The sequence below is a fragment of the Petromyzon marinus genome, chromosome 1 (genome assembly GCF_048934315.1).
Source record: "Petromyzon marinus isolate PM22_M1 ecotype Great Lakes invasive population chromosome 1, UKy_Petmar_22M1.pri1.0, whole genome shotgun sequence".
NCBI lineage: Eukaryota > Metazoa > Chordata > Hyperoartia > Petromyzontiformes > Petromyzontidae > Petromyzon > Petromyzon marinus.
The window spans coordinates 30,336,829-30,480,610 of NC_133667.1; the positions used below are offsets into that span (position 1 = coordinate 30,336,829).

The window sequence follows — 143,782 nt, forward strand, 5'->3', positions numbered from 1 at the left end:
ACGCTTACCTCGCACGCGCGTTCAGCCCTTCTCCCAGTTCATTGAACACTCTCCATGTTTCTGTTCGCCGTACAGTTTCGCTGTCATAGGCATGTGGAATTCCCACTGCTGCTTTCGGGGCTGTAAATGTGAACACCATCACACTCATTGGATGGGGGGGGGGGGGGTATCACGTTGGTCTCAGCAGTGGGGGATGACTGGTGTATTAAACACTAAGATCTACACTGGGCCCGTAGCGTGTACAAAACGTCTTTGAACTTCAATCACGTCCTACCCTAGGGGTCGGCGACCAAAATCACAAGAGCAGGCATTTTTTATTCGAATTCCGTGGTGGGGGGGGGGGGGGGAAACCTCAACATTTCAAGCGCCGCAATGCGAGCGGTGAATACAGAGACGGAGGTGGGTCCGTGATAAGTAACGTCGCACCAAAGCAGTAACTAATAGCGGAGATGGCGGTGGGTCCGTGATAAGTAACGTTGCACCAAAGCAGTAACGAATATGTAAACGGGTCCGTGATAAGTAACGTCGCACCAAAGCAGTAACAAATAGCGGAGATGGCGGTGGGTCCGTAATAAGTAACGTCGCACCAAAGCAGACCCTAAAGAGCAGTGCACGCTGCTGACCCCTGACCTAGGGTACCCCCCCCCCCCCCCGTCATGGCAGCTTGTCCCTCTGTAAGCCAAATTCCAGACACTGGGACCAAACGTCGGCGTGAGCGGAGGGGTGTGAAGCTCTCGGCAAGCGAAGGGTCGACCGAGGACCCCCACAGCATTTCCCAATCTTTAAAGCCCTTGCGAGAGAATGTATACGACACCGCGTATCAGACGGAACGGTCTTTATTGCATCTGTGCAGTGAATGTGTGGAGAGCGTGAGTATGCATCCGGGAGTCTTGCGCCATCCTACAGCCCCCTGCCGCGCCTGTTGCAGCTGATAAGCAAAACTGTTACGGCTGTAGCGCGATGGTTATGATGCCATGGTTAATGCTATGGTTGTAGTGCTACAGCTGTAGCGCTACGGCCTGTAGTGCCAGAGCTTAGTGGGCTTGAGCGCTGTGACTAGCGGTGCTATGGTTCTAGTTGCTGCAGGCTGTAGTGCTATGGCTGTAGTTGCTGCAGGCTGTAGTGCTATGGTTCTAGTTGCTGCAGGCTGTAGTGCTATGGCTGTAGTTGCTGCAGGCTGTAGTGCTATGGCTGTAGAGCTTCAGCCACAGCACTACGGCTATAGCGCTGTGACTCTAGCTTGAGGTGCCGTAGCCCCATGGCCACGTTACTTGTCAACTCAAACTCTCCCCCCCACAGTGCATCGTTACATCAGGTGCGTGCAGTGTGCGCAGTGTGGACGGGGTGGATTTATAAACATCTGCATCACAGCAAGATAACCTTCGCCAGTCAATCCACTGACAAAGCCCCCCCCCTTACCCCACACTGTGTTGGTCGTAAACCCAGACTGACCAGCGTGGTGAAGTATGGTCAAACAACTTCCATCTGAGGCCTCTTCCTTCACCGGTTTGGGGCCGCATGGCTGTGAATGATGCACTACAGGCTATCGTCATTCTCCTCCTACTCCTCCTCGTTCTCCTTTTCATCGTCGTCACCCTTCTCCGACTCATCGTCTTTGTCAGACGCCGACTAGTCCTTGTCGACGACACAGTCATCCTCGGCTTTCCTCCGAGTCTTCCTCGACCTCCTCCGAGCCATGTCTCCTGTACTGGTACGAGAAGTCGAGCCTCTCCTCGCCGCCGCCGCCGCTGCTGCTGCTGCTGTGGAGACAACACGTCGTGCAGGGGGTGCGCGGAGGATACTGTAGATGGGGATGGACGGGGAATCGACGGGCGGGGGGGGATGGATGGATGGAGTGGTGGGGGATGAGCAGGGGTGGCCGGGAGGTGAGCGAAAATGGATGGGGTCAGACGGGGAGGTGGGGGGCATGACCGGGGATGGATGAGGAGGGAGGGGATGAGCGGGCATGGACGGAGATGCACGGGGATGGGTGGGTGGGATTTGTGGGTGGGATTTGTGGGTGGGTTTGTGGGTGGGTTTGTGGGTGGGTTTGTGGGTGGGTTTGTGGGTGGGTTTGTGGGTGGGTTTGTGGGTAGGTTTGTGGGTGGGTTTGTGGGTGGGTTTGTGGGTGGGTTTGTGGGTGGGTTTGTGGGTGGGTTTGTGGGTGGGTTTGTGGGTGGGTTTGTGGGTGGGTGAGCCAAGTGGACTGCGGGTGGGGTACCTCTCCGCGGTGCCCTGGACGTCGTTCTCCACGTCTCGTAGGAGCGCGCGCTCCGGCTTGCGCTCGCGCCGCCGCCGCCGCCGCCTCAGGGACTCGCCGACTCCGCGGCACAGCTCCTCGTCGCTCGAGTCCCTGCGGCGCGCCCCGGCGGAGCCACCGGAGCGCCACAAACGCGCGCTCGAGTGCCGTCTTCTTAAAAACCACAGCTTTACCTTTTTTTTCTCACGTTTTTATTCCGATCGTTCCGCTGGAAACCGTAACGCTCGCAGAGCGGATCGGGTGGGTCGCTTCCCCCACGTGAGAATGGCAACGCGAGAAGCGGATATCGCGGAATTGCTTGCGAGATCCCTTCTAAGTGATTACGGTCCAAATGTAATGTTTTAGATCGAAAACCCATTTCTTTAGAAACGCTTTTTGTGTTTAGTTTGTCCTTCCACCACGCGGTTGGCACCATACGTGCTCACCTCCGATTAGCACACACGGCGCGAAAGAAGTTCAACGTACATACACACACACACAACGTTAACAAAGAGCTACTCACATGACTTGGCTGAGGTCAGAGAGGTCACCGTAGTCTGCGGGGCTCATGCACAGCGTGCACTGCTTCAGCTTCTCCATGCAGCCGCTGCAGTAATATCCTGATGTGTGGGCGGGGGGGTGGGGGGGGGGTCGTGGGGTGGCAGTGGGAGGGGTAAGCGATGAGACTTTTTAAAAATAAAACTTCTCCAACTTTGTTATCAACTCTGCTGTCCCAGCAGATGCAGGAAAAGGAAAACTGACTTTGGCACTGCTGCTCCTAACTCTTAATTCTTAACTCTACACCCTTGCCCTAACCCTAATTCCCTAAATACAAACTCTACACCCTCGCCTTAAACTCTCATCCTCACCACCAACCCGACGTGAAATACTACATTTCTTGAGCTGAGAGCTAAACGAGCGGCAATGGGCAGGGTACTACTAATGGGAAGGCGCAAACCCTGGTTGAACGCCTGCGATTGGAGGCACATTTTTGCGTCCAATCGCACCGTCGGATTTTCGAAGGTCGTTGCCCGCACCCCGACTTGCCCATGCATCCGGGCACGACGCAGTGCTTGAAGGAGGAGGCCGAGTGCCTGGTGGCCGGGCACGCGCACGCCATGCAGTGCTTCTCGTAGATGCCCAGGAGGTTGACGATCGGCATCAAGCACGTGATGCTGCAAAGAAAAGGCAATTTTTTACAACGACCACCCCACAATGCGCTCCCGCGACGCTGCAGTCCGGCTCGTTATCTGGCCAGACGCTCGCTAAATGCAGTTGGCCAAACGTCCCAGGAACCGTCCTAGTATTGGGGCAACACCTCAATGCTCCACACAGATGGATTCAAGAATCCACAGCTGTACCGCCATCTACTGGCCACGTTATGGTCCAGGCCTACAGCGCTTGCCGGTCCCCGCAGAGTTGTCCATCCCATCCAAGTCCTCGCCAGCCTCAGCTGAGCTTTCAGGGTGATTTGGTCGTAGGAGTCTCGAGTACCTCCGACTCGCTCGCTGCGGCTCTGCCATCGGAGCCGTGAGCCATGTCTATGCGTGGATGGGGGGGGTGGGTGGTGGGAGGGAGGAGGGGAGGGCGGCTCGAGAGTGGTCACGCCATGCTCACCGTGTGGCCAGGATGAGCAGGAAGCCGGAGTGACTGCCGTCCTTGGCGTTCCTCCGGATTGCCCTCCACATGGACTTGAGCTGGCCGGGCCGGCGGCACAAGATCTTGTTGTAGAGGAACAGGATGCGTTCCTGCGGGGTTCAACGGAACTAACTGCATGCGACGTGCACTCATACAGATCTACTACGGGTGTAATCAGGGATTAAATTGTCGCTGAATGTTTTACCGGCTCGCTGGACTCATGTGCCGGGGCCATATTGAGGGGTATAATTGATGAGGTATGCCGCCCGCGGACGTAATTTCCAGGTCGTCGACCAATTTTTCAGCACCAGTGAAGACGTGCACGATCCCTCGCTCTTCTCTCTTCTCTGTCTCTGTATGGCCGAGTGCCGCCCCTTTAATCGGGCAACCCACAATGTACCGCGGCACGGCCACTTACTCGCTCCCTGACGGGGTAGTAGTTGGAGCAGACGAGGCGGCGTAGGCGCATTCCGTACACCTGGAACACGGTCACGAATAATGCCAGCCCGAACATGGCGCCTACACAAAAACAAAGACAAACACCCTCGGTGTAGCCTTAACAGACTGTTGGGGAAAGTGCTGATAGTGAGCACCTATGAAGGCCGGCACAGCACACAAAGGGGCTGGGTGACCAGCACCACGCCCGGCCAACTTTGTCTCCCTAGTGACAATGTTTACACACTGCACCAGGTAGTCATTTGAGGTGGAGGGTCCAAAATAAGTAATGTCGCACCAAAGCAGCCCTTAAAGAGGGGAGGCCCAGGACCGGTTTAGATAATCGTCACTGTTGTTGACCATGAGTGGGATTGCTGGGTTCATAGCGCAGCACGCTACCACACTGCCACACGTTGGAATTCCCGACCATCATCTGCGACCGTCTGGAATGATCTACCTTCCGATATTAGGAATCCACTGGAGTTGTGCACTTCTAAATCTAGAATGAAAACGTATTTATTTAGAACTGCGTTTAGTGTTTAGTTTGTTGTCCTGCCCACGCACCTCCGATGAGTATGGTTGGCTATGATACCCTATCCACCACTCAGCCTCTCACCGATGTGGAAGATTCTTGCCACGGGGAGGTAGCTGGGGCTGGGCGCGCACTTCTTGGTGATCACCTGGAACTGGCCATCCTGCAGCGTGTCGAAGGCTTCCGCCAGCACGCTGAAGATGTTGGCCATGATCCCGTCGCCCTCCACCTTCAGCTTCATCTTCATGGGGGCTGCGCCACGCAACGCAACGCAAGCACGCAACGCAATGCACGCACGTCGCAGAGCGAGCCGCTACGTGGGTGAAGCCGACTTTTGCGCAAGTCGTCATTTCATCGTCATCATTGCTGACAACGGCGGGTGATCCGTCTCCGACCGAGTCTTCGTGAATGTGCCCGACGATGGTAAGATATCGGACGATAAGCAGAGTTGAGCCTGACGAGTACGCAGATGGGAGGCATGCCTGGGAATGGTAGGTGTTGCAGGCCTGGGCTTCGGTCGTGGCCAGGAGGTGATAATACAGCATTGGATTCCCAAATATGGCTTTCAGCGTAATCCCCACATATGTACACTTTTATCCGGGTGCTCTGGGTTCCTCCCACAAAGCCAAACGCTTTCCCTGCACCTCCGATTAGCACGGTTAGCTACGTATGGTGCGAAATAATTTCAGCATGCATACGTACGTAATAGTTACTGGCCAAATATCCTAATGCAGGACCCTCCTGAAAAGAGTTTGGAGCCTCAATGTAGGCTTCAATTTGATCGACGAGTTGGAATGTGGCATGGCACGGCGTGGCATCAACGCGCTGCGGAGCGTATGCATGTATGTTGAATTTATTTCGCGCACCGCACATGGTCAACCATGCTAATCGGAGGTGCCCTCGTCATCACAGCGGTGGATCGACACGAGCGCCGTGCGAGCACGCGCAGGCTACGTGATGTGACGTCGCGCTGTGACGAGCAGGGAGGCTCACCCTGGGCGAACACCTCGACGGAGAGGAACTCGGCGACGGTGCTCAGGATGCCGTAGACGCCGTGGTCGAGGCAGACGAAGAAGACGGCGTAGAAGAAGCAGCCGAGCCACTCCACGAAGTTGCTGCCGAAGATCTCCTTCTCCTCCAGCGACATGTACGGCGACCCTGCGCGATTCGCGTGCGCAGAGCCCGCAGAGGCAAAGGTTCACCCCCCCCCCCCCACCCCCGCCGCGTAGCCTCTATCGTCGGGGCAAAATGCTGTTCGCGAGTAACTGTCGAGACCGGTACGGCGCACAAGGGCGAGGTTTGGCCAGAACCACATAACACGCCCGGCCACCTTTGTCTTCCCAGTGATGATGTTCAGATACCGCTTGGTGCTGATGTCAGCCGTGGCCGGGGGATCGAACTCTGGCTACTGGGTTTGCAGCACAGTGTGGCAAACACTGCACCACCACTCCCCAGACATACACAGACACGCTCGCCGCATCGCTGTCACGGGGTCGGTGATGGTGTGACGATGCAATTGTCGACGCTGTCAGTGATGTCGGCGACGGCGGTGTGACGGTGACGGTGAAGGTGTTGCAACGGCGGTGTGATGGTGATGATGTCAAGCAATGTGACAGCATTGGCGAGGGTGGAGATCACGGCGGTGGTCGTTGCTGCTGTGGTCACAAGCGACCGTCGCTGGCGACGGCGGTGCTGCGCGTGTGTGTGTGCGCGTGTGTGTGCGTGCGCGTGTGCACGTGTGTGTGCACGTGTGTGCACGTGTGTGTGCACGTGTGTGCACGTGTGTGCGTGCGCGTGTGTGTGCGTGCGTGTGTGTGCGTGCGCGTGTGTGTGCGTGCGCGTGTGTGCACATACGCGGCGTGATGTAGCGCGACGCTTCTCCGCGGTTCAGCGGCAGCAGCGGCTCCTCGCCGAGGCGCGTGCGGATCAGGTCGACGCGCACGAACCGCTCCGTGATGTACACGTTGTCGAAGTCGTCGCTGTACAGGTAGTTGTGTCGGTAGTACAGGCACCTGCCGGTCAATCGCTCCGCGGGGGTTGGGGTTGGTGGAACCGGTGGGGGGGGGGGGGGAGCGGGGGTTGAGGTTGGTGGAACCGGTGGGGGGGGGGGGGGCGGCCGGGCGCTCACCTTACGAAGAGGTAGACGATGGCGACGAAGGCGACGTCGGTGAAGAGCGCGATGACGTGGTCCAAGTACACGGTGCGTCGGTTCACCTCGGCCATGATGCTGCGCGCGATCTGCGGCGCCGACGCGGAGCCCCCGCGGTCCACGCTGAGCTTGTGGTGCACCGACAAGTTGAAGGCGAACTGATTCTTCATCCCGTCGAGCTTCCTCCCGATCGCTGCCCCCAGAGGGCACGAGAAACAACGGCAAAGAATTCGTGGAGAGCTTCATATAGAGCGTCTACTTCATATAGAGCGTCTACTTTATATAGAGCGTCTACTTTATATAGAGCGTCTACTTTATATAGAGCGTCTACTTCGAATGCAAACCGCCTTGGGCCAGATCGCCCGACATTGTGCCAGAGCGCGCCACATCTCGTCAGATCCCGGAGGCAAGCAGCGTTGAGCCTGGATAGCGCTCGGATGGGCAGGCGCGGGGCTGTGCAGTGCGGCGTTCGGTCAGAGTAGGGAGCGCGACACCGCACCCGCATCTTCACGAACCCGCGCCGAGCAGGTGGTGGAGTACGGTCAATAAACCCCCCGGGGACCGACAGCAGATTGAGAAAGGCAATAACTTTGTGATAATATGCTGAGGCTGTGTTAAGGGCGGCAGAAGCGGCCAAAAAAAACCGCACACAAACGATACGGAAAGAAACAATGATAACTTATACGGCACATTGAACAAATTGGCCACCGAACGAGGCTGCGCACGCGTGCGTGTAAAAAGCGTGAATGGCACTTACAGTCAGACACTTTCTCTTGGATGAAATTCTGAAGTTTTTGAGGCACGAGGCAAAACACCTTCCCCACTGGGCAGCGGAGAGAGAGGACGAGGCAAGATGAGCGAGACAACAATTTCCCCATAGCCACCACTCTCGCCACCACCAGGGTCATCGTCAACCACCAAAACACCATCCGGCATCACCCGCCATCAACAACCGCCCGCTGCCACTGCTCACCGCCATCGCCACCACTATTCCTAACCACCACTACCACCATTCCCGTAACCAAAGACAAAGATTCCACTGTGTAGCCTTAATAGACTTTTTGGGCAAGTGCTGTTCGCGAGCACCTACGAAGGCCGGAACGGCACACGAGGATATGGGTGGCCAACACCACGCCCGGCCGCCTTAGTCTCCCGAGTGGCCATGTTTACACACCACACTGGGTACTCAGTTGAGGCTGAGTCGACCTAGACGGGGGGGGGGGGGAGGGGGCCCAGGACCGGGTTCAGATAGTCGTCACTGGCGTTGGCCGTGAATGAAACTCGGATCACCGGGGTCATCGCAGCCCTCATCGCCACCAACCGCACGCCACCATCACCTGCCGTCCGTCGCCGTTCCACCGCCAGAGCTCCGCTCCCGCCCCCCATACCCCCCGCTCACCTTTGACGATCTCGCACACCCACTTGACGCTGTTGACGATCCCGCACACCCAGTTGATGATCCAGTGCAGCTCCTCCTTGCATTTCCTGTAGCCGTCGTCCAAGCCGGCCAAGCACTTCTCGTAAGGGTCTTCGAAGATCCTGTTGCAGTTTTCACCGACGTTCATCAGCCAGTCGGCGGCATTGCAGATGGACGTCCCTGTGAAAGGGCAGAGGAGCAGGAGAATGGGTAAAGCTTCCAAACGTCTGGCCATATCAGTGCCTACCTTGTTACAGAACAATTCAGACCTTATTGGTCACCCCGTTCATCCTACAAAGTCCCATCACCAGGGAGAAACACAAACAAATAGACAAAAATATTTTGCCCGTATTGAAACGGCTGTACGCAGTATGTACCTGAAAACTCAATATCCCTGTACAAGAATACGGGTAAACCATACGGGTTGACAGCTGTGTGCGTGCGATGTGGCCGTGTGCGCAACGCTCGCTCACAGATGAACATGACCCCCTCCTTGATCGCCGTGAATATTCTCCCCACTTCGCTCGACAGAGATTTCAGTTTGCCCGACACCGTCTCGATCTGGTCGATCATCGCTGCGGGGGAACAGGAGAAATGGTCACAGGGCTGTGCACGCACACGCACGCACACGCACGTCTATGCAAAACAAAGACAAAGAGATCGCCCGTATAGCCCACAGACTGTCGAGGAAAGTGCTGTTAGCGAGCACCTATTAAGGCCGGCACGGAACACGAAGGGGTGGGTGGCCAGCACCACTCCCAGCCACCTGTGTTTCCCGAGTGGCAATGTTTTTACGCACCGCACCAGGTACTCATTTGAGGCTGAGTCGACCTAGGGGGAGGCCCAGGACCTGTTGGCCGTGAGCGGGAATCGAACTCGGGAAGCCGGGATCGTTGCGCAGTGCCCTAACCGCTACGCTACTGCTCCTCCTATGGAACACAATGCACACACATACACACGCCTATGCAACACAATCCCGCTTACAGAATGTTGGGGCAAGTGCTGTCAGCGAGCACCTACGAAGGCCGCCACGGCACATGAGGAGGTCGCTTGCTATCGCACGAGGCACTCATTTGAGGCCGAGTCGACATCGGGGAGGCCCAGGTCCGGTTCAGATAATCGTCACTCTGGTCGCTAACCGCTACACTAAACAAACACGCACGCACACGTGTCTACGCAATGCATACATGCCGGTTTAAATGCATGAGCACGCGCGCACGTGTACAGAAGCACAGAAGCGCACGTACACACAAAACTATGGGTATGCACATCTTGCATAAAACGCATGCGAGCTTACACGCGTGAAAACACACACATTCACAAATACAGGTGTGTGTGTGTGTTTCAGATTGAGGTGTGGGTTACAGTTGCGTGTGTGCGTGTTACAGGTTGCTGTGTAGATTGGGGGGAGCGGTGGTGTAGCGGTTAGCGCTACGCTGCGCTACGAATCCGGCAACCCAAGTTAGATTCCCGCTCACGACCAACACCCAGTGACGATTATTTCACCTGGTCCTGGGCCTCCTCTAGGTCGACTCAGTCTCGAAATGAGTGCCTGGTGCGGCGTGATGCTGCCCACCCACCCCGTCGTGTGCCCTACCGGGCCTTCCTGGTGCCCACTAACAGTCTGTGTTAAAGGCTACGCGGCGGGACGCTTTGAGTTTGCGTCGTGAGCGGCTCTGACAATCTCTGGAATCGATCTCAGGAGCTTCAAAACCGGACGAGAAGCTCCCTCTCCTGGGCACGCGGCCGCGCGGCGGTCACTCCGCCTCTCATCATTCGCCCGTGCGCGCGTGTCGTGAGCTTGTGTCGTGAGCTTGTGTTGTGAGCTTGTGTCGTGAGCTTGTGTCGTGAGCTTGTGTCGTGAGCTTCGGCAGCGCGTGCGCTGCCCGGGTGCCGTTGCGTGCGCCGGCTGGGAGACGCGGCGGGGCGGTGCCACGTACCCAAGAGCGGCGTGGCCGCCCTGCGGATCATCTCCTTGGTCTGGTTGGTGGCCATCTCGGCCCCGCAGGCCATGGAGGTGGCGAACGCTTGGAAGTTGTTCTTGATGTTCTGCGCGGGGCCCCTGGCCACCGTGAGCATGGCCATGGAGATGACGACGATTCGGCCCTCCTCTGCGACGACGCCGAGTGACAGGTGCGGCATCGATAAAGGCATTAAAGCGCGTGACGACGGCTCCTTAACGGCTCTTATCGTGTTCATTTTTTCCTACTTGGGGGGTGGGGGGGGGGCACAAGAGAACCCTCAAATACCTTTGCGACTGAGCACGCTAAAATTACCACTCGTGCACGTGAGCGCACTTGCTGAAGAAGAGCTTAGGCAGCAGTTTCTTAATTCCTGTTGCTCTCTGCACCCCCCCCCCCCCCGCACCACCCCGTACCGTTCCCGTTCCGTTGTATCGTGCACCGGTGCCTACTTTAATCAGAGGGGCGATATTGGCACGTGAAATGAAGATTGGTCGACCGACGCTCGCGCACTTACTGGAGAAGAGGTAGGGCAGCATGAGGATGAAGGCGGCGCGCACCGTCAACGAGAAGGCCATGCCCAGCGACATGAAGGAGACGACCACGGCGGTGACGTAGGTGCACGTGGTGATGTCGTAGCCAAAGTCGAAGGTGATCGTGTAGAAGAAGAAGACGCCGATGATGAGCCCGAGGAGGAAGGCGCACACGCTGTGGATGACTATCCACAGCAACGACTGCCTGCCCCGCCCGCTTTGCTTCTTCTTTGCCAGCCAGGTCCTCTGTGCAAAACGAGGGGGGTTAGCGGCGCAGTATTCATCTTCGTGGATCCTATAAGGAGCAACGTGGAACCCGCAGCATTGGAACCACCGTGGAGCTCGTAGAGAGCACGGTGGAACCACATTAGAGCTATAAATGGGGCCCGTATTAATCACCATGTGGCCGCATGGAAACCCGTATATAGTACAGTGGAACCACATTAGAGCCACAATGGGGCCCATGTATAGCGCCATGGAGCAGCTAGGGAGCCATCATCCAGCCACCACAATGAGGCCAAAGAGAGCTATCATGGAATTATCACGGAGCCATTATGGAACCACAGTGAATCTACCATATATCTAAACTATGGAGCCACCAAAGTGTAACAATGGAACCACAATGGTCCCTCCATCGAGCCACAGTGGACCCTCTAGAGCAGGGGTGGGGAACCTTTTTTCTGCCAAGGGGCATTTGGATATTTAAAACATCATTCACGGGCCATACAAAATTATCAATGTAAAAATTAGCAAGTTACTGAATTTCGAGTCCCGTCAGCGGTTGCCTTGGCAAGGCCAGACCAAATGATTTTGCGGGCCTTGTACGGCCCGCGGGCCGGACGTTCCCCACCCCTGCTCTATAAAGTCACAATGGAGCCTCAATAGAGCCACAATTAAGCCTCCATGAAGTCGCAATGGGGCCTCCATGAATCCACAACGGAGCCATAACAGCACCACGAAAGTGCCCAAAAACGCGACGTCGATGGAGCCCAGGCAGCGCCGGATTATCCTAGTAGCAAAAGTAGCTACATACCATATGGGCCCCGCTCTAAATACGTTCAAGCTATCAATTCCGTTTCAGTGATTCTGCACTTGCTCTATTACTATAGTACTATACCGCCTTCAAATTTTATGAACAACTGAGTGTTTAAGGTTCGCGATTTGTCGTATTATCTGACCGTATGCCAAGTGAAAAAATACAATTTACTTTACTGTGCAAGTTAAAAATGTACGTGTTTTAATATTTACGTGTTTTTTTTTTAATTCAGGGCCCCTTTATATAACAACATATGGTACGGGCTCCACACTAGCTGAATCCGGCACTGAGCCCAGAGGCATGCAGCTTCACCAGCCCCGTCACCTTGATGCGGTCGGCCCTGGCGCAGTCCACCGTCTCGCACACGCGGCAGCAGCAGCAGCAGCAGTCGAGGCAGCCATCCCAGAGGGTGAAGTTCTCGGCCAGGTGGGGGAAGCAGAGGGTGCGGACCCAGCGCAGTGGCCCGAAGCTCAGGAACACCTTGAGGGCCCCAGCAGAGAGCCACCCACGAAACGACAGAGGGGGAGAGGGGTTTATTTGTTAGATCGCGTACACATGTGTCGTTAAACCCGCCACCACCCGACACAGCCAATGAATGGGGTTTGTCACGTAAACAAACACGCGCCAGTGCGTTACTAGTCCAGCACACCGGTGTTGTTGGAGAGCCACATTTGATGATGCTGGTTGTAATTGCTGGTGAAACGTCGCACTCGAATTGTAAATGTTTTTGGCCTTACTCTCCAACACTCGCGTAGAGGAGTAGTGTGAGCAACCACGAGAGGGCATACAGAGGGAGGTGTGAGCGAGTTGACAGCGGAGGATGACGTCACGTCACGGGTGCTGTAAAGGGGGTGTACCTTCGGGAACAAAGGCGGGTCCGAGTTAGGGGGAGGAGCCGCCCAGGGAGTACTTAAGGGAGACCCCGTGACGAGGGCGTGGTCGTTGTGGGAGCCCGAAGTAAGGATCGGCCGCAGGAGGTCTCTCCCGCTCGTCGCCGGACGATGTTGGCTGAACCCCCGTCCGGGGCAGCGGGGCAGACGAGTGCAAGAGCCGAGGGGATAGCCGAGAGTAAGGCTCCTCGTTGGGGGCCGTCCATAAATGACGTCACGCGATTTTGGACGATTTTTGACCCCCCTTCGTCACACGGCGTCACAAAAAGTCAGACCCCCCCCCTCAAATATGACGTCACAAACTTCTGCCCCCCCCCCAAAAAAATAAAACACGCTTCAAATCGCTTTAAACTATTGTCATTGTAGAGCGTATTTAATGTGCCGCTGCCCTCTGATGTAGGAGAGAGCATTTATTTAAAAAGTCTAATTAAGTGGAACGTGTTGTTTATATTTAAAGCTGCGCATTTTTATGTGATGTCACATTTCTCAAACCCCCCTTCCCCACCACGTCACACATCGTCACAAATGTCTGACCCCCCCCCCCCCCTAGGTGCGTGACGTCATTTATGGACGGCCCCCTTGTCGGGATAGCCGAGGGTGGTACGACATGTTGTTGGGGGGTCCAGGGTAAGGAGCAAGAATAGAGAGCACCTACCCCTGGTGTGATGATGAGCTTGAGTGCTGAATATAAGTGTGTTTAATAAACGGCAACAGCCCTTTTATAGTAAATTCCGTCTCCGCGTGGTTCTACAATACAACACTAGTAACGAATTGCCACGTTTTGTTTTCGTTTGCATACTATTCGTCGCCAAAGCCTACTCGTTAAAATCCCCCCGTACAGCCTGAACAGACTGGTTGGTGCAAGTGCTGATAGCGAGTAGCAACCCATGAAGGACCGGCACTGTGGCACACGAGGGGGCGGGTGGCCAGCGACCACGCCCGGCCGCCTTTGTCTCCCCAGTGGCGAGATGTTTACACACCGCACCAGGTACTCGTTTTGAGGCTGAGTCGACCTAGGGGAGACCCAGCACCGGTTCAGATAATCGTCACTTGGTGTTGGCCGTGAGCGGTAATCGAACTCGGCCCGCCGGGTTCGTAGCGCAGCTACACACACAAAGCCGGTTCGAATCGAACGGCCGCCTTGGGTAATAACGACAACAACGGTACACAGCACGACAGGTGCGTGCAAAATACAGGACGACTACTACTACTCTGGTACACGATGACAAAAAAAATCAGAATAACTGACGCTTTCTGGTAATAAACCGGTGTTCAAGATGTTTCACCCTTTTGCAAGGCGTCAAGTCTGCATTAACCACACGTACTCATTGTCGGAAAGGGTCAGACTGATTTTTTTAAAGTATAATTTTGATAATGGCAAAGATATCCCACAAGATACTACAGGACACACAACTACCTTGCTGATATCGCCAAGGAGTAAAAACGCAACTCCGCTCATCCTCGCTAGAGCAGCGTCTTTTGGCTAAGCCATGGAACGGTCACCGTGGCCGTCTGGAACGTGCTCTTCCATTCCGAGATTAGGAAGCCACTGGATTGATAACGTATTTGTTCGGACCTGCTTTTTGTGTTGAGTTGTCCTTACCCCGCACCTCTCAATTAGCACGCTTGGCTACGTACGGTGGGAAAGAAGTTCAACATACAATGGAATTTGGTGAACCTACTCCCGTGAACGCCACGTGCTGTGCATGTTACATTCATCATAAAACAAAACACAATCTTCGAAGGGCCATCGACAAGGGGGCTATGCGGCCTTCCAGAGTGCACCTCCTCGGTGTCTGCGTCACGCTGAGCCACTCGGGGTGAAACCGCACAGGCGACGCACTTTTTAAACGATCTCGAGTGAAAAACTCACTTCTCTACAAACGCTTTTTTTCCTTGCGTTGAGTTGTGTCGTCCTCCCCACACCACCACCACCACCACACCACCAGCCTCCCCACGACCACGGTTGGCTACGTACGGATCGCTAAGATCTCGCGAGCGAGCGAGAGATGGCGCGTTGCGGAAGGGAGCCACCGGCATCCATCCAGCAGTGGATCGACCATGACCGGCGGTGACGACGGCGACGAGGGTTGCTCGTGTGCGCTCACCTGAGCCACACAGGTGAAGAAATCCACGATTGGCTCGACCACGGCCCTGAGGATGGCGTTGGTGACCCGCTTGCCGCATAGACATTCCATGCAGCCAGCCACCTTCAGCGCCTCCGAAGCCATGGCCTTGGGCTATGTGTTGTCTTGTTGTGTGGTGGTGGTGGTGTTGTCTTGGTGTGTGTGTTGTTATTGTCTTGGTGTGTGTGGTGTTGTTGCTGTCTTGGTGTGTGTGTGTGTGGTGGTGCTGTCTTGGTGTGTGTGGTGGTGGTGTTGTCTTGGTGTGTGGTGGTGTTGTCTTGGTGTGTGTGGTGGTGTTGTCTTGGTGTGTGTGGTGGTGTTGTCTTGGTGTGTGTGGTGGTGTTGTCTTGGTGTGTGTGGTGTTGTTGTCTTGGTGTGTGTGGTGTTGTGTTGGTGTGTGTGTGTGGTGGTGTTGTTTTGGTGTGTGTGGTGTTGTTGTCTTGTTGTGTGTGTGGTGGTGTTGTCTTGGTGTGTGTGGTGGTGTTGTCTTGGTGTGTGTGGTGTTGTTGTCTTGGTGTGTGTGGTGTTGTGTTGGTGTGTGTGTGTGGTGGTGTTGTCTTGGTGTGTGTGGTGTTGTTGTCTTGGTGTGTGTGGTGTTGTGTTGGTGTGTGTGTGGTGTTGTCTTGGTGTGTGTGTGTGGTGTTGTCTTGGTGTGTGTGGTGTTGTTGTCTTGGTGTGTGTGGTGGTGGTGTCTTGGTGTGTGTGGTGTTGTTGTCTTGGTGTGTGTGGTGTTGTGTTGGTGTGTGTGTGTGGTGGTGTTGTCTTGGTGTGTGTGGTGTTGTTGTCTTGTTGTGTGTGTGGTGTTGTTGTCTTGGTGTGTGTGTGGTGTTGTCTTGGTGTGTGTGGTGTTGTGTTGTCTTGGTGTGTGTGGTGGTGTTGTGTTGGTGTGTGTGGTGGTGTTGTCTTGCTGTGTGGTGTTGTCTTGGTGTGTGTGGTGGTGTTGTCTTGGTGTGTGTGGTGGTGGTGTTGTCTTTGTGTGTGTGGTGTTGTCTTGGTGTGTGTGTGGTGTTGTCTTGGTGTGTGTGTGTGGTGGTGTTGTCTTGGTGTGTGTGGTGGTGTTGTCTTGGTGTGTGGTGTTGTCTTGGTGTGTGTGTGTGGTGGTGTTGTCTTGGTGTGTGTGGTGGTGTTGTCTTGGTGTGTGGTGGTGGTGTTGTCTTGGTGTGTGGTGGTGTTGTCTTGGTGTGTGTGGTGGTGTTGTCTTGGTGTGTGTGGTGGTGGTGTTGTCTTGGTGTGTGTGTGGTGTTGTTGTCTTGGTGTGTGTGTGTGGTGGTGTTGTCTTGGTGTGTGTGGTGGTGTTGTCTTGGTGTGTGGTGGTGGTGTTGTCTTGGTGTGTGTGTGGTGTTGTCTTGGTGTGTGGTGGTGTTGTTGTCTTGGTGTGTGGTGGTGGTGTTGTCTTGGTGTGTGTGGTGGTGTTGTCTTGGTGTGTGTGGTGGTGTTGTCTTGGTGTGTGTGGTGGTGTTGTCTTGGTGTGTGTGGTGGTGTTGTCTTGGTGTGTGTGGTGGTGGTGTTGTCTTGGTGTGTGTGTGTGGTGGTGTTGTCTTGGTGTGTGGTGGTGGTGTTGTCTTGGTGTGTGTGGTGGTGTTGTCTTGGTGTGTGTGGTGGTGTTGTCTTGGTGTGTGTGTGTGGTGGTGTTGTCTTGGTGTGTGTGTGGTGGTGTTGTCTTGGTGTGTGTGGTGGTGTTGTCTTGGTGTGTGTGGTGGTGGTGTCGTGTAGTACTGTACATACAGTATAGAGTACTGTACATACAGTATAGAGTACTGTACATACAGTATAGAGTACTGTACATACAGTATAGAGTACTGTACATACAGTATAGAGTACTGTATATACAGTATATAGTACTGTATATACAGTATATAGTACTGTATATATATACACACTGCCGTGCGTTTAAACGATCCCCGAGCCTTCAAACGGCTTCAGCAGAGTCGGTTGACTCCACTGCGACTCGGACTTCGTTCGCACCGTACGTTGCCCAACAGTTTTATTTAAAAAAACACACAAAAAAAATCACGTTGGGGAGGAATCCAAGACGCGCATTTAGTTTGACGACGACGACGTTCTAGACTTCTAGATTTCGTGGGCGTCTTGGATTTTGCGGCGATCGTTATCGACGGTGGTGTAGGGGGTGAATAAGAAGAAGAAGATGGTGGTGGTGACAGCCCAACTGTGAACCGACGTCGTTGGGCGAACGTCCGTGTCCCAATTCGAGTGGCCGCGCGCTCTTCACGTTCCTTCCTCGTTGAGTCGCCACGCAGGACGAGATTCCTTCTCGGTCTCTCTCGGGAGGCGGATCGGAAGAGTTTGGGGGAGGAGGGGGGGGGGCGGTCTGAGTGCCTTTCTCTCTTTCAACCATTGAGGTGGTGAAAGGCACGCGGCCCTCTTCCTCGGCTGTGGTGTGAGCTGTGGTGTGAGATGCAGGCACGTGGCTGTGGTGTGAGCTGTGGTGTGAGCAGCAGGCACGTGGCTGTGGTGTGAGCAGCAGGCACGTGGCTGTGGTGTGAGCTGTGGTGTGAGCAGCTGTCACGTGGCTGTGGTGTGAGCAGCAGGCACGTGGCTGTGGTGTGAGCTGTGGTGTGAGCAGCAGTCACGTGGCTGTGGTGTGAGCAGCAGTCACGTGGCTGTGGTGTGAGCTGTGGTGTGAGCAGCAGGCACGTGGCTGTGGTGTGAGCAGCTGTCACGTGGCTGTGGTGTGAGCAGCAGGCACGTGGCTGTGGTGTGAGCTGTGGTGTGAGCAGCAGGCACGTGGCTGAGCGCAAGGCGACACGCGAACCGCAGCGTGAAGATAACGAGGAGGAGGAGGAGGGGAAGATGAAGGCGCAGGGAAGGATGAAGGAGGAAGCGGGGCATACAAAGGAGAAGGAGGAACGTTCACATAAGAAGGAAGGGTGTGAGAAGGAAGAAGAGGGGCATAAACGGGAGGAGAGGAAGGAGGAGGGGAGGAAGGAGGCGGGGAGGAAGGATGAGAGAAAGAAGGAGGGGAGGAAGGAGGAGGGGAGGAAAGAGGAGGGGAGGAAAGAAGGAGAGGAAAGAGGGAAGAAAGAGAGGAGGAGAAAGAGGAGGGAAGAGGAGAGAAGAGAGAGGAAGGAGAGGAGGAGGAAGGAAGAGGAAGGAGGAAGAAGGAGGAGAGGAAGGGAGGAGAGGAAGAGGAGAGAAGGGAGAGGAAGAGAGGAGAGAGAGAGGAGAGGAAGGAAGAGGAGGAAGAGGAGGGAAGAAGGAGAAGGAGAGGAAGGAGGAGGGAGAAGAGAGAGGAGAGGGGAAGGAGAGGAGGAAGAAGAGGGAGAAAGAAGAAGAAGAGGGAGGAAGGAGGAGGGGAGAAGAAGGAGAATGAGGAAGAGAAGAGGAGGAGAGGAAGGAGGAGAGAAGAGGAAGGAGGGAGTTAGGAAGGAGGAGGGGAGGAAGGAGGAGAGGAAGGAGGAGAGGAAGAAGGAGGAGAGGAAGGAGGAGAGGAAGGAGGAGGGGAGGAAGAAGGAGGAGAGGAAGGAGGAGAGGAAAGAGGAGGGGAAAGAGGGTAGGAAGAAGGAGAGGAAAGAGGGGAGGAAGGAGGAAGGGAGGAAGAAGGAGGAGAGGAAGGAGGAGGGGAGGAAGGAGGAGAGGAAGGAGGAGAGGAAAGAGGGGAGGAAGAAGGAGGAGAGGAAGAAGGAGGAGATGAAAGAGGGGAGGAAGGAGGAGGGGAGGAAGGAGGGGAGGAAGGAGGAGAGGAAGGAGGAGAGGAAGGAGGAGGGGAGGAAGAAGGAGGAGAGGAAGGAGGAGGGGAGGAAGAAGGAGGATAGGAAGGAGGAGGGAAGGAAGAAGGAGGAGAGGAAGGAGGAGGGGAAGGAGGAGGGGAGGAAGAAGGAGGAGAGGAAAGAGGAGGGGAAAGAGGGTAGGAAGAAGGAGAGGAAAGAGGGGAGGAAGAGGAGGGGAGGAAGGAGGAGAGGAAAGAGGGGAGGAAGAAGGAGGAGGAGATGAAAGAGGGAGGAAGGAGGAGGGAGGAAGAAGGAGGAGAGGAAGGAGGAGGGAGGAAGGAGGAGGGGAGGAAGAAGGAGGAGAGGAAAGAAGAGGGGAGGAAGAAGGAGGAGAGGAAGCAGGGAGAACAGTCACATAAGAAGGAAGCCGGGAAGAAAGAATGCGATTTGCATAAGAAGGAGGAGGAGGGGAAGTGTGGACGAGGGGCAGAGCGCGCGGGAGGAGAAGAGGGGGAAGGTCCCGTCGCGTGGCAGCGCGGCCGTCCGGAGCGTCGTCTTGCGGCAGGGCGCGCCACGCAGCAGGGAGAGGAGGGCCCCTCCTGCCACGAGCACGCGGCAGGGAGCCACGGGGCGACGGTGCTCGCCGATGCCAAGGACAGCGGGAAAACGGAGAAGGGCAAAGCTTCCACGCGAGGACCTGCCCCCCCTCCTGGCCCCCCTCCTGGCCCCCCTCCTGGCCCCCCTCCTGGCCCCCCTCCTGGCCCCCCTCCTGCCCCCCCTCCTGCCCCCCCTCCAGGCCCCCCTCGCGCTCAACTTCGTGGCCCCCGCGGCGCGCGCAAGAAACCAGCCCGGACAGGTTTGGCTGCGGATGAGCGAGTGCGCAGTCAGTCCCATTACTTGCGATCTCCACGGTGGCGGATGTTATCTCCCTCGCCTGGTGTACGTGAAGTTGTGGGTTCGACCCCGACCCTGATGCCTCTATATTTGGAGTCTGCACGTCTCTCTCCCCATGGCCGTGCGGATTTTTTTTCCTCCGGGTCCTCCGGGTTTACCCCGCCACATTTAGAAATGTGCGTTTGGAGTATTTGGCTCCTAGAAATGTCAACGTGATAAGGGGCCGTCCATAAATGACGTCACGCACCTAAGGGAGGGGGGGTCAGACATTTGTGACTGTGTGACGAGGGGGAGGGGGGGTTTGAGAAATCTGACGTCACATCCAAATGCGCAACTTTAAATATATATAGACAACACGTCCTACTTAATTAAATAGACTTTTTAATAAATGTTTTCTCCTACAACATCAGAGTGCAGCGCCACATTAAATACACACTACAATGACAATAGCTTAAAGCGATTTGAAGCATACTCTTGGTTCTTTCGGTAAAGTCACGTAGAAGGGAAATAATAAAATAATACAAATATAAAATACAATAAAATTGTCACGACGTTTCGACTGCAACACAAGCAATCATCATCAGGTGTGAAAACCACAGCAATAAATTTTGAAAAAAGTGGCGGGTTTTTTTTTCAAATTTTCTTGCTGTGGTTTTCACACTGATGATGATTGTGTTGCAGTCGAAACGTCGTGATAATTTAATTGTTTTATATTTTTATTATTTTATTGTTTCCCTTCTACGTGACTTTACCGAAAGAACCAAGAATATGAATCCCTGCAGTCACGAAAGCTTTAAATCAAGATTTGAAGCATGTTTTATTTTCTTGGGGAGAGGTGGGGCAGAGCTTTGTGACGTCATTTGAGGGGGGGGGGTCTGACTTTTTGTGACGCCGTGTGACGAAGGTGGGGGGGGTTCAAAAATCGTCCAAAATCACGTGACATCATTTATGAACGGCCCCTAAGTCACTTGTGGAGTTTTGAAGTTTGCGTGTCTTTCTTCCCGTGGTGGCGTGGATTTGTCTCCGTGTCCTCCGCGGTTTCCCTCCACGATTAGAATCGACATCCACGCGTGTCGAATAGTTGACTGCAATACATTTCCGCAGCATTCGCCAAGCCGTTGAGTTATCATTTGAGGTCAGATCCCTTCTGAAGCAGAGCTACAGAGCTCAGTTTGGTCTTACCTGGTCAAAAACAAAATAGTTTCTAGTTTCGCCTGTGCGTGTGTTACTGTGACATGTGTTCGTCATGTGTAGCTACGTGAGTCACGGCATGTGTGCTGTGCTCATGTGTGCAACATGTGCATGTCAGATGCGTGATGGGTACACATTACATGTGCTCGTCACGTGTGTGACATGTGCTAGTTCCCTGTGACATGCGTGCCACGTGTATGCGATATGTACTTGTCATGTATGCACATGCTTGTCGTGTGTGTGTGTGTGACATGTTCCTGTCATGTGTGTGACGATGTGGCTGTGATATACGTCGGTGCCACGTGTGTTCCACAAGCGTGACGAGTACATGTGCCATGTGTAACTTGTGTGAGTGGCACGTGTGTAGTCCTGATCCTCCCCCAAGGTCGACTCGGCCTCAAATGAGCACCTGGCGCGGTGTGTAAACATCGCCACTGGGGAGACAAAGGCGGTCGGGCGTGGTGCCGGCCAACCCACCCCCTCGTGTGCCGTGCCGGCCTTAATACGTTTGCTACTCGCTGGCGGCACTTGCCCCGACAGTCTGTGAAGGCTATGCGGGGGGATTTTTGCCTTTGTTTGTGTCACAAGGACTGCAGCTGCTGATGGAGTCTGCACTGCCAGGGTTCGTCTCGCGCTATCTGCTGAGTCCGCCGTGGCAGCACCGCATGCTGAAGATCCTCATCAATGGGATTTTGGGGATTCTCATCGGACAGGGTAATGCAGTAGTAATAATAATAATGTTACATTCGTAGTAATAATGTTTTAATTTTATATCGCGGCTTTGTCGTTGGCGCAAAATTTGAATCTCGAGACGCTGAAGGATTTTAATTTGAGGCGCGGGAAATCGCGCGCTAAGCGGGGAAGGCAGCCAGAAACAATTGTCCGAGCTCTGTGGTCCTATATTAGGATGTTTGGTCAGCTCCATTAATGAGTGTTCATAGGTGCAGGAGGAAACCGAAGGACCGGGAGAAGCTCCATGCTTGTAATGGGGGGGTGGGGGGGGGTGACACGTTTTGGTCTCGATGTAGCCCAGGTCACCCTTTACAACAACAAAAAGCCACGCTGTTTTACGCCTCTCGATGAGGGGTTTCCCCCCCATCTGGTTAAATATGAAACAACAACCAACCAATCGCCGTACAGGTGGAATACAGATGGAAAGTATTCCTATGGCGCGAGCGAGTTTACCCATAGGACAGCCGCTCTTCCTTCTGTCTTGCTGCCCTGATGCAGGCGCCGTGTGGTGACGTCGCCATCACTTAGTGGCCAAGTGGCGGGTCTTGGTATATATATGTCTTGGCGATAGCACGTGCGCCCATACTCGATATGTTGCGTGCCTGCCCGCGTCCGTTCCCGTCCCGTTCAGCTTGCTACTACGTGACCCTGGACTGGACCGGCATGCAAGCCGCCTACAAATTGCTGGTGCTCGTGTTTCTTACCGGTGCGTTACCTCGTCGGCTACGTTGTTGCTGCTGCTGTTGATGATGATGATGATATATTTGAAATTATGATTGAGAGTGAGTGCTGATTGAGTGCTGTTTTAGCACAGTTGGCTATGTACGGTGCGAAAGAAGTTCAACATACAAACATCCAAGAGCAATGACAGCTGTGATAATGATAATTCCATTGCTGTCAACAATTGTGACGGCACTGCCGATGATGATGATGACCAAAACGATTTAGGAGATGATGTTTCTGACGATAACGACGATGCAGATGTTGATAATTCTCATAACCGCGATGCAGATGATGAAGATTTATTTAAAGAGGTGACGATGACGATTCCATTTCATACCAACGATTGTGACGACACTGATAACGGCAAAATCTAACGAGGTCGACGATCATTCCGACGATGATGATGACGATGACGACGATGATGACGACGATGATGATGATGATGATGACGACGATGACGATTTTGATGACGACGATGATGACGACGATGATGACGACGACAATGACGACGACGACGATGACGACGATGATGATCTAAAAGCGGGCAAACCCCCGCCCCGCTGCTCTCCCCCCACAGTTTTCTTCGGCTTTGGCTGGGCCTTCTCGCGGCACGTGCGCTGCAGCACGGTGCTCATGGCACCCTGCGTCTGCAGTAACGTGGGCTGCTCCGTCATCATGGCCATTGCCGCTAGCCTGCTCTTCACCGGTGTGTGCGCGCGCGAGCCCGCGGGGGTCCACCGGCTAACGATGGGATGCTTTTGCCAGCGCGCCTCTCGGATTTGTCAGAACGCTTTGACTTTGCAAATTAGACAGTCGGAGTCGTGAGATACATTTAAGTCTGACTTGAAAACTCACCTCTGTAAACTGGCCTTAACCTCCTCCCCTGCACCCCCCCCCCTACCCAGGTTCTGGCCGTGTACCCTGCAGGTTCTGTTTGTTTCCTGCATTCCATACACGGTGGCACATTGGGATCTGCGGATGAATGCGCCTTGCAAATGTAGATTATTATTGTTGTTGTTATGATTGGCCCGCTGGGCCACGCGACGCGGAGACGTGGTGTCCACATGGTTAAAGATCGCACGGCGTTTTGAGACGCAGCTGTATGAATGGCGCTGTCTCAATCGAACAGCATTTTTTTTTTACTATTACACAGCTTGGACCTCCTCATGTAAATGAGGAAGAAACACAATTTGTGTTGTTATAGTTATGTCGACAACCTACTTATTGTACTGCCTCCTAGACACCTTGAGGACAGCTCATTGCTTCTTCCCATCCTCGCAGCGGGTTTTGGAGGGTCACTGCATCGCGTGCTTTCAGATGCGCTTCGGCGGCGATCTGGAACGCTCTTACAATATTAGGAGGCCACTGGAGCTTTGCACTTTTAAATGTCCATTGAAACTTGTTTCTTCAGACCTGCTTTTTGTGTTCAGTTTATTGTCCTTCTCCCGCACCTCCGATCAGCACGCTTAGCTACGTACGGTGGGAAAGAAGTTCAACGTAAAATGGAATTTGGTGAACCTGCTCCCTCGAACGCTACGTGCTGTGCTAGATACGACTTTTTTCAGTCAAAAAACATGTTACATTTATTATAAAACAAAACACAATCTTCAAAGGGCCATCGACAAAGGCTATGCGGCCTTCCAGAGTGCACCTCCTCCGTCCCATTGATGGCAAGTGACTCGGGTTAAACTGCACAGTAGTGATTTTTATTACACGTTATTGTTGTTTGACCATACTTCACCATGCTGGTCAGTGCGAGTTGTTGAAAGGAAACTTGTAAATATGAAATGCCTTTGGGTGTACCGCGTTGTACCGTGTCCCGTCGTACTCAGGGCCCATGACGAACATGATGCTGAACGCCAAGGAGAGCGGACAGTCACTCGCCTGTCTAGGCCAGCAGCAGATCGAGCACGCCAAGGTCATCGTCATGATCGCGGCGGCGCCCGTCCGGACCCTCTTCGACAAACTCATAGTGGGTGAAAGCCTCGCTGTGCCATCTGTATGTGGCCACGTACGGCGCGAAAGAAGTTCTGCACATTTAGCGCATTTCGGGTGATTCTGTTAAAGGCGATGCGTGTCTTATATACAATAACAAGATTGTCAAAGACCAAATGCGTCTCAAAACTTGGTATGTACAGTGAGGGAAAAAGCATTTGATCCCCTGTTGATTTTGTACGTTTGCCCACTGACAAAGAAATGATCAGTCTATAATTTTAATGGTAGGTTTATTTGAACAGTGAGAGAGAATAACAACAACAAAATCCAGAAAAACGCATTTCAAAATGTTAGGAATTGATTTGCATTTTAATGAGGGAAATAAGTATTTGACCCCTCTGCAAAACATGACTTAGTACTTGGTGGAAAAAGCCTTGTTGGCAGTCACAGAGGTCAGACGTTTCTTGTAGTTGGCCACCAGGTTTGAACACATCTCAGGAGAGATTTTGTCCCACTCCTCTTTGCAGATCTTCTCCAAGTCATTAAGGTTTCGAGGCTGACGTTTGGCAACTCGAACCTTCAGCTCCCTCCACAGATTTTTTTATGGGATTAAGGTCTGGAGACTGGCTAGGCCACTCCAAGACCTTAATGTGCTTCTTCTTGAGCCACTCCTTTGTTGCCTTGGCCGTGTGTTTTGGGTCATTGTCATGCTGGAATACCCATCCACGACCCATTTTCAATTCCCTGGCTGAGGGAAGGAGGTTCTCAGCCAAGATTTGATGGTACATGGCCCCGTCCATCGTCCCTTTGATGCGGTGAAGTTGTCCTGTTCCCTTAGCAGAAAAACACCCCCAAAGCATAATGTTTCAACCTCCATGTTTGACGGTGGGGATGGTGTTCTTGGGGTCATAGGCAGCATTCCTCCTCCAAACACGGCGAGTTGAGTTGATGCCAAATAGCTCCATTTTGGTCTCATCTGACCACAACACTTTCACCCAGTTGTCCTCTGAATCATTCAGATGTTCATTGGCACACTTCAGACGGACATGTATATGTGCTTTCTTGAGCAGGGGGACCTTGCGGGCGCTGCAGGATTTCAGTTCTTCACGGCGTAGTGTGTTACCAATTGTTTTCTTGGTGACTATGGTCCCAGCTGCCTTGAGATCATTGACAAGATCCTCCCGTGTAGTTCTGGGTTGATTCCTCACCGTTCTCATGATCATTGCAACTCCACGAGGTGAGATCTTGCATGGAGCCCCAGGCCGAGGGAGATTGACAGTTCTTTTGTGTTTCTTCCATTTGCGAATAATCGCACCGACTGTTGTCACCTTCTCACCAAGCTGCTTGGCAATGGTCTTGTAGCCCATTCCAGTCTTGTGTAGGTCTACAATCTTGTCCCTGACATCCTTGGATAGCTGTTTGGTCTTGGCCATGGTGGAGAGTTTGGAATCTGATTGATTGATTGCTTCTGTGGACAGAGATTAGGAGCACTCCCTTTAAGTGTGCTCCTAATCTCAGCTCATTACCTGTATAAAAGACACCTGGGAGTCAGAAATCCTTCTGATTGAGAGGGGGTCAAATACTTATTTCCCTCATTAAAATGCAAATCAATTTATAACATTTTCAACATGCGTTTTTCTGGATTTTGTTGTTATTCTGTCTCTCACTGTTCAAATAAACCTACCATTAAAATTATAGACTGATCATTTCTGTCAGTGGGCAAACGTACTAAATCAGCAGGGGATCAAATACTTTTTTCCCTCACTATATGTAGTATGTGGAATTTATTTCGCACCGTACGTGGCCAACCGTGGTAGTCTGAGCTGGTAAGGCCCAATTGGCTAAAGGAATCACCCAGAGTGACCCGGAATTTCATCCGAAGGAGCCCAGCTGTTCCAGGAATGATGTTGGCATGCCACATTCATCTCGCCTTATTTTGTCGTGACACCACAGTGCGATGTGGGGTGGCATGCTTCTGGTTAACGTGAACACGTTGATAGGGTCATACGAATATAGGGTACAACAATACTAGCAGCTGGTTACGGATTGGGTGTAGCTTGTGCTCTCTAGCGGCAGTGCCCTCTTCCGGTAATCCCTACCCCGAGTCAGCCTTTGCGGCGCCGTGGAAAATAGTCGAGCAAGAGACGGTGAGCCTCGCGTAGGCTTTGCTTGTGTCCCTGCACGCACCCCTCACCCCCCCTCCGCCACGCAGGCCGCCTCCAAGGACCTCGAGAAGAGCAGCGACGAGGCCAAGGAGCTCTTCCAGCTCATCAAACAGGAGGTGCTCGGTGGCAAGAGCTCGGACGGTGGAGGCAAAACGAAGAGAGACGCCGCCCAGCAACAGCAGCAGGAGGACGGCCAGCAGCTGCAGCCGCAGCCGCAGCAGCAGCAGCAGGACAGACGGCAGCAGCAGCAAGAAATTGAGGCGAAATACATCAGCAGGGTTCGCTTTCGGTGCTGGGGTGCGTAACGCGTGCGAACCGCTTATTCAGTTGGGGGGGGGGGGGATCGCTCACTCTCTTCGGCTGTATGTGCGCATGTTGAACTTCTTTCGCGCCGTACGTAGCCAGCGGTGCTAATGGAAGGTGCGGGGGAAGGACAACAAACTGCCTACCCCCCCCCCCTTCTCCTCCCCCCGGATTCTGGGGGGGAGTTGGGAAGAGGCAGGTGGGGGACGATCATCAACAACGATGCAACGGACTCATTGCAATGCGCGCCCGGAACATAACAGACGCCCTGGATAACACGAGCTGGTGTGCGGTGGTTCTGCGTGAGGGACGAGATCGTTGATCCCGGTATATGGCTGCAGGCATGACGGCCTCCTACCACCTTTGCTCTGCTCTTAGCAGCCTTGTGCTCTCTCTCAATCTTTTTTTTTTAAACTTAATTCTGATTTTTAAAAAATATTTCAGCCCACCAAAAATGTATTTAAGCCACTCCTAAAGAATATTTATCCCACCACTTATGGCAGATAGCATTGTCAATGGTAGACATTCAGATATCGTGACTTCAAATACACATGCAGCATGCTCAGCTTATCAATTACTTTGAGATGCAGCATTCCTGTATCGCTGAATAAATGCATCGACATATTTACACGAGGAGAACACGTATTGATATTGAGATTAGTTCTGTGATATCTGCTTCCGTGGGCCATTATCCAACACGTGGTGTTGGCACCGTGCAGACGTGTTTGAGAAGGGCGTGGAAAAATGCAGGGAGATGTTTACGCGGAAGTGGGACGAGTGCTTGGACACGATCGTGGTTCCCCTCATCAACCACATCCTGTGTCTCCCGCTCAAGTTTGACTTCCTGTGCCCCATCATACACGGTGAGTGGCTCTCTCTCACCGCACTTACCAACACACACTCATCACCACTCGCCAGACACTCTCATCGCTCGGCACTAACCTGACGCTCACACTCATCACTCACCCCTCGCCAAAATACTCACACTCGTCATTCGCCACGTACCAAACTCGCCTCTTCCCAAACCCTGACCCTCACCATACATCGTAATCGCACCTTGAAAGATGATCTCGTGGCAAACCCAGGAGTTGCACCGCGAGTGGCATTGCCACTTCACCGTAATCATCATCACGCCCATAATGGTCGTCGCGATCATAGTCATCAGCTGGAACATCATCGTCACGGTTTGCTGTTCTTGTGTTCGCCAGTTTTCGATGGGTGGTGCGAGACAAACATCCCCATGTTGAAAGATTTCGGCGATGTCTACGACAGGATTCAGCAATCCATTGCGCAGCTGAAGGAGCAGTTCATGATGAATCCGCAAGTCGAGGTGAGACCGGAGTGCATCCGACACCGCTCACGTGGACTCGCGATCGCGAGATGACGACGTCGTCCACATCGGCGTGAATCACGGCAGCGCAGCGGCCGAGATCAGAGCTTCTCAAACAAGGGAAAATCATTTTGACTTCAAACTTTCGTGACTGCAGCAATTCATAGTCTTGCTTCTTTCGGAAAAGTCACGTAGATAGAAAATGAAATTAAAATTTAGAATAAAAGCAAAAAACCCACGACGTTTCGATCGCCTGATGAAGGCAGCTCGTGTTGCGATCGAAATGTCATCAGTTTTTTGCTTTTCATATTTTTATTTTCTATCTACGTGACTTTACCGAAAGATCCAAGAATAAGGAAAAAATAAAATGAATAAAATACGAACAATCTCTCCTCTTCACGTACGCTCCTCCCCCCTCCACCACCTCGCCACCTCCTCCCTTTGCCCTCCGCCTCTCTTCCTCGTCCCACCAGTACACACAGCAGCCGATGTCGGTGGATGAGGACGCGGTGAAGGGCATGCTGACCAACATCCGCAGCAGCATCAACAGCCAGGTGTCCAAGGTCATGGCCTTCGTCAAGGTCTTGCAGATGCTGCTGGGGCTCGTCGGCGTCGTCCTCTACAGCGCGTGCGTTCCCGTCGCCAGTGCCTTCGCACGATCGACGCGGCGTCGTGGCACCGAGCCAGGCTTATTCGTGTCACTCATTTATTTCCCAAAGCAGGATTTGTTCACAAAAATCCAGACGCCCCATGGCACCACGCCTCTCACGTTTGTCCATCGTTTCTCCGATAAAATCTGGACCTGGCAGCAGTATTCGTCAGCTGAAATTACAATTATCATTGCATTGCAGTTTTAATCAGGAAAAGGGCACGATTATAAATGTGGCACGCGGCTGATGATCGGCTTGGAATCGAATTCAGGTCGCCGGTTTTCAAGCGCAGTGCGCAAAGCCCTTTGCCGTCCGTGCAACTTGGGCTATTCAATCGTCGATTAATGAATATATAAAATCAATGTTAACGTGAATATATCTCCCAAGGTTAGCAGTAGCACAACGCGAAATGACGTCACTGCATGTACAGGATGAGATGAATGGGCGGAAACTTCACCTCGACACCAACGCGCCGTGTCGCCGCGCGTAAACGTGCCTCCGCTTTTCCACCTCGCAGACGCCCGTGTGCTCGCTGTCACCCTGCAGGTGTTCGGGCTACGTGAACAAATACAACGGGGACGTTGTCCACGACAATATGTACCTGACGCGCTACTTCAGAATCATCGACGCCAGGAGACGCGCCAAGGTCGGAGAGCCTTCCCAGTTCGCATTTGTTTTATTTCATTCCTCGGCTGTCTCACGTTCGTCCCCGTCCACCCAGGGGCAAAGGGGGGTCGGCAACCTGCGGCTCAGGAGCCGCATGCGACTCTTTACGGACTGCCTCGTGATGTAGTGCACGTGCACGTATTCACACGCAACGCAGCCCTTGAAATATTGTGCTTTGTCCAGAATTCCCCCCCCCCCCCCCACCAAAATGGCTCTTCTTGTCTATTTGGTTGTAGACCCCTGACCTAGGGCAATGACACGCATCTCCATGCGGCTCTTTCACGCTCGCGCTTGTTACGGCTCCCCCGATGGGATCTTCTCCTTGTTGTTCTTGTTCGGCACGATGCCTCCCCGCGTTTCCTACAGCAGTAACTCTCGGCACGTGAAGCCCAACGTCGGATTATCGACCCAACGCCAGCGCTCGCTGTCGCTGGCCGGTGTCGCGTAACGCCGCGTAACGCCGCGTCTCCCCGTACGTGTCGCTCGCAGAAACAGCAGACGCTTCTCCCTCCCAAGCGGGCCGAGGTGGTCAAGTATGTCAACCCGTGCAGCCTGAGGATGAGCGAGGATGAGCAGAAGTCGTTTGTGAGTGCCCTTAATGAGCGAACCGCCCTGTATGCGGCCAACCTGAGGCTGCGTGGTTTAGGCGAGACGCTGCTGGTTTTCACCCCCCTCGTGTGCGTGCTGGGGTTCCTCTAAGTCCTCTAGTTTTCTCCCCGCGAGAAGCCAAACTCATTATTATTTACGCAATAATACGCATTAATATTCAGTTTTATATGGCGGCATTTATGCAACTGCATCACGCAACGCCGTGCCATCCGCAGACACGGAGGTGTGCGTATATTAAAATGCTTTCAGACAATTTCCAATTAGTCTTTTTGCATGTGGGAGGAAACCGGAACAGCCGGAGAACACCCACGTGTGCGAGGGGCAACACTCTATCCCATACAGATGGGTCAGATTAACATTGGTCCACACTTGCTGTATCGCCTTCTCCTGGTGAGCCAGGACATGGCACCTCGCTGCCGACACACAGGACGGGAGTTTCACCAACCCTCGCCTCCACAGTGCTGGACGACAGGGTGGCCACAAGCCTAGCCATTGTGCGTTGGCCACTTGTGTTTCATAGGTTCGCGGTTCGAATCGAGTGGCCGCCCTAATTATTACCGCTGGTGTTATGACCAAAATAATACGCGCCGTCTGCTTTACGGTGGACGTTCAAGATCCACAAATGGGAGCGTTAGCTCCCAAATGTACCCGCAAATGACTGAATTGTGACTATATACAGCAAGCATCACACCCTACCGGTGGAGTAATGCCCCAGGAACGCTCTTGCAAATGACACTCTATCTGGTCTCTTGAGTTATCGCCTGGTTAAACAAAATAAACCCGAACTTGTACTACACTTGCACGTGCGTACAGGTGCTCACGTGTGTCCACGCGTTTGTGATTTTGTTCTCTCCTCCTCCCCTCTATCGACCCCCCTCCTCCATCCTGAGCCACCTCTAGTATTTCATGGCTGTGATCCTGGGCGTCCAGATTCTAATGATGGTCTTCCTCCTGATCGTCGACTGGTGCATCGTGGTGTTCATCAACATCTTTGCCAAACACAGCAAAGTCGAGTACAACATCAAAGGCAAGGCCACGCCCCCCACCACCAGTGTACGCGGAACGTCAGGCCAACGTTGGTGCAACGGTTCTAACCACGTGTCAAACGTCGTGTGTTTACTGGGTCCCCACCGTCCACTTCAGGCTGAGCAGAAAAGACCCCCCCCCCACCCACTGTGTGCCCCACAATGCAGTTCAGTATTCACTCGTTATTCACGAACTTGCTGTCCACGATTTTGGCTATCCGTGAATCACATCTGGAACTCTACACGACTGCATAGAGAGAAAGAGAGAAAGTGATGAGATAAAGTGATGACATCAAGTGATGGAATAAAGTGACGATAGAGAAAGTGATGAGATAAAGACACGAGAGAGCGAGAGATAACTTATCGAAGCTTTATAAGCATCTGCAGATATTGAAACGTACAATATTCGTAGGCCAATATAATTTCTCCACAAAATGTTCCCTTCACAAGCATCTCGGGAACACATCCCTCGTTAATAACGAGGGAATGCTGTATCACAAAACAATTTAATTAAATATCAATAGACCCCGAGATGAACACATCCCTCGCGGATAACGAGGGAATGCTGTATCACAAAACAATTTGATTAAATATCAATAGACCCCGAGATGAACGCATCCCTCGTGGATAACGAGGGAATGCTGTATCACAAAACAATTTGATTAAATCTCAATAGACCCCGAGATGAACGCATCCCTCGCGGATAACGAGGGAATGCTGTATCACAAAACAATTTAATTAAATATCAATAGACCCCTGTGCAGTGCTCGCCGAGAGAGTGCTGGCACGCGCGGCTTTGACGTTTGAGAGAAAGTTTAACGCGTCGGCTTTCGCGACCAATATTCATAATAAAGGTTTTTGGGTTAGATCGCGTTATTTATAAATGTGTCGTAACCCTCCACCGCCCAACACGGCCAAACGGTAAAAAAATGTGTCACGTTTACAAAGGACAAATAGTTCACTAAAGTAGGGCTAAAGTAGTGAACTATTTGTCCTTTGTAAACGTGACACATTTTTTTACTGTTTGGCCATGTCGGGTGGTGGAGGGTTTGAGAGAAACGTACCACTGCTCTGTACGTATGTACCGTATGCCGAACGTCTTTCGCACCGTACGTAGCCAACCTTGTTAATCGGAGGTGCGGTGGCCATTCGCATCTCTCGCGCGCGATCCCAGGCGTCCACGAGCTGAGGGTCGACGTCAACGGCAAATCGATGTTGGCCAACGTGCTGAGGATACTGATGCGGGCGCTCGAAACGAACCACACAGTCAACGCGGTCTCCGATAACTACGGTGAGGAGCTGGGACCCTGGAGAGGAAACGGGGTTGGGGGGTGGTGAAGGGGGGTGGGAAGCGGGGGTTGGGGGGGTGGAGGAGGTGGGGGAGGGCCAGGGAGGGTGAGCAGGTGGAGTGGGATGAGTCGCACCCTTTTCCTTTTAAACCGCGCTACGAGCACCCTCAATGTTTGCCGCTCAGAAGCTAAGCTGGGTTGTGTTTGGCGAGTGTTTGGCGAGTGCTCGGATGAGTGACTGGGTGAACGAACCCCGGGACTTGCCAGGGGTTGGCGGCACGGGTCTGCGAGGTGTGGCCAAGGAGGCAGAAGCGTTGAGGGTCACGCACTCCGTGTGTGCGGTGGGCTGTCTCCGGGTTGTCCGCTTTTGTCACAGAGTGCCTCCCGCAGTCCAAGGCCATGAGCTGGAAGATGTACGGCCTCATCCTCGGCATCTACAGTGCGCTCGTGTTCATCATGGTCAGCCAGGGCTACGTACTGCGGCTCAGGAGGGTTATCTGTGCCTTCTTCTACCCCAAGGTGCGACGATTCCGCTCGCTTTGCCCTGCGTCGCTACGTGCCCCGGTCCTACACCGGCGGTCCTACACCCCCCCCCCCCACCCGATGCGCCTGTAACGATGCGTCTGTCGCGATGGCGTCAGTTCGTTGGTGAAAATTCCTTTCTCGTCGTCGCGATACGCTCCCGGAAGCGTGCACGTGAGAGTCGCAATGTTCTCGTTGAATCGTGCAGAGAGAGAAGACGCGAGTCGTTCACCTCTACAACGACTACTTGCGCCGACGGAAGGGCTTCTTGAAATTCGCCAAGAAGTTGATCGCCGCGAAGGCGAAGCAGCGCGTTAGGGTAAGTGCAGCCCCTGCCGTACGTTCTTTTGTCATCGTTTGCACGATCAGTGCCTGTGCATGGTCGCAACTTATTTCTTGCGCTGGGTTGGGTCACTGTAATTTCTACTTAAAACTCATTGTATGCATGCACGTTGAACTTATTTCGCAACTCTACGTAGCCGACCGTGCTAATTGGAGGCGCAGGGGAAGGACAACAAACTTAACGCAAAAGGCAGTTAAAAAGAAATGAGTTTTCAATCTCGATTTAAAAGTGCATCGCCCCAGCGACTTCCTAATTATTAGTACCCATTAGTATTTATTAGTACTCATTAGTACTCAGCAGTACCATTAGCATGTTACAGCCAGGTGTTCAGCTGGCATGGGATCTCCAGAATGTAGTGGCTTTGTGAATGACAGCGTTTTTTTACTTATAATTATTGATATTCTTTGCTTCAGCAGAGTAGATTACTACTGATGTAATTGTTACGAAAGAAACATAACATCACACTTTAACGAGAGGTGCACGCACGTTTATTGGTGATGCTAGAACGTCTACCGTCAACTTGGTTATTGGAAAAATATTAAGCTGGGAGTGATGGTGTTTATGTTGATGGTCAGTGATGACGATTAGATGATTGTGAGAGTAGCGGTGTCATTTACAGTGATGATGATGTCGGTGGTAGTGGTGGTATCGTTGGCGGCACCAGCATTGATGATAAAGATAGTTAGATGATTGTGGTTGGTGAAGGTGGCAGTGTCCGTGCCAATGATGATGATGACCATGGGTGGTGGTGTGGCAGCCGTGGCATTATTGATGAAGACAACGATGATGAGGATAGCGATTGTGGTGGTGACGATGACGATGGCGGTGTTGGCGACAGTATTACTGACATTGACGACGACGACGATGACGATGCGCGCTTGCCATGCGTGCAGCCAGCGTTCTCCATCGTGAAGATGCTGGCGAGGAAGTGGCCCAAGTTCTTCGGCTGGCTGTCGCACTTCGTCTCGCGCGCCTGCGTCGTGTGCGGCCAAACGAACCCCGGTGAGCCCTTCTCCTGCCCCAACACAAAGTGCCGCTCGCTCTACTGCCGGCCGTGCTGGCGCGACGTGGGAAAGGTCTGCTACTCCTGCACCACCGACCGTGACCCGGACGGCTCGGGCTCCGACCTAGCAAACTTCTTGGTCCACGGTGGGGACTCCACGGCGTGAGACCTCTCGGCGCGAGAGGTCGATCGGCACACTCTGGGCGACGGGGGCGGGTTGCTCGGCCACTTGGTGTGTCGGACGGCAAGCCCACGCGGACCACGGCAGGGGATTGGACCGCAAGGGTGTGGGGGGTAAGAGGGGGACCTCCCTTGGTGGGACAGGCTGTAGACTAGGAACATTCCTCACGTATGTTTGCTGCGTAAGATGTAGGAGGTGTTTTTTAGGGAAAGTTGCCAAATCACTTTTTTTTTCCCGAAGGACTTGGGTTTTGCTGGACGGGAATATTTAGTTTTCCACGCACGAATTTCATTTTATAGGACCGAAATCACCAAAAAAAGTTATCGGAAATGTTGTAACACAGTGCTTCTGGTACACTACTATACGACTTCCACACACACTTCTCTGCATGCCCTCTTGTTTGACGTATAAATTCTCCTTTCCCAAGGTCTTTGAGGACGTGATTGTGTTGTACGCTTTCCATGCAGTCTTCTTGTTTCGTCCAGTACGGGACATCATTCATCGTCCAGCCGGGTAATGGGATGCGCTGGCACCTTGTGTGTGCAACGTATATGGCAAATATAAAATGTGAGTTGTGTTTGACTTTAAATTATAAAATTGCAAGACTAAAACTGGAGCTGTATCTTCCTTGCCTTTATTTGAAATCATTATCAACATCTTTGAAAGTGTCCACTGGCTCTGAATTTTCTACCCGTCTTCACCCTCCGAGAGAAAGAGGCCGCATTAACCGGTAAGATTTTCATGAAGAGCTTCGCATCTGACGACCACCACGCTATCACCGCACTGCACTTGTTTATACTGCAGAGTGATTAGTTGAATCGTCGCGCAAAGTCCGTGTTGTGACGCTCAATTTCGGCGGTGACATGGGGCCTCGTGGTAGCACATTCGCCGAATGTTGGAGACGTTCGCGGTTCAGTGCCAATGACAGTTCTCATTAATCCAGCGCGGTGCATTACCCGTTAAAACACATATATACATGCCATCTGCTTCACAGTGGACATGAACGATCTCGTGACGTAGTTCACAAGAGTAGGTCCACTGTGTGCCAGCTTTCTTGTCCACATTTGACACATTTGGACAATTACACGCAATTGTACACAGTGCTTCTGGTACACTATACGCATAGACATATCAGTCATTGGGCACTCCTGCGAAAGCTTGGCAAGACCCTCCTGATAAAGAGCCTCAGTGATGCTTTTCTGGGTAAACAAGCGTAAGAATAATAATAATCTACATATATAAAAGGGAAAGTTGTGATTGTGTGTCTGTTCAAAATGTTTAGCGTACTTACCGACATGCAACAAACTTGAAATTTGCCATGTGGGTACTTTCCAGACTGTACACCATGCAAAAATTATAAAATAAAAACAAATGGGGGGGGAGCTCAATAATGCATATTTTTTTGCACGGCAAGCGAGCTGTGACGTAAAATCTGTCATGTGACCCGCGCATGTGGAAGCGTAACGCATTGTAGTGTAGTGCTTAGCGCGCTGCACTACGAACCCGGCGACCCGAGTTCGATTTCCACTCACGGCCACCACCGGTGACGATTATTTGAACCGGTCCTGGGCCTCCCCTAGGTCGACTCAGCCTCAAACGAGTAACTGGTGTGGTGTGTGTGAACATCGCCACTGGGGAGACAAAGGCGGCAGGGCGTGGTGAATTCAAGTCCCGGGCGAAGCCGGGCAGTAAAAAGTGTTATCGCACGCAGCAACGGGTAAAAACACGTCAGCTTGCTGTGTCCGCTAGAGGGCGCAAAGTGTTGCGTGAAACGAAACTGTCTGAACTATTCTATCCACTTATTGCTTTTAGAACAGCATGGTAGGTTTTACCAGACCTCGATTTAGCTCAAAGTTTGTTTATTAAATCTTTGTGCTGCAATCATGTTCTAGGAGCAGAGCCAACATTTCACATTTGAATATTGTCCACGATTAGCATCGTGACAATATTACTGTTATAATACTTCCTACATGTAAAATATGTATACGTTACCAAAATAATATATTTTTTTAATGGGAGAGTTACATTGAGACATCATTTAGAGTTAGGTAAGCAGATTGCTTTCATCAAGGCTATTCAAAGCTACGTTAGAAGATGATTTACAAAAAAAATGTGATTGGAGTCCTAATGGAAAATTTAATTTGATAATGAAAAGAAAAATACCAAACTGTTTTTATTTTATCACATAAAGCTCACTGAGCTATATAGTTATTTTTCATAAGCGACCTGGCCACAAATGATAGCTCAACGAAGTGACTTATCACGTGGAAATGTATAGCAGCCAAAGACTCTAAACGCATGTTTCTAAATGTGGAGGGAAAAGCCGGAGGGCATGGAGAGAAAAATCCACGCGACCATGGGGGGAACATGCAAACTCCAAATATACAATAGGCGTCAGGGTCGGGATGGAACCCACGACCCACTATTAACATCTCGCCACCGTGGTGCCCTATGCACCTAAATAACGTTTTTTAACCATTGCATTTACCCGCTATGTATGAAACGTGAGTAATTATAACTTACTGGATTACAGAACATGGATTTGAGAATGGAAACTAGAGACATTGATGGCTAGGTGAGGTAATGGAACTTGGGCAGGAGACATTGCTATGATGGCCAATGCACGAGATTCGTGATGGAATGACATCCGAACGAGGTAGCCCGCCCAAGAGGATGATCACCACACAGCAATGGAGCGATAAGGTTAGCTAATGTGGGCGAGTGAGATACATCATGGCATCGCAAGACTGTGAGGGATGGCGACAACATGGAGAGGCATTCGTGTAGCAGTGGATAGGTCATGGCTCAGTAATTTGCATAATAGGTAATAGATGTAACTTGCAAGTAAAACAGCAAAATAACTTTTGATACACTCAAATATAATTTATTGTGTAAAAATAACTCGCGCTTAAACAATCTACAAACTCTTCATCGTCTGGGATGTGACTTCTCTCGAACGAGTGGCTTGTCGTGCTAAGCAAACATTCACGCCTGTCGTGGAGCGGTGCAAAGTCTGGATTATTGCATCACAGTTGAGCTTGTGCTTTGGGCATCCACCACATATAATTTCCTACTTTATCTACCGGTCCATGCTTTAGAATTTTCTAACTTCCTCCTAAACCCACAGTGAGGGAAAAAAGTATTTGATCCCCTGCTGATTTTGTATGTTTGCCCACTGACAAAGAAATAATCAGTCTATAATTTTAATGGTAGGTTTATTTGAACAGTGACAGACAGAACAACAAAAAAATCCAGAAAAACGCATGTCAAAATGGTAGAAATTGATTTGCATTTTAATGACGGAAATAAGTATTTGACCCCCTCTCAATCAGATAGATTTCTGGCTCCCAGGTGTCTTTTATACAGGTAACGAACGGAGATTAGGAGCACACTCTTAAAGGGAGTGCTCCTAATCTCAGCTTGTTACCTGTATAAAAGACAACTGTCCACAGAAGCAATCAATCAACCAGATTCCAAACTCTCCACCATGGCCAAGACCAAAGAGCTCTCCAAGGATGTCAGGGACAAGATTGTAGACCTACACATGGCTAGAATGGGCTACAAGACCATTGCCAAGCAGCTTGGTGAGAAGGTGACAACAGTTGGTGCGATTATTCGCAAATGGAAGAAACACAAAATAACTGTCAATCTCCCTCGGCCTGGGGCTCCATGCAAGATCTCACCTCGTAGAGTTGCAATGATCATGAGAACGGTGAGGAATCAGCCCAGAACTACACGGGAGGATCTTGTCAATGATCTCAAGGCAGCTGGGACCATAGTCACCAAGAAAACAATTGGTAACACACTACGCCATGAAGGACTTAAATCCTGCAGCGCCTGCAAGGTCCCCCTGCTCAAGAAAGCACGTATACATGCCCGTCTGAAGTTTGCCAATGAACATCTGAATGATTCAGAGGACAACTGGGTGAAAGTGTTGTGGTCAGATGACACCAAAATGGAGCTCTTTGGCATCAACTCAACTCACCATGTTTGGAGGAGGAATGCTGCCTATGACCCCAAGAACGCCATCCCCACCGTCAAATATGGAGGTGGAAACATTATGCTTTGGGGATGTTTTTCTGCTAAGGGGACAGGACAACTTCACCGCATCAAAGGGATGATGGACGGAGCCATGTACCGTCAAATCTTGGGTGAGAACCTCCTTCCCTCAGCCAAGGCATTGAAAATGGGTCGTGGATGGGTATTCCAGCATGACAATGACTCAAAACATACGGCCAAGGCAACAAAGGAGTGGCTCAAGAAGAAGCACATTAAGGTCCTGGAGTGGCCTAGCCAGTCTCCAGACCTTAATCCCATAGAAAATTTGTGGAGGGAACTGAAGGTTCGAGTTGCCAAACATCAGCCTCGAAGCCTTAATGACTTGGAGAAGATCTGCAAAGAGGAGTGGGACAAAATCCCTCCTGAGATGTGTGCAAACCTGGTGCCCAACTACAAGAAACGTCTGACCTCTGTGATTGCCAACAAGGGTTTTGCCACCAAGTACTAAGTCATGTTTTGCAGAGGGGTCAAATACTTATTTCCCTCATTAAAATGCAAATCAATTCCTAACATTTTTGACATGCGTTTTTCTGGATTTTTTTGTTGTTATTCTGTCTCTCACTGTTCAAATAAACCTACCATTAAAATTATAGACTGATCATTTCTTTGTCAGTGGGCAAACGTACAAAATCAGCAGGGGATCAAATACTTTTTTACCTCACTGTAGGGATTCCAGTACTGGATTGTACGAGGTACTGAGATAGTTTTGACTATGGATTTATTTTTTGTAGCGCTTTAATTCCGGGAAGAGAGATGGAGAGAGAGATTGTGAGCGTAGCTATCGTGTGTGTGGGCGGTACAAGTGCACAGGGGCCAATGGACCGGAGGGGCCCAGGCACCGGACTAAAAAAGTGGAGGGAAATTATAAAGGGGGGAGCATTTCATTCCATGCACCAGGACCCATGCCAACGGCGCTAGGCCACTGAGTGTAATGTCTGCAATGCACCACGTACAGCTTAATTAGGGTTTCACCCCTGAAGGGAAGGCAATGAACATGAATTGGAACAAAGTGCAGCAACACGCAGGTAGTAAGAAAAGCTCGCTTGTGCATCATCGCTTACCAGTCATTCGCCTTACCGCTACCGATAAAGCACATTGCCCCTTCTGCCACAGCAAAGGTGCACTGACGCCGAATTGTGCTCGTTATTCTGCGTCGCCTCGACTATTTTCATTATTATTTTCAAACAAAACCTAGGCAGTGAGTCTCGCATAGCATAGCAACACGGCAAATTTCACACGTCGGTGAGCTTTGGTGGCAGCCTCGCACCCACACGCATCACACACACACGCGAGTTAGAGCTACCACATTTCTGGGAAGCTCATCCAGGACACTTGGTAAGCTCCTAGCTCCTACCGCTGTCAGCCCTGGCCACTCTTAACATTGCCACGTCCACTCAGTTACTAGCCCTGCTCTCACATGGTGAGTGGCTTGCTTCTTTCTGACGTTGGTCCTGCCTACAGTTCATACCTACCTCTCTGCCAATGCCCGTCAACTACTCGGGTAGCCCCATCCTTTGACCACAACTCGAGTTGAACACGCGGCCAGAAAATGTTAAACTGGAATTAAATCCTGATTTTTTTGACCAATGCTTCGGGACACCGGTACAGCTTTTCTAAAAACCTGGACTAACAGCCAAAGCAGGTTGTTTGCTAGCTTTACAGGTGAAAAGCCATCACTGGTCACAGAGGAACGTGTCCCAGGGCCTCTTCCCTTACGTCCAATGGCAAGTGTTCTCTCTTCAGCAGAGGACGCTGTCGGTCAGAGCCGAGACTAGAGGGTGATGTCGCGGTGGCCCGGACGTGGAGGTTTCACACGGACTCGTACTCGCGCTGCCACTCAGTGTAGCGTGCGCAGAGGGTCCGAGCGGATGGCTTGGTGTGCGCCAGCACGTCCAGCAGGTCGCCCGTGTGCAGCGTGTCCAGGCACAGCGCCGGCAGGGCTTCCTCTGGTAACGCCACCATCATCCCGACACAGACAAAGTGCACAAGATGGAAGGCAAGTGCATCCGATCATCTTTTTTTCCTGGCCTATGACCACATCACCTGGAATGCGCCTGACTTCCATCAGATCTCAGGAACTAAGCATAGGATGGAGCCTGAATATTGGTAGGATGGGTGACCTCCATGCACAGATTGTTATAGGCTTGGGGCTATATGAAGGGCAGCAGAGTGCAGTGCTGCGAAATCCACTAGATAATATGTATATGTTGCAACGAATATGGGACTGCCAACAACCAGTACAAATGAATAACACACCCGTCATTCTTACTCCCCACATCAATTAATTCATAGCTGCAACAACGGTGGCTTACGCAAAACGAGACTTTGACAACAGCGCTCCTCCCCCGGTAACTTTAAGAGTTGGGCTCTGCTGTCTGCCTCACCTGGCCGGTGGCTTTCCAGCGCGTCGAAGATCTTGCGAACGGGCCGCATTGCCGCCTCCTTGCACACGAGCAGGATGTCCGACCCCGAGTAACCCTCTGTCGCCTGCTCGTCCATCACAGACTTCTTTCATTAACAAGAGCTTTATAGCTCATCGGATTCCTCCAGTATAAACACATATTCTGATTAGGAAGCCACTGGAGCTACACACTTTAAAATCTAGATTGAAAACAAACTCTTTTAGAACTGCTTTTTTTGTTTAGTTGTCCTTCCCGCGCACCTCGGATTATCACGATTGGCTATGTACGGTGCGAAAGAAGTTCAACATGCATACATCCACGTCCTCGCCGTCCGCGGTGACACCTGATACATTACTCACTAGGTCACCGACCCAGACAGACCCGGCCGGCGACTGTCGACCGCCGCAGCCGGCCGGTTGCGGTGCGTCCTTGCCTGAGCCAGCTGCTCATAGTCCAGCTCCGTGCGGATCTCCAGCCCCGTGCCGGAGTTGACGGGTGGAAGGTGGTGCAAGATCATGGCACGCCGGGCCGCCGCGCTGGGCAGGTCCACGAGGATTCGCTTCTCCAGCCGCCGCAGCATGGCGTGGTCCAGCTCCCTATGGACACAAAGGCGACGATTCTCCTGGGTAGTCTGTTACAGGCTGCTGAGGCAAGTGCTGTTAGTTAAAGCCCTATTGAGGCCGGAGCGGCAAACAAGGGCAGGGATGGTGTGGATAACGCCATGCCTGGATGCCTCCGTCTTTCCAGTGCTGATTTAAGGCTGAGTCAATCAAGAGGAGGCCTCGGACTGGTTTAGATATCGATCTCCAGCGATGTTAACCATGGCTGAAAATCGAACTCAGGTGGCCGAATGCGTAACACAGTGTGCTAAGCACTGCACCACTAATCCCCACAACACCCAATCGGCCCACACCGAGACACAATACTAACCTTCACTGCCTTGTGCACAAGCTTTGAATCTACAAAATTAGTATTCCCGAAAATGTATTCCACGGTGCTATCGGTATCATGACAGAAACAAAGAAGTGCCCATTCAAGAGTCTTGCCGTGCGGTGCATTACCCTGTGATAGAGAATGGCCCGTGGGATGTGATGTCACGGAACCATTTGTGAGATCCCTATCCACGCGAGAGGCACACTTCTCAACACGCCTTGCTATACAGAGATCAGCCGTGCCCGCCGCAGGCTTACCAGGGCAGGTTTGATGCCGCCAACACAAACACAAGGTCGTCGGAGCGTGCCAGGCCGTCCATCTGAACGAGCAGCTCTGTTTTCATGCGACGGCTGCCCTCGTGTTCGCCACTGTGCGCTCACAAAACACGTGGCCGTACCATGGTCTCGCTGCCTTTTGGGGCCCCTACGGTAAATGTGACTGTTGAACCTTTACAACTTTTTTTTTAAAATTAATGTTTACACCCTTTAACATTAAACTTTTGGTTGAACGCCTTCCCACACCTTTCGGTCATGCGGGCTGTTGACCAGTACGGGCTGGTGACAGGCAGGTGCTCATGACCAGTTCAGCTACCACTCGTAATTAATGTTAGCCGTCGGCCGGAATCGAACTCTCGTCACCCTTACGTAGCGCATTGCGTTCACTGCTGTGGTCCCGCTGCACTCCATTCACTTTATAGGTTATATTTGACTCACTGTAAAACCTGATTATGTTCGACGGACATTAGGTCAGACAGATGAATATAGTCACCACCGGGCATGGCTTTAACTGTGCTGTTGCATAATTAGTGGTTGTACTGCACGCCCGAAGCGTAACTTGGGTGTGGTGGAATTCTGCACAGATGTCGCCATCGCATGTTCCAAACATCCACGTGCATGTCAATGAGGTGCCTGTAGAGGGCAGTGTGGCAAGGTTTTCGACAGCAGAAACGACAGTTTTCCTCCCCGTACAAAAATGCTCAAGTAAATGGCCAAATATCCGGAACACTTGTGAAAATAGTTCTTAAGACTCGGGCGTAATTTTAGAAATAAATATATCCTCATGCCATGAGGTCAGATTGGGGAGGTGTTCATCCAGCAGTGGATATATAGTGATTAGTGATGATCATATATATTTGGTTAATTTATAATTAATTGCTGAACTATGAAAGTAATATCTCAATTGGCAGACGTGGTGGCATATGCCTGTAATCCAAGCCAGGGTTATTGGATCACGTATATACATAATCGTGTAAGACACAGTTTACCAGGGTTATGATGTGGCCTGTACATTGCAGTAAAGGTAGTATGGTTGTTGGACGTTTTGGATTTACTTCAGGCAATCATGTTTCCTCCTGCATACTAAAATACTCAAAGAGAAAATGACAAAATATCATAAGCCAATCCCTTGCAAAAAATGTATTTTCTTTATATAAATAACTAAACGACTTTGTTTAAAGAGGCAATGCCCCATTGAGCTACACCATCTTATCAGCAGAAATGCTTTCTGCCTATCGCCGAATTTATTTACAGAGCACTTTGTAACTCGCATTCCAATAGCTACCAGAGACGTACTGTTTAGTGGATGCAAATGGAACACAGAGTGCAGCCTTAAACCTATCGCGCGGTCAGGGTCGCTTCAGGGATTTTTAAAGGCCTGTGGGAAAAAAATCACATTGAGGCCCCCTTGGCGTTTTCTACGGCCCACTCAGATCTGAGGCCTGGGGAAAACGTCCACCTGTCCCCTCCCCCACCACGATCCCCTCTGCGTCCGCGAGCGTGGCGTTGGCAAGGGCAATTATCTCACCCAGCGCCGCCAGCACCACGTTGCCCCATGACCGACTCCAACTCGTCCAGGAAAATCGTAGATGGCGCATGGTACCGAGCCAGCTCGAATAGCACCTGCGGCACAGGGAGAGAGAATCCAAGCTGATCAAACTATTAGCATGTTTGGCTACGTACGGTGGGAAAGAAGTTCAAGTTCAATGTGCTCGCCGTGGCCCCAGGGACTTAAAAGTGATGGTCACTGCCGGCAATGGCACCTTGACAAGTTTCTCCGAGTCTCCCCGCCACTTGCTGACTATGCTGGAGGCGGAGATGTTGAAGAAGGTCGTCTTGCACTCAGTGGCCACTGCTTTAGCCAGCATTGTCTTGCCGGTGCCTGTTGGAAAAAGGAAGGCAAACACTGGGACACTCGGACAAAGCTAAAGATGTAGGAGCAATGGTTGTGTAATCGCCTGGTCTGTAACATGGCTATTGAGATTAATGTTATTGCGAGTCAATTAAATGCAAGTGGCTGCCAGCCCACTTACTTGTGTCACCTGCTATGACATGGAACAGGAGCATAGACATTGACAAATACAATTGAACAAAAGCTGAAAAATGTGCAAAGTAGCACGAAAAGGATGCATGCTTCAAAATACAGGAAGAGGAACACATGGATGAGTGAACGTATGGACTAGGGCCTACAAAAACTAAACGGCCTACGAAAATAAATGTACCATGTTTTTTGTATGAAAAAAAATGTAACCAAGATATCTTCTTGAATAAATATAATTATATAGCAAGAATAGGCAAAGTGTATGTAAAAAGAGGCAGAGTCATGTAATGTTTATATATACAGTGAGGGAAAAAAAAGTATTTGATCCCCTGCTGATTTTGTATGTTTGCCCACTGGCAAAGAAATTATCAATCTCTAATTTTAATGGTAGGTTTATTTGAACAGTGAGAGACAGAATAACAACAACACAATCCAGAAAAACGCATGTCAAAAATGTTAGAAATTGATTTGCATTTTAATGAGGGAAATAAGTATTTGACCCCCTCTCAATCAGAAAGATTTCTGGCTCCCAGGTGTATTTTATACAGGTAACGAGCTGAGGTTAGGAGCACACTCTTAAAGGGAGTGCTCCTAATCTCAGCTTGTTACCTGTATAAAAGACACCTGTCCACAGAAGCAATCAATCAATCGGATTCCAAACTCTCCACCATGGCCAAGACCAAAGAGCTCTCCAAGGATGTCAGGGACAAGATTGTAGACCTACACAAGGCTGGAATGGGCTACAAGACCATTGCCAAGCAGCTTGGTGAGGTGACATTTGGTGTGATTATTCGCAAATGGAAGAAACACAAAAGAACTGTCAATCTCCCTCGGCCTGGGGCTCCATGCAAGATCTCACCTCGTGGAGTTGCAATGATCATGAGAACGGTGAGGAATCAGCCCAAAACTACACGGGAGGATCTTGTCAATGATCTCAAGGCAGCTGGGACCATAGTCACCAAGAAAACAATTGGTAACACACTATGCCGTGATGGACTGAAATCCTGCAGCGCCCGCAAGGTCCCCCTGCTCAAGAAAGCACATATACATGCCCGTCTGAAGTTTGCCAATGAACATGTGAATGATTCAGAGGACAACTGGGTGAAAGTGTTGTGGTCAGATGAGACCAAAATGGAGCTCTTTGGCATAAACTCGACTCGCCGTGTTTGGAGAAGGAGGAATGCTGCCTATGACCCCAAGAACACCATCCCCACCGTCAAACATGGAGGTGGAAAGATTATGCTTTGGGGGTGTTTTTCTGCTAAGGGGACAGGACAACTTCACCGCATCAAAGGGATGATGGACGGGGCCATGTACCGTCAAATCTTGGGTGAGAACCTCCTTCCCTCAGCCAGGGCATTGAAAATTGGTCGTGGATGGGTATTCCAGCATGACAATGACCCAAAACACACGGCAAAGGCAACAAAGGAGTGGCTCAAGAAGAAGCACATTAAGGTCCTGGAGTGGCCTAGCCAGTCTCCAGACCTTAATCCCATAGAAAATCTGGGGAGGGAGCTGAAGGTTTGAGTTGCCAAACGTCAGCCTCGAAACCTTAATGACTTGGAGAAGATCAGCAAAGAGGAGTGGGACAAAATCCCTCCTGAGATGTGTGCAAACCTGGTGGCCAACTACAAGAAACGTCTGACCTCTGTGATTGCCAACAAGGGTTTTGCCACCAAGTACTAAGTCATGTTTTGCAGAGGGGTCAAATACTTATTTCCCTGATTAAAATGCAAATCAATTTATAACATTTTTGACATGCTTTTTCTGGATTTTGTTGTTGTTATTCTGCCTCTCACTGTTCAAATAAACCTACCATTAAAATTATAGACTGATTATTTCTTTGTCAGTGAGCAAACGTACAAAATCAGCAGGGGATCAAATAATTTTTCCCTCACTGTATAAGGTGAGAGGAATTAACACCGGAGATTAACTTTTCGAGAATTTTTCATTATAAAATTAGCAGTAACATCTTCAAATGGTGTTTATCGCACAATGTCATTCTCAACAGAGAGTAGAGCAAGGGGGAAACAAGCATTGCTATCCTACACGTGAAACAAGCGAGTGCCAGTGGCGGTAAAAAACATGGGCAGTACCCACTGTAGAAAGTAATCACTTAGGGCCTACAAGAACCTTAATCCGGCCCTGATAGTGGGAAATATCAAGTGTGTAGCATGATATGTCTTCTGCGAAGGTTTCTGTGTGATGCGGTGAGTATCTACCTGGTGGCCCATATAGCAGGAGGCCTTTCCATGGTGAGAGAATGCCGGTGAAAAGCTGCGGGTACTAAAAATGCAATGCGATAAAGACAAAGGGCACAGTGGTTAGCGCACTGTGCTATAAACCCAGATACCTAAGCTCGATACCTGGCCATGGTTAATGTCAGTGGGGAGTGATATCTGAATAGGTCCTGCTTAAACAACCATGACTGACACAATGGGGAGTCCTTCACCTAGAAAAACAATATTTACCAGGTAAGACCCACTGAGATATATAGCTCTTTTTCAGAAGCGTCCTGGCCACAAGTGATAGCTGAACGAAGTGGCTTATCACGTGGAAATTATCGCAGCCAAATGCTCTAAATGCATGTTGATTCTAAATGTGGATGGGAAAACCGGAGGACCCGGAGAAAAATCCATGCGACCACGAGGAGAACATACAAACTCTAAATGTACAGCAGGCGTCAGGTTTGGGAACGAACCCACGACCTCCTGCATACCAGGCGAGGTAGTTAACATCTTGCCACCCAGCAGGGGAATGACAAAGGGATGATAATTATTATTATTGTGAATTTTTTATTGCAGAATAACAAAACTCACTGTGGCAGGAACTTCAGAATGATATTTGCTTGATGGCAAAGGTGGGCATATAACTAAATACAGTCTGTTCTTCCCTCTGTGACTTCTAATTCCAAAGCTGATAAGTTACAAAATCTCCATTGCTGCTTTTAAGACCTTCAAGGTCTTGCCACGCACTTTTTCCCTGACGTCATCTCTCCTTACTGGTCTTCATGCGCGGTCTATTCCAGCAACTGTGATCATGCCCACTCTTAATACCAAATTTCTATTCTCAGGGGAGTCACTCCTTCTTTTCTGCTTTTCCGCCTGTGTGTCCACATCACTAAATCCCACCTCAGGTTCAAGTCCACAACATGTAGGGTTAATCATTCACCACTCCCTTTATACGGCATGTACGAATGCCTCTTGTCTATAGCAACTGTATCATAATGCTAGTTAACATTACATTGAATACTTTATTAGATTAATGTAATGGTATTGTTTTAATGTTTACTCGATGTCTTTTTCCTTGACTCGAATTGCCCATGATTGGCCCTTATCATGCACCAACGTGCGATAGTCATCCAGATAGTCATAAACCAACTTCAGATGGTCATGTGTACAGGGTATTTACTTTAAAACTGAAAATGGTATGCTATCATCACACTTTCCACTGCTGAAGGGCTAACGAAATAATGTTGGTGTTCATATATAGCTTCATTTGTGCCACTGCATCACGCAAGGATGCGCAATCTGAAAATACTGTACACAGCGCATATATTGCGATGTTTTCAGCCAATTAATGAGTGTTTATCCTGCCACATTCTCCATCCTTAAAACAAGTAGGCTTTACATGAATAGCGTTACCTTAATTGGATAGACAACAGCTTCTTTTACCAGACGCTTGGCTGCATCAAGGCCGATGATGTCATCCCACCTAACGTTGGGATTTTGCAGATAAATATCCTGGAAAATTGACGAAGAAAAAAAGTTAAACCCACAATCATTATCTGCCAGCCTTATTGGTTTAAGTGATTATGGGTTGGTGGCACACAACATCTTGCGGTGATTTATATGTTCTGGCAGTAAAAGTGACACTTGCAACTTTACTGTTTGTTGGTACAACACATTCAACATAAGTGGTAGACAGTGTTCCGAAGGGGGTCACTAATGCTCAACTGGATTAATAGCTCGGATAAGGCCCCTCGGAATGCCCACGCAGGCAGCTGTTCACGTGTCCCCACACGCAAGCAGGCATTCCGGTGCACAACGTGCAGTGTGACACGTCTGTGCATGTCACACTGCAGCGCATATTTATTGTGCCCTTATCCGATTCTAGTACGTAACTTGGAAGAAAAAGCATTTGATTCTAAAACATGAATTGTGTGGTTGGAACGATTATCACTGCACCACTTTTTTAGTCGGGGGCTCAAAGCCACTTTTTACACAATCCCCCTCTCCAAAGACAAAGATCCCCCGTATAGCCTCTACCAGATTGTTGGGGCAAGTGCTGTTAGCGAGCACCTGTGAAGGCTGGCACGGCACACAAGGGGTTGAGTGGCCAGCACCACGCCCGGCCGCCTTTGTATCCCTAGTGCCGATGTTTACACACAGCACCAGATATTCGATTAGCACGGTTGGCTACGTACGGCGCGAAAGAAGTCCAACATACCATACATACTTATACCAGCGACCCACACTTCTCCCACAGGCGCAAAGGCAGTCCATAGTCTCGACAAAAGCCTGTTTACTGGCATAAACGAGTAAACAAATCGGTGAGCAAACAGACGAGTGGCGACACTGTGTGTGCTGGGTATTTACGTACTCTGCTGATAATGGAAGCCAGCTCCCTCATTTCTCCTGTCATCCCCGCAAACGCACCGAGCGGCTTCAGCAGACGATCCTGCGACGACGACAACAGCAGTGGCGACGTCTGTCATGGACTTGCTGTAGTGTGTCTGTCGCACGAGCGTGAGTGTATGTGATAACATCTGTTTTGTATGTCTATCTCAACCAGTTCTGGGCTTTTTTTTAGGTCCACTAAGCATGAAACGAGTACCTCGTGCAGTGTATAAACATGAGCACTGACGAGACAAAGGCTGCTGAGCATAGTGCAGCGTGTGCGGTCCAGTCTTAATAAGTGCTCGCTAACAGCACTTGCCCCAACAGTCTGTTAAAGGCTATATATACGATGTCCCTGTCTTTGTATGTGTGTGTGTGTGCCGGTGTAAATGCTTCGCTCGTACATGCACACACCGGAGGGTCGGGAGACAATCCAGTGGAGCTGGTGGTGATATCTCCCGAGGCTGCACGGATGGCATCTCCGATCATGCTTCGAAAGTCGATGATTTGACCCTAAAGTACAAAGCTCATGATTAAAGGCGCTGTAGCATTTTTTATTTCAGGTGCCTTGCAGTTGTTTCTGTTTATTTACCGTTTTGTTTCGGTGATGCAAGTCCCAGTGTTAACTTACTCACAAGTGGAGGAATGTGCTGAATATAAACATCATCAGTCGTTTATCCACTGCTAGATGAAGGACATCCCATGCCATTTCCATTACTCATGGTCCTATAATTTACGGCTTTAGGTGTTTGATAGGGAAACATTTGCTATGCAATCCTGAAATAATCATGTTATTTACACAGGAAAGTCTCAAGGGGTTCCAAGACTTTTCCGGACTCTCCTGCATTGGAATTGTTGGCCAATTCCAAGCCTGAGCATTTGGTTTGTGGGAGGAAACTGGTGTAACCAAACTCGTCACGATACAAGTGGACAACATTCAAAGGCTTACACTCAGAGATAAAAAAAAAACAATTGCTGAATTGCCATCTCCTGACAACCTCACAGCCACTTTTAAAATGTGTTAAGAATGCTGTGTACTACACCGTGCACAAAATAAACCATCACATTCCATTTGATTCTGCACATAATTTGGCAAAACCCCAGCTCTGAAAATCAGAAATATGGACTTGACTATATTCATATTATTGGCTCTTTCCGTAAAGTCACGTAGATATAAATACATAAATAAATAAACCATTAAATAAAAATCAAAGCAAAAAACCCACGACGTTTCGTTCGCGACACAAGCGGTCTTCATCAGGCGGAGAGAAAAAAATGGATTTGACTGTCATGAGAAAAACATTACTCTCCGTGGCAGGGTGAGTGGAAAAGTGCTGCCTCCTGAGTGTGTGAGCCAGAGGTCACTTGAAGAGATCTCAAAGGGAGCCACAGTGGCGATGTTAACTACCTCGCTAGGTATGCAGGTCATGGGTTCGACCCCGACCCTGATGCCTGTATATTTTGAGTTTGCATGTTCTCCCCATGGCCGCGTGGATTTTTCTCCGGGTCCTCCGTTTTTTCCCTCCACATTTAGAAACATGCATTTAGAGTATTTGGCTCCTAGAAATTTCCACGTGATAAATCACTTCGTTGGCCTGTCATTTGTGGCCAGGTCGCTTCTGAAAAAGAGTGATATAGCTCAGTGTCCTTGGCTAGAAAAATAAAAAAAATAGTTTAGTTTAATTTAGCTCTCTAATAACCTTTTTTTTTTACATGAGCCATTCTCTAACACAAATGATTGCACTGCTCTGCAAGACATGTGGATGGACACTCCGTCTCATGACATGACGCCAATAGCATAGTCGGTATAAATTTTGGAGAAAATTAAAACGTAGGGAAAAGAGCGCGTTGGTTCCTTACACGCCTGTGAGGAGGGGCGCTTCCTCCCATCGTCCTGCCGATCGGCGCTACATTCAACCCGAAATCCGCTTCGGCAGGAGTAGGCTGTTCAGTGGCCTCCTGCAGGAATCAAACATAAGCAAGGACAACATAAGTGACCACAACGGCACCGGCAAAGGTTACCAAAGGTGCGCACAAAGAATTGCAGGACAGATAAAGAAAAAGGTAGACATATAACACGAAAAATCTAACGGAAAAATCACAAACGCGCGTGGATTATCTCGTGCTTTCCAACATGAGTTTGTGTTGGAGGGATTTAATTGGCGATCAAAACAGCAGAGCTCATGCCAAGCACGCAAGGAAGCAGTTAATTAGTAGCTGGCACTGAGACGATAAAGCTTTGATATCGGCTCTAGCCCCCGGGGGCGGGGAGGGCACATGCAACCGTTTCATCAATTTGGATCATTTTCTGTCGGGCAAGTTCCTGATATTAATACAATGTCACACTCAAGTTTCATTCAAATTGGATCATCCTTGAAAGGGTTATCGCGTCTCCCCCCCCCCCCCCCCCATTACAGACAGATGGACTAACCGACGGAGCCGATGCACAAACAATTTAACGCTACATTTAGCTAAAAGGACCTGTCACATAATAATGTGAAGTACTTAGAATGTGATGTACCAGTTATGAAGAACATTTGAGGCATTTATACAAACATCTAAAAGAATAGTTTGATTCAGAGATAGCCTCTATTTAAAATAGAACACCCATTGAGATAATGGGTCTATTTATAAGTGACTTATTAACATAGGTTCGGGCAGCTCAAGAGGAAAAACTGTGAAATGTAAGTTGAGGATTTAATCGATTACATCCACATAATTAGCCTTGAGGATCGAGTGTGATCTGACGGTTTGCAGTCCGAATGTAAACATCTGATAACAGAAGCACAAGGCTGAGAAACACAAATGCATTTTTTCGTGTCCCTTCCATTTAACACTTTAAAAAACACATGGTTACCAGTGTGCATCAATATTTACAACGTTAGGCGTTTTGATAAGGAGACATTTGTTAAACAATCCTGCGTGCCGCTTTTTCAAACTAAAAAGGCTTGGCTGCCTGCCCAAGGACATACGATGTCGTAATTAAATATTTGTTGGTCATGTCTCGCCAATAATAGAGAGTGCGTGGAAAGCCCTTTATTTTCATTGAATTAAATGTCATGAATTCTGGAGGTATTCCCATCTCTTATTACGGTTACTGTTATTAATCATCACCGTTAAAACCACCGCAGGAACCTGACACTTCGAGCACAGAGCACACATTCATGAACACCGTTACATTTAGTCGATTCCCCAGAATAAGAAATATAAACACAAATATCCAGCGTCCCTAGCTCTGTAAGCAGCTGGCTTGTCTTGCGGTGAGCCTTGTGGTGATTGCTCACCACTAAGCCAGTTTGCAAAGCAGTACTTACGGTTTCATTTCCTCATCTACTCAGTCATTTTTTTTTAGCGCTCCAACGTAAAGCATTGCGTTTATGTGGATGTGGAAGACCTTGCGACATCACTTGCAAGATTAAGCGACTCTGTCATATGCGTAAATGAACATCTGGTGGCTCACCTGAGCTCTCAGTCGTGGACATTACACATCACTATGGCAGAGATCTATTTTTTTAACCAAAGGACAACGAATAAGTGATCTAGCTAAAAACATTTATGGCAGGCACCTGGCGCTGACCGTTTTTAGCGCATGCACAGCCTACACTCTGCCGCCGCTGACCGTGTGCTAATACTATTAAACCTCAATGGGCTCTCACCTAATGAAATCAGGGGCCTCCCAGTACGCTTAATGAGTGGGTGAGCCGTATCCAGGCGGCAAATGCTCTCAGGATCAAACTACCTCTACGACCAAGTTGTCCACTGTACGCCCGAACAAACTCCATTACAATGAAGCCTTTCCCGTTCCGAGACGACTGAAAGTTGCAGGGTGGGGATCCTGTTCACCTCCTGCATGGCCTTGTGGGAGCCTAAAGCTCGCTGCCTTCACGTACGTCATCAGAACAGGATAGGGTTAAGTCCTGTGCAAAATGCAGCATCATGTTGCTCGGCGTCGTGGAGAGGGTGGCCACACCTGCCGAGCACCATCCTTTACTTGCGCTGCCTTCTTGGCTCCATACTGGGATGGCGGGCGTTGGCTCATGCCGATCCGCGGCAGGGGCTGCGACGCATTGCTCACTGTTCTGTGTGGCGCGATCGACGAGGGAGGAGGAAAATAACCGTTACATCGCAACATTTTTTTACTATTTTTGTTTTACCAGGTAAGGTCCGAGCAAAATAGCTCTTTTTCAGAAGCGACCTGACCACAAAAGATAGCTCAACAAAGTGGCTTACCACGTGGACATTTCTAGGAGCCAAATACTCTAAACGCATGTTGCTAAATATGGAGGAAAAAACCGGGGGACCCGGAGAAAAATCCAAGCGACCACGGGGAGAACATGCAAACTTCAAATATACAGGTGCCAGGGTCGGGATCAAATCCACAACCCGCCGTATACAAGGAGAGGTAGTTAACATCTCGCCACCGTGGCGAGCCCACATGTGCACAGCACTTTTGTCAATCCACTGCAGGATGAGGACCTTCCCATGCCTTGTAGATTGTTGGAGATTATTTGACTGTACTGTACTTCATTTATTTAAATAGAATTAATTAATTATTTTGCATCCTTGCTTACCTTTTATATAGTTTACACTCCTATACATAATAAAGGTTTTTGGGTTATATCGCGTTATTTATAAATGTGTCGCAACCCTCCACCATCCAATGATGCTGGATGTAATTACCAGCGAAACGTCGTACTAAAAAATTGTAAATGTTGTGGATTCACTCTTCAACACACCGGTGGGCTAAAGTAATGAACTATTTGTCTTTTGTCAACGTGACACAATTTTTACTGATTGGCCGTTTCAGGTGGTGGAGGGTTGCGACCAATTTATAAATAACGCGATCTAACCCAAAAACCGTTATAAATAATATTGGTCGCGGAAGCCTACGTGTTAAATTACACTCCTATAGTGTTTCTATTGTTGTTGTTGCAACTTGCTGACCCGCCCCTACTGGACATCTGTGAAAAAGAGCTTCATAGCTCATCGGATTCCTTCAGGTTAAATAAAGATTTAGATTCTGTACTTCAGCACGTAGGTCAGCGTGGGATGGTGAAGGCAGCGAACATAAAAATAGGAACACAGAAGTACAGTCGAGCAATAGATGGTGCTGCCCACAACATGGCCCCCGCAGCCTTTGACACATGTTTTGTGCATGGTGGTTACCTATTCAAATCTGATTAGTTTCAGACATCTTATGAGAATAGGTACATTCCAAGTGATTTTGTCATATCAAGGGAAAACATTCTAACAAATGTAAGGAAGTATAAATGATAATGCAAGCGAAACATCATAACTGGAGCACGAGAAGTCATATAGACACGAAGCGCAATTTTAAAATATATATGTATGTGCAAATAACATAGTTTAAAAGAGATCTGACGACGTAGGCAAGTAATTTCAGTAAAAATATACTTTTAAATTTTACATAGCTATTTTTTATACGTAACTATATATATATATTTTTAATTACCATACTCTTTCTTAGCAACATCGCATTACCAATTACAGTCGTGAATATGATACAATCAAAAGACCTTCATAAGAATTGAGATACAATAGGGCAATTAAGCAAACAAATATACTCAACCCCATTATGATTATAACCTACATATTTCTGTTTTTAGTTTTCAGTGTTTCTCGAGAATGTGTAATATTTTTACGACTCATCCTTTGTGAACCACTATTGTGCTCGCAGACTCACAAACGTGCACAGCCTCCCGTTGGGTTGCGTTAAATGCAATAATTGGCGCGCTCGCGAGCAACCGTGGCCTCGATACCGCCGTCAATTAATGGACGGCGTAGGCACACCGTGCTCTGAGTGCCACGGAAGATGAATTTTCCTAGCGGTCGCGTGGCCTCGGAAAATAAATCAACCGAGTGCTAACCACGCATGGTGCAGGTTGCCGCCATTGCGTAGCCTCTGCCGACCTCGTGTGAATAGCGGCGGAAATTACCTTCTCAGCTTTCCTCCGGATTTCAAAGGAAATCTGCAGTTTTCCGCTGTGATCAAAAAATGAAATGCATAGAAGATGTAAAAAAAATGTAAGGCGCTACATTGATGGTCATTAACACCGCCTTGCATCAGAAAAGTATATAATTGGCTGAATATTTGGGCAATGGCCCTTTTTTAAAGCAATGTTAATGAGTGTGATAATTTTTTATTACGTCAATGTATTAATTATCTCATTTTAAAAACGTGCAACTTATTACCCGTGGCATACCACAGCAAGGGGAGCAGAGGCAATGATGCAATTTGAAACATAAAAAAGAATGGGAAAGAGAAGAGAGAAGAGAAGGAATGGAAAATAAGAGGAAACGGATGGAAAGGAGTGGAAAAACTGGAAGAAGGGTCATGCGAGATGAAGATCGGGAGGAAGAAGCTATACAAAGGCCTCGACATTGCAGGGAGCAGCATGTGTTTTACAGGAGGCGGGGAGAAGGGAGGCATTTGGAGTGGGGGTTGCCACACACAAGCAATTTCATTCATTGGAGGCTTAAACTGATTTAGCTATATACATAGATGTATAAAAGACAGCTGTGAATGAGCACAGCAGAGTCTGTATTTTACGACTTACTGTTCTCTCCCAGCTTCTTGGTTATTTTGGGATACTTTTGGAACTTCACGTAGTAGTATGACTCGTACTCCATCATGATGGTCTCCAGGTCCACGTTGTCGCACACTTCGTAGCGCCGCAAGCTTGCGTTCGTTTCTTGTTCCAAGGCGCCAGCGGTGCTCATGTATCTAGGAGACAAAGCTTCGTGTTGGCCTAAGTGTGAAATATCCTGCGGAGTGATTCATTCGTTTCCATAATGTGCCATTCGTAAATCTTTCAATTCGCGCATCCGATGAACGGCAATGTAAATTAGATGGGATGTCCCAAAGTAGCGGAAAATTTCAAAATAACAGCAGAGTACAATTTTAACACAAAATACCTCCGGTAACCGCAGTATTGCTTCAATTTATTCAGACATTTTACTTTCAAAGAGTACTATTGTATATTGCAGAACATGCAGATGAACACCATAACAAAAGGTGATGTGTTCATAAAGTGGATACACAATACACACTTGGTTAAGGGCATTGCTTCAGGTGCGGGCATTTCAGAAACACTTTTTAAAGGTGTATTGATTAATGGTTGACATTGATTCAGTTCACTTAGAGACATGCACAGACTTGCTGCGGTTCGCTGGTGAGGTTAAGCGAACGGCAAACGCCAAACACAAGACACAATTTAATATCACAAGTCGAACCGTTTTGGTAGCATAACGCCACTCGTTTATTGACAGTGACTCTATGCTTCAATCGTAGTCAAACTTGTGAAAGCTATATCGCGTAACACAATATAGCTTTTGACGGTACGGCATTGCAATTTCTAAGATATATATTTATTTCACAATCTCACTGACACACTACAGTACAGTTGCACTGTACGAGTCACTGATCTTAATTCCAGATAGCCGTGCAACCACTTCACAATGACAAGCCTGGACATGGGCAGTCACTTTTCAGATGAATCTGGCTTTTGTAAATGTCTCCACTTCGGGGCCGATTCAATTACTGGTCAACAATTGTTTTCCTGACAACATGCGTGCCTCTCGAAATGGCGTTTGCTCACCCGCTGTCCGTCAAGTAATGCAAAATGAGGACCAGCAGATTTTTTCGGCGAGCTTCTGTCCTGAGCTCATCCTGTGGAAAAAATATAGAAGGCCCCATTGCATTAAAATAACAGTAACGTCGTTTATATTACCCAGGAAATTCTCACCGTATCAACACTCTTTTTGAGGAGCGTTTGCGATGTTTGATCAATTTCGTGAGCATTTCAGAATCAGAATATTTTTGTTATACCGGAGGAATCCGATGAGCCATAAAGCTCTTTTTTACAAATGTCCAGTTGGGGTGAGTCAAAGCGTTACAACAACAAACAATACAAAAACACGAGAAGAATTCCAAAGTATAGGAAAGGTAAACAAATCACTTACAAAAATAAACAAGTAAAACTAAACATTGTTTTTCTTACCAGGTAAAGCCCACATCATGTGGAAATTTATAAGCGACCTGGCCACAAATGATAGCTCAACAAAGTGGCACATCATGTGGAAATTTATAGCAGCAAAATATTGATATGGGAGGAAACCCACTTACACTATCTCCAGAACACCTCTCAGCCCCACGCCTACAACATTTAGTAACCTCTGGTGGCCGAAGTACTATCCAGGCTCATACCTATTAAGTTTTTGAGAAATGACAAGATCGATTCATTTTATGGTGAATTTATCGCAGACATTAGTGCTGGCGTGAGAATTCCAGAAACGATAAAACGCTAAACAGGCTGTTTTTATGTCAGATTATTCAATGTATTGGAGATATTCCTCAACATATCAGTCAATTCTCTATTTACAACTTGGGTTTAAAGAAAGTAGTTTACTGCATCAAAAAGCATTGATAAAAGTACAAAGCAAATATAACAATTAGGGGTATAATAATGCATCCCCACCCCCAAAGCGACCAATTAATCGTCACGATTCTTGGCTGTAATTACATGAAAGAATGTATTTTTTTCATTGCAGACCCTAATGGCTGCAGGGGTCCTATTGCCCTATTAAAGACAACATATACAAATTGAAGCATCAATTCCAACACACATTATTGTATGCATGTATTATGAACTTCAGAAGTGATATTAATCGATGAATCAATCCATTATGTGTAAAAACAAAAAATAGTTATTGGGATGTTTCTGTGTTTCCTGAAAAGCTAAGCATATTTGAGCCCGAATAGTGATTGGATGAGTGATCACCATGCACGCAAGGATTGTCAAAGGGCTGTGGTCCTATGTTATGGGCAGTAAAGGGTAGTGCAAAAACATGTATTGTTGTGCTGTACTTCTATGCTTCCAAATCTATGCTTTCCACCTTCAATCCGCATTGACCAGAGGTAGTGACGTACAGTCAAAAATCCCCATGACATGTACGGGTGTAAAGAGGCCCCCATCTAGCAGTGGATTTACTAAAAGGGTGTATATATTTAAGGAGAGCAAGAAAATGTGAATTTGTCTCATTTGTCTTTGCACAAGCTACAATGAGGTTTACAAATATGTTTAGGAGGTGGCAATACTGTGACATTTGCCTAATTGTATTCATATACTGATTGGATTTAATCGGTTGTTAGGACTTAGGGAGAGTCTATTATGACAATAAGCCACATTCTATGGAGTTAACGCAAGGAATTAAAATTACAAGGGCTATTTTCAACACTGCACTCACACATACTGAAGTAACAATACAGTGCAAAGGCACACCATCCAAACTTACACACCACAAGCTTTATTACAAAACTGTATTATAATAATGCTTTAATGCTCTTAAACATTACCCAAATAAAACAACACGCAATTTATGTTATGATGTACAGTGTAATGGTTCACATTTGAATACATAATTTGGTTAGCTACTTCAGCATCTGGTGTTATTGGTTTCTACATTTACATCAAGATTTGATATAGATGTCATCTATGAATTATATGGGGGAAATATATGGGTGATATACGAGAGCAGATGTACTGCATTTCAATTGTGCGTTGTTCCAAAATTCTTTATTTAAACAGCAAATTGGAAATCATCACGTGGACTGTGACGGGCATACTAATAAGGTAAGCACTGTCTCAGGCCAAACTGGATGGGCAGATTAAAGGAAGACATGAACCAAAAAGACACGTAGCGCTTATTTCATATTCAATATATATGTTTACGTTGTGAATTCCACACTGTCCAAGAGAAGTTTTCAGCTTTCTTCATGAGATAACAGACTTTAAAATCACGGTCAGGGGTACTGTTACTGCGTCAATTATGTATCTAACTGTATGGGAGCAGCATCACACTGATATCATGAGAGTACCATCATGAGATGCTTAGCTGTAACTTAAACATTGTCTAATAGCCGATGGATTAATATCTAAAGATGATAGTTATTTTTTCATGTGTCTTCCAATATTGACACTTACAGCCTCCCTGACTTGGTTGGCAGTCTTGATGGCCTGGTATGACATCTCCATGGTTGCAGAGTCCAGAGCCTCGTCAGGTCTGCCTCTCAAAGCTCCGCAAGGGGTCAACCTTTCACATGGGCTCTATCAGGTAGAACTGACAGAGAAGTGTCTGGCAAGAGAAGAGAGCACATGCATTTCAGATAGGGTATTAAAGAACGATTGATGTGCCCTAATTTAACTAAATGAGAGCCCAATGAGATCTACTATCTATATTGCAAGGGCATTCCTGAACACGGTGTTAAATAGGAGCAGTTGTCATTAATTACAATTTTATTGCAAGGAATTATTTTGGTTTTGACAGTAGGAAAAAGCCTCTTTTCAAAAATCATTGCCACGTGCTATGTAGTGTCCAATTCATAGCAGAAGGAATGTCTTGGTATTTACAATCTACCACAATATGTCCCTTATAATCTTCAATATTGCTGTATGGACTCACTCCTGCCTACCCCTCTCCTCTCATCTCACTCTACTCATTTGCTCTCCCCTCCAACTAACAAGGCCTTCTCTCATAACCTTCTATCAACCTCCGCTCAATGTGAAGTCAATCTTTCTCTCGCGGTGCCCCCGTATTCTGCAATTCCCTCCGCTAGCAAAACAGAATGTGCCGTCAAATCTCTACTTAATTATATGTTCAATTTTTCCTCTTCTGCTTATAACTGACTTTCTCCGATGTATGAAATGTCTACATGCACACCTTACTTAAAAAAATACAAACCTCCCTGTTCCAGTATTTCCCATGATGTACAATTCACAACACATTGTACAGATGCGGACACATTTTAATGCTATAAAAATGCAAATGTTAAATTTTAAGTTAGCGTGGATGCAGGAATTGAACTTACCAAATGACAGCTGTACTATTTACACAAGCAATTACGACACCTGCCAACTCTTAGCAACAAGAGTAAGGTAATAACGCCTTTGAGAGTTAGTACAGTCAGACTATATCTGCCATCCTTCTGGGACACAATTAGTGTAATATCATTTTCAGATATGGCGTGGTTGATTGTACACCCATCACCCTATTGGGATATAATTAGAAATGACACTCCTTTTAAGTGAGGATGATTCTCCTTTGTGTCTCTTAATTTGTAAACTGTCTGTGATTTGATGTATACCCCTTTCTATTTTCCTTGGATTTTATTTCAGTTATTGCTGATGCAGAGCCCAGCAGTTAGCTTACACTGTTATGTGGCAGGTTGTAAGTGTTCAGTTTTTAAAACGCCAACTTGGCTCAGCAAATGATTACACAATAATGCCAGAATCAGCAATAAACGTGGATATTTAACGTCCTGTGGCATCAGTAATAGTAGATACTTTGTCCAGCAAATCGGTGCTGTGGTGAGAAGAGTGTTTAACTCACAATCAGAAGGTTGTATGTTCAAAACCCTGTCAGGGGTCACTTCAGCCAACCATCATCATCATCATCTCTCTGGGGTCTATATATCAGTTTCCAATTGTTGATAAGTCAACATTTATCATCAAATGAAGTGACTGGTGGCCCTCACCGTTGGAGATGAACTTTTCCCAATTGTTAATTTGTGCTTTGACTTGACTTTGACTTTCAAGACAGCCATATTCATATAATAACAATATGTTAACAGATATTTTTGTGTCACTCCAGTTGGTGACGAAGGTCTCCCAAGGCAATGTCCGTTGCGGGGATTGTCAAAACAAAACTACACTATGTTTGAAGGGCATCATTCGCCACTGATGTTAGCTGTGGCTGGGTATCGAACTTAGGTCGCCAGGTGCATCGCTTTAGTGCAGTGGTTCTTAACCTGGTATGCACGCACCCCCTGGGGGTACGAGATGCCCTTTCTGGGGGTACGAGACATGCCAGATTTCTTTTAGACGGTAAATCATCAACATACAAATTGAGCAAGGGCACGTAAGTAAGACTACTTTGTTTCACCAAACTTACAGTGAGGGAAAAAAGTATTTGATCCCCTGCTGATTTTGTACGTTTGCCCACTGACAAAGAAATTATCAGTCTATAATTTTAATGGTAGGTTAATTTGAACAGTGAGAGACAGAATAACAACAAAAAAATCCAGAAAAACGCATGTCAAAACCCTTGTTGGCAATCACAGAGGTCAGATGTTTCTTGTAGTTGGCCACGAGGTTTGCACACATCTCAGGAGGGATTTTGTCCCACTCCTCTTTGCAGATCTTCTCCAAGTCATTAAGGTTTCGAGGCTGACGTTTGGCAACTCGAAACTTCAGCTCCCTCCACAGATTTTCTATGGGATTAAGGTCTGGAGACTGTCTAGGTCACTCCAGGACCTTAATGTGCTCTTCTTGAGCCACTCCTTTGTTGCCTTGGCCGTGTGTTTTGGGTCATTGTTATGCTGGAATACCCATCCACGACCCATTTTCAATTCCCTGGCTGAGGGAAGGAGGTTCTCACCCAAGATTTGATGGTACATGGCCCCGTCCATCGTCCCTTTGATGCGGTGAAGTTGTCCTGTCCCCTTAGCAGAAAAACACCCCCAAAGCATAATGTTTCCACCTCCATCTTTGACGGTGGGGATGGTGTTCTTGGGGTCATAGGCAGCATTCCTCCTCCTCCAAACACGGTGAGTTGAGTTGATGCCAAAGAGCTCCATTTTGGTCTCATCTGACCACAACACTTTCACCCAGTTGTCCTCTGAATCATTCAGATGTTCATTGGCAAACTTCAGACGGGCATGTATATGTGCTTTCTTGAGCAGGGGGACCTTGCGGGCGCTGCAGGATTTCAGTCCTTCATGGCGTAGTGCGTTACCAATTGTTTTCTTGGTGACTATGGCCCCAGCTGCCTTGAGATCATTGACAAGATCCTCCCGTGTAGTTCTGGGCTAATTCCTCACCGTTCTCATGATCATTGCAACTACACGAGGTGAGATCTTCCATGGAGCCCCAGGCCGAGGGAGATTGACAGTTCGTTTGTGAATAATTGCACCAACTGTTGTCATCTTCTCACCAAGCTGCTTAGCAATGCTCTTGTAGCCCATTCCAGCCTTGTGTAGGTCTACAATCTTGTCCCTGACATCCTTAGAGAGCTCTTTGGTCTTGGCCATGGTGGAGAGTTTGGAATCTGATTGATTGATTGCTTCTGTGGATAGGTGCTTTTTATACAGGTAACAAGCTGAGATTAGGAGCACTCCCTATAAGAGTGTGCTCCTAATCTCAGCTCGTTACCTGTATAAAAGACACCTGGGAGCCAGAAATCTTTCTGATTGAGAGGGGGTCAAATACTTATTTCCCTCATTAAAATGCAAAATAATTAATACAATTTTTGACATGCGTTTTTCTGGATTTTGTTGTTGTTATCCTGTCTCTCACTGTTCAAATAAACCTACCATTAAAATTATATACTGATAATTTCTTTGTCAGTGGGAAAACGTACAAAATCAGCAGGGGATCAAATACTTTTTCCCCTCACTGTATGTACGTATTAACATTATACATTGTTTTTACGATTGAGAACCAAAGGGGTGCAAGGCTGAAGTAAAGGTTCAGAACCACTGCTTTAGTGTGTTAACTATTGTGCCAACACCTCACCCCCATATCCATATACAGTACAGTACAATATCTTCACCATGCCAAGAAAAGTTCCTAACACGTTTACGGGGATGATGGGTCCTGTACTGCGCTAATGCGCTACCTCTCGAATAATGCCAAACTGCTGCATGGCAATACATTGTGCAGATTATTATTCTAAAACTGCTTTTCACCTGCTCTTGTCGCCGTTGCGCATACCAGGTGCTCAACATTTGGTGCTTGATAATCCACTGCAGATAGCAGTGGAGCGTCAATTGCAAACACAGCTGTAAACAAACCCTTCAGCTCCGCATCACCTGTGCGCCCCAGCAGGAGCTTTGATAAAAGTGCAAATAGACATTGCTGGTGACAAGATGTGCATACGCGTACATTAAACAATATGCATTTTTAGATAATATAACCCTTACAATGTTAGCGTTTCAAGAATAGCTTGTTTTAAAAAAAATTCCAGCGCATATGCTCGCTTGGGGAAATAGTTGGGATTTTAACCATTCCCAATAACAACATTTCAGTGTTAAATTAATTTGCACAACACATCCGTGCCCTCCGCAATTAATCCTCGGATTGCAACCTAAGGGGTTCTCTTCGTCGGGACTGACAAAGGAGTGGCAACCAAAGGAGTATGACCGCCACGGAGGAGAGATGAAACCAGCTGGTGGGTGTGTGTGCTTGATGGATTGTTGCATTAAGTGATTAAGGGGAGCGGCAATGTAGCGGTTCTCGCGCTGCCCTACGAACCGCCGCGGCCAACGCCAGTGACGATGATCTGAACATGGTCCTGGGCCTCGCCTTGGTCGACTCAGCCTTAAACGAGTACCTGGTGCAACGTGTAAACATCGCCACTGGGGAGACAGAGGCGGGTGGGTGCTGGCCACCCACCCCCTCGTGTGGGTGCTACTCACCAACAGCACTTGCCCCAACAGTCTGTTGAGGCTGTAAGGGGGATCTTTGTTTCTTTTATGGATTGTTGCAGGGGTGGACAGCCTCTCTCCTAACTCATGGCCAAAGAGGATTTTCAAATGCCTTCGGCGGGCCACCCTCGAAAAAACACACCTCTGTCACTTCTGTAACAGCAAAGAGCTCTTGCTGCGACAGAAGTGACTGAAAATGAGAACGTTGCTGCAGCCAGGTATAACATCTTCCCTCTAGTACCCAATTAGTGTGGCTGTCGTGCACGGGTCGTTTCGAAGGAGTGGGTCTCAGATATTGAATGAAGTCGCGGTCCATACATTTTCCACCGTGGTTTTTAAATTTGCAAACCTTAAACTCATCTGACGCACGTGCAATTTACACAGTGCTGCTCTGCTCTGGTGATATACCGTAATTGTGTTTTACTGAACAATCAAAAGCTACAATACATCCACAATATTGCGTAACATTGTCATAGTTTTGATTTAAAGCTTTCGTGACTGCAGGGGTTCACATTCTTGGTTCTTTCGGTAAAGTCACGTAGAAGGGAAACAATAAAATAATATTTTCTTATTATTATTGCAATAAAATTATTATTATTGCAATAAAATAATTTTATTGGTATAAAATAATATTTTATTATTTTATTGTTTCCATTCTACGTGACTTTACCGAAAGAACCAAGAATGTTGTCATAGTTACACGTTTGAGAAGCTGTAAGGGTTTGGTTAGTGTAATCCATACAGTTCTAGACTACTGTCGTTTATAATTACACACACATTGCACTGCTGAGCCGTAACTAACTTTCATTAAAAGTCTTCCGAGTAAACAGCAATTATAACTTATCACTAAAGTGCAGTAGCTTCACCGACATTTGCATATAGTAATAATGCAAACAGTAATATAATCCACTGCTGATACACAGTCTCCTTCGACTACTACTACCCGCGCCGTATCGATCATGGGGGCTTGTAGAACTACTGTGTATACTTCGCCACCCCGCACTGCTCAAGCACGGGGTGGTAACCGGTTAAAGTTGCCCCGTGACCCATTCACAGATCAATCGCCACTGATGTTAGCCGCGGCCGGGAATTGAACCTGGGCCGCCCAGGTTTCATAGCGCAGTGGGCGAACCACTGCGCCACCCCTCCGCTTCCTTTAAACATGAGCAGTGTTTAAAATGTATTCATAATAAAGGTTTTTGGGTTAGATCGCGTTATTTATGTCGTTCATTAAGTCGCATCCATTCGTCTCCTGCGAATGGACACGTGGGCACTCGCAGCGGTAGCAAAGTCGGCTGGCCGCGCGTCAGCAAACTCATTATTATTATTGCAAGAATATATTTTTTGTTAAAGTACATTTCTCGCAGTGCATCTCGCACATGTAAATAGCCCTTTATTAACATAACTGTGTCAATTCGCAATTGTACTACCCCCCCCCACCCCCCACTTAAACACGAACGTAATTTAGAGCACGAACTTTACCGTCCACCAAGAGCATCCAACCGCGTCACCGTTAGCGACGCACGACGCAGCTGCCATGGCAACCCTGCGCGACGACGTCACCGCAACAGACCGCGCGGGTGGCGCGATGACGTCACGTTGCGACGAACCGACACGGCGGATGCGCGGTGACGTCATGGCGCGACGTTGCGCGGGCTGCTCTCGCCGTGTGACGTCATCACGCATTGCGGCTCGGACGGCCCTTTACGGAAGCGCGTGAAGGGCCGTTGCCCGAAACGTCGCCGATTTTATACTTTTGTTTCCTACTGCTTTTAAGGCCACAGTGTTGTTGATGAATGTGTTGGAGTGTTGTTGTTGTTGATCGTCACCAAATAACGAAATTGCCTTCACTGGGTGCAGTGCGGTTGTGCACGAAACGTCGTACAATGTCCGGTGTTAAATTTGGTCGAGAAACTTTCTTAAGCTGCCAGTAAGCTTTATTTGATCAATAGATTGGCATGTATAAATAACAATTTAAAACGCGACAGCCTTGTCGAGTGGTTGAGGGTTAACGAGAAGGATTTTCGCACAATCTACGCAGCCTAATAAAAGAAAGCTGTGAATTTGGTAGGGTTCAGACCCAACAGTTTATTTCTTATTACAGTTAAAAGGAAAATATATTTCGATTTAAAGCTTTCGTGACTGCAAGGATTCATCTTCTTTGGTTCTTTCGGTAAAGTCACGTAGAATGAGAATAAAATAATAAAATACAATAACAATAAAATTCTCGTGTTGTGGCCGAAACGTCGTGAGAATGTTATTGTGTTATTTTATTAATTTATTATTTTATTCTCATTCTACGTGACTTTACCGAAAGAACCAAAGAAGAGGAAAAATATATGTACAATATCTCATTTACGGTGGGAATTCTACGTTTCTATAGCTGGGACACATTAAAAAAAATTGTTCGGCGAACTTACGTCACTTATTTTACTCATATTTAAAAATAAACTAGACCCCAAATTTGCTACCATTATGCTAACTAACATTTCCAGTAAAATTTCATAGGACGTGATTGCGAATGTCATCGGCGCATCGGGATCAGAATGGTTAATGAGGTCAGCGAGAGGTACCAAGGGTGCTTTTGAAAAGCTGAATCTGATCATGAAAAGCAAAATACAGTACCAACGTGCCCGGATAGTGAAACTTAAAATAATATGCAGATATTTATTGCTACATGGATTGGAAATATAGACACTGACACGGGAAATTAAAAACGTAAAAGTACAGGGCGGTCCAGATGTCTTGTGACCCCTACTTAATTCTCTAAAAGCTAATTTTTGTACAAGGTGTATTTAAACCATAAATGAATATACAAAGGGAAACGATGTTAGTGGTCAATTTATTGTGGGTCACAAGACATATAGGCTACCCTGGTACACTGCTAACGTACGGTGCGAAAGAAGTTAAACATGCATATTGAGGATTGCACTGAGAGGCAGAATAACACAACAGCCAGAGCCAACACGTAAATTAAACATTGGTGATGGCCATCGATTGATGGCCGATGGACGAGACTGGCGATGTAATGGCAACATAAAGAAGGAACGCCCAGGAGGATGACCACCACGGTGATGGAGGGATAAAATCAACTCATGTGCACGATCAAGATAGATTAAGGCATCTCGATATTGTGAAGGATGGCGGTGACGTGAGGAGGCCTTGATCCAGCAGTGAATCGACCGTGGCCGTTCGATTATGGTGTGAACCGGTATATTCGTAGGACGTAAGATTCCCACCCGGTTGTGCATTTTAACTTGGTTCTGACCCAGCCCCATAAAATTCAACGCTCATGGGTTTTATATCCGCAATTCAGTATTTATGGGTATAAAATATGGATATAACGTTCTTGGGCAAGCTTGGGTATTGCTCCTGTTCATCTACCACTAATCTTCCAAGGTTAGGTTTGAAGTAAACGACCATTGTTTGGCAAATATGCATAACTACGGCATTATATGGTATATTAAATAGAGCTAGTAGTGAGCTTTCTGCATAAGAAATGTTGATATTTTACAGTGCAATCCTGTCGAGCTGCATGTCGTATAACTGAACATTTCGTGGAATTTGTTTGCACTTGGCAACATGCTGAACATTTTTTTTACCACGGTCGTCTAAACGACTGTAGCGGCAACACACTTTAAATGATTAATTTTGTTGTAAGGCTTTGTTCCTGACAACAGTGGTAAACTATTGTTCTTTTCCACTGAACCCATCCCCCCACGACACTTCACCCATCAGCTTACCTCTGAGACCTCCCCCCCTACCCCCCACTGTCCTCTTGGGTCCCCTACCCCCAAATTAACCTCCCTCCAGACCACCACCAATCCCTCTGGACACCATTAACATAAGCAGCCATGATTATTCCACTGCTGGATGAAGGGTTCCCCGCAGCAAAATATGCATGCACAGTACATGATGTATACACAAGGACCCATAAACTCCGTATTCCTCCGCCTACAGATCCCCCAGCAGCCCCCTTCTCTTGCCACCCCCTGGGGCCCCTTCCCCCATGTTCAAACATAGACCACTCCCGCTAACCCCCCCCCGCCACCAATAACACTCCTCGGACCCCCCCATACCCCTTTCCATGTACTGTACATCCAGAACCCCTCCCTTGATCAATCCCCCGGAACACCGCCTCATATTATTCCCAAAGGACATCTACCCCCACTTTCTCCCCCGTAACATTCTCCGTTCCATTCCATAGACCCCCTCCCCTCAACAGCCCCCCCCCAAAAAAAATATCCCCCAACTATCCCCCAGGGACCAGCTCCCCACCCCCCGTCTCCTCTCCCTGACTATCTCAGTACCCCTCCCCCACTCATCCCCTTCTAATACCATCCCCTCTATACCCCCAGCACCCTTCCCCTACTGACTGACCCCTCTCATCTCTTCCACCCCATCCCCCCAGCACCCCCTCCCCGACTGACCCCCCCCCCTCATCTCCCCCCCCATTTGTAACCCCTACCCCCACACCCCTCCCCCACCATCCTTCCCCATACCCCTGCCGTTATCTATCATGTTTATCCCAATAACATGATCCCTTCACTCAGCAAGATGCATTGTTGTACAGCACTATGGCTCCCACGTGATCCCCCCAACCCCGCCGGATCAACCACCCCTTTACCACTCTCACGAGTGAACCACAAAACCAACCCCCATCGAGAGCCTACTTCTCAAGCCCCCTCTATTCCCCAATTTCTATTCATCACATTCACACGACCCCCACTCCTAAGTCATCCCAGTTATCCCTCGAGTGAAACATATCAATCATGAAAGGGGTTTTGACGTGAAAAAAGTCATGCGAGCTTTAATCAACGTGTTGCTGTAAACAATCACTGAAGCAACTCACAGGCATGTACAGTGAGGGAAAAAAGTATTTGATCCCCTGCTGATTTTGTACGTTTGCCCACTGACAAAGAAATGATCAGTCTATAATTTTAATGGTAGGTTTATTTGAACAGTGAGAGACAGAATAACAACAAAATCCAGAAATATGCATGTCAAAAATGTTATAAATTGATTTGCATTTTAATGAGGGAAATAAGTATTTGACCCCTCTGCAAAACATGACTTAGTACTTGGTGGCAAAACCCTTGTTGGCAATCACAGAGGTCAGACGTTTCTTGTAGTTGACCACCAGATTTGCACACATCTCAGGAGGGATTTTGTCCCACTCCTCTTTGCAGATCTTCTCCAAGTCATTAAGGTTTCGAGGCTGACGTTTGGCAACTCGAACCTTCAGCTCCCTCCACAGATTTTCTATGAGATTAAGGTCTGGAGACTGTCTAGGCCACTCCAGGACCTTAATGTGCTTCTTCTTGAGCCACTCCTTTGTTGCCTTGGCCGTGTGTTTTGGGTCATTGTCATGCTGGAATACCCATCCACGACCCATTTTCAATGCCCTGGCTGAGGGAAGGAGGTTCTCACCCAAGATTTGACGGTACATGGCCCCGTCCATCGTCCCTTTGATGCGGTGAAGTTGTCCTGTCCCCTTAGCAGAAAAACACGCCCAAAGCTTAATGTTTCCACCTCCATGTTTGACGGTGGAGAAGGTGTTCTTGGGGTCATAGGCAGCATTCCTCCTCCAAACACGGCGAGTTGAGTTGATGCCAGAGCTCCATTTTGGTCTCATCTGACCACAACACTTTCACCCAGTTGTCCTCTGAATCATTCAGATGTCCATTGGCAAACTTCAGACGGGTGTGTATACGTGCTTTCTTGAGCACATCCTATCCTATAGGGGTCGGCACTGCACGCAGAGCGTGGTGCCATCCAGCGCTGTCAGTCAGCGCTCACCGAGCCCCTCTAGGGCCGGTACGGCACCCACGTGTGAGTGGTGCCCGCGATGTCAATACGTCGCACGCCGTGCCTCTCACGGGCCAGCATTACACAGCGACATCCGCGATGTCACTACATCAAGCAAACATGCTCTGATATATGCAGTCTTTGAAACCGATTGGCCTACACCAGACACATCGGCGTTCTTTATGGCCTTGTCTCACCAGTGTCAGAGCAGATAACATCCAAAAAGCGAACAGGACAGAAGGTATTGCTGAACTTTTTTTTTGCGAGCCCACGGAGAGTTTCACAACATCCGTGTGAACTACCAAACCCTCAATCAAGCCATCACCTCAAAGTCTCCAGAGAGTTGCACATGCGACGTTGCACACTATTTATTTCAGTTTAAGTTGATTTATTTTGGTATAGCCCTACCAACATTTGATACGCACGAATCCGATGCTCGTGCTTAATCAGAACATGTTTTTAATCCTGGAGACATTCGATGAGCTATAAAGGCTCTTTTTCACAGTCGTTGCGGGTCAGAATGGTACAATACAAAACACCGAAAGGAGTGTAAAGTATAAGAAAAGTAGGCAAATCGCTTTACATAAACTACTTATTTTTTTATTTTACCAGGCAAAGCCCACTGAGCTCTTAAGTTATTTTTCATACGCAACCTGGGCACAAATTATAACTCAAGTGGCGTATCATGCAGAAGGACCTCAAGTCGCAATAAGCTTACGAGACGTGACCCGAATAGCTAATCGATTATTTTATATTCGTATATGAATTGCACGTTCACCACAATGACAACTGATCGGATCGTCAGAAATTGTAAAGATTCACACGCCAGTAAACTGATGGATTTTTCGCGATTTCGTGTGGCGATTACATTAAATAATCTATATTTTGGCGTAAACCCAGCGGCCGCAGGAGTGACGTGAGTACATTTAACATACAACAAAACAAATCGATCTCGAGCTTAATATTTGAAACAAATTGATGCATCCGCTACAACCCCCGCTACTGTGATCCAAGTACCGTTGCCCAGCCCCCTCAAAAAGACGTTTTGCAAAGTAAAACGCATCCCAAACTTGTGGCCGGTGTCGATAAAGTTGTAAATCTAAAGATTACATCTTCAGGATTATATATATAAGACGCACGCCTAACGTTGACTTTACAATACGAGGGGCAGGGGTGGGAAGTGCCTCTCTGATAACGCGGCGGCGAATTCGGAATTCCCCTCCTCCACAACAACGACCACGCTCATAGGGACCCTCCCCCACCCATTACCCTTCACCGGAACCCCGCCCCTCAACGTTAATTCCCCATACTACACCCCTCCCCCCACGCTCACCGGAACCCCGCCCCTCAACGTTAATTCTTCATACTACACCCCTCCCCCCACGCTCACCGGAACCCCGCCCCTCAACGTTAATTCCCCATACTCCACCCCTCCCCCCACTATCCCCCTCACCACGCTCACCGGAACCCCGCCCCTCAATGTTAATTCCCCATACTACACCCCTCCCCCCACGCACACCGGAAACCCGCCCCTCAACGTTAATTCTTCATACTACACCCCTCCCCCCACGCTCACCGGAAACCCGCCCCTCAAAGTTAATTCTTCATACTACACCCCTCCCCCCACGCTCACCGGAACCCCGCCCCTCAACGTTAATTCCCCATACTCCACCCCTCCCCCCACTATCCTCCTCACCACGCTCACCGGAACCCCATCCCTTAATTCTCCATAGCCCCCCCCACCATCCCCCTTCCCACGCTCACCGGAACCCCGCCCCTCAATGGTAATTCCCCAAACCTCACCCCTCCCTCACCACCCCCCTCACCACGCTCACCGGAACCCCACCCCTCAATGTTAATTCCCCATGCTCCACCCCTCCCCCCACCATCCCCCTCACCACGCTCACCAGAACCCCACCCCTCAATGTTAATTCCCCATGCTCCACCCCTCCCCCCACCATCCACCCCCACGCTCACCAGAACCCCACCCCTCAATGTTAATTCCCCATACTCCACCCCTCCCCCACCAACCCCCCTCCTCACCACGCTCACCGGAACCACATGTTTATATGCACCCATACGCAACCCCTCCACCCACCACCCTCCTCCCTCCTCACCACGCTCACCGGAACCCCCCCCCCCTTACTCAATTACAGTTCCACATACTCCACTGGCCACTTGACATGTGTGAGAAAAGAGCTTCTTAGTTCATCGGATAGCCTCCAGTACAAATAAATATTCTGATACCCCCCTCCCTCCCTCCCACTCACCGGAAACCCGCCCCCCCCCCCTCAATATCTCCCCTCCCCCCCTCGTTCCGCCCGCCCCTCGCGTGACGTCGCACACCACGTGTCCCCCCGCCGCGCCTGCGCTTGTTTGACGCCGAACAATGTCCGAAAATGGCGGATAGCGCGGAGTTGAAGGTGGGAGACGCCGCTCTTTGCTTCTTTCTGCTCATTCCTCACATTTCTCCTCCCCCCCTCCTCTCCCCTTCACGCCGGAGATTACAACCGGCGCGCTTTTCCTCTCTGCCGTCGGTTTAAGCCGTCGATGGGTTCGGGTGTTTTTTTTTTGCCGCGCCAAAAAAAATTACGGTCGCTTCACGTCAAGGGGGTGGGTGGTGGGTGGTTGGGGGGCCGGCAAAGCGGCGATTTCCCATTGGCGGTGGTTGGAAGGGGACCTTTCGTGTTGTCTTAATTATCTTGCGGTGTTTTTCCTTGTGTTTAATATATAGTCGTGGTAATTGTGCGAATGAAGTTGGGAATGGCAGCGTGGTGTTTGGGGGTCGAGCGGTGCCTTTTGGCCGCGCGTGGCTCGTGTTTTGTTCCGTTTTGTCTCGCCTTCGGGGGGGGGGGGGTTGTCTGAATGGCTCTCCTCTGTTGTGGCCTCGTGGATTTCGCGAACACGCCGAGGCTTTCGGCTTCTTTTGTTGACCCACCTACCACCCCGACAGTTTAAACTGCGTTAACTCGTTTTAAAACTGTGGGTAGGAGTCGTGCGAGAAGTGTTGGCGGCGCCGGCTCTGAGCCAGTTTGGGGTTGCTCCCACGTTGAGCTGGAGAGAGATTTGGACACGAGGGGAGAGCGCAGTGGATGGAGGTGTTGAGCCATTGTCCGTCATTTGGCCACGGAAAGGAATTGCTTTTGGTTGCGAGTTTGGAGCTCGCGAGGGTGCGTTACATTTATAATCGTTGCTGGTCGAAATGTAAACAAACTACTTCAACTGGTCAATTATATATAATAACCGGGGGTGGGGTTTTTTTAAATTTGATTTTACAAGAACGTTACGTTTGTATTCAGAAGCATGAGAAACAACTGCTTTACCCATGTAGCTTTGTCAGTCCACTGCTAGGTGATCCCGTGGGGGTGTTATTTCTCAGTGTGGCTGGGTTTTAAGGTCGTGAGCATGCATAGACATGGGCGCAAATAAGTAATGTGTACAGTACAACTGTATTTTTCTGCATCCCCCCCCTCTGATGTCCACTACGTAGACTCTGCAGCCTATAGCAACCGGATTTGTGCCTGGTGATTGCCCATCCAAGCATTAACCAGAGTCGCGCAAACTTGGCGTCCAGTACCTAACGCGATCGGGCGCATTCCGCTTGATTTGGTCATCGGCTTTATACCAAGAACACTAACTAACTATTGTTATGTCTTTGTCAAGAGGAACTGTTGGTTTTCGGTTAAGGGAGCACGTGGACGAGACGATGACAATGTCAGGTTACGTAAAGTGAAAAAAAATATTCGCATAATGCAGTATGCCAGTAAAATACATTTAGTTATATGAGTATTCATACATGTTATTGCACGGTGTCTGTTACTCAAGAGGCCCATATGTAACGATCCATATGCAGATGTAGCGCTCTGGGAACATGTTTAAATGTAGTTATTTTCAGGCATTGTGTTGTAAACAAGTGCAGTCTCGTATCCACTGTGTGGCATCTATGTGCCATGAAGAAGGCCCATTGGACCAAAAAGTCGCCGATTGTATACTGGATTAGTATTTTCTTTTAAAGCGCTGTCAACGCAGTGTCACCGAATCGTTTAAATTAAAATGAGTTTTTAACTGTTAATCCTGTTTCGTTTAACTCGAATACTGTACTGAATAGCTCAGAATTTGTTTTTTTTGTAGTCGTGTTAATGTTTTTTGGAACAGGCCTTTTTTAGAGTGTGGACACCACGAGGGCGAGAAGCACGTGTCTTGCCTCCTTTTGTTTGGGAACACTCGTCCTTCTGCTAGGGTGTTTAATGTAAACATGAGCACTGCAGCGAGCTTGCTGAAACGTGTATGGGGTAAATAATCCACATTGTAATTGAATAATGGAGTTTTTTGTTTACTGTGCAGGTGAACGATGCTTCGGTGGTCTTGTTTACTCGCTTTAAATTGAGTGTTAGTCCTATACAGTACTGTACAGTGCCCCTTTGATCAAATAACTCGGAATTCGCCCTTTCGCCAGATCTCTGAAGCTAAGCAGGGTTCAGCCTCAGGTAGTGTTTAGGTTGGTAACAACCCGTGCATAACAGAGGGGGGGACCTGTTGGTACCTTGTGGGTTAGCAGAGGGCAGTGTAGCAAAATCCATTGTAATGTGCTTCTATGGTTCTGCGTCTGTTACCCGCCATGAACCCGTGCTGACTAGCGTGGCGACGTATGCTCAGATAACCCCCATAACCCACGCAGTGTGGAGCAGTGGCTTGCATTGACTAAGAACTTCCCTTAGTGGCACATCTCTATGTAGCACATACTGGACAAGATGGGTTTCTGTACCCCTCGGTACTGTACAGTTTTCCCAAAGGCCAATCAACTGAAGCATCGATCTTCCTTTATTTGGCAGATAAATCCTGTGTTTAGTGGCCTTGTTATTCATTGCTTAAGTTTACTGAAGCGGCATCTTTATACAGTGTAAAGAAAACAACGCACTGTACTGGAGTTAATATAGAAGAACGGATGACTTAACATGGCCATGCTAAAAGAATAAGATAGCTTTGTTGTAATCTTTGAAGTTGGTTACCTCGCTGCATTTCCATCCAAATGTTATTTTATTCATGTTAAGACTAAAGCGACAAAATAAACTGCCAATTTCATTATTTTATAACGTACCCATTGGCACTGGTCTAATGAGAGAGCCTCTTGTCAATACAGTTTGTCGTTTATTTAGGAGTTGAAGCTCGCGCAGTGGTTATGAACTCAGAATCAGAATATTTATGCTGGAGGAATCCGATGAGCTATAAAGCTACTTTTCACATGTCCAGTAGGGGTACGGGGTCAGAACGTTACAACAACAAACAGTACAAAAACACGATAGGCCTCCAAAGTACAACAAAGCTCAACAAAACACCGAAACACATACAAAAAAAACCACCCTAATAGTAAATGTACCCCTAACGTTTGCATCCCTTTGCATAATTGTTTCTGGGTTTAAATAAACCTTCCTTTAAAAAAATATGTAACGCTTTAGAGAATTAAATGGGGGTCACATGATATATGGACCACCCTGTAAACATCGATGTGTATTTGACAGGTTTTAGTTGGCCCCATCGCCACCAGTCATCTCGCCGTCGGTCGTAAAATCGTTGCATTCTGAAGAGGCTGCAGAACTTGTTTGGAAATTTACAGCGGTGATGGCTGTTTTGTGTTGAGCAGAGAGAAGACCCACCATAGGATTGTGGAATTTCCACCACAGGGGCAGGAGCCAACTTTAACGATTGGCACTTGACGCGTGGAGGATTTTGTCGGCTTCTCTTAGAGTATAATAGATTCGTATACTGGCATAATAAGGTGATTAAGCTTGCTACTTAAAATAAAAACAACTTTGGCGAGTGAAAGTTTAATCTCATCTTCAACTTAGGGAACGTGAAATTGAGTAAAACGCGCTTTGCTTCAGCGAACCAAGTCGGGTCAAAGTGTAACTGCACAAACGAGCACGTATCAACGTTGAATCGAAGTTTGAACTCGTAATTATGTGCTGCTTATTTTGGAGCATTTTTTTCTATACCATTAGCAATGATTTGACAAGCTACATGTAGCGTGTAATGTGATATGTTTCAAGCTCTTGTTTCCTATGAAAGTGCAATGCTAGTGGCCGCGTACTTTTGTTCGTGTTTATTTTCAGGAGCCTCAAGTAAGAAAATGGTCAATGCAGATAATCTACTGAAGTTAGGTTTGGGCACCATAAGGCCCAGGCTAACATTTGATTTATCCTAATGGCCACTCCAGAAGCTGTGTATCTTAATTTGTTAGTCCAGTTTACATGAGGAATATTATTCTGAACAAAGGCCTAGGAGAGTAAATACTGGGGAAGCAGTATAACAGTGCATCACTTGCTCAATGCATCTAATATCGTGCATATAAATCTGGTTTTCGATTTGTATAATTTGTATGAAATAGGTTCCACATGACCCCCGCAGGCCGGTATATATACCCTTATTCTGAGCAATAAAGTAATTCTATCATTGGAATCGCCACCTTTAATCACAATTAAATTGAAATGGGTATACACTTAGGTCCGAACTTGTGTTTGTCACAAAGGAAATAAAACTGGGTTTATTATGACCATTGGTGTGAAGTTGTAAGAAGCATAACTTTTAAACAATGTTAAGGTTCATAATAAAGGTGTTTGGGTTAGATCGCGTTATTTATAAATGTGTCGTAACCCTCCACCACCCGACACGGCCAATCAGCAAAATAAAGTCACGTTGACAAAAGACAATTAGTTCACTACTTTAGCCCACCGGTGTGTTGAAGTGTGAATCCACAATATTTACAGTTTGAATACGACGTTTCGCTGGTAATTACATCCAGCATCATCGGGCAATTCGCCAGAATGGTAAAGCCCTCACTTGCTCTCGGTCTTAAATAGAGCAGCAGGGTGACGTCATCATTTAACTCATTTCAGGTGCAGTGATTTGAGGCGGAGGGGGGGGTATTGTAAGGTTGTCATTGTTTTGATTCGGTTTAAACCAAGTACCGTGAGCTTAACTTATAAGTCCTGCCTCTTAGACTTTACCAATAGTCACGCCCAGTTTAACTTCCGTGCCGTTCATCTCCACTTATGCTACAAACTGGTTGCCTTATGTGACCTTATATAAGCATGGCTACATTTATATTAATAATGCCTTTTGGTTTAACACGTAGGCTTTCGCGATCAATATTATCCATAACAGTTTCTTTGGGTTAGACCGTGAATATATTAAAGAACGAAACAGGATTTCTCCACAAATCTGGCTGTCGCCTGGTGATGCGAGTTGTAGTTACTGGCGAAACGTCATACTCGCATTGTAAATGTTGTGGGTTTACTCTCCCAACACATCAGTGTGTGCTGTACTATTAACGAATTGACATGTTTTGTTTACGTGACAAACCTTACTAATTGGCTGTCGGGCGACATTTATATTTACATGATATAACCCAAAATAAACTTAGGAATAATGCCTTTTACCTGGGGAAGTGTCACCGAGTGTTAAGAGACACCCTTTTCAGGAGAGTCCTGCATTGGGACATTTGACCAATTCTGTAGAGTGAAACATTTGTACCGAGAGAAAACACGTGCATGTGATTACACTCAAAGTTCCACATAGATTAATTATCCTAATCTCTACTGCCATCTCCTGGCCACCTAGCAGCCCATGGTCTTCCCAGAGAGTCTCCCAAACAAGCTTTTGAGTTTATTGGGTACGTTTATGATGGTTAGTCAGAGGTAAGAGGATTCGTTCGTACAAGAGCCTCATTCAGCCAAGCTGTTGCTCCTCTCTCCACAACACGTTGAGGAGGTAACACTCAAAAGCTGCACACACATATTAAAGAATCCCTTGCCGTACTGCCATCTTCTGGCCACTGCACACCAAGCCTACAATACGTTGTACTCGCAGACAGTCTCCCATCCAGATTGGACACCGGGTTGTTTTGTTGCAGGTGATATGTCCCAGTGAACAGGAGCCTCATTCAGCCCTTTCTGTCCTTTTCTCCGCAGCATATGGTGCTTAGTTTTCGAGTCTCAGAGCTGCAGGTGTTGCTGGGGTATGCTGGACGAAACAAGAGCGGAAGGAAACAGGAGCTTCTGACCAGGGCATTGCAACTGTTGAGAAGTGGCTGCAGTCCAGCCGTGCAGATTAAAATCAAGGAGCTGTACCGCCGACGGCTGCCTCGGCATCGCATGGTTAGTCGGTGGAACCCATGCTCCTGTTTTTTGGCAGCTCTGCTGTGCCACTTGGAAACCTGCTTTCTGTAGTTTACGTGCACACAGAAATGAAAGTTGTAATATACAGCCACTCCTTCTGGCATAATTTACATCAGACCTCATCCGGCATCTTGTACATGTTATATGATCATCGGTGATTGTGAGTGCCTGTTTTGCTGGTGATTGTAAAAAAATAAACAAATCCTCCAAAAATAAATCTCCCACCTGGAGCGTTCACAGACGGCACGTTTGGATGTAAATTGACACTGCTGTTGTGGGAGGCTGAAATTGGATCTTTGTTGTTGTGCTGGAAAGAAATGCACTGAGTAAGCCGCTTCACCTCAGCTTACACGAGCTCTTGCAAATTATTGGCATTAAATGTCAACGGTGGTCCCACGTACTCATTACAATTTTATCAATATGTGCCAATCCATTCGCACAAGCTGCCAGGAGTAACGGTGCGTCCTCAAAATAACGTGTGCCGATATACTGCCCTGCATATTACGGGATTTTTTTAGCAATACCTAAAAATGTAATAAAATTGGAAAATAATAAAGTTTTGTGGTCCCAAAGCCTAAACTAAATTGAACAGTGTGCAAAGCAATGCTAACGTGTTACCTGCTTCTCCACGCTACATAGAAACATCACGCACCAAGCAGAGTTCAGTACTTTATACGTGTGATTTTCATTGGTTTCAGTTTTTTTTACCTTTTGTTTTTATATACATTGTTAATATAACATCTTTATAAACAGCATTACAAGTTCTAAATGGTCTTCATGGAAATAATGGGCTTTTAGGAAATAGGATAGAATTGGACACCCTACCCCTGAATGAGCTTAGTATTTGACCCGTTGTAAATCCTCCTCGCTCTCTCTTCCGACCAGGTAAGTCCAGGCACGGCAACAGCAAACACCGAGCTGCCGGCCGTGACATCTCCCACCCCGGCCGTAACCTCTTCCACGACCCATCTGCCCTACGACGCGGGCAGCCCCGTCTCACCACTGCCCCTGCTCGCTCCGGGCCGCGAGATGGAGCGCTCGCTCCAGCAGCAGCTCCACTCCCACGCGGCAGCAACGCCGCCCGCGCAGCCGCCGACACAGACGCTGCCCACACGGACACACCACCCCGTCCATCCTGACGTGCGCCTCAGGAGCCTGCCCTTCTACGACATCCTCGACGAGCTCATCAAGCCCACGAGTCTTGGTGGGTTGCGCCTAAACTTAAACTATGAAACAACACTTTTTTTTATTTTAGCAGGTAGGGCCCAATGAGCTATATATATAGAGCTCTTTTTCATAAGCGACCTGACCACAAATTATAGCTCAACGAAGTGGCTTATCACGTGGAAATTTATGACTGCCAAATACTCTAAACGCACGTTTATATATGTGGAGGGAACAATCGAGAAAAATCCATGCGACCACAGGAAGAACATGCAAGCTCCAAGTATACAGGCGTCAGGGTTGTGATTGAACCCGCGTCCTCCTATATTCCAGGCGAGGTAGTTAAAACCTCGCCACCGTGGCACCTGTTTTCTGCGCGACAATGGTGTTGCCGACGCAGTGGCGCGGTAAAATTTTAATTTCCGATCCCGTATCATTCCCCGCCGCTATCATTCGGCCTTTTTACACTTGGCTTTTTTATCAGCTTAATTCGCTTTATCTTTAGAGGTGTTAGATGGTGGATTGGTTCATTGATTAAAATCGAGTCGTCTGTTTGGAATGCATCCATCGGATAGTGTGCAAAATAATTATTGTCTATTGCTATAATTTGCATGTGATTTGTTCACTTGATCCCTGAAACCTTTGTGGGGAAAAAAGTATAACTTTGAATCATGCCACATCCGCATGGTTAATTTAATCGCAAGGAGGCTTGTTGCAAGTTTTTTTGATATTTAAGACAAAAAGTAAACGTACCTCTCAGAGGGAGGCAACTTTTAAAGTAAACACCTTATGGCATACAACATTTCCACATGGCGTGTGTGGACACAATAAAGTCAACAATTTCTGCTTGTGTGAAAATCTCCATTACAATTACAATTGATGTGCAATTTACAGCGAAGGTTTCATTGCATCACCCGCAAAACTAATTTGCTCATGCGTACACTTGTGAGCCAGTAGTGTGATAGCAATAAAGATGCACTGTCTTTAAAACCCCTGCCATAAATTTAAGATGCTTGCCATGGGCTCTTGCTATTTTTACTCAAGTTGTCTTTGTTGCTAGCCTTTGTGTTAACAATAAAGTGCATACATAAGAATTCAAGCAGCCACCTGTGATTAAACTGGCCCAGTCACTGATGAGTATGCAAAAAAAAACCCATCATGCAATGAGACCTTCACTGTTAATTGCATATCAATTGTAATCATAATGGGGATTTTAAAGTTGTTTCTGCTATTCGTTTGCCTAAATTCCAGCTCTAAATTTAAAATAACAATAGATACACCTACTGTGACTAATTTAAAGTCAAACATGTAAGCCCTGCTCAATATAAGAGGCTTATTATTAACACTCGTGCTGTCCTTACTCCCATTACCTTCGTTGCTCGCTGTTTGTGCTGGGAACAAAGACCATAACATTTGTATGCAAAATATCTTTGAAAACCCACCAGATGGTTGTCATTTAAATATAAGTAGTACATTATGGTTGCTTCGTTATTTAGCCGTATTGGTAAATTGTGAACATTATCGGGACAGTTTTGTAGCATGTTTTATAATATAATATATTGGATTTGATCTAGTCCGCGGCAAGATAAGGTAAAAGGTAAAAACAATGAGTCTACCTTTACACTACCTTTTACCTTTACCCCATACAAATTACCCGATTACAGGGTAATTACCGGGTTACTACACATGAAAAAGGTTTGTAACAGGTAAATGCGAGGTAGAGCGCTTTATTCATAGAGAATATTCTCGAATCGGGCGTTGAGGCTGTCGACGACACCGTCCTCCATAACCACCTCGTCCCATGCGTCTTGGTCGATGACAATCTCATCAACAACCTGATCAAGTTCATCATTGCCGTCGTCCTCGGACGAACGACAGACAATAAGATCCTGCGCCACTCCGGTCCAGTTAGACGGGATCTTCAGGCAGCCGGCCACGATCCACGAACACAAGCACATGGACTGGATGAAGAGCGTCGACGACAGCAACTGGCGGACGCATGAGAACTCCTGCCTGGCTCCGCTATTCGCGCGTTCGCAGGGAATTGACGTCGCCGGCGCTCCCAAGTAGTCGCAGGCCATCTTGTAGTGGGCAGGGAGTAGCTCTTTGCGGGGAGACCACCCACTGCATTACGTCAATGAAGGTGCTGGCGGTCATGACGCCCATGCTCAGAAATTGATCGACTGCATCGCGTCGTCGATGGAGCTGCTGACGTTACTGAATAGGGTGCTGAACAGCGACCCTTCATACATATGGACAGCGACTGCCGTCGGCGGGATCGCGAGCACGTCCAAGTAGCGATGCTGCAGAACAGAGCGGATTGTGGCCTTCAGTGTACCCAGCTCGTCTTGGTCTGTCGTTTTCGGCAGCTGTGGATTCAAGTAGGATGCCACAATGGCAGGTTCCTGAACCAGGAAGTCGTGGTACCGCACCAGCTCGGCCTTCATCCCCGTCGTGGTCAAGGACTCATCGATCGCTCTAAGAGCGGTTTCACCGCGATTGCAATCACGGATCAGGTGCTCCATCGTCACCGGCACGAGATCCAATGTCGACTTGCGGTCCGCTGACAATGAGGTCATGACCTGGCGCAGCATTCGCAGGAATGCTATCACGCCCTCGATGTTGTCCCACTGCAGTTCAGAGAAAGCACCGACGCTGATCACATCCTGGAAGCGCGCCATGATAATGTGCAATGGGACACGCTTCTTGATGGCGTCGTCGCCCATGTCAAATGTCGAATTCCACCTGGTCGGCGAGTCCTGGTGCGTCGGCTCCTTGCTGGCGAGCTTGGCGATCTCGGCCTTGCGGTGGTACGACTTCCGGACGACCTTGCTGTGCCTGATATTGACGAGTGCCTCGCGCAGTTCGGCGTTGGTTGACTTGATCAGTTTGAGAACTTGGACGACGCCGATCTGGACGCGCAGCGAATATGATGGCAAGCCTGCAACTGCTTATATCCGGCGTCCACGTTAACCAGGGCGAAACAACGTCTTGACAGCACTGATCACATCGGAGCCATTGTCGCTGGTGACAGCGAGCAGCTTGGTCGAGACATTGTGCCCGAGGCTTTGGAGGTGCTCCCGAGGCTTTGGAGGTGCTCAAACAGAGTAGTGCCAATGCGCTTGCCAACACCCCTTCCGGGCTACACATCGAGGATCATCAGCAGCATGGATTTCGACCCACCAGATTTGGTGTCGATCCAGTGCACCGTGACCATCCAAAATCCATTCAGGTTGCGGTTCGACCACCCGTTGAAGAACGCCCCGACGATGAACAGCATGATGGCGTGATGCTCGACAATCCTGCGAATGATGGTGCGGGTCGACGGGCCCTCGTATCCCTGCATCAATATGTAGACCAAGGTCTTGAACTTGTCGCTGCCGGCGGCTCGCAAAGAGATTGCACCTTGGATAACACAATCAACCACCACGTTCTCAAACTTTACCAGGAGGCGATCCAGGATTGCTGGCCGGCTGAGCGTTTGCTGCATTAGGCTGCTTGCCGACGCCGACGTCCCGACCTCGCTGCATGGGGCAAGCACGTTGTGCTTCTTGAGGTGGGCTTTCCACCCCGACGTGTTCGTATGGGAGGAAAACCACTTGCAGCAGTGCACGCACTGCCACTTTCTTTGCTGCACACGGGGATCACCCTCCACCCAATTGTGCGTGTGCACCCACGGGAACGCATGCCACTGCCTCTTTCGATTGCATCCTCGACCTCATCCTCTACCTCAAGAACGTGTTCTGTCTCCATCTGGTCCGACATCAATGATTCCAATTTAAAATGGGGGCCGCGGACTGCGCCACGGAGCTATTAGCAAGCGGTAAACAGGGTATTTACTAGGTAATACTGCACTACCTTTATCCTACCGGGTAATTCTTCCACGCTACCTTTACCCTACCCTTTACCTTACCCCTTGGCATGGTCGACACCTTTACCCTTTTACCTGGTAAAGAGGGTAAATTACCTTACCTTGCCGAGGCCTAATTTGATCGGCAGAAATTTTGTCATCCGTCATTCCCATGGCTTCCTTTCATGTCTAGGTCACATTAAGTGCTTGCCACAAGACATGTTAGATGCGGTACAACATTCTTATTTTAGCCGCTGGTCATGTGCTTTCCTGGACGAACAAAACTTCTTGATGTGGGCAGCTGCAAGACAATTGGTGTTTCACCGCTGTCCACATTCCCAGATGAAAACAGAAACACAAAGCGTCATAACATCAAGCTGTGATTTTGCACCACAATACCTTGTGATTACAATCTACATGTATTTGTAAGTCCACTGATGGATGAAGGCCTCTCTACACTGTCGGTTGTGGGGGTTGTTACATTTATACTCGTCATCATGCATTTGCCGGCCACGGCCGGTGCCGTTGTGTGATGTTACTCTTACGTGAGCTGTGGGTGTGCCTTCTTACAGTGACGAGTAGCAACCAGCGGTTCCAGGAAACGTACTACGTCTTCGCGCTGACGCCACAGCAGGTGGCCCAGATCAGCAGCTCACGGTGAGTGCTCGACTGTGGTATCTCGTACCTTACCGGTCTCCCCTCCCTCGTCAATTCGTATTTGGCAACACCAGGGCCATCTTCAATGTTCATTGCTCTGCCCTCCATCTCCTCAGGTCATAGGGAAATCATCCACAATATGAGTGGATGTCTGTTCCTCTTCAAATTTAGACTGCATGTTATCACGGATATTATCATTCAGGACAGAAGGGCTAAAGAGCCCATATTTATGTGGCACTTCATAGAGGGGGATGATTTGTGCAGGGTGTGCAAACAGGACAGATCAGTTCCTTGTTCATGTTCTGTTTAACATTAACATTTATTGAGTCTAATAATAAACCAACGAATTCACCTTTGTGTAAATATTTGTTGTGAAATGGGGGGGGGGGGTAAATTTCCATTGCAGCTGACGTGTTGACTCAAGAACGGAAGTAAAACCTCACGTATGTTGTGTTTTTTTCTGAAGGGACATCTTGCCCGGCCAAAAGTATGACTTCACTGTACAAGTACAATTAAGGTAAGGCATTTGAAGGGCAAAGATGCTCTTGTAAATGACAAAGAAAATATTACAGCCATTTTTGAATCCACTACTGGGTGACAGCCTGTTTAAGCGATAAAGTTGAACGGTACATGCAAGAGCCCATTTGTCACTCAATTGTGGAATGAGGCTCTCCTCTTGGCATGAGTCATAGGGGTTATTTGACCTACTTGATCATGCTGAGCAATATTTTTTTGCATAGTACAGTACAGCAAGGGATTTTAGACTTAGCCCTCATAACTATTCTTGGTGTTTGCCCTTCAAAGCACTGTCCAGGTTCAACCCTGCCTAGTTTCTGAGATCTGACATGATTCGGTGTATTTCTATGTATTTTTTTTCCAAAGGGTATCTATGAAAATTACATCTATGTAGCATTTTTCAGGCTGCAGTCCTCACCAAGTACTTGATTGTGCAAAATGACCATGAGGCTACAAAATTACAGTGAAACTGCGAATGGCTCATTAAATCAGTTATGGTTCCTTTGATCGCGCGACCGTTGCTTGGATAACTGGTAATTCTAGAGCTAATACATGCGTGCAAACGGATGTTACATCAGGCTGGACAAACTGACGTGTGTGTGCATTCTCCCAGGTTCTGCCTGTCGGAGACGAGCTGTCCGCAGGAAGATCATTTCCCCGCGAACCTTTGTGTGAAGGTGAACGGAAAACTTTGTCCACTGCCGGTACGTGTATATATTGATCGCTCACACGGTTTTCCACTCCTACTCTTTAGCCGTGTTAAAGGAAATAGCATGTTAAATGTACACGTAGAGCCTTTTTTGTATCAATCCCCCATGTCTTTCGGTCGGAGCGGTGGTTTGACCATGCTTCACCATGCTGGTCGGTGCAGGTTGGTGTGAAGGTGGTGAGTAGATGTGGGAGCAATATAATTAGTGGATTTTGTTGATATGCTATCGGCCATTCATCAGGTAGCGCCCCACAGTTAATTGTGCATGGTGTTTGCTCATCAAAGCACTATTTAAAATCAACCCTGCTTAATTTCCGAGGTCTGGTGAGATCGGGCATGTTCCAGGAGATTTAGTCATAGGCCAAACTTTAATTGAATTGTGACCCTAAATCAAGACAATTTCATTGTGGGGAAAGGGAGTTGAGGGGCCAGGCGGTGAATCTTGCCACTCTTCGTGTTCTCTGCACGTGACAATCCCAGTGTGATCCACCAACTGCCTCCTAAGGCTACGTACAGTGCAAAAGAAGTTCAAAATAAGCACTGCGTTAATTGCGCAGTGCTACCTCTGCAGGCAGTTGGTGGATTGTAGACACTTTGCAATTGAACTGTAATCTCACCATATTCTTGGTTCTTTCGGTAAAGTCACGTAGAAGGGAAACAATAAAATAATAAAAATATTGTTTTATATTTTTATTATTTTATTGTTTTATATTTTTATTTTGTTGTTTCCCTTCTACTTGACTTTACCGAAAGAACCAAGAATATGAATCTCTGCAGTCACGAAAGCTTTAAATCAAAATGTAATCTCACCCTTAAGTATGTATGGGGGTTGGTGGTGGGGGTGGCATGGTGTTTCCTATTCTCCCCCGTGGTACAAATGACGATGGACGTGTTTTGCTTCGTGCGTGGTGTGTGCAGGGTTATCTGCCGCCGACGAAGAATGGTGTGGAACCCAAGCGGCCAAGCCGTCCCATCAACATCACGGCGTACGTGCGGCTATCCCCGACGGTGCCCAACCACATCACGGTATCGTGGACAGCCGACTTCGGCAGGGTGAGGCCCCCCCCCCCCCGTCCGCCACCAGCCCCCCACCAGCCCCACTCCCCAAATTCTCTTGCGCGGACCCCCCCCCCCCCACATCTGCTTGAAGCCCCTCCTCGTTCCCTGTCGCGTGCGTAGACACACGCAGGTGCTGGTGGTCGGGATCACTCGGACATGTTCACACTCGCGTGTGCAATTCCTGTGGTTATTTTTATTTTTTAAAACGGTTTTTGGTGAATGATTCAAAATGGGATTTGTAAGCCTTGTTTTTAATTTCTACAGTTCACTCAGTTGCAGAACTAGTTAAGTGTGTTTTTTACTCTTGATGCTTAGGAAGCAACCTTGGATGTTAAAGTGTTTTGATGTGTTTTCATATTTGATTTTGCCATGCACTCAGAAGATGTTTAAAGGAAGCTTGCATTCTTTAAAACAAATATTTCTGATTAATTTACACCAGCAGTATATTAATGCTGTTCCTATTTTCATATGCTCTTTTGGGTTGCATATACTATACTATGTGCTAGGTTATGCAACATGAATTAGAAAATTCGTTAGTTTGTATTTTTTATATTGGTTAAGAACACCAGTAACAGCGCTGCAGTGTCAGTCATGTGCTTTCACCCCACTCGCAATTGAATGATAAATTGCGATTCAGAGTTGTTGTTCGATTAACTAAGCATTTTTTATATTGTGGTGCATAAGGTGGCCCCCGAATGACTAAAGGACTCAATTGAACCCGTTCCGTAAGCAAATGTTAAACCATCGATTCTTACACATGCAATTTCATGCACTTGTCATGAGCCTAAGAATCAATATCGGAAAAAATATGTGCACCTGTTTACACCGCTACTTTTCAATCCATCACTGCCTTCAGGCCACGACAAGACTTCCTCATTAACAAAGCATTAAGCTCATGTTGGGACAGCCTGGCGCAACAGCCTAAAGAGGCAAGGGCAGGCTTAAGCCATTTGTAGGGGAAGGTGTCTTTGGATTATTCACGGGCAGAGATAATGGCCTTGATAACGTGTGCGGCCGTTCCTCCACAGAACTACTCCATCTCGGTATACCTTGTGAAGCAGCTCACCTCGTCGTTGCTTCTCAATCGGATGAAGGCCAAGGGAATCCGCAATTCTGACCACTCGAGAGCGCTGAGTACGCATCCACAAATCCCACACGCCTTTGTGTCATCTCAGCGGTTTGCTCCTGGAATTGTAATTATTTTGCATGTAGAGATTAAATTTCATTCCCTTTATCAACAAGGATCGTTTCCTGTGCTTACAATGCACCGCTTGAATCGCGCGAGCGTAAGGAGCCAGGAATGTTGTAACACTAGTGTAACACCTGCAGCCACTAGAGGCACTACATTGGCTGCAACATTACGTCAAAGGGATCAGTCGTCGAATTGTGACCCCCCAAATTGTAGCAATCCATTGAGTCATGAGGGATGTGAAATGGTTACTTGGCTAGTCCACGTGCAATTCTAGTCCTGTCTGCTGTGAATATTTTAATACTTTTTTTTAATGAGCACGCTTCTAAGTAGACGTTTTAATGTACTTCTTTGCTACTGCTTATTAAATTGTGAATTGCATCAGAATAATGGGTGCAATGTGCTCTATTTCACACGTGTACAGCATACTCGTGATTATCGCCAATTGGATCATTGTCGATCAGCACTTCAATAAAGATTATTAAAACCAATAATAGTTTGATTCACACCTAGTGGGTAGCCTTTTTGAGAGCACGGGCCGTGTATACTTTCACTTCAATATTACGACGCCATCCTTGTACATGTGCGCTTACAGCCCTTGTCACAATCCACTGTTGGATGAGGGCTGCTTCCCCATGCCATTTTGGGTCATGGGGGTTATTTCACAAAACTCCATGCCGATCAGTGCGTGTTTGACGGTGGGGAGAGCATGGATGTTGGAGCAGAGTACAACGCCACAATGGAATTCATCTAAAGTTTCTGGTGTATAGTTATTTTTTCAACATTCTCAAAAGCGTGAAAGATGGAAGCAACCCATTTTGATTTTATAATTATTTTTGATAACGGTTGCAGTCATTCCCAAATCTGCCACACCTCTTGGGTGTCTTTCCACTGAAAAGGACATGCTATAACATGTCTCATGTTTGTAACATCCCTTTGTTTTGTTGCCCACAGAATTTAAGTTGTAATTATTAACTTGTTTTCAGCATTCTTGGTGTACTTTGCCCCTGTTGGGATTTATCTCTGCGTAGCTGTTCTTGTTTTCGGATTGAACTCTCAATGGGGTAGTTACGAGCCATTATCAGTCGCCCGCGTACAATCTATGTACAGTTTTCCACATTTGGATAAGTTCAATGGGAGTTGAATAATATATATTTTACCTATTGGTGAATATTTTCTACCTATTGGTATGTTACTACAGGTGTCATAAGTGGTTTTTCTTGGTGTGCAGCAGAGGGCATTGGGGCAGCAACATGCATTGTTGTACTGTAGTTCTGTGCTTGTACATCTATGCTCCCCTACCTCCATCAAACCACACTGACCAGTGTACGGTCAATTAACCCCCACAACCAGTACGGCGTGGGGAGGCCCTCATCCAATAGTGGACTGACGAAAGTGCTGTACACGTACGCTTTCAAAACATGTCATGTACACTTTAATGCTGGACACATTTTAATGCTAGAGCTTTAGAACCAGGCTGCAGTCAAGAGTGTATCAAATCCGACAGTGGTTGATGCAGAGTATCTGTCTAGCGCCGCATCATTAGCGCTGAGCGCGTGCGGGAGTTGGCGCCCCATTTCACGTGGTTCGTGACCATCTGCTCTCCCGCAGTCAAAGAGAAGCTGACTGCCGACCCTGACAGCGAGATCGCCACCACAAGCCTGAGGGTCTCTCTGCTGTGTCCAGTGAGTGCACGTATTTCTGCTTCGCGTTAGAACGCTCACGCACACCAGCAGCCGCCGCTTGGACACCCCATCACCCCAACCCACGATATTTTTACACTTTATCGCTGATTACATTTACGTTGCGCATAGAGCGTCGTGGTTATGAGATGAATAAACCTCCACCTGGAATTCTGACGGTCATAAGTAAGATGACGTTAGAACCATTTCTGAAGTCAAATAAGTCTGCCTTCTCAGACCTACTAAATGGCACTCCTTTAATGTTCTGTAAAAAATTATTTTGAGGTCTGATGCTGTAAAAGTACTGAGCAAGCACCGCAGTTTCTGGTTACAAATTCAGGTTGTGATGAAACTGGATTCTTAGGTGTGGTTCATTAGTAAAAAAAAACACCTTAAGTTTCAGAATTTTGATATTCGGTTGGGTTAAGATGCTTTCTAAGTCCAATTGTATCAATTGTTTTATAGGGTTCGTCCAGTGACAACCATCTTAGTTAATCCTCAGAGCTGGAATGCACAGAATTAAGTGAAAACCCAAAACCGATTTGATGGGATTTTTGTGCACTGCTGTTGGTGACCAGACCATTATCCGGCTGCTCGTTAGCACCCAATTCAATCACGTTAAAGTAGATCTGAGCCCATTATTGATTAGCACGGTTGGCTATGCACGGTGCGTAAAAAGTTCAACATACCAGAGTGACATTTTGAGAACCGCTGCAATATCATGAAACAAAACTTTTAATGAGAACTCTTCATAACATTGTGCGTAATTTACCAACTTTCAAAACAACATTGGATTCTTATTGTAGTCAGGTTTTTTTGCACGCATCAATAACATCTAGTGGTTAACAAAAAAGCCTTGGTGTTCAGCCCATGGCTCAACAACTCACGTGGACCACTTGCGTTTGATTCACTTGCGCAGCTGGGCAAGATGCGGCTGACCATCCCGTGCCGGGCACTTACCTGCACGCACCTGCAGTGCTTCGACGCCGCCCTCTACATCCAGATGAACGAGAAGAAGCCAACGTGGGTGTGCCCCGTGTGCGACAAGAAAGCCCCCTACGACAGCCTCATCATCGATGGGTAAATTATAGTTATCGATGGCAATAACAAATAGGTAATACGAACAACAAGTGTGGAAAAAATTGCGTGTAGCATTAGCAACGTGTGTTGGCTTTGGAAGGCTTTATCAGTTTTGAATTTTGTGGGCAGCTGTGTTGGCCTATTTGCAAAAGGTCCTCTTTGCTTTGGTTTGGGCCTGAAGTTATGTGCCAACCCTTGGATTAATTTGGCAAATTTCAAAGGCAATTCCCCAGTTGTAACACAACTTTATGCTGCAAATTAGTTCATATTAGTTCACTGTTAGAAGAGTTATCGTGCCCCCACGTTATGGACGTACAGACAAAGTTGTTGCGGTAACACTTGGTTTGAAACCGTTATTAATGCCCTTAGATTAAGCAAGAACGTCTCAACCCAGTCTTAAAATTCGGGGGATGTTTGACCATTAACGAGTGCTTTCCATGTCAAAGGAAACGGCACTGGAAAAAACTAACTCCCACAAGGGAACAACACTTGATGCTCTGCACAGATGAATTTGGTCCACTTGCTGTGGTGTTGTCTCCTGGCCACCTTGCAGCCCAGTGGATTTGGGAGTTTTCACACAAGTGTGCATGATCCACCAATGTTCACCTCCGCAGTGCTGGATTACAGACTTGCACCACCACGGCCATCGGCACAGCTTGCGTCTAATTTTTCGTGGCAGCGGGCGCTAGGGTGTATGACATGTCCCATTGTTGTTTTCATAACCCAAGTCGCTGCGTGTTGTGCAACCAAGTCGATAATTATAGTAAAGTGTTTTCGAGCAAGTGTAGGACTATACTTGTCCTTGCTAAATGTCAAAAAGAAATCAATACTTTGTTTATTTTGGTTTTGCTTTGAAGCACCAGCGTGCTTGCACGTGACGGCAACATCTCATAATAACCACCGTGCCTGTAATTTGAAACGGCTACACGAAGTTACAGATGTTTGGCAGTTCAGACGCTGAGCGCAGTCATGATGCTGTGCAAAGTGTATGGAAGGTCTACATTAATCCAGCGTTGGTGGATCATGCACACTTATTGTGTGAAAACTCCCAAACGGGCTGGGCTGTGGGGAGGGGTGGGGGAGGGGCCAGGAGATGGCAGTATGGGAGGTGACATTGAACCTCTTCTCTTCTCGTGTGAGTTGTCTCTGGTCACTCTGGTTACCTCCCACATGCAAAACTCTCTAAAAAAAAGAATTGGTCAAACGGTAAGAAAACACCACCGATACCACAAGAAAATCAAGCCAATTGTGGATTGCACAGTCCAGTGCTACTACAGTAGTTACTATCCAGGACTAAACTGGGACTGCTTAGCTGCTGTGACATATCTGCGTAGCATGGCTATGCAGCGAATAACAATTATTGTTTTCTTTAAATAACTGTAAAAATATTTGAGCTCCGCACGTACAAGTGTTTTGTACGTGGGGTCCCCATTAATATACTCTGTCATTCGCGGGGAAACCTTGTATCGGTTGGCTCGTATTATTTTGAAGACACGCTGTACGCGTTGTTTTGATATTTTGAGTTAACTGCCGCTTTGTAAATGCACCTCTCGGCAGGTTGTTCATGGAGATTCTGAGCTCGTGCACGGACGTGGATGAGATAAAGTTCCGGGAGGACGGCTCGTGGAGCCCCATGAGGCCTAAGAAGGAGTGCCAGGACGTAACAAGCCCCTCTATGCACTTCGGCACCATCGATAGTAAGCGATGCACCCTGTAACCGAATCGCCATGAATGCGCCCCCCCCAATCCGATTCATCAGATCTCGGGAAGACCGCGGAATTAGTCTGCAGGGAGATCTTTGTGTTAAGCTATACCGTTATCGCGCAACTAACCTACACACGCGTAGCATACCGCACCGTGCTGCCTACATACGATAACATCACCATGAATGCACCTCATCTTGTTGGATCCTGAAAGCTGAGTGGAGTTCAGCCTGGTTCAAAATTTGACATGTTTAAGAAATTCAATTCAGAAACCACGTTGTAACATCACCCCCTATTTGCAGAATAATGCCCGCTTGCTGGCCGGTGCTGCGTTTCACCTTGTGCCTGGGACAGCTACCAAACTAAAAACTTGTAACCATTTTTATTTTACCAGTTAAGCCCCACTGAGCTATATAGCTCTATTGCAAAAGCGACCTGACCACAAATGATAGCCCAATGAAGTGTCTTATCGTCATGTGGAAATTTATAGCAACCAAATACTCCATGCATATATACAGGCGTTGTGATCGGGAGCGAACCCACGACGTCCTGTGTACCAAGTGAGGTAGTTAACATCTCGCCACCGCAGCTTCGCAACACGGGTACCCTGCCGCAGAGCGCCTCTAATCACTGAATGTGAAGTGCAAGAAAAATATAGTGGTGGTCATGAGGACTTGACCGTGCTGTTGACTGCGTATCGTTGAAGCGGGGGTTGGGGTGGGGTGTTGGCTGGAACACGCTACACATTCGGCTCGCGCTTATTTTTTCCCGAATCGCCCGTTTGCACGCACAGGCTCCAACAGCTACGACAATGGCTCGCCGTGCAGCGACGAGCGCAAGTCCATCGCGGAGCAGCGCGTGAGCGTGGATGGGAAGAAGGTGGAGGTTATCGACCTGACGCTGGATAGCTCGTCGTCATCATCATCCGACGATGAGAGCGACCAAGAGGACGACGCGCAGGACAGCACGCTCGCAAAGAGCGGAGGCGGCGGTGGTGGCGGCGGTGCTGGCGGCGGCGGTGGCTTTCCAGCAGCGAGCCCCTCTCCCTCACTGCTCTCGCGGGGGTGAGTGTCCAGCCACGTTAGTTCATGGGGGCCTGTAATGGGCATGTTAGACCAACATCCATTTTCAAATCCAGGTCGAATCGAATTGACTATTGAAGGAGTTTTTTTTATGGCCAGATGATGCCATCCACAAAGTACCTTGCTAACAGTTTCTCGTCGTATAATTACTCCAAGGTCTTCAACACGGATTGTAACTCACTAATCTATCATGTACAAAACTCCCTGCGATGAAATACTGATTTCTCCACTGGCTACCATTTCTCCCCCACTGACTCAGAGCTGTATATTGTTGTATCAATATGCCATCGTGAGGAATATCGAGCAAGGGGGTGTGGAGGCCTTTTTTTGGGGAGGGGTTTACTCTCCACACACACCGTGTGCTTGAGTAGTAACTAATTGGCACGTTTTGTTGACTTGACAAACCTTACTAATTGGCTGTGTCTAGTGGTGGTGGGATAACGCCACGTTTATATTTATGTGATCTAACTTCAAAAAAAACCTTTACTATAAATAATATTGGTTGCGAAAGCCTACGTGTTAAACTAATCGTCCATGCGTCTCCTCCCCCCTCCCCGCCCGCCTTCCACCCCGTCTCTCAGAATCCTGAACCTGCACCAGACGTCACCAGGCGTTCGTGGCTCAGCGCTGGACAGCGGCTTCGTACCGCCGCAGCTCACCGATTACCACCCGTCGTACCACCACCCGCACCTGCCTTCCCTGCCGCCAGACCTCCAGGGTACAGCTGCTGGGCCCCGCAGCCGCTCGTGGGACCTTGGCAAGGCTGATTTGCGAAACATTTAATTTTTCAGTTTTGTCACATTTCGTACATTGTTTTGTTTGTTGCTTTGTTTTATTTTTTTCCCTGCAAAAGTGTGCGTTTGGTGTGGTTCTTTTTTGTGTGTGCGTTTGGTTCCGGTTTCTAATGCCTGCTGTGTCGAGACCGTGGATGCGTGAAGTTCTTCATTGGTGCTTAACCCGCGGTGTTTTTGCTTTTACTCATCCGTGTCCGAACTTAAAAATATGCTCGATTCCAGAGTTGATTTTCTGATTTACCGGGGCGAAACGTCGTACATTGGTGTTCTGTAATGAAAAGTCTTAAGCCACCAGTCACGAGCTTTTTTGGTTAGTTTGATCGATACATTGTGATTAACATTGGGGGGGTCGTGGGGGTGGTGACGACATTTTTGGCATAACTATCACGTGTCCTAACCCAAAACACAAATATGAATCGGAGTGTCCTGATCATTCGGACAATAAATCTCGATTGAAAACTCATTTCTTTACAACTGCTTTTTGTGTTTAGTTTGTCCTTCCCCCGCGCCTTCAATTAGCTCGGTTGGCTATGTACGGTGCGAAAGAAGTTCAACATTCAGCATACCTACCGTATATGAAATGCGCAATATGTTCTATGCATGTGAAGGGCATTATTGTGTTAAGGTTACCGGAAGTATTTTGCACTACATCGTAATGCAATGAAATTAATTATCTCCAGTCACTAATTGTGTGTTTTTTTTGTCCATTCCGTTGGTGCCGCTGTAGGATTGGATCTGTTTTCCTTGCTGCAAGGAGATAGTCAGGTAGGAAAACCCTCCGGAATAGTGACACCTTTCACTTATCACTTGAGACACCATATTCTTAAAACCTCCTCTCTACGTTCTCTGCGAACACTTGAGTTCCACACAGTATAGATGTTAATGATTTTCGCATGCGCATACTTAATGTATGCATGTTGAACTTGTTTCGCACCGTACGTAACCAACCTTGCTAATCGGAGGTGCGGAAAAGTTAGTTTTACGTTGCTGTGTTACGTTCGAGGAGTGTAATCGGCTCGCTTTCGGCTTCGCCTTAACCTCTTTGACGTTGTCGCTCCCACACGCCGCTGCTGTGCTCCAGCACTACAGCAGCTCGGGCTTGGGGGGCGCCAGCTCCGGTGACGACCAGGACATGGTGCGCTCCGCACTGGGCGGCCACGGCTTCTTTCCGTACGTGACGCCGCCGGTCTACCTGGACCAGCTGACGTCGCCCGTCGTTGGCACGGCGCCCATGGACGCGCTCACGTCGCCCGTCGGCGGGCCACTGTCGGTCACAAGCAGCACGAGCTCCAGCAGCCTCCTGTCGTCGTCCAGCGGCTTCCGCGACCCACACGCGGCGCACGTTTTCACACCGGGGCCGCCCGACATGCACAACAGCTCCGGCCCGGAGGTCATTCCGCTGGACGACTGAAAGTCCCTTCCGCTTCCGGTCGAAAAATGGAGAATTTTCAGTCATTGTTGTTCTTCGAAAGGAAGGGGTGGGGGAAGGGCTGGGGGAGGGTGGCGCTTGCCATGGAAAGTTGGTTCGCGTGAGCGACGGGAGGCCAACCCCCCACTGCGAGTGAGCCGTGCCGTGGGGCCGATTGGTCAAGGTGCTGTCGTCATCGTGCGCCTCTCATCCCCCCTGCTGCTGCACCTACTCGTCGGCTCGGTTGTGGCGTGTGCATGCCTTCATGCCGAATTATGGAATGCGTAGAGCGGGGACACGGTGGTAGCGTGCGGACGTGGCTTGTGCATAAATTAGTAGTGAAGCATGCACTTTTTTTGTCCGTCGTAGGCAGCCCAAAGTCCCACTGGAAACCTGGTGGGCTCGCTGTGCAGTGTTAAGCAAATATATGCATGAGAAAACGTGCTTGGAAGGCTGCTGCTGCTGCTTCTCGCCTCGCATCTCCGAACGTCACAATCCCAGGACCCAGGCGTGGCTGGAATCGGAAACTCGCATGCGTAGACCACGCGCTGTGAAGACTGTTCACCAATCATGGGCACTGTTCTTGAATTGACCTCTGTGTTTGTATGTGCAGTCTGGATGTCGTACATATATGTACATTATGATATCTACATCTGCCTCTGTTCTTTGCGTTAATACGGAGGCCAGTTGTAGGACGTTACCTTCCCCGCTGTACACTTTTTCCCGGCCGTCGAGACTGTAAATACGAGTGAAACGGAAAATCAATGCCGTTCCAAACCATCTAAAACATTTTACGTCGTTTTGTGCACCTAGCACTGTGTATATTTACAGACTACCTTCCGCCCGCCATGAAGTACATATTTACTTTTTGCAGTAGCATTATGAAGGATAAACATTGACCACCGACTCGCAGCAGGATGGACACCGAAAAATTAAATGCAAGTCTGCTGCCCCATCTTCGCGTCACCATCCTGCAGTGCATCACGCCAGCAGCGATGTCACGTTGGCGGGAGTCCGTGGGCAACTCGGACTGCCTCGCCACTGATGTGTGTGGGTACAAGCTCGGTGCACTCGTCTTACCGCCCGGCCGTATTTCCTTGGTGTGCTGCACTGTGTTAGAATGGCAAGCTCAGGGTAATCTCAGTTATGTTTTGAGACAATTTATCTTCAAGAGAGTGGAGGTTATAGTTATGTTTGTGTTAATGGGTGGGGGCCACACGCTGAATTACGCGTTGTGCTTTGTCCACGTGTGCAGTGACGCGGTTGAAGAGGGGGGGGGGGTGGGTTCCGTCTTGTAGCGAAAGCCAGTCCAAGTTCAGCCAAATGAAGCCTCCATGGATCCAAATGTCAAGCTCTCGACGTTGCTATAAAATCACTGCCACAAGTTAACGTTTTCTTTCTGAATGTATTTTTTTGTACTTTGTAGAATTCTGACTTTTGTTGCATGCTCAAGGTAATTTACAACAAAGTCCTTAATCCAGAAGAAGAGCCTTGGCTGAGACCCAGGACTCGATAGTCCACGAACCGGAGCAAATATTAGTACCACCTAATGTTGGAGTACTACCAATGCATGAAGCAATGTACATGGCAAAATACAAGTGGATCGTTTCATACCGCAGCTAATTTCAAATGGTTGCCGTGTAAATCAGAATTATGCCACCTTAAGTGATATGAACAAGGGGGAAAATGTGGCCTAGCATTCTAGGACGATTGAGGGCCCCTGCTGCAAGAAGTTCGATTTGACTGGCTTCTTGTCGATTATTTTTTTTGGGCTGCATGCAACACCCCCCCCCCCCCCCCAATAGTTAGGGTTTACGAGCTGGAAGTATAATGGTGTCAAAATCTGACGTGTACCGAGAATAAAGCAGCCCGAATTCATGAAGTTAAATTGTGCATTGCCATTTGAGGTTCAAACTGGAAAGAGCCGTAAAACCAAACGGTAATGACATAAGAATGCTGCCACCGCCACAACAGGGGGAGTTCCTGGTTTGATTCATGCTTTGGTGGAAATCACTTCTTCAAAGATAATTCGCCAACTCGGCAAAACATTGCAGATTCCTGGCCATTTTTCTGCCAAACGTGTATTAGGTCCTTTGGGCCTAATTCGCAACGGCCGAAATAGCTGCTACTTTCCGCTGATTTGGCCGTTTTTCTGTCGAAAATCAAACAAAAGTCGTTTCCACCGGCGCTTGAATTAGGTCCCCTGTGTTGGCGCTGGGTTCCCTCTACGCACGAGGGGGTTTAGAGCATGGGGGGGGGGGGCAGAGTTGCACACAGCCCCCTGCGATCGCAAAACCAAAAATCTAGCCCTGCAGCCATCGCCGCCCCCCCCTCTGCATTTGCGCGAATGTGGCGTGAAGTTATCGTATGTCGATGGTTCATAATTTTCCTGGTTTCCTGTTTGTGTGTGTGTGTGCGCACGCGCGCCCGTGTGTGTATATATGTATGATACTGTGTGCGTGTATAGACGTGCTTTTATATATGTATATACGTGTGTTAGTGTAAGTGTACAACTCGGCATGTATACGAGGGGTGGCCAAATATTATGAACCGAGGGTTAAAGTTAAATCAAGCAGCGTTGGGGTTTGATTTGGCTGCAGTATACCAATTGAAGTATAATTGTGTCATTGCTTTTTAAAGCTATGTTTTGTGTGTACTTCAAATATCCATGAATTGCCCCCTTGTATATATGTTTCTGTACTTTATGTATATAGTGTTATATACAGCATATGTGTATAATACAGTATGTATACCTATATTTATATACATATATACACAAAGGCATATGTATATACATATATGAAAGCTTGAGTCTGATTTATGTATTTAAATGACCTTTTTTAGCACAAAGAATCATTTGGCATCAACTAAGAAGACATACGTTGTGTATTGTTACAGTATATTTATTTTCTTGTCTTTTTATTATTTGGTTTTGTGTGTGTGTGTAATGCTGTAATTCATCGCATAATAAAAACCTGGACAAGATTTTGCCCGAGGTCATGCACAGGCTCAGGTGTGTTTAATGCATCGGTAATGTTTTGCTTTTCAATTTCAGATGTACTTAGCTTTGGCAGAGCACGTATCTTGAAGGGGGAAGGGGGGCGAGGAGGTCTGGCAGCTCGAGGGAATATGCTGGAGGACATCCATTGTAAACCTGGAGTTCTGAATTCATCTCGTGTGCAGGTGCCAGATGGATTGTTACATCGCAGGGACACTGAAAGATGTATGTACTATATTTTGAACTTCTTTCACACCACCGTGTGTAGCCAGACATGCTCATCAGAGGTGTGAGGGAATGACGATAAACTAAACACTAACGTCTAAAGCAATGAGTTCATTCTAGATTTAAAAGATCATGGTTTATGATCCACCATTGAATGCTGACTGGGAAGGAACTGAAATATTGGTTGAGCTTATGGTTTGACTTTTTTGTGCAATGCCTAGTTATACGAAAGTGGAGAGTGCAAACGGCTTAGTTTACAATTGACTTTCATCTCAATGAGTTGCCTCTTGGAGACCTTTATCACCAGGTTAAAAGGTGGAATGTTGCACATTGCTTTTTCCACTGTGCCACAATACCAGCTACCCGAGTTTGATGCCCGGCCAAGGCTGAGATGAGAAGGATGTATCTGAACTGGTCCAGTCCTCTCCCCTTCACAAACATGCATTGACCCGCGTGATGAAGTATGGCGGAACAACTTAAAATCCAGTAGTACAATGAGAAAGGGCTGTAAATTATTCATGTCATGTTTGAAAGAAATTTCAGTGGTGGTTTGCTACGGAAATGGTTTCAATATATAAAAGACGCGCGGAATGATGTTGGAATCCCATTGACAAATCAAGCTCTAAGACTGGTTCTTCACCATTACTTGCAGCTTTACACTTTTTGTTCTCAATCGTAAACAATGTGTAATGCTGATAAATACATAGGTTTGATGAAACAGTAGTTGTACTTACGTGTCCGTGCTTTGTCTTACGATGATTTACCGTTGAAAAAGATGTCTGGCATGTCTCGCACCCCCAGAAAGGGCATCTCGCACCCCAGGTTAAGAACCACTGGTCTAAGATAAGCAAGTGTTTGGTAGGCGGCGTCGATGTGGGCATCCACAATAGGGAACGAGCCTAAGAGAGCATGTCCGCCACAGACAGCGGTGGGGTTCCAAGTCTTTTCGCGTGTGCACGTGCAGGTTTGATTGTTGCATTGCGGTGACTTGGGGTGGGTGAGCGCCGTCCCGTGGTGGAGCGATCGTGGTTGATGATGAACGGATACAATTATCGGTTTGGTAAATGAGGAAAAAAAATCGCATACGACATTGACTCGGCGTTTGGGACTTATCTCTCCACGCGAGCCGATTTCATCAACTCAATCGGGATTTGAGTCACGCGTTTCGAGCGGCCGGTTGCTGTGCGTGGATGTGAGCAGTAGGTGGCGCCATGTGCACACTGTCCTCCATCACTTCGGGTTCTTCGTTTACTTTAAAAAGCAAACGAGAGAACACAATTGGGATGAAGGAAAGGATGCTCACACGGGAGAGCCGAGCAGATTGTACGAATTATTATAGTTTATATACAACAATACACCCGTAAAATTATGGATATAACACCCAGATTTACCTGGTAGGGCCCACTTAGCTTCTTAGCTATTTTTGAGAAGCGACCTGACCACGCACGGTACTCAACGAAGTGGCTTATCACGTGGAAATGTATAACCGCAGCCAAATACTCGAAACGCTTTCGATTGGAAATGTGGAGGGGAAAACCAGAGGACCCGGATAAAAATGCACGCGACCATGGGGAAAGAGACACCACAAACGCCACATGTACTGCAGGCGTCGGGGTCGAGATTAAAACCACGACCTCCTGCATACCAGACGAGGGAATTAACATCTCGTGTGCATGGAATGCGAGGATTTGTAACATCGCAGGGCTGCGAGGGACGGCTACGGCGTGGGGCGACCGTCATCCAGCAGTCGATTGATGACAAAGGGCGGAAAGTTATGTAACGGTTTCGTGTGACCCCTCCCCCCCTCCAGCCACTAGAGGCCGCTACATTTACATCAATGTAAAAAAGGGGTAATTTATTCTTGGAGAGAAGCGGCAATTTGAGTCGCGTGGAGGGCGAACGGTTAGACCCCCGAATCCTGAAGAATTGTTGAGCACATTTCCTGGTCACGCCATTCTTGTAGCGCAAAGTTGTCTCTGAATGTGACATGCGCCACAGGGACGGTGTGCAGCAGTTTCACATTAGGGGAGTGGCGATGTTCCATGTATTCACAAATGAGTACCGTACTATTTGCGGTGTTTTTTAATATTTGGTAAATTTGGACCATGAACGCCGGCACAGAAATTAACTGCACTTTTCCATTGACGTCACGGTATCTTTGACGTCCACAGTGAAGCAGACGCCGCGTAGTTTCCGGTTGAATTAGGAACGGTATTATCCTGGGCGGCCTGCCGGATTCCAACCGCAAACCTCTGCGGCCAAGACCCCTGTCACCGCCCCTCGAGAAGAGGGTGGTGACCTTTGCCAAAAGATCCGAGTGAGTAGATGGAAATGATAGCGACGCACCTTTTGCGGCGCCTCTTGTGTTTGAGCAGAACAGCCAAACCCAAAATATAAATGTATCATCGTCGTCGGCACCAGCACCGTCAGCAGCAGAACAATTACAGTGCCGTACGTTCATCACCACCACTACCATCATCAGCCGCAGCTATCGCAATACCAGTATAATAGTAAAAAAAAATCATCAGCAGCGGCAATGGAAGTAAAAATCTCCAACAGCATAAATGGCAGGAGAATCGTCATCATCAGCAGTGGCAGAAGCAACAGCAGCACTATTTGCAACCACGGGAGGTTTAAACGAGACTTGGCTCTGCGTTCAAGTTGCGTTTGGTGCCTTATTGGGCGCCCATTATTGACAATGGGGGAACGCTTTCCGATGTTATATTGCTGCGTCCGAAAGCTTTAATGCGGCCCGCTTCCTTTTCTGCAATCATCAATTCACTTCGCCGACACGCCGCCTTGTATACGCTACACTTGGAGACTGACAGACGTGCAGACAGACGGATGAATGGGACGGTGGACAGAAGGACGACGGGGTTTGCGAGCGGGCGGCGGAATGAGTAATTTTGTCGGGGTGGTCCAAGCAAAAGCACCACAGCTCCCCCTGCTCCTCCTCCCCCTGCGCCTCCTGGGAAGTCGCTCCCGCGGCCCCGTGACGCACGCGGGGAAACCCGAGACTCCTGCAGCTCGCGGTCCCGGGAGCACGGGCGGCAGTGGTGGTGGTGGTTGTTGTTGTGTGGTTGTTTTCGTGGAGTGTGAGGTGGTGGCAGGGGGGGGGGGAGGTTTCTCTTTGGTGGTGGTTGGTGTTGAGTCAGGCTGGTGGTTTACACACAGGACAAAGGAGTGTTGTTGGGCCCTGCTTATATCCGAAGACGACCCCGAGTCGGTGATGGTGGAAATTTCACATTCCCAATGCAGGGCCAATCTTTTGTGTTGTTGCTCACAGATGTTTTATGTTTATACGCACAAACAGATTTCTCAAATAAGTAATTCCAATTCAAATTTCACTGTCACTATTGGCCATGACCCATCCACTGCTGGACGATGGCCTTCCCAAGTCGTCGCCGTACTGCTAACGGGTTTGCGATGTGACAAGTCTTATCTCGCTCCCGCACACGAGCCGATTTCATACGATATGTTACCTCCTTTGGCTCCCGCTCCGACCTTAGTCTTACCTCTCTCATCGCGGTGGCGAGATGTTATTTCCTCCCCTGGTATACAGGACGTCGTGGGTTCGATCCCGACCCTGACGCCTGCTGTTTATTTGGAGTTTGCGGTGTCTCTCTCTCCCCGTGGTCGCGTGGATTTTACTCCGGGTGCTCCGGGGTTTCCCTCCAGATTTAGAATCAACATCACGACGCGTTTCAAGCATTGGCTGCTGCTGCTATAAATTCCCATGTGACGATGATGATAATCCACTTGATAGAGCTATTATTTGCAGTCAATTCGCTTTTGAAAAATAGCGATATCGCTCAGTGGGCCTTACCTGGTAAAATAAAAACAATTTTATAGGGTTTTTAATGAATACGATGGCTACACTTTGCGCGTTTTTATTTATCTAACGTGTTTCTCTTATTAACCCTTGAGTTTAATTCCATCTCGGCGTTGACGTTAATATATCCCAGGAACAAAAGACGATCGCCGTGCCTTTATATGTCCCATAGGTGGAGCGTCAATCTCCCCATTGCAAACGGGGTTCATATACCCCTGCCTTTGGGATGAAGGCACATTGATTGCTCTGCAATTATTAAAGTCGCCCTTACATCTAGAACAGTGCTTCTTGACCTGGTGTGCAGGCACCCCCTGCGGGTGCGAGATGTCCTATCTGGGGGGGTGCGAGACATGGCCAGATTATTTTAGCCGGTAACTAAGCGAAATCACAAATTAAGCACGGGCAGGTAAAGTACAAGCACTTTGCCTCATCAAAACCTACGTGTTGATTAACATTAATAAAACATTTCACGACTGAGAACCCACGGGGTGACAAGGCTGCAGCAAAGGCCAAGAATCACCGATCTCCAATGTAGCAATGTCGCGTGTACGTCCATTGATTGGATGCGCATTAATTCAACTGGATTGACAAAAGTACGACTCATTAAGACGTCTGTGTCTTAGATTGGTTCATTAATTGGAGGGGCGGTTGTTGGCGCCTGTGCACGTGTGCGTATATCGCGTACATTGCGGGGGGCGGGGGGGGTGGAGTGGGGCAATATAAATTATTCGTCTTAATTGTGCATACACCCTTATTCGATAATCTGATTATGCAGAGGATATCAATACGATTGCGCCAGGGATTCCTCGGCAATATTCACACATGTACACGTTGCGCACTCAAAGTCGGCGAGCACCTTTTGAGGCTGACACTGTGTTCAAACAGGTGGGAGTGTTGCTGTGTGGCCGATACCTTTCCCCGGACGCCTTTGTCTCTCTCTCTTCCTTGGGCTGAAGTTCACACGCCGGACCGGGGACTCGTTTAAGGCACGTCGAGCCGACGCGTGTTAGTAGGCCCAGGATCAATTCGACTTAGATTTGCCAATGATCACCACTGATGTGGTGAGCTGTGGCCCGGAATTGAACTTAAGTTGCCGAGTTCGTGTGCTCAATGTTTCGTTTATGTGCGTGTTGTATTGTGTGTGTGCGAGATGTCTGCTCATTGTCCTGTGTATGGCTTACGAGTGTAGAGGGTGTTGTGTGGTGTGTGTGTGTAGTACCTTTTTCGTGTTGCTAATGATAGTGCGTGTCTCATTGTTGTGTGTGTGTGTGCGCGCGCGCGCGCATGTCTGTGTGTTCAGTGTTATGATTGTGTCGTGTGTGCGTTCACACCATTGTTTTATTGTGCGTTCTAGTGGCTCTGTGTGTGTGTGGAGCGGAGCGGTAGTGTAACGGCAAGCGCGCTGCGCTACGAATCCAGCAACCCGAGTTTGATTCCCGCTCACGGCCAACACCGGTGACGATTAGCTTCACCGGTCCTGGGCCTCCCCTAGGTCGACTCAGCATTAAATGAGGACATTGTGCGTTGTGTAAACATCGCCACTTGGGAGACAAAGGCGGCCGGGCGTGGTGCTGGTCACCCACCCCCTCGTGTGCCGTGCTGGCCTTCATAGGTGCTCGCTAACAGCACTTGCCACTACAATCTGTTGCAGGCTACACGGGGGATCTTTGGTGCGTTACACCCGTCTATAAATGGGTACCTGGTGCAGTGTGTAAATATCGGCACTTGGGGAGACAAAGGCGGGCGGGCGCAAGTGTATTAACCACCTTACCACCCTCGTGTTGCGTGTCTGCATTCCGTAAGTGCTTCTCGCTAACAGCACGTGGCCCCAACAGTCTGGTAAAGACCACACGGCCGAAATTTGTCTTCGTTGTGCGTTCAGTGTCGTTATCCTCCCAGAGGAAAGCCCAGGGGATTTAGACGGCAAGGATCCACATGGACTGGGGGACATTTACCTCGGCGACATCAACCCGGAGAAGATACGAATTTCACCAAGGCCGTAGCCATGGGGTCAACATTGGGGGGGGTCAAATCTTTTAGGGGATCTGGGGGTCCCCCCTCCCTCCCAGAAAAAAAATCTAAATTTAACACATAGGATGGACTTTTTTTACAATAATGTCTAATAGTGTATTGTATTACATTTCTGTTTTTTTTAATTTTTTACCTTTTCTTGTTTCATTGTATGTAACGGCAGAGATTCGGGATTAATAAAGTACAACCACTGCTGGTTTATATTTTTTCCGCCTGAGAACGACCGCTTTGTGTTACGATTGAAACGTCGTATTTTATTTTCTACCTACGTGACTTTACCGAAAGAACCAAAGATTATGGATTCCTGCAGTCACGTAAGTTTCAGATCAAGATACAACCATAACCACAATCATATCAACAGAAATCTATTTTATATCAATATATTGGGGGGGGGGGGCATTTTAAGCATATTTGAATATGGGGGGGGTGTGTCCCCCAATTTCTATTATAATTACGGCCTTGAATTTCACAACTCGCCCATCCACACGGTCCTGAGTTTCAACCCCCAGCACACCACACGCGCTACTGGCGTGCGTCGACGGTATGCAGCCTTTGTGCACGATTGGAAATCAACCCACCAACAGTTCCTGACGAATTGCATCGTCGGTGCTCTTGTCTTGTGGGTCACCATCGAAGACGGTCTGAGTTTAACGTGGCCGCCTGGCAGGCGTAGCGTGCATGCAGCGAGGAAGACGAATGTAAGCAGGTTTTTGTTAGGACTCACCAGGACAGAATGCTCACCAATGCTCTCACTGCTGTAAAGGCTGCCTCTGAGAACACGTGGACTTGACATGGAGTGTTGTGGGGGGGGGAGGGCTGGGGGGGGGGCTGGGGGGGGAGGGCTGGGGGGGGGGGCTGTTGGGGGGGGGCTGTTGAGGGAGGTGTTGGGGGGGGGCGGTGGGGAGGGACCATGGAAGCAACGATCGAACATGAGCGGGTGAAGTTTGGAACAACACGAGCACGATCATGGCGAGAGAGTGAAGACCCCGACATCTTCAGGGGGAGGTGAGGAGAAGGCCCCACGGTGGCTAGGAGATGTTAACTCCCTCTCCTGGTATACAGGAGGTCGTGACTTCGATCTCAACCCTGACGCCTGCTGCTGTATATTTCGAGTTTTAGAGTGTTTGGCCGCAATAAATATCCACGTGATCAGCCACTTCGTTGAGCTATTATTTGTGGCCAGGTTGGCTTTACATGATAAATAAAAAAGATATTTCAGTTTAGGCAGCCTCACTCATTTTATTATGAATTTGATAGGGGGACGTGATACAAAAAGTAAAACAAGACAAAGGTCCCCCGTATAACCGTTAAGAGACTGTGAGGGCAAGAGGTGTTGGCGGGGCACGGCAAGCGACGGGGTGGGTGGCCAACACCACGCACGGCCGCCTTTGTCTCCCCAATGCTGATACTTATACACCGCACCAGATACCTGTTTGAGGTTGAGTCGACCTAGGGGAGGTCCAAAATCGGTTCAAATATTAAGCCAATGTTATTGTTGGTCGTGAGAGGGAATCGAACTCGGGTGAGTGGATTCGTTTTCGCATTGAGCTAATGACTACCCTACCGCTCCCCATAATAGGCCACCTGACACAAAAAAAGATAAAGATCCCCCGTATAGCCTTAACAATAAAGGCCGGCACGGCACACGAGGGGGTGGGTGGCCAGCACCACACCCGGCCGCCTTTGTCTCCCCAGGACCGGTTTAGATCATCGTCACCGGTGTTGACTGTGAGCGGGAATGGAACTCTGGTGGCCAGCTTCGTAGCGCAGCGTAGCGCTAACCGCTGCACCACCGCTCCCCACCTCCACCACCACCTTTCAACGCTTCGGCCAACCCCAAGCACCCAAAAACCACAACGCTTGAGAAACATCTCTGCCTCTAACCCCCAGTTTTCTGGTGGTGTCAGTCGTGGTGGCGGCGGCGGTGGTGGTGGCGGTGGTGGTGGCGGTGGTGGCGGTGGTGGTGGCAGTGGTGGTGGTGACGGTGGTGGTGGCGGTGGTGGCGGTGGTGGCGGCGGTGGCGGCGGTGGTGGCGGTGGTGGCAGTGGCGGTGGTGGCAGTGGTGGCGGTGGTGGTGCTTGTGTTGGAGGTCGGAGTCTGCGTGGGGGCTGGTGTGTGTAGGGGTTGTTGGGTCGCGGCGTGTGGGTGGGTGGGGAGGGAGGGAGGGAGGAGTGTGGGGGTGGGGGTGCTGGTGTGTTTGTGCGCTGGGGTTAGCGGCGGCGCTGGATGAAAAGGGGAATGCGAAGAATAAGAGAACATGATGCTGGGAGCTGTAATTCAGCGCGGACATCGGCGATAAACTTGTGTCCCGAGCAATGCGTCGGGATCGTTGGCCAGGATAATTTAGAGCGCAGTAAACAGCAAAAAAAAATTGCTGGACCCAACCCTCCTCCTCTCAACCCTCCTTCTATTCCCCTTTTTTAAGCCCCATCCAAAGACGGGGGGGGGGGAGGCAGGGGGAAATGTCTTCGCCGCAGGTCCGAGCGATAAAGAGGGGTCCGGGCGTGGATTGCACGGTGCGTGACCCCGCCGACACTATCAATACTGCGCTGCCAAACGGCGATTGTCCGCCGCCGCCTATCAATAACCCATTAGCGACAGCCTATAGATTATTTATCAAGCGCTTTGATACGGACACAATCAAGGCGGCCCGGCGCGGAAACGCCCACGCGGGAATGCGCCCCCCCCACCCCCCCCCCACCCACCACCACCCTCCTACACCCCCCCGAATTAATGGGACACAAACTGGGGTCGCTCGCGGAGCCGACAGGAGGTGGACGAGCGGGGACCCTCGGAGCCGTTGCTCGGCTCGCGGCGCGCCGGGCATTTGTCACGTGGCGGGTGCCTTGCGTGTGCGTGTCTGTCTTGTCTATGTGCGTGTTATATATATGTGTGAGTGAGCTGTCTGCTGTGTACGTGCGTCTGTGTGTATGTGGGGAGCGGTGGTGTCGCGGTTAGCGCCGCGCTGCGCTACGAACCCGGGCGAGGCGGGTTCGATTCCCGCTCACGGCCAACACCGGTGGCGATTATCTGAACCGGTCCTGGGCCTCCCCTAGGTCGACTCAGCCTCAAATGAGTACCTTGTGCGCTGTGGTCAACATCGCCACTGGCCATCCACTTCGTTTTACCGTTCCGGCCTTCATAGGTGCGAACAGCACTCGTGCCCCAACCGTCTGTTACGGGGGGTATCTTCGTCTTTGCCTGTGCATGCGTTACTGTGTGTAACAAGAAGAGGCCACATGTTTGTTCGAATTGAGTATTTAAAAAAAACACTCAATATTTTAAGAGTCGCAATGCACTGCGGTGAATACGAGACGGTAGTTGTCCTCAATAAAAAAAAAACATTTTAAAAACGTCACCAAGCAGCAGTCCTTAAAGAGTCTCACGCGGCTTCGCAGCTGCAGATTTCCGACCTCCTGGTAACCCCCCACCACCACCCCCGAATCTCTTCACCTCCCGTCCACCCCTCTCACCTCCTCTCTCCGTTTCTCTCCTCCTCACCTAATCGTCCCTCTCCTCCCCGCACCCACCACTCAACCCCGGTGTTACAGCAGCATCAGCAAACAGCAGCATCAGCAAACAACAGCAACATCAGCATCAGCAAACAGCAGCATCAGCAAACAACAGCAACAGCAGCATCAGCAAACAGCAGCATCAGCAAACAACAGCAACAGCAGCATCAGCAAACAGCAGCATCAGCAAACAACAGCAACAGTAGTATCAGAAAAAAAAACAACAGCAACAGAATAATCGGCAAACAACATCAGCAAACAGCAGCACCAGCAACAGCAGCATCGGCAAGCAACATCAGCAAACAACAGCATCAGCAAACAACAGCAGCATCAGCAAACAACAGCAGCATCAGCAAACAACAGCAACAACAAACGGCAGCATCAGCAAACGACAGCAACATCAGCAAACAGCAGCAACAGCATCATCAGCAAAGCAACATCAGCAAACAACAACAGCAGGATCAGCCAACAACAGCAACAGTAGTATCAGCAAAAAAACCCCAACAGCAACAGTAGTATCACCAAACAGGAGCATCAGCAAACAGGAGCAACAGCAGCAACAACAGAAGTTCCTGTTTGCCTCCTCTCTGCGCCCTAATTCCTCTGATGACGGACACGTGTCCGACACAAGCTATGCGGTGCTCCGGCTCGCGTTGCTAATCTATGATGACAACAAGAATTTGCCTAATATAGGGGATATATAATACAGCGGGTTGAGGGAGGCAGAGAGGGAAGGGAAGGGAGCGACGGTCTTGGATAGTTGAGATGCCGCGCTGGTGGTGGAAGAGCGAGAAGGCAACGTGGCGGAGGAAGGCAAGAGGTTGGATTTGAGAATGCAGGACGACATAGAGAATAATATTTCGCGTGTGTGCATGTGCCCTCCTTCGCCTAATGCTTGCGCGCAGCCTTCGAAAAGTAACGCGTGCGCCTGTTTGAAACATTCGGGGCGTGCCTGCCTACGATCCGTCCCGGGTTTCGCCAGACTGGATCGTCTGAGTAGCTCGGATATCCTTGAAAGATCTGGGACACCGTCCCATCGGTGAACTCCTCCGGCAGGCGAGGCTGCGTTGGCTGGGTTACGCAGCCCGCGTGCCCAAATGCCGCATGCCCAAGCTGACTTCTGTTTGGACGGATAGAGGAGGCGAAAAACGGGCACGGCGCAGGCTAGGGAAGAGATGGAGCTGATGCGGTACGGGAGGATGCGGAGCTGAGTGGACTTGCCCATGAAGAATGGTACCAGCAGGGTCAAGATCGGCCTCTGTGGAGAAGGTTCGTGAAGGACACGTGGGCGGTCGGAGGGCAGTGGCCCTCCAACAACAGCGGAGGGCTGAGGTGCGACACTCCACCGCAACGAGCGGAGCGCCGGGTCGATAAAAACAAATGCAGCAAGTCAGCGCAGCGAGCACAGGTTGTGCCTCTGGCGGCCAACCCCGTAGCACTTGGGTCCTGTCCCGTGACCTCCTGTCAGCGAGCCTTTCGACGCTTCACGTGGCCTCAAAGTGCACCTAGCCTGGCACAAGCGCCGCGGTGACGTCACCGCCACTTAGTGAATGCTCAGAGATGTTTTTTTGTTTGTTAAATCAAAGTTCACACCACGCTGGGACGGTGGCATGTTGGTGAAGTTAAATTAATGAGTGGGTGGGTGGCAGTTTGGAAGACCCAGGACCGGTTTGGATATCATTCACCGCTGAAGTGATGAGGTGTAGTTGGGAATTTCACTGGGGTGGTTGCCTTTGCTAATGACGCACATCATGCCGACTCCCAAGAAATATTCATGCCAGACAATTCAATTTCAAACACCGTAATGGAAAAACACTGTCTGATAGAGGTTTCTAAATACGCTTGCAAAAGAAGAATACTGGAGGCGCAAGTGCCGTTTGCGGGCACCTATTAAGGCCGACACTGCGCACAAAGGGGCATATATTTACTCATTCGTGCGCAGTGCTGGCCTTAATAGGTGCTCGCTAACAGCACTTGCGCCTCAGTCCTGTCTGGCTTGCACAAACGCCCCTACTTTCTCTCTCCCTCTGTATATATATGTGTGTGTGTGTGTGCGCGCGCACGAGGGGTCTCAATGGCCTCTTCACGTGAACAATTGGGCCCTATACAATGTGAAAATTGCCGCATACCGTGGGGTCATACGCGTGACCTTCATAAAGGACTGCATTATCAGACGGGTCAGAGTGTCACGGAATGTGTACACGTACGTACAGCCGAGGTCACGTATAGCTTTTCTATTAAACCTTGGCAGACCACGCACACGCGTAGCCTGGCTATAGAGCGTTGCTTGCTCAAAAAAGTATTGTGCGTGAGCGCCTATCAATGTGCGAGGGAGGCAGACGAGAGAGAGAGAGAGGTGGGGTGGTGGAGATGGTGGCGTTTCTATAAATTCCCCACCTTTGTAAATTCGCAGCGGTGATGTAGACAACTTGTATTTTTCGGCGGAGTTGACCTCGGTAAAGTCAAGGCCAGGTTCGTGACCGGGGATTGAACCGGACGCTAAAGGGTCGTGGTGTGTCCAGAGAGGGAGGCGGACATCCACGAGCACACTGCGCCGCACGTACACGCAGCGTAGCATGTAACACGACGCACACGCAGACATGCGCGCACACACACGGGAGACGGCGACACACGGTGATAGACACGGATACGCACGTACACAAAAAGTGGTCACAGTGGAAAAAGACAAAATCTCCCGCTATAGCCTCGAACAGACTGTTGGGGTGCAAGCGCTGTGAGCGAGCACCGATGAAAGGCCGGAACGGCACACGAGGGGATGGGTGGACAGCACCACGCCCGGCCGCCTGGGTCGCCGGGTTCGTAGCGCAGCGCGCTGATCGCTGCACTACCGCTCACCACTGCACTACCCCTCACAACTGTACTACCGCTGCACTACCGGTTAAAGTGGAACACACACGGATAGTCGCACAGAGACAGCAGATATATACGCACACAAAGACAAAAGTTCCTCCTCCCGTATGGCCTTAACAAGTGCTGCTCACGAGCACTTCTGAAGGCCTGCACGGCACAAGGAGCAAGATGGGGTAGTCGACACCACGTCCGGTCGACTTTGTCTTTCTAGCCCCTGATGTTTACACACCGCACCAGATACTTGTTTAAGAGTAAGTCGACCTAGGGAAGGCCATACACACACAAACAAAGACAAAGATCCCCCGTGTAGCCTGTAACAGACTGTAGGGGCAAGTGCTGTTAGCGAGCACCTATAAAGGCCGGCACGGCACACGAGGGGGTGGGTGGCCAACACGACGCCCGGCCGCCTTTGCCTCCCTAGTGACGATGTTTACACATCGCACCAGGTACTCATTTGAGGCTGAGTCGACCTAGGGGAGGCCCAGGACCGGTTCAGATAATCGTCACCGGTGTTGGCCGTGAGCAGGAATCGAACCCGGGTGGCCAGGTTCGTAGTGCAGCGCGCTAACCACTACACCACCGCTCCCCAAACACACACACGCACACAGTGAAACATACACACCGTGACAGAGATGGACGTACCGTGACACACACACACACGCGCGCGCGGTTACACCACACGCACACGAAGTCGCAGCACACACTGAGGCGCAGACGCGCGCGAACACCCATGGCCACGCACACACATCCACAAATACACCACGCGCAGACGCACGGAGGTAAACAGTCGAATTGGGACGCAAACGCAACGCTTGCGCGCTACTCTTGTGCCCAAGCTCGTTATTATTTATAAACTCCGCGTCTCGATAAATCACTTGGGCGCTCTCGGAGAGCACGGCGAGGCGAGCCGCAACTTTCCAATGGAAACTCTGCCCGGACAACATGCGCGCCTCTTTAGCCGGGGCCGCTATTGACATTCTTCCTCTGTAAAATTCAATATTTCCTGAAAGAAAGATGTGGTGAGGGGGGGGGGCTTTGGTGGGAAGGTAATTCTGCCACAAAAAAAAACCCTCGTATTGATCTTCGTTTCTTATCGGATGGTAAGTTAACAAAAGTAAATAAAAAGAAAGTAACGAAGGGAGCCGGCGGGTTAACGAATCCGCCGACCTCTGTTCGATTCCGGGGCCACGTTCTATATTGGCATCACGTGGCGAGCGATGTCTGCCCGCCTGTGTCAATGCAGCAGCGTGGATTTACAGAGGGCTCTACGTTATTGCGACAATTTGAAGAAGAAGAAGACGAAGAAGACGAAGAAGAAGAAAAAGAAGAAGAAGAAGACGAAGAAGAAGAAAAGGAAGAAGATAAAGAAGAAGAAAAACAAGAGGAATAGGAAGACAGAGAAGAAGAAGAAGACAGAGAAGAAGAAGAAGAAGAAGAAGAAGAGGAAGAAGAAGAGGAAGAAGAAGAGGAAGAAGACGAAGAAGAAGAGGAAGAAGAAGAAGAGGAAGAGGAAGAAGAAGAAGAGGAAGAAGAAGAGGAAGAAGAAGAGGAAGAAGAAGAAGACGAAGAAGAAGATGAAGAAGAAGAGGAAGAGGAAGAAGAAGAGGAAGAAGAAGAGGAAGAAAAAGAAGAGGAAGAAGAAGAGGAAGAAGAAGAGGAAGAAGAAGAGGAAGAGGAAGAAGAAGAGGAAGCAGAAGAGGAAGAAGAAGAAGACGAAGAAGAAGAGGAAGAAGAAGAAGAGGAAGAAGACGAAGAAGAAGACGAAGAAGAAAAAGAAGAAGAAGTGGAAGAAGAAGTAGAAAACTAAAAAACTAAATTGAATTTAGGGACACCTCGGGCACAGGAAGACGACGAGGGTCGGCGGACGAGGTTACGTACGTATGTTGAACTTCTTTCGCACCATACGTGGCCAAACGCGCCTATCGGAGGTGCGGGCGGGCGGCGAGGGGGGGACAACAGACTAAACACAACAAAGCCGTTCTAAAGAAATTAGTTTTTCAATCTAGATTGAAGAGTGCCATAGCTCCGGTGACCTAACGTCGGAAGGTAGAAGCTGTTCAGACGTCCGCAGAAGCGCATCTGAAAGCGCCACGCGATGCAGTGACCGCCCTTTGTTCGATGGCCAAACCAAAAGCCGCCGCTGCTGCGAGGATAACAACGATCGAGCGGCAGGTCAAGAGAACGTCCGGCGAGGAATTGGAGCGATAATAACTTAAATCAACTCTCGCGTGGATTCCGTGGCCCGGCATCGCGAGAGACGGCGACTGATTAATCGAGCTGCGAGTTGATCGTAGCCGATTTTGATGATGACGATGAGGGTAACAATGAGGCTTGTGAATTGCTTCGTGACAAGTAAAGGCGCACGTGTGAGCGGAGGGAGAATACAGGGAATGCTTCACTAAACTATTTTTATTTAACCAGGTAAGGCCCACTGAGCTATATAGTTATTTTTCAGAAGCGACCTTGCCACAAATGATACCCGACGAAGTGGCTTATCATCACGTAGACATAAATGACGTGACGCACCTTGGGGGGGGGGGGGGGTCAGACATTTGTGACGATGTGTGACGAGGGGGGGGGGGTGGCGTTTGAGAAATGTGACGTCACATCAAAATGCGCAACTTTAAATAAATATAGATAACACGTTCTACTGAATAAAATAGACTATTTAATAAAAGTTTTCTCCAACATCAGAGTGCAGCGCCACATTAAATACGCACTACAATGACAATAGTTTAAAGCGATTTGAAGCATGTTTTATTTTCAAAATGGAAATATGGTTTGGGCGGGGGGGGGCAGAGCTTTGTGACGTCATATTTGAGGGGGGTCTGACTTTGTGACGCCGTGTGACGAGGGGGGGGGGTCAAAAATCGTCCAAAATGTTGTTCCTTAACACACTTTGGAGGCAAGTGCTGTTAGCGAGCACCTGGGGGCGGGGGGGGGGCAGCACTTCGCCAGCACCTCACCAGGGCCACCTTCGGTTCCCCAGTGCTGATGCGTAGACACAGCGCCAGCTACTCACTTAAAGGCTGAATCCACCTCGGACTCGGCCGGGACCGGTTCCTGTAGAGCGGTGGTGCTCCTGAACCTGGGGTGCACCTCGCACCGACTGGGGGTGCGAGGCGCCCTTTGTGGGTGGTGGTGAGACGTGGCCAGATTCTTTCTGGAAGGTAAATCATCGAAACACAAATTGAGCACGGGCACGTGCTTCGTGTCATCACCCCCCCCCCATGCACGTGTTGACTAACATTAGATAACGTGTTGCGGTTGAGAACCAAAGGGGTTCAAGGCTGCGAGTAAAGGTGAAGAACCACTGATGTGAAGGTGAAGAACCGCTGATGTAGCGGTGCGCGCTACAAACGGCGCCGCCGTTCCCCACGTGGCACCCATCACCCTCAGACACACACACACAATAACAACAACAACCGCCATTCGCCACTAAGTGGCGGTGACGTCACCACGACGCTTTGTGCCAGGCCATGTGCACCTTGAGGCCACGTGAAGTGTCGAACGCCCGCTGGCAGGAGGTCACGGGGCAGACCCAGGTGGCACGGGTCGACTGACTAAGATGACTGAGATGGCTGGCTGATGCACCACCTGTGCCCCCTACTGTGCCACCCTGCTGTGGTTTAGCCACCCGGCGCTCCGCTCGTTGTTGTGAGCGTCGCTCTTCCGCCCTCCGTTGTTGTTGGAGGGCGACTGCCTCCAACTGCCCAGTAGCAGCGTCCTTCACGAACCTCCTCCACAGAGGCCGATCTTGACACCGCTGGTACCAGTCATCGGCAAGTCCACTCAGCTCCACGTCCTCCTGTACCACATCACTCCATCTCTTCTCTAGCCCGTGCCGCGCCCGTTTAGCCCCCTCGATCCGGCCGAACAAAAGCTGTTTGACACACACAGACACACACACATTCACACACACACATCCACACACACGCGCTCGAACACACAGACACACACGCGCGCGCGCTCTCTGTCACACGCACACGAAACCCACGCTCTCTCATACACAAGACAAAGATCCAACCGTATAGCCTGTACACTGTTGGGGTAAGTGCTGTTAGCAAGTAGCGCCTATCTCTCATACACACATGTCCTCACACACACACACGAACCCACGCTCTCTCACACACATACACGCTCTCTCATACACACACGCTTTCTCTCACACACACACGAACCCACACTCTCTCTCACATACACACACGAACCCACACTCTCTCTCACACACACGAACCCACACTCTCTCTCACACACACACACACACGAACCCACACTCTCTCTCACACACACACACACACGAACTCACACTCTCTCACACACATACACGCTCTCTCATACACACACGCTTTCTCTCACACACACACACGAACCCACACTCTCTCTCACACACACACACGAACCCACACCCTCTCTCACACACACACACACACGAACCCACACTCTCTCTCACACACACACACGAACCCACACCCTCTCTCACACACACACACACGAACCCACACTCTCTCACATACACACACGAACCCACACTCTCTCTCACACACACACACGAACCCACACTCTCTCTCACACACACACACACGAACCCACACCCTCTCTCACACACACACACACACGAACCCACACTCTCTCTCACACACACACACGAACCCACACCCTCTCTCACACACACACACGAACCCACACTCTCTCTCACACACACACACGAACCCACACCCTCTCTCACACACACACACACGAACCCACACTCTCTCTCTCACACACACACACGAACCCACACTCTCTCACACACACACACGAACCCACACTCTCTCACACACACACACACGAACCCACACTCTCTCTCACACACACACACACGAACCCACACTGTCTCACACACACACACACGAACCTACACTCTCTCTCACACACACCCGTTCTCACGCACACCCGCCCACTCGCACGCACGCCCTCTCTCTCACACACACACCCGCTCTCTCTCCTCTCTCACACACACACACGCATGCACGCACACATTTAATTATCGTTTAATTACTTGGGAAAACGTTAGGGTGAGCACGCGCGACCTGACGTGACATGGAAAATGTTGGCGCGTTCACTTGAAGGACAGAGCCCCGTGCCTGCGTGCAGTCGGAGCATGAGGATGGCGGGGAGTCTGGGCGAGCGTGGAGAGTGTGCGTCTCTCTCTCTCTTCCCCTCTCTCTCTCTCTCTTCGCACTCTAACCTGAACATTGCCTCTCAAAGTGCCCACGCACGTCGAGAGCCTTCCACGCACAACTGAAAGAGTCTGTGTGCGTGAGTGCGTCTGTCTTTGTGGGGGGAGGGAGCGGTGGTGCAGCGGTTTGTGCGTTACGCTACGAACTCGGCGACCCGAGTTCGATTTCCCCTTCACGGCCACCAGTACCGGTGACGATTATATGAAGCGGTCCTGGGCCTCCCCTAGGTCGACTCAGCCTCAAACGAGGACCCGGTGCGCTGTGTAAACATCGCCACTGGGGAGACAAAGGCGGCCGGCCGTGGTGCTGGCCACTCTCGCGTGCCATGCCGCCCTTCATAAGGTGCTCGCTAACAGCACTGGCCCCAACAGTCTGTTAAGGATCTGTGTCTCTGTATCTGCCTTTGTGCACGTGGTAGGTTGAGGGTGCGTAAATGCACGTGTGAATGCGTGTTTGTGTGTACCTTGTCACGTACGCCGACCTGCTCATTGTCGCTCACCCCGATGAGTCGGAGACTCTGCTGCTGAACCTGGAACGTGCTGCGAGGAGGGTAGGGGGGGGCTTACCATCAGCCGCACAAAACAAAGCACCTGCCTGGGTGTTCCGTGTCATCAAACTACACCCCCTCAACTCCCCCATCAGCGAGAGCGCCGTTGTGGAGAGAGCGGAGGAGTTCCCACACCTGGGCAGTGTGCTTATGACGAGATTCGGTTTGGCAGCAGAGGGTCTCACTCCGTAATGCTGTGTGGAAGCTGCCTGACCTGTCGTTCCAAGCCTTCGACGTCACCTTTATATGCCTTTCCCTTCTGCTATGCTCTGCGGAACCTGAACCCCTCTGAAGGGACATCTGCGCCCGTTTGAAACATTCAGGTGGGCATGCCCACGATTCACCCTGGGTCTATCCAGACACCGGTGTCCCGTGCAACCTACAGAGACTCTTGGGCCAAGTGCTGTTAGCGAGTAGCACCTATGAAGGCCGGCACGGCACACGAGGGGTGTGGGTGGCCAGCACCACGCTCGACCGCCTTTGTCTCCCCCAGTGGCGATGTTCACGGACCTCACCAGCTACTCATTTGAGGCCGAGTCGACCCAGGGGAGGCCGAGGACTGGTTCAATTAATCGTTACTGATGTTGGTCGTGAGCGGGAATCGCGACTAGGATTGTGATTCTGTGGCGCAGCGCGCTGACTACTACACTACCGCTACACACACAGACAGGCCGTTACACACACACACAGACACGCCGTTACACACACACAGAGGCCGTTACACACACACACAAACAGGCCGTTACACACACGCCGTTACACACACACACAGACACACACAGACACACGCCGTTACACACACACACACAGACACGCCGTTACACACACACAGACACACACAGACACGCCGTTACACACACACAGCCACGCCGTTACACACACAAACAGATAGGCCGTTACACACACACACAGCCACGCCGTTACACACACACACACAGCCACGCCGTTACACACACACACAGACACCGTTACACACACACACACAGACACACACACACACAGACACACGCCGTTACACACACACAGACACGCCGTTACACACACACACAGACACACACAGACACGCCGTTACACACACACACACAGATAGGCCGTTACACACACACACGCCGTTACACACACAGACACGCCGTTACACACACACACACACACGCTGTTACATACACACACACAGACACGCCGTTACACACACACCGTTACACACAGACACGCCGTTACACACACACACAGACACGCCGTTACACACACACCGTTACACACAGACACGCCGTTACACACACACAGACACGCCGTTACACACACACACAGAGAGAGACATTATCGCCCGCTCTACCGCACACTGAATCCAGCTGTCGGCAAAGCGAATTTACATGCGCTTTAATAACAGTGCCAGTGCACATTACGTCAGAAAGCGCCGTAACGCGAACGGAATGTGGAATAATGTGTGAAATGGAATAGCCACTGGGCGCTACAAAGAGGCGGCGCAGTGGGAAAGAGAGGGGGGGCGGGAACACGTGGAGGCGGCGGCGTGACTGGTGAAGTATGGGGGGGGGGGTTGGTGGTGGTGGTGGTTGTGGAGGTAGTGACTCGTCTGGTGACGTATGGGGGTTGGTGGTGGTGGTGGTTGTGGAGGTAGTGACTCGTCTGGTGACGTATGGGGGTTGGTGGTGGTGGTTGTGGAGGTAGTCACTCGTCTTGTGACGTATGGCGGTTGGTGGTGGTGGTTGTGGAGGTAGTCACTCGTCTTGTGACGTATGGCGGTTGGTGGTGGTGGTTGTGGAGGTAGTCACTCGTCTTGTGACGTATGGGGGTTGGTGGTGGTTGTGGAGGTAGTGACTCGTCTGGTGACGTATGGGGGTTGGTGGTGGTGGTTGTGGAGGTAGTGACTCGTCTGGTGAAGAGTGGGGGTTGGTGGTGGTGGTTGTGGAGGTAGTGACTCGTCTGGTGACGTATGGGGGTTGGTGGTGGTGGTGGTTGTGGAGGTAGTGACTCGTCTGGTGACGTATGGGGGTTGGTGGTGGTGGTGGTTGTGGAGGTAGTGACTCGTCTGGTGACGTATGGGGGTTGGTGGTGGTGGTTGTGGAGGTAGTCACTCGTCTTGTGACGTATGGGGGTTGGTGGTGGTGGTTGTGGAGGTAGTGACTCGTCTGGTGACGTATGGGGGTTGGTGGTGGTGGTTGTGGTTGTGGAGGTAGTGACTCGTCTGGTGAAGAGTGGAGGTTGGTGGTGGTGGTGGTTGTGGAGGTAGTGACTCGTCTGGTGACGTATGGGGGTTGGTGGTGGTGGTGGTTGTGGAGGTAGTGACTCGTCTGGTGACGTATGGGGGTTGGTGGTGGTGGTTGTGGTTGTGGAGGTAGTGACTCGTCTGGTGAAGAGTGGGGGTTGGTGGTGGTGGTGGTTGTGGAGGTAGTGACTCGTCTGGTGACGTATGGGGGTTGGTGGTGGTGGTGGTTGTGGAGGTAGTGACTCGTCTGGTGACGTATGGGGGTTGGTGGTGGTGGTGGTTGTGGAGGTAGTGACTCGTCTTGTGACGTATGGGGGTTGGTGGTGGTGGTTGTGGAGGTAGTGACTCGTCTGGTGACGTATGGGGGTTGGTGGTGGTGGTTGTGGAGGTAGTCACTCGTCTTGTGACGTATGGGGGTTGGTGGTGGTGGTTGTGGAGGTAGTGACTCGTCTGGTGACGTATGGGGGTTGGTGGTGGTGGTTGTGGTTGTGGAGGTAGTGACTCGTCTGGTGAAGAGTGGAGGTTGGTGGTGGTGGTGGTTGTGGAGGTAGTGACTCGTCTGGTGACGTATGGGGGTTGGTGGTGGTGGTGGTTGTGGAGGTAGTGACTCGTCTGGTGACGTATGGGGGTTGGTGGTGGTGGTTGTGGTTGTGGAGGTAGTGACTCGTCTGGTGAAGAGTGGGGGTTGGTGGTGGTGGTGGTTGTGGAGGTAGTGACTCGTCTGGTGACGTATGGGGGTTGGTGGTGGTGGTGGTTGTGGAGGTAGTGACTTGTCTGGTGACGTATGGGGGTTGGTGGTGGTGGTGGTTGTGGAGGTAGTGACTCGTCTTGTGACGTATGGGGGTTGGTGGTGGTGGTTGTGGAGGTAGTGACTCGTCTGGTGACGTATGGGGGTTGGTGGTGGTGGTAGTGATTCAGCTGGGGACGTATGGGGGTGGTGGTGGTGGTGGTGGCTGTGGGGGTAGTGACTCGTCTGGTGACGTATGGGGGGGGGGGTTGGTGTTGGTGGTTGTGGAGGTAGTAGAGTTTGTGCCGGAGGCCCCGGGGGGACAGGAGTCTATGACGTCTCCTGGCCAAACCCCATTTGGCGGAGCCAGGAGACTGATTCATTACCCTCGGATGGCCACGTGGGAATGTTCGAACGCTCACTGCGGCGGAGAGGCTGCCACTCCTCTGTCGGGAGCTGGACCGGTACGCCTCTGTGGTATTCAGGAGGTCCGGTGGACCGGCTCTGGCTCCTGCCACCATGAGGGGTGGACAGTCCTCTACTCGGAGCAGGAGACTGCCAAACAACAGCGAGAGGCTCTTCTTCTGAACAAAAGAATGAAGGGGGCGTGTGAGCGTGGCAGTGAGGTGTGGGAAGCTGTAAGCCTCAGACTACTTTGGGCTCCCACCGGTGGTGCATCAGCCACCTGGGTCTGCCACGTGACCTCCTGCCAGCGGGCGTTCGACACTTCATGTGGCCTCAACGTGCACATAGCCTGGCACAAGTGTCGTGGTGACGTCAACGCTACTTAGTGGCGAATGGCGGTTGTTGTTGGAGGTAGTGACTCGTCTGAGGAAGTATGAGGGATGGTTGGTGGAGGCGGTAGTTTTAGAGGTAGTCACTCGTCTGGTAAAGTATGGGGGGTTGGTGTTTGGTGGTTGTAATGGTGGTGGAGCGGTTAATGAAGTGGTGATGGTGTTGGTTGGGGGTGGGCTCCTGGTGGTTACGGTGGTGATTGTGGCGCGGCTGATGAATTAAAGGATGGTGGAGGTGGTCGTGGAGTTTGGCATTGGGGCTGGGTGGGCAGGTGCTTCTTATCGAACCATCGCTGCATCAGGCTGCAATTGCTCGGCACGGCCTGCGATCATGCAATGTAGACTTTGTATTGTATGTGAGGCTTGAGTGATGTTCCAAGTCATCAAGTTGCTGCTCCAGTGAACTGTCACGCACAACAATAGCAGGTTAATTACAACAATTACCGGGGGGGAGGGGTGTTCTTCAGCTGTCACGAAGGGCATACATTGCTCTCGACGGTTCGGTGCGATCGGCCTCGTCCTTAAGCTCAGCTTTTTTTGTACGTGTGATGTACGTTTGTTTGTATGCGCATTGCAGGCCGTTTTAGACGTTGCCCGTCGTTTAATCCAGTCTCGCATCGCCACGCCGTCGATCGCCACCGCCGTCATTGATTTCATCCTCCCGTCATCAAATCATCCTCGCCATGAGTCATTCTCAACCATCGCAGTTGTCGTTATAATGGTCGTCGTTATAGTCGTCATCATCGTCGTAATAATGATCGTCGTCATAGTCGTCATCATCGTCGTAATAATGATCGTAGTTTTCGTCGTCATCATCGTCGTAATAATGATCGTCGTCATAGTCGTCATCGTCGTCGTAATAATGATCGTAGTTTTCGTCGTCATCATCGTCGTAATAATGATCGTAGTTTCGTCGTCATCATCGTCCTAATAATGATCGTAGTTTTCGTCGTCATCATCGTCGTAATAATGATCGTAGTTTTCGTCGTCATCGTCGTCGTAATAATGATCGTAGTTTTCATCGTCATCATCGTAATAATGATCGTCGTCTTAGTCATCGTCGTCGTGATAATGATCGTAGTTTTCGTCGTCATCATCGTCGTAATATTGATCGTCGTCTTAGTCGTCATCGTAATAATGATCGTAGTTTTCGTCGTCATCATCGTCGTAATAATGATCGTAGTTTTCGTCGTCATCATCGTCGTAATAATGATCGTAGTTTTCGTCGTCATCATCGTCGTAATAATGATTGTAGTTTTCGTCGTCATCATCGTCGTAATATTGATCGTAGTTTTCGTCGTCATCGTTGTCGTAATAATGATCGTAGTTTTCGTCGTCATCGTCGTCGTAATAATGATCGTAGTTTTCGTCATCATCGTCGTAATAATGATCGTAGCTTTCGTCGTCATCGTCGTCGTAATGATGATCGTAGTTTTCGTCGTCATCATCGTCGTAATAATGATCGTAGTCTTCGTCGTCATCACCGTCGTAATAATGATCGTAGTTTTCGTCGTCATCATCGTCGTAATAATGATCGTCGTCATAGTCGTCATCGTCGTCGTAATAATTATCGTAGTTTTCATCGTCATCATCGTCGTAATAATGATCGTAGTTTTCGTCGTCATCATTGTCGTAATATTCATCGTAGTTTTCGTCGTCATCATCGTCGTAATAATGATCGTAGTTTTCGTCGTCATCATCGTCGCAATATTGATCGTAGTTTTCGTCGTCATCGTCGTCGTAATAATGATCGTAGTTTTCGTCGTCATCGTCGTCGTAATAATGATCGTAGTTTTCGTCGTCATCGTCGTCGTAATAATGATCGTAGTTTTCGTCGTCATCATCGTCGTAATAATGATCGTAGTTTTCGTCATCATCGTCGTCGTAATAATGATCGTAGTTTTCGTCATCATCGTCGTAATAATGATCGTAGCTTTCGTCGTCATCGTCGTCGTAATAATGATCGTAGTTTTCGTCGTCATCGTCGTCGTAATAATGATCGTAGTTTTCGTCATCATCGTCGTAATAATGATCGTAGCTTTCGTCGTCATCGTCGTCGTAATAATGATCGTAGTTTTCGTCGTCATTGTCGTCGTAATAATGATCGTAGTTTTCGTCGTCATCGTCGTCTTAATAATGATCGTAGTTTTTCGTCATCATCGTCGTAATAATGATCGTAGCTTTCGTCGTCATCGTCGTCGTAATAATGATCGTAGTTTTCGTCGTCATCATCGTCGTAATAATGATCGTAGTTTTCGTCGTCATCGTCGTCGTAATAATGATCGTAGTTTTCGTCGTCATCATCGTCGTAATAATGATCGTAGTTTTCGTCGTCATCATCGTCGTAATAATGATCGTAGTTTTCGTCGTCATCATCGTCGTAATAATGATCGTAGTTTTCGTCGTCATCATCGTCGTAATAATGATCGTAGTTTTCGTCGTCATCATCGTCGTAATATTGATCGTAGTTTTCGTCGTCATCGTCGTCGTAATAATGATCGTAGTTTTCGTCGTCCATCGTCGTCGTAATAATGATCGTAGTTTTCGTCATCATTGTCGTAATAATGATCGTAGTTTTCGTCGTCATCGTCGTCGTAATAATGAGTAGTTTTCGTCGTCATCATCGTCGTAATAATGATCGTCGTCATAGTCGTCATCATCGTCGTGATAATGATCATAGTTTTCGTCGTCATTGTCGTCGTAATAATGATCGTCGTCATAGTCGTCATCATCGTCGTAATAATGATCGTAGTTTTCGTCGTCATCATCGTCGTAATAATGATCGTCGTCATAGTCGTCATCATCGTCGTGATAATGATCGTAGTTTTCGTCGTCATCGTCGTCGTAATAATGATCGTCGTCATAGTCGTCATCATCGTCGTAATAATGATCGAAGTTTTCGTCGTCATCATCGTAGTAATAATGATCGTAGCTTTCGTCGTCATCATTGTAGTAATAATGATCGTCGTCATAGTCGTCATTATCGTCGTAATAATGATCGTAGCTTTTGTCGTCATCGTCGTCGTAATAATGATCGTAGTTTTCGTCGTCATCATCGTCGTAATAATGATCGTCGTCATAATCGTCATCATCGTCGTGATAATGATCGTAGCTTTCGTCGTCATCATCGTAGTAATAATGATCGTCGTCATAGTCGTCAGCATCGCCGTAATAATGATCGTAGTTTTCGTCGTCATTGTCATCGTCGTCATCAAAACCGCCGCCTAACCCGTCATTAACATATGACGCCTCACCTGGTAAAAACATTTTTTTAAACGTTTCGTTTCATATCCCTCACGAAGGATGGGGGCTGGGGACGTGTTGGGTGTGGGTGGGCTGGCTGGGATCACTCAGCTTTACGGTACAACTACTGTACTGTATAGTAGTGCCACTTGCTCAAACATTGGTACATATTTTACTGACCACCCCACCCTACAATGAAAAAAATCGATAAAACGAGTGGCCTACCACTGTCAACGTTTGTCTGTCCTATAGATGGGACTTCGTCACCGCAAATGTTACGGCAAATGAGAACCCCCCGCACGTTCGTATGAGCGGGGGAACTCCCCCCCCCCCCCCCCCCCCCCCCGCTGAGACGCGTTTTAATCGCGCTAAACCCTGACACTGCCTCGCTTTACAACAACAAAATAGAAAACAAAACAAACCCCGACTAACCTTTACAAAGCGACTCCGAAATATTCCTCTCTCACGCTCCTTCTTCCCAGTAAAGATTCTATATTGGTGGGGAACGGGGTGGTCGTGGTGGTGGTGGGGGATGTGGAGGGGTGAGACCCCCCCCCCAACTCCCCCCACACCGTCCCAACCCCTTTCTCTCCCCCCCACCCCCGACTCGGGCCCCCCTAAACACACAAAGGAAGATTCCAGCAAAATGGGAACAAACGCAAGAGGTATCAGCCAGTCGGAATTAAAGACGCGCGTAAATTTGAGTTGCTGCTCCCCTCGCTGGCGTCGTCGTCGTTGTGACCCTTCCTGGTTTTTATGCGCGACCCCCACCCTCCATCACCCCCTCCACCATCCCCCCCACTGCTCCTCCCACACCCCCCCCCCCCCCCCCCGCTCGGGCCGCACGGGGGACCCCGCTCGGGTGGGTTGCGCTCAAGAAGGGTAAAAGACACGTGACATTATCTGCGTCCATTCACACAAAAGAACAATGCTCACGTTAAAGACTCTAAAAGCAGAGGGGGCCCGACGTGGAGACGGGTTCACCGCGAGGTGCAAACGTCGCCATTCACAAGATCGCAGGAGAGAGAGGGAGAGAGAGAGAGACCAGACCGCATGAATGAATGAATGGATGAAGGAGATGCGACGAAGGAATGGATGGATGTATACACGCGCACGCGCTGTCTCTGTGACCGAATCGCCAAGTCACCCGGAATGCTCGAAAGGCTAAGCAAGGGTTAGCCTGGACATCGCTTGGATGGGCGACCAACCATGAGCGCACAGGCACAGGTGGTTATAGGGCGTGTGTACGGTGGTGCTTATGGTTGGTCCTCACCGACGTAAACTTACCACGGGTTTTTTAATGAATTGATATTTACCGTCAATGACCAAGCCACGTCTGTGGTTACGGTATTTCGCTTAGCTAAACGATATCACTGCAGCAGTGCACTGCAGTGTAATGCTACGGATACAATGCGTTATATCCCTGTAGTGATCGACTGCTGGATGAAGGCTTCCCCCCCCCCCCCCACCTTGTCGGTCATACGTGGAGGGGAATGGGGGTTGTTTGACCATACTTCACCACGCTGGTCAAGACGAGCCACTGGTCTTAATCACGGCCGGGAATCGAACTCGGGCCGGTCGGTGGTGGGGGGGGGGGGGGAGGTTGGGGTGACCTGGTTCATAGGGCACCGCGCAAACCTCTGTCCCACGGAGGCCCAACGGAGATGTTTGCACAGAGTTTAAAAGGCCGCCTTGATGGTGACGTTGATGGAGAAATGTCGGCCTCTCAATGTAATCTGATATCGAAGTTAAGTCGTGCAACGCCGCTTTACACGCCCCTGCACACCATGAACACGTGGTCATATTATCGAGAGCTTGGACACACGCATGTGTCAGTAACAGCGGGTGTACACACGTGTGTGTACTCGTGTACACACACGTGTGTACACACATGCGTGTCGCGCAGCGCTGAGCCACGATGAACACGGCCGACACCAATGACGATTGCATTAACCTAATCCTGGGGCCCTCCCCTGGGTCGACTCAGCCACAAATGAGTACCTGGTGCGATGTGTAAACATCGCCACGAGAGAGAGAGAGAGACATCTTTATCTTTGTGAAGTGAAGTAGAGAACCCATAGAGGAACGGTGAGAGATATCACTCACCACTGACGTCAACCCATGACTGGGAGTCGAACTAGGGTTGGCAGGCTCGCAGCACAGTGCGCCAACCACTGCGACATCGCTCGCGGCGCGCAGAATACGAAGATCTCCCGTAAAGCTTGTAACAGACTGTTGGGGCAAGTGCTGCCGGTACGGCACACGAGGGGGTGGGTGGCCAGCACCACGCCCGGCCGCCTTTGTCTCCCTCGTGGCGATGTTTACGCACCGCACTAGGTACTCATTTGAGGCTGAGTCGACCCAGGAGAGGCCCACGACCGGTTCAGATAATCGTCACCGGTGTTGGCCGTGAGCGGGAATTGAACCCAAGTCGCAAAGGTTCGTAGCACAGCGCGCTTCCCTTCACACCACGACCACACTCACCAGCGTGGTGAAGTATGGTCAAATAACCCCCATGACCGACACGACGTGGGGAGGGGGGGGCGCCTTCCTCGCTTTAGTGGACTGACGAATGCGTGTCAGCTATTCCTGTTTTTCGTAAAATTATCGCGACACGAAGGAGTGGTAATGATTTATCCAGGAAAGCCCTTGCAGTGTTCTCAGGCCTCTTCATCAAGGGGTCCCGACATCGCAACGTCTGTCCAATTGCTCGTCGCTGATTTACGGATGTGCGTGTGGGACCGGAGCACGCAGAGAGAGAGAGAGAGAAAGAATCCACCCTACACACAATACCAAGTGGGGAACACGCACCACGTGTAACGTGCCCTCCCCCCCCCCCCATTTTTTTTTTGGGGGGGGGGTCAATCCACTGCTGGTCGTGGCGGCGTTCTTTGTCCATACTTCACCACCGTTGGTCACAACATTTACAAAGCTACGCACAGACGGGTTGACGAAACCCCTCATTCTCCGCACGAGCCACATCGGGTCTGGGAGCAAGTCTCGTAAAAAAACATTTTCTTTAAAGAAAAACAATCTGAATCACGGCTTCGGCGTAGATGAAGCAATGCGGTTCGGTTAACGCGGCGACGGCGTGGGGGAGGCCTTCATTCAGCAGTGGATAAACCATGGCTCGTGATAATGACGATCATCATCATCTTCTTCAGCATCGTGATTACGACGGCTAGTTGAGTTGCGTGCACGTGGGGCTTGCGTGCACGTGGGGCTTGTGTGCGTTCGTGAGTCACAAACGTTCGCCGATAATTTCAGGGCTAATCATGTCTCTCACTCGATATGTTCCGGACCGCTGCGAGAGGCTGGGCATTGGAAGGAGGGGGATTATCGACGTAAGGCACTACCACTCGGGCACAAAGTACGCCGATCCAAAAAGAGTTTCATTTCACGGCCAGCACGGCATTTATGAGGACAAAACAGCCGTGCGCACTGACCATCGTTCCGCACTGAAGATCGTTCCGCACTGAACACCGTTCCGCACTGAAAATCGTTCTGCACTGAAGATCGTTCTGCACTGAAAATCGTTGCGCATTGAACATCGTTCCGCACTGAAGATCGTTCCGCACTGAAAATCGTTGCGCACTGAACATCGTTCTGCACTGAACATCGTTCCACACTGAAGATCGTTCCACACTGAACATCGTTCTGCACTGAAAATCGTTGCGCACTGAAAATCGTTGCGCACTGAACATCGTTCTGCACTGAACATCGTTCCACACTGAAGATCGTTCCACACTGAACATCGTTCCGCACTGAACATCGTTCCACACTGAAGATAGTTTCACACTGAACAGCGTTCTGCACTGAACATCGTTCCACACTGAAGATCGTTCCACACTGAACATCGTTTCACACTGAACAGCGTTCTGCACTGAACATCGTTCCACACTGAAGATCGTTCCACACTGAACATCGTTCCACACTGAACATCGTTCCGCACTGAACATCGTTCCGCACTGAACAGCGTTGCGGACTGGTCCAGCGAACATCTCACACTGACTCGACCACAGTACTGTGTTTGGCGGCGTGGCAGTTTAATGTGGCACAAGCCATAGCCGATCGGCGGGCCACGTGGTGGTGGCGGTGGGGTAGAGCGTGGGTACGCCAACCTCCTACCAAAACAGGTGGCTGTCGACGTGAAAACAATAATTCGCAAACAAACACGTCGTTGTGAAAGACCCAACGCAGAAGATCCCTGGGTTTGATCTTCCACGAAGCTCACGGTCCACCCTACCAACCGCATCCACTGCACAAACCATGGCAGCAGATGCGGATGATAGCTGACGCACAAGTGGAAAAATAAATACAACAAACGGCAGCACAAACGGATAACGACGCAACGCCCAATCCACGAACGCGAAGGAGACACCGCAGGCGACACCACTCCGCTGCTCCCGACAGCGCTAATCTGGGCTCGACCACGTGGATGTGAAATCGTCAGGAGTCGTCACTCTGCGATCTCCACCGGAAGTCGTGGGGAACAAGCAGCAGCAGCAGGACGAACGCTAAAGAGGAGGACCAACATCAGCCTCTCGAAGTTCGCTGTAGGCACAGGCGCCCCCCCCCTCCCCCCGTCCTATCCGCCAGCAGGGGCGTGGATCGAGGCAGTTGCAGGGCGTGCGCCTCTAACGCTTTTCTCCCCCCCCCCCCCCCCCCCGTGTTCTACCTTTGCCACTCGAGACGCCGTTCGACAAAATCGCGCGCTCGATTTTGTCGGGGGTGTTTTTTGTTTTCCATTCTGTCTCGTGCCCGAGACAGAATGGGGGGCGGGGGGGCGAGGGGGGGCAAGGGGGCAGGGGGGGCGCAAAAAAAACCTCGCGTTTTTGTTGTTGTAGTTGTTGTTACAGTCTAGCACCCCCCTAGCCCCTCGCTGCTCATAAAGTTCCATTGTAAAGTTCGGGTGAGTAAGGAAGAGAGCGCGCAGAGGGGTCGGTCCTCGTCGCCGCGATGATTGCCCTGGCGGCGTCGGCGTCGGAGGAGGAGGTGGAGGTGGAGGAGGTGGAGGAGGAGGTGGATGAGGAGGAGGAGGTGGAGGTGGATGAGGAGGAGGTGGATGAGGAGGTGGAGGAGGAGGTGGATGAGGAGGAGGTGGATGAGGAGGAGGTGGAGGAGGTAGATGAGGAGGAGGTGGATGAGGAGGTGGAGGTGGAGGAGGATGTGGAGGAGGAGGTGGAGGAGGAGGAGGTGGAGGAGGTGGATGAGGAGGTGGAGGTGGAGAAGGAGGAGGAAGTGGAGGAGGAGGTGAAGGAGGTGGAGGAGGAGGTGGAGGAGGAGGAGGTGGATGAGGAGGAGGTGGAGGAGGAAGTGGAGGAGGAGGTGGAGGAGTAGGAGGTGGAGGAGGTGGATGAGGAGGAGGAGGTGGATGAGGAGGAGGTGGAAGAGGAGGTGGAGGAGGAGGTGGAGGAGGAGGAGGTGGAGGAGGTGGATGAGGAGGAGGTGGAAGAGGAGGAGGAGGTGGAGGAGGTGGAGGAGGTGGAGGAGGAGGAGGTGGATGAGGACTGTCACCCCTCGTCTTGTTGTTATACGGTCTGGGAACGGCCGTGCGGCGACATCGGCGCGGCCCCGCATCGCACAAGGGCGAAAGCACAGCTCCATTAAAGCTGCCGATGTTGAGTGATGTGTCATTGTTGATGAGAATAGAGGGGCCGTGAATGGGGCCGGGGGGTGGACGTACAAAGTATATAAGTGTGGGTAGGGAGGGAGGGGGAGGAGGAGGGGAGAGAGGAGAGAGGCCATCGGCTGGTTGGGTTTGAGGGGAGGTGGGCGTTTGGGGGTCATTCAGGAGTCTGAACGGGGGGGGGGGGGCGAGTGTGTGTGTGTCTATCTGTGATTATTGTCTGTGTGTGTCTATCTGTGATTATTGTCTGTGTGTGTGTCTATCTGTAATTATTGTCTGTGTGTGTGTCTATCTGTGATTATTGTCTGTGTGTGTGTTTATCTGTGATTATTGTCTGTGTGTGTCTATCTGTGATTATTGTCTGTGTGTGTTTCTATCTGTGATTATTGTCTGTGTGTGTGTCTATCTGTGATTATTGTGTCTGTGTGTGTCTATCTGTGATTATTGTGTCTGTGTGTGTCTATCTGTGATCATTGTCTGTGTGTGTGTCTATCTGTGATTATTGTCTGTGTGTGTGTCTATCTGTGATTATTGTCTGTGTGTGTGTCTATCTGTGATTATTGTCTGTGTGTGTGTGTCTATCTGTGATTATTGTCTGTGTGTGTTTCTATCTGTGATCATTGTCTGTGCGTGTGTCTATCTGTGATTATTGTGTCTGTGTGTGTCTATCTGTGATTATTGTCTGTGTGTGTGTCTATCTGTGATTATTGTCTGTGTGTGTCTATCTGTGATTATTGTCTGTGTGTGTGTGTCTATCTGTGATTATTGTCTGTGTGTGTGTCTATCTGTGATTATTGTCTCTGTGTGTTTCTATCTGTGATCATTGTCTGTGCGTGTGTCTATCTGTGATTATTGTGTCTGTGTGTGTCTATCTATCTGTGATCATTGTCTGTGTGTGTCTATCTGTGATCATTGTCTGTGTGTGTGTCTATCTGTGATTATTGTGTCTGTGTGTGTGTCTATCTGTGATTATTGTCTGTGTGTGTGTTTATCTGTGATTATTGTCTGTGTGTGTGTCTATCTGTGATTATTGTCTGTGTGTGTCTATCTGTGATTATTGTCTGTGTGTGTGTCTATCTGTGATTATTGTCTGTGTGTGTGTCTATCTGTGATCATTGTCTGTGTGTGTCTATCTGTGATTATTGTGTCTGTGTGTGTCTATCTGTGATCATTGTCTGTGTGTGTCTATCTGTGATCATTGTCTGTGTGTGTATATCTGTGATCATTGTGTGTGTGTCTATCTGTGATCATTGTCTGTGTGTGTCTATCTGTGATTATTGTGTCTGTGTGTGTGTCTATCTGTGATCATTGTGTGTGTGTCTATCTGTGATCATTGTCTGTGTGTGTGTCTATCTGTGATTATTGTATGTGTGTGTGTCTATCTGTGATTATTGTCTGTGTGTGTCTATCTGTGATCATTGTATGTGTGTGTGTCTATCTGTGATTATTGTCTGTGTGTGTCTATCTGTGATCATTGTCTGTGTGTGTCTATCTGTGATCATTGTCTGTGTGTGTGTCTATCTGTGATTATTATCTGTGTGTGTGTCTATCTGTGATTATTGTGTCTGTGTGTGTGTCTATCTGTGATTATTGTCTGTGTGTGTGTCTATCTGTGATTATTGTCTGTGTGTGTCTATCTGTGATTATTGTCTGTGTGTGTGTTTATCTGTGATTATTGTCTGTGTGTGTGTCTATCTGTGATCATTGTCTGTGTGTGTCTATCTGTGACCCCGTGGTGCCCCTTGGCGACCTCAATAGGTGCTCGCTAACAGCGCCTCCTCCGATGAGCGCCGTTGGCTACGTACGGTGCGAAAGAAGTTCAACACACAACACGCACACACTGGGTTAAGGTTATAGGGAGCGGGGAGGAGTTTTTGCGCGCGTGCGTGCATGTGTGTGTGATTTTGTATTTTTGTGGTTTTTTTCATAGGTGCTCGCTAACAGCACTTGCCCCTACAGTCTGTTAAGGCTATATGGGGGATCTTTCTGTTTGTGAGTGGGGAGCGGTGGTGTAGCGGTTAGCGCGCTGCGCTACGAACCTGGCGACCCGAGTTTGATTCCCGCTCACGGCCAACACCGGTGATGATTATCTGAACCGGTTCTGGGCCTCCCCTAGATCGACGCAGCCTCAAATTAGTACCTAGCGCGGTGCGGCAAAATATCGCCACTGGGGAGACAAAGGCGGTCGGGCGTGGTGCTGGCCACCCACCCCCCCATGTGACGTGCCGGCCTTCATAGGTGCTCGCTAACAGCACTTGCCCCAACAGTCTGTTAAGACTATACGGGGGGGGGGGGGGTCTTTGTGTGTGTCACAATCCGTGTATTACGGAAGCACTTGGTGGTCCGGCGTGTAAACAAATGCGCGTGGGGTTGGTGGATCACGGGAGAGACGGAGAGGGGCGCTTGTCTCGAGACAATCTTGCGTGGGTGGCAGTCGACGGGGTTACAGAGAAGAGGGGATAGAGGGGTGAGTCGCCGGGGGGAGGGGTGAGTCAGAGGGTGAGGGGAGGGGCAGTGAGGGAATAAGGAGTGGGGGCGGGGGGGTTCCTACTCGCCTAAACAATCATCTGACAGCTCGGCGCACCGACCCCCCCCCCCCCCAGCTTTTAAGAAGGCGGCCGCACCATTTTTGATCTATGTGGGAAAGAGCAAATCATTTTTTGGTTAATTACCGTTTCCCCAGCTCCTCCGTCGCCCCTCCACCTCCCATCTCCAGTCCCCCCCCCTTTTCTCCTGCCCGCCCCCCCCTCTCCTCTCTCCCGCCAAGGCCCTTGTGAGCGAGGGGGGCAACCGCTTTCAACAAAGGTTCATCTGCGCTTCTCCAGATGCAAAGAAGAGAGAGAGAGAGAGACCCTTTCTGAACCATCCACGGGGCTCGCCTCTTTCTCCGCGGCCCGCCCGCTCACGCGCGCGCGCGCGCGCGCTCACTCCGCAACTTTGCATTCCCCCAAATCCGTTTTGAGTCCACAAAGCGCCGTGGGGCTACGTAATAGTGTGAGAGGAACAATAAGGAGCTGTTATTTTTATAATGATAAACGCGCCGCCACCGCCACTACCAACCCCCCTCCAGCCTCCCCACCACACACACACACTCCCTCCTCTAATTCCGGCTTTGTGAGAAGTGCAACAGAAAAAAAATTGATTTCCAAACAAGAGGAGTCGACGGTGTTACGGCAAGGTGGTGGGTGGCTCGCTGCACGCTGGATTCGTTTTTGTTTTGTTTTAACGCGCGCAGCTGGAATTTCCACGTAGATTCGGTCATTATTTGTGTTGTTGATATTGTTGCGTTGCTTCGTAATTGTTTCCAATAAGCTGATGGTTGACGCTGGTATACTTTGTGCACGAGGCGAGATGATGTGTTCAGGGAATAGCCGAGCGAATGCTGCGCGCGTGCGTGTGGTGCGCGAGCGACACTGCGCGCACGCTCGCGCGGTGCAAAATGTACGGATTGTTTGTGACGGTTAATCACGGGCTTAATTAATGACACTCTGAGCGGCTCTAACCGTAATTAAAGGGACATGTTTTCTAATAAGTCTCGAGCAAAAAAGGCGCCGCTCCATTCACTAAACCCCGATCTTTTGATTCAGTGGCGTCTTTAGACGCGCGGTTCGCTCCAGACTGTGGGCCCCAGAGCCCCTCCCAGACTCCGTCTAGACCACTTCATCACCCCGCCCCCCTCTACCCCCCCCTCCCAGCCTAAACGCATGCTTCACCATCACCGACCCCCCACCACCCTTACCCTCCCACCCACCATCACTAACCCAGCCCTGGCCGCCACTCCTTCTCCCCGTGTAGCCGCCCTGCCAAATTACGGGTCACGCCGAGCGACGATTTATAACCGCGCGTCCCGTGCGTGGGAACGGCGCGGGCACGTGTTGCGAGCTGGCCCAGTCGCTCAGCGCCGACGCCTCCCCCCCTGCCTCTCTCTCCCTCTCTCTCTACAGCTCGCTCTCCTCTCTCGAACTTTCCCTTCTTCCTCTCTCGATCCTCCACCTCACCCCCCCGCGCGTCCCTCCCCTGTCTCTAACCTCTCTCCCTCTCCCCGACCTCTCTTCCTCCGTAATATCTTTCCCGACTGTCCCCCTGCCACTCCCCCTCTCATCTCTCCCGATTCTCTCTCCTCACCCCCTCGCTCGCTCTCTCTCTCTTGCCTCTCCAAATACTCTCCCCTCCTATACCCCTCTCTCTTTCCACGCACCACCCACTCCCCTGCCTCTCCCTCCCCCCTGCGTCACTCTCACTCACACGCTCTCTCCCATGGAACGTTCCTGGCTCTTCTCTCACCCCGCGCCCTCCCTGCTGCTCGTGGCGTGGGCAAGGTGTGTGCGGTGGGACGCAGAGAATCTCGCCGCTTCGGTTCGACCTGGGGTCGCGCGGGAGGAGTTGTGTGGGGGGAGGGCGGGTGGGGTGGGGTGGGTGGTGGGGGAAGGTTGACATGAGTGCTAAGAGGAGGAGGAGGAGGAATTTCACGTAAACAGCGCAATGCGAGTCGCAGATGTGAGTACAAACTCAGCGAAGCTCGACACACTGCATTGTAAACGTGAGCGAGGTCTTCACCCAGCAGTGGATTGACAAAGGGCCGTAAATTGCAGTCATGGAATTCTCTCATATACGTCGCTCACTCTCCTCCTTTACAAACAACTCGTTTGCATATGCACACGAACATCAAAGATCCCCCGGTATAGCCTCGACACGCTGTTGGGACAAGTGCTGTTGAGCGAGCACTGATGAAGGCCGGCCCGGCGCACGAGAGGGTGAGTGGCCAGCACCACGCCCGGCCGGCTTTGTCTCCCTCGTGCTGATGTTTACACATCGCGCCAGGTACTCATTTGACGCCGAGTCGATCTCGAGGAGGCCCCGGCTGGTGTTGGCCGAGTAGCGGGATTCAAATTCCAGACTGCCAGGTCCGTAGCGCAAACAACAAACACCCGCGCCATTCGCCACTAAGTGGCGGAGACGTCACCACGGCGCTTGTGCCAGGCTAGGTGCACTTTCAGGCTACGTGAAAGGAGGGCATGGGACAGGACCCAGATGCCGTGGGTTAACTCGCTGACGCACGACCTGTGCTCCCCTGCTGCGTCAACTTTGCTTCGTTTATCCACTCAGCGCTCCGCTCATTGTTGTGAGCGTCGCTCCTGAGCCCTCCGCTGTTGTTGGGAGGGCGACTGCCTCCAACTTGTAGCCCAGTAGCGTCCTTCACGAGCCTCCCCCACAGGGGTCGATCTTTGACACCACTGGAAGCAGTTTTAATCGGCAAGTCCACTCAGCTCCACATCCTCCCGTACCGCATCAGCTCCATCTCTTTCCTAGCCTGCGCCGTGTCCGTCATGCCCCCCCTCTATCCGTCCAAACAGAAGTCAGCTTGGGCATGCGGCATCTGGGCGTGACCCAGCCAACGCAGCCTCGCCTGCCTGGAGGAGCTCACCGATGATGGGACGGTGTCTCAGATCTTATATTCAGAGACGAAGACCCCCCCCAGTATAGACTACACAGACTGCTGGGGCAAGTGCTGTTAGTGAGCAGCTGTTGCGGTCGACAAGGGCGCACGAGGAGGCTGGTGTGGACAACTCCACTCCCGACCGCCTTTGTCTTCCCAGCGCTGATCTCGACAAAGAACGGTTCAGATGCAGTATCCGGGAATCTAACTCCGGTCGACGTGTTCGTAGTGCCAGGCTAGGTGCACTTTGCGGGGGGGGGGGGGGGGCACGTGAAGCGTGAATGGCTCGCTGGACGCATGTGAGGGGACAGGGTCCACACAAAGACTACCCGGCCGCCTTTGTCTCTCCCCAATGCCGATGTCCGTAACACCACGGCAAGGGGTTTTGTGAACGGCTTAGTTGATCTGGAGGAGACCCAGACGCTGCTCAGAAAATCACTGCTGATGTTTAGGACGTTGGGTTCATAGCACAGAGTGCTACACCACGCGCACACCCCCGGCACGCACCCCACAAAGACAAAGATCCCCCGTGTAGCCTTAACAGACTGTTGGGGCAAGTGCTGTTAGCGAGCACTGATGAAGGCCGGCACGGCACACGAGGTTTGGGTGGCCAGCACGACACCCGGCCGCCTTTGTCTCCCTAGTGGGGATATTTATACATCGCACCAGGTACTCATTTGAGGCTGAGTCAAACTGGGGGAAGCCCAGAACCGGTTCAGTTAATCCATCACTGGTGTTGGCCACCGAGTTCGTAGCGCAGCGTAGCGCTAACCGCTACACTACCGCTACCCCCAACACGCACACACCACACACACCCTCACACACACACCACCCTCACACACACCACACCCACCCCACACACACCCCACACACACCCCACACACACCCACCACACACACACACACCACACACCCCACACACTCCACACACACCCCACACACACCCACCACACACACGCACACCACACACCCCACACACACACCATACACCACACACCCCACACACACCACACACACACCACACACACCACACACACACACCACACACACGCACCACACACCACACACACACCACACACACCACACACACCAGACACCCCTCACACACCACACACACACCACACACACACACCCCATACACACGCACCACATACACACCCCACACACCACACACACACCACGCACACACCACACACACACCACACACCCCACACACACCACACACACCACACACACCACACACACCCCACACACACCACACACCCCACACACACCACACACACCACACACACCACACACCCCACACACACACCACACACACACCACACACCCCACACACACCACACACACCACACACACCACACACACCCCACACACACCACACACCCCACACACACCACACACACCACACACACCACACACACCCCACACACACCACACACACACCACACACACCACACACCCCACACACACCACACACACACCCCATACACACCACACACACCACACACACACCACACACACCACACACACACCACACACACACCCCACACACACCACACACACCACACACACCACACACACACACCACACACACACCCCCTCTCCTCACGCACCACACAGACACTCCCTTACACACCCGACTCGCGCACCCCCTCCCCGCACCCCCCCCCCCCACTCAGGAACCCCACTCACGCACACCGTGAGTTGAACCTGCGGCCCCCTATATAGGGGGTGGGCGTAAAACTGGGAGCGACCGCGTCCCTGTAACCACAGAACCCCCCCCCTACCCACCCCTCCCCTCACACGCCCCCCCCCCCTTTACTCTCCACTCGCACCCCCACACCCCACCCCTCCCTGCGAGTGGTGGACAGTGTCGGATTAACTCACAGGGGAGGTCTTTTACAATTCCTCTCTCTCTCTCTCCTCTTTGGAGAGAAAGGCGAGCGGCGGCGGCGGTGGCGGCGGTGGTGGTGGTGGTGGTGGTGTACGGGTCGCGCAAACGGCAACAGACAAGTTACTGCAGCTCGTGGAGACGTCGCTGTGAGGGCAGCCGGCGGCTTAGAGGTGGCGTGGGGGTCCCCATTAGCGGGCTCCCGCTGAGGATACAAACCCGGCGCCCCCCCCTCCCCCTCTCTCTCTCTCTACCCCCCCCCCCATACCACATCAACCCAGTGGAGTTCACTGAATTAAAAACAAAGACCAAGATCTCTCTCTCTCTCTCTCTACCCCACTCACTCCGCACGGCCGGTATCGCCTGTAGCAGACTGTTGGGGCCAGAGCTGTTGGCGGGCACCTGTGAAGGCCGGCACGGTACACCACATGGTGGCGGGTGGGGGGGCAGTACCGCGCCCGACCGCCTTTGTCTCCCGAGTGGCGATATTAACATACAGCACAGACTAGATTCGAGGCTTTCGTGACTGCAGGAATTAAAATAAAATAATTGCGATTCATAATTATTAATAATTATTATTCAACTTATTTTCTACGTGACTTTACCGAAAGAACCAAAGAGTAATACAGCACAGAGCCGTAATCTGAGGCTGCGTCGGATCTAGGGGGGTCGGAGGGATATGTCCAAGACGCGGTTCAGGTCACCGTCACTGGTGGTGACCGTGACAGCGGGAATCGAACTCGGATCCGCCAGTTTGGTAACCGCTCACCACTTTATTAAAACGCACGCACAACAACAACTCCTCTGTAGGTGAGCTTGAACTAGCATATATCAACCGAAGGAGGGAAACGCGTGAGTGAGGGACATCCATTCAGCAGCGAGCTAGATCAGCGGTCGGCAAACCTGCGGCTCACCGAGGACCGTTTTCGTGACGTTATTTAGTAAGGATCACCTGCACCGTCTGGTATTCACCATACCCAATGCGATTCTTGGTTTTATGTTTGTTTGCCGGTCTCCTGAGCTGAGGCGGATTCGTACGTTGCATCGCGACACCGCAGGAGATGGAGGCGGACACAGAGAGGCGGCTTGAAGAGGGGTTTCATCTAGCGGCGGCGAGACCGCGTACGATATGCCGAGTGTTTTTCAAGCTGAAATCCGACAAAACGTTGCGATGCATCTCTGAACTGACATGGCCGGTACAAGATGCATCCTCGACGGTCGAAGGAATGGGCCGAAATGCGCTGTTCGCATCGCACTTCCGATTTCCGTCTCGAACGGGGACGTCGGAGAGACTTCGCTAAAAACATCGGACGAAAGTGAGCATTCTTCATGATGTACATACGGAACATTACACACACACAGAGAGGGTGTCTGTGTGTCTGTGTGTGTGGTGGGGAGCAGTGATGTAGCTGCGCTACGAACCTGGCGACCCGGGTTCGATTCCCGCTCACGGCCAACACCCAATGACGATTATCTGAATAGGTTCTGGGCCTCTTACCAGAGGTCGATTCAGCCTCAAGTGAGTGCCTGGTGCGGTGTGTAAACATCGTCACTGGGGGGAGACAAAGGCGGCCGGGCGTGGTGTTGGCCACCCACCCCCTCGTGTGCCGTGCCGGCCTTCATAGGTGCTTACTCGCTAACAGCACTTGCCCCAACAGTCTGTATAGGTTACACGGGGGGGGATATTTGTCTTTGTTATATTTTGTGACTCAAGTGTCCAGAGCGCTGAGCCAGCGTTGCTTAGAAGCGACAGGTTTGACTCCGAGTTAAGAGTCGCCGTGTTTTCCGAGGTAACAACAAGGGCGTTTGCCGTTAGTTATATGTTATGAATGCTATTGATTTAATTAAAATGACCATCAATTGGCGAGGATACGCTAACGATGCGCTCGTACGCAGCACCCACGCGCCTCGTTCACTTCTTTCGCACGTCTGATGTAGCTGCAGAGCGACGATTTCACATTCGGGTGTTCAAGCCCAGCAGATAACCGTGTCAGCTGCAGCGGAGTGGCATCGCTGCGATGTCTCCGTCGTATTCGTGAATCGGGCGTTGTGTCGCGTTACGCGCTTTTATTGTGTGTTCCGCATGACCACGGTCGCACATGACTACTGGAGAATTCTATTGATTTATTTTCCATTTGTGCATCGAGTATTCGCGGGTATTCGCATCTGCTGACGCGGTTCGTGTGCAGTGGATGCGATTTAGGGTGGACCAGTGGCAGATCAGACCCAGGGATCTGCTGCGTTTGGGTCTTCAGCAAGGTGCCTCGTGAACTAACTCCGTCTTAGATCGCAAACTCAGCCGCTCACGCAGCACAGTGACCGCACGCGTCTCCTCCTTCTCACGCGATCATCCCCTCGTGGACCTCGCAGCGACAGGGCCTCGCCATGCTCTTCTGGCTTGGGTGCATGCTTCTTGTCTCGCACTGTGAGGAGTCTTCGCAAGCTTCACATGGAGGGGGGGGGGGTACGGGGGGGGGGCGTATTCTGAGCCGCTAAGAAACAACATCCTGAATCATTCGTGCAAATCGTTACCAGCAGTTGCTCCAAGTAAAACAACAATAGACAAATTGTCACGCACACAGCCCCGCGATGCGGTGAAACGATCTTGATTTTAGCCCTGGCGTCACCTCGCTCGCTCACAGCTGGAGCGATTGCACAGTTGGTGACAATGCATTCATTAGGCTACGAACCCGGCGACCTGAGTTCGATTCCCCTCCACGGCCAAACCATTCGGTGCTATCTCGACCGACCTCGGACACTCACCCCCCCCCCCCCCAGTATATCCCAAACTCACCAGCGTAGTGAAGTATGGTTAAACAACCTCCACGATCGAAGGGCGTGTAAAAGACCTTCATGTAGCGGTGTATTGATGAAGGGCTGTGGTGCACGACTCGATACGAGCTCTACATCTCGTGGAAGCGTCGACTCCGAATACAAATCCCGGAGAGATTTCAGTAATCATCGGCAGCAGCCAAACGTTATAGACATCACTCCGAACAGGACGCGTGCCAGCCCGAAAACAACACCGGAGGAGCTGCACAGAACAAACCGTGAAAACCGAAGCGAGTCGTCGAGGAGATGAATGACCATACTTCACCACGCTGGTCAGTAGGTTGTGTGAAGGTGAGTGGAGATGGGGGGGGGACGATGACTCAGTTTAGACATATTTGTTGTCCTTCCACGCACCTACGATGAGCACGGTTGGCTACGTACGGTGCGAAAGAAGTTCAACATGCATGTATATACATACATCACCTGTCACTGATGTTATTAGCCTTGACCGGGAATCGAAACCCCTGTCGCCAATGAAAACAAAACAACATTTCAAGAGCCCGCAATGCGCACTGTGGTGAATTCCGAGACGGTGGTGGTCCTTCATCAATAACTGTAACGAAGCAGCAGTCCTTAAAGCGCCCCATGCCGCTCTCGGAGATGCAAGTTGCCGACCCATGGTCTCGAGAATTTGGCCGCTCTGCATTTCCACGTGATAAGCCAACTTCGTTGAGCGATCATTTGTGGCCATATCGTTTCTGAAATAAAAAAAAGAGCTGTATAGCTCAGTGGGCCTTAGCTGGTAAAAACAAAAAAACTTGGCGTTTTTTTTTTGTTTCAAAGGGGATTCTCCTTGGGGGTGCAGGGTGATCGAGGGATGCAGTAGGTGGGGTGCAAGGGTAGGGGGGGGGGGGCTACGTGGGGTCTAGAAGGGTACCACCCATAGCCGCTGAACCCCTTGGAATTGAGCCTTGGGGGGGTGACTTTTGAGAAGTAACCCGTCTCTGATTACAGATTACATTGGCTAAATGATTGCGTGATTTGCCCGCTCTGCTCTGGTCGCTCGCCCCGCGGCAGCTCAGCGGAGAGGCTCCTCATCGCTGTGCCCCCCCTCCCCCGGCACACAGGAGGAGCAGCGTGTGGAGTGTCTGTCTCGGGGACGTCGCCTCCCCGTGTCTTTGTGAAAATCACGAAACCTTTCCGTCAATCGCTGCCAAACTCGCCACGCACACAGCTCGTCAACGTCCGGCTACTCAACTCGACCGCACGCAGAGGTGGCCAACAGCACTTCTATTAACTATTGTTTTATTTTATTTTACCAGGTAAGGCGCACCGAGCTATATACTGTAGATATTTTGAAAAAAAAAGCGACCTGGTCACAAATGATAGCTCAACGAAGTGGTTTTCCGCGTGGACATGGACAGCAGCTAAACACTCCAAACGCGTGATGTTGATTCTAAATGTGGAAGGCCGGTAAGATTCCGGAGAAAAATCCACGTGACCACGGGGAGAGAGACATGCACACTCCGAATATACAGCAGGCGTCAGGATCGGGATCGAATCCATACATCCTGCATACCAGGCGAGGTAGTAAACATCTCTCCACCGCGGAGTTCTAAACTCACCACGCGACCACGTGGTTGTAGCTGCGTAGGATGTTCTCGCGCGCGCACGCGCGCGCCTACATTTGCGTCTCCGCACACACTGAGGTGGTACAGCCGATACCCCTAAAACGCGCACAAATAATCGCGAGGCTCCCTTTACGGACTAGCTTACCAGCTTGCCGTTTCATTTCTTTGCATAGGCAGTGCCCTCCCGTGTGACTGTTTACCCACGAACGTGATGAGATGGGAATCTCGCAACACCACCCTTCCCCCCCCCCATTTCAACCGTGAAGGTATTTACCGAATGCGTAATCTCGCCTCAATCACAGGTATTATCTTACCTGCTCGGCTCGTGGTGTGGATGGGTGGTTCTGGGGGGTGGGGGTTGTCGAGGGGGGGGGGATAAAGGGGTAGGGAGGTCGCCTCGATGACGTGGCGGGCAGTTAGCATGAGGCTAAGCCTACAAACAGAAGATCCATACCTTGATTTGCCGAGCCCGTTGATTGATTGAATGATGATTGATCGGCCGACGGATTAATTTAACTATTGACTGACCTTCGGTGTGGGGGAGGGAGGTATGGAGGGGGGAGGAAGCTGGGGAGGGGTGGTGCTATCCCGCGGGGGTCTCGTTATCAGATGAGTCACAGGACCGGGTAATTAAAAGCTAACTCCAGGAAATGCCACGAAAATTGAGTGAGTCTCTCAACACGTGCCGGCTTCAGGCACACCTGTGCGACCCCCCGCCGAGAGAAAAGCACGTTTATTTGTTTAGGCCCAGCAGGGGGGGGGGGGGGAGCCTTGCTGATGAGTCTCGGAGAAGTTGAAACTGGTCCACGGAGTTTTTGTGTTTGCTGATTGACTCAATGATCGCGGGTGGAAAATATTAGTCCGCAAGGATGAATGGATGTTCGGTTTATGGGCATTACGTGGAACAACAAAACAGCTATTGCAACGTCTAGGAGATGGATTTGTATCTCGTTATATTGGGAAGCATTGGTGAGTGGGTTTTAGTGCACTGGACTATGAAATTGGCGTGCCTGAGTTCGATTCCCGGCCACGGCGAGGGCCCTATGTGTGAGGACAGAGGATGTCAGCTGCCTGCGATTCAACCGGGGTGTGCGTTCTCAAAGTGGAGCACTCCGTGGCGAGTTGTTCTCAGCCTCCGTTGTTACCAATGGCTGCAGAACAAAATAAATATACACTGAAAAAAAAGCAGCCCAATCGCACGTCACATTAAATTTGGGTTCATTTAACTTAATTTGCCTGAACTCCAGCTGTGAAAATAAAAAAAAAACGTATTTTGTTTGATTGCCATGTGACAGACGTGTATCGGGCCGCGTGGGAAAGTGCCTTGCGTTACCCCTCGTGCACGTGTGTGTGGATAAAGAGGTCACTTGAAGGGAATCTGAAACGGAGTTGTGCTGCGACGTCACTTTCCAACGCGCGCGTGCGTGTTGCGTGTGAGTGTGCGACACGCACGGTGCGCCTGACTGCTTAGACGCAGCAAGTTGGCCAAAGTCATCTCAGTCAGTCAAACCAGTGGCACCTGCTGGGGTTTGTCACGTGACCTCCTGCCAGCGGGCGTTCGACACTTCACGTGGCCTTAAAGTGCACGTAGCCTGGCACAAGCGCCGTGGCCACGTCACCGCCACTTAGTAGCGAATGGCGATGGTTGTTGTTGTTGTTGCACTCTCACTTCGAGGGGGGGGGGGGGTGTGGCAGTTCTGAACGGGCAATTATCCTCACGGAACGATGCTCAAAGCAAAACGTGTCCAAAAAAATAATAAACAAAATGTACAATTGAGAATTGAAAGGAACTCATAATTTGACTGTCCCATTACCCGGCTATCAATCAGAACTCGCCACGTACATAGACCTGGTGGATACGGCTGTTTTTTTTCTTCATCACCCAACGTTCTGCTTCGGGCCTTCGTTCTTGTGTATAGCAAGACTAATATAAGAATAATATATTTTAATTAACTTATGAGGACTACGTCACCGCATGACTCGGGAACATGAACGCGTATTAAAAAAAACACGTGGAGGCGTACATCTGTCGGGAGATTGAGAGACAATTTCCAAGCGAGGGCTTTTTTTAAAGAAAAAACACGTTTATCCTTAGGAGGGACGATCGATGAATTACGGAAAAAGTATTTACGGCCATTCCTGCGTTGCGAGTGAACCTTTGACTTGTTACACGGCGCACACGTGAGCCGTTTGGCTGACGAGGATCCGTTCGGACTGTGCCCGCGCTCGTGATTATCGATGCATAGTCAAGCCGGTGGCACGACAGCTCCCACCGTAAGTGTGCACCCGGTGAAAAATCAACATTTAGCCGATGAGTTATAATGAATATGAGCCTGGTGTAGATGTGCTTTGTAGAAGGTAGCAGCACGCGAAGACACGCGTATGACCAATGCATTTTTACGTCCCACAAAGCGGAACTAATTTGTTATCGACCCACCCACAGGTGATATGGACATGCCGCACAGATGATAACTATTTCAGGAATACATTTGTGGCCATGCAACCGATTCTGTCATTGTTTGAGGTTGCGCGAGTTGGTAGTGATTGTAAACCTGATGTGTCCGGGACATAGTCTCAGTGAGTACCATGGTTCCTTTTTTGGGAGTATCACGCATTGGGATGTTTGCCCGATTACAGTTTGTGGGCAGTGTTTTATTGATATCATGTGGCGGAGAAAAGGTAGCACACGTGTAAAGTGATAACACCCAGAGTTCCACATACATGGATGTCTGAATCAGTTTGCTCGCGGTCCTGTGCCGACTGTATTCCTTGATAATGACAGTTTCGCATGAATTGATTCATAATTAGTTTATTTCCGGGTTAGTAAGTGCAAGTATAATGTATTTTTACTTCAACTATTTATTTCGCGAATGATTTTAACTGTAACCACCCGACAGAGGCAATCAAATAAAGCGGCCACGTGATAGGCAAACATGATGTGTCATTCGGTTTGTCAGAAAATCCGGAGGACTGTTGAAAAGTAAACAACATTTCGTTTTTTTAAATTATGATTATTCATATTTCGATGTGTCGCTGGAGATTAAATCATCAGGCGTTAAGAAATACAAAAAATCTCAGCTATCATCGGTTTAAAATGTTTCCTGGTCCGGTTCCTTAAACAGCTGACGTGATCTTCATCAACAATCATCAGGACAGCCGTGCAGGTGACCCGACTCTTCATACTTATCGAGTTAATTGCTGGTTGATCTACTTTTGCGTGACTTTACATTAAACAAAAAATGCGTCTCCCCCGATGCGTCCATGGGCTTATTCGTGCCACAGGTGGCTGCGTTCGCCGTCGATCTCCAGAGCCTTGCGCGTACGACGAACTTCTTTCGCACCGTACGCAGCCAACTGTGCTCATGCTGGTTTATTGCTGGCGACCGCGGTTGGGGCGGGGGTGGGGGGGGGTGTGATCGCGAACGGAGAAACGAGACGCTGTAGGCCCGAGGGCTGCGGGGCGGCGGGCGCATCCAGAAACATGGCAACACGCAGAGCCGCGCGTGATCCAAGGAGAGATGCGGTCCACTCACTGCGAGCGAGTTTGTGGATTGAATCCATCTGTGCGGAACTACGAATGGTGTTTCCGCTGGCGTCCTCCAGCGTCGCAGTGTCCTTCCCTGCCACGTTCAAAACACCGATGAATGGCCAAAAAAAAATCCTAATGCAGGACGGTTCGTGAAAGAAAGCATCGATGTATGAACGAGACTCTCTCTGACAAGCAGCCAGTGGTGGGCTCACAACGATCGCACTCTCCGCTCGCGCCGCCGCCGCTGCTGCTGCGCAGGGAAGGGGGGGGGGAGACCACGCTTCTGGATGCAAGTGCACCCTAATCTTCTGCCACCTCGTTGCGTCGGTGGGGAGCAGAGGGAGTCTCCGGCAGGGGAGGCAGACGAAGCCCCCGCCGCTTTGAGCGTCATGGGTGGGCGCGAGTGTCCGAGCTGCACGGCGATTGATTCCTGAACACTCTGCGCGTGTGTGTGTGTCTCTCCATGCCTTTGTCTTTGCGCGTCTCTGTGTCTGCGTGTATGTGCGTGTCTTTGTTGTTGTGTGGAGCGGTAGGGTAGCCGTTAACGCGCCCGGCGCTGCGGACCCGCAGTGCCGAGTTCGATTCTCGCACACGGCCATGCAACACCGGTGACGATCACCTGAACCGGCCCTGCTCCTCGCCTAGGTCAACTCAGCCTCAAATGAGTACCTAGTGCGGTGCGTAAACATCGCCACTAGGGAGACAAAGGCGGCCGGGCGTGGTGATGGCCACCCACGCCGTCTTGTGCCATTCTGGCCTTCATAGATGCTCGA

The 143,782-nt window shown here is 49.7% G+C and overlaps 5 protein-coding genes across 9 annotated transcripts; 3 read left to right on the forward strand and 2 right to left on the reverse strand.

The window, feature by feature from the left end:
* Positions 1–820: 820 nt before the first annotated feature.
* DCST2 (DC-STAMP domain containing 2) lies at positions 821–15,089 on the reverse strand. Of its 2 annotated transcripts, none has more exons than XM_076066849.1 (17): positions 14,939–15,089; positions 12,265–12,420; positions 10,889–11,150; positions 10,351–10,521; positions 8,884–8,985; positions 8,393–8,590; positions 7,751–7,816; positions 6,973–7,186; positions 6,699–6,856; positions 5,838–6,002; positions 4,929–5,096; positions 4,296–4,396; positions 3,857–3,987; positions 3,287–3,414; positions 2,763–2,859; positions 2,222–2,353; positions 821–1,757 (listed from the first exon to the last, which is right to left on the reverse strand). In XM_076066849.1, the coding sequence occupies exons 1-17, from the start codon at positions 15,059–15,061 to the stop codon at positions 1,652–1,654; spliced, it is 2,478 nt and encodes an 825-aa protein (XP_075922964.1). In that variant the 5' UTR covers positions 15,062–15,089; the 3' UTR covers positions 821–1,651. The 2 variants fall into 2 exon arrangements, with proteins under 2 accessions (XP_075922964.1, XP_075922963.1); XM_076066848.1 differs by having other exon boundaries at positions 821–1,760.
* LOC142924430 (uncharacterized) lies at positions 15,066–17,768 on the forward strand. Its single transcript, XM_076066851.1, has 2 exons — positions 15,066–17,672; positions 17,711–17,768. Exon 1 carries the CDS (start codon positions 15,073–15,075, stop codon positions 17,020–17,022), a length of 1,950 nt encoding a protein of 649 aa, XP_075922966.1. The 5' UTR covers positions 15,066–15,072; the 3' UTR covers positions 17,023–17,672; positions 17,711–17,768.
* On the forward strand, positions 17,664–34,799 carry DCST1 (DC-STAMP domain containing 1). Its single transcript, XM_032948585.2, is given in 17 exon segments — positions 17,664–18,832; positions 18,835–19,480; positions 21,298–21,423; positions 22,073–22,147; positions 22,742–22,870; positions 23,997–24,136; positions 26,312–26,561; positions 27,287–27,430; positions 27,776–27,897; positions 28,371–28,525; positions 29,094–29,193; positions 29,703–29,798; positions 30,723–30,849; positions 32,022–32,138; positions 32,513–32,655; positions 32,867–32,977; positions 33,895–34,799. Coding segments are annotated over 17 exon segments (3,822 nt in total). The 5' UTR covers positions 17,664–17,767; the 3' UTR covers positions 34,171–34,799.
* Positions 34,800–37,047: 2,248 nt separating this feature from the next.
* KATNAL2 (katanin catalytic subunit A1 like 2) lies at positions 37,048–64,605 on the reverse strand. Its single transcript, XM_032948599.2, has 17 exons — positions 64,500–64,605; positions 58,519–58,669; positions 56,134–56,204; positions 55,093–55,259; positions 54,472–54,517; positions 52,485–52,593; positions 50,375–50,473; positions 48,929–49,027; positions 48,498–48,575; positions 47,540–47,638; positions 46,118–46,181; positions 43,618–43,736; positions 43,383–43,477; positions 41,837–41,947; positions 41,080–41,242; positions 40,629–40,731; positions 37,048–40,190 (listed from the first exon to the last, which is right to left on the reverse strand). The coding sequence occupies exons 2-17, from the start codon at positions 58,567–58,569 to the stop codon at positions 40,054–40,056; spliced, it is 1,611 nt and encodes a 536-aa protein (XP_032804490.1). The 5' UTR covers positions 58,570–58,669; positions 64,500–64,605; the 3' UTR covers positions 37,048–40,053.
* Positions 64,606–71,122: 6,517 nt separating this feature from the next.
* On the forward strand, positions 71,123–96,894 carry LOC116939791 (E3 SUMO-protein ligase PIAS1-like). 4 transcript variants are annotated; one of them, XM_076066859.1, is made up of 16 exons: positions 71,184–71,248; positions 74,936–76,592; positions 76,793–76,978; positions 77,885–78,203; positions 82,586–82,670; positions 83,137–83,187; positions 83,800–83,890; positions 84,814–84,948; positions 85,983–86,088; positions 87,755–87,828; positions 88,745–88,905; positions 90,463–90,602; positions 91,402–91,672; positions 92,272–92,447; positions 93,212–93,249; positions 93,566–96,894. In XM_076066859.1, the coding sequence occupies exons 3-16, from the start codon at positions 76,796–76,798 to the stop codon at positions 93,893–93,895; spliced, it is 2,160 nt and encodes a 719-aa protein (XP_075922974.1). In that variant the 5' UTR covers positions 71,184–71,248; positions 74,936–76,592; positions 76,793–76,795; the 3' UTR covers positions 93,896–96,894. The 4 variants fall into 4 exon arrangements, with proteins under 4 accessions (XP_032804503.1, XP_032804523.1, XP_032804531.1 ...); XM_032948612.2 differs by lacking the exon at positions 74,936–76,592 and having other exon boundaries at positions 71,123–71,248; XM_032948632.2 differs by lacking the exon at positions 74,936–76,592 and having other exon boundaries at positions 71,123–71,248; positions 92,272–92,408.
* The last annotated feature ends 46,888 nt before the right edge of the window (positions 96,895–143,782 follow it).

What these genes read in the sequence shown, in the direction of transcription:
- DCST2 (XM_076066848.1), bottom strand. Translation starts at nt 15,061, where the DNA reads ATGGCTTCGGAGGCGCTGAAGGTGGCTGGCTGCATGGAATGTCTATGC. An exon ending in GTCGCGCTACATCACGCCGC is followed by an intron (nt 6,003 to 6,698) that starts GTATGTGCACAC and finishes CGAATCGCGCAG; the next exon opens with GGTCGCCGTACATGTCGCTG. An exon ending in TCTGACCTCAGCCAAGTCAT is followed by an intron (nt 2,354 to 2,762) that starts GTGAGTAGCTCT and finishes GGCGCGCCGCAG; the next exon opens with GGACTCGAGCGACGAGGAGC.
- LOC116939791 (XM_032948612.2), top strand. Translation starts at nt 71,225, where the DNA reads ATGGCGGATAGCGCGGAGTTGAAG. An exon ending in CATCAAGCCCACGAGTCTTG is followed by an intron (nt 78,204 to 82,585) that starts GTGGGTTGCGCC and finishes GCCTTCTTACAG; the next exon opens with TGACGAGTAGCAACCAGCGG. An exon ending in CCCTCACTGCTCTCGCGGGG is followed by an intron (nt 91,673 to 92,271) that starts GTGAGTGTCCAG and finishes CCCGTCTCTCAG; the next exon opens with AATCCTGAACCTGCACCAGA.
- KATNAL2 (XM_032948599.2), bottom strand. Translation starts at nt 58,569, where the DNA reads ATGGAGATGTCATACCAGGCCATCAAGACTGCCAACCAAGTCAGGGAG. An exon ending in CAAGAAGCTGGGAGAGAACA is followed by an intron (nt 54,518 to 55,092) that starts GTAAGTCGTAAA and finishes TTTTGATCACAG; the next exon opens with CGGAAAACTGCAGATTTCCT. An exon ending in CTGTTGTCTATCCAATTAAG is followed by an intron (nt 46,182 to 47,539) that starts GTAACGCTATTC and finishes TTGCATTTTTAG; the next exon opens with TACCCGCAGCTTTTCACCGG.
- LOC142924430 (XM_076066851.1), top strand. Translation starts at nt 15,073, where the DNA reads ATGTGTTGTCTTGTTGTGTGGTGGTGGTGGTGTTGTCTTGGTGTGTGT.